The 141504-nt window shown below is 34.7% G+C and overlaps 15 protein-coding genes and 1 non-coding gene across 21 annotated transcripts; 9 read left to right on the forward strand and 7 right to left on the reverse strand.

Annotated features, from left to right (window-relative positions):
- Nucleotides 1–7130: 7130 nt before the first annotated feature.
- Nucleotides 7131–7203, forward strand: TRNAK-CUU. The gene has a single exon. It is a non-coding gene; the product is annotated as a tRNA-Lys (tRNA).
- A 5665-nt stretch (nucleotides 7204–12868) lies between these two features.
- LOC109007504 lies at nucleotides 12869–17515 on the forward strand. Its single transcript, XM_018987188.2, has 5 exons — nucleotides 12869–13337; nucleotides 13445–13518; nucleotides 16031–16160; nucleotides 16251–16535; nucleotides 17003–17515. Exons 1-5 carry the CDS (start codon nucleotides 13206–13208, stop codon nucleotides 17273–17275), a joined length of 894 nt encoding a protein of 297 aa, XP_018842733.1. The 5' UTR covers nucleotides 12869–13205; the 3' UTR covers nucleotides 17276–17515.
- A 2287-nt stretch (nucleotides 17516–19802) lies between these two features.
- On the forward strand, nucleotides 19803–24605 carry LOC109007495 (putative pumilio homolog 10). Its single transcript, XM_018987177.2, has 5 exons — nucleotides 19803–21690; nucleotides 21795–21957; nucleotides 22605–22768; nucleotides 24030–24285; nucleotides 24399–24605. The coding sequence occupies exons 1-5, from the start codon at nucleotides 20186–20188 to the stop codon at nucleotides 24501–24503; spliced, it is 2193 nt and encodes a 730-aa protein (XP_018842722.2). The 5' UTR covers nucleotides 19803–20185; the 3' UTR covers nucleotides 24504–24605.
- Nucleotides 24606–25964: 1359 nt separating this feature from the next.
- On the reverse strand, nucleotides 25965–31067 carry LOC109007486 (MDIS1-interacting receptor like kinase 2-like). Its single transcript, XM_018987167.2, has 3 exons — nucleotides 30979–31067; nucleotides 26539–29171; nucleotides 25965–26452 (listed from the first exon to the last, which is right to left on the reverse strand). Exons 1-3 carry the CDS (start codon nucleotides 31065–31067, stop codon nucleotides 26121–26123), a joined length of 3054 nt encoding a protein of 1017 aa, XP_018842712.2. The 3' UTR covers nucleotides 25965–26120.
- A 402-nt stretch (nucleotides 31068–31469) lies between these two features.
- LOC109007458 (serine/arginine-rich splicing factor SC35-like) lies at nucleotides 31470–36676 on the reverse strand. 3 transcript variants are annotated; one of them, XM_035693371.1, is made up of 8 exons: nucleotides 36437–36676; nucleotides 36252–36330; nucleotides 36065–36144; nucleotides 35914–35980; nucleotides 33951–34022; nucleotides 32345–32569; nucleotides 31916–32096; nucleotides 31470–31807 (listed from the first exon to the last, which is right to left on the reverse strand). In XM_035693371.1, exons 1-8 carry the CDS (start codon nucleotides 36510–36512, stop codon nucleotides 31802–31804), a joined length of 786 nt encoding a protein of 261 aa, XP_035549264.1. In that variant the 5' UTR covers nucleotides 36513–36676; the 3' UTR covers nucleotides 31470–31801. The 3 variants fall into 3 exon arrangements, with proteins under 3 accessions (XP_035549264.1, XP_018842686.2, XP_035549265.1); XM_018987141.2 differs by having other exon boundaries at nucleotides 35914–36144; nucleotides 36437–36674; XM_035693372.1 differs by lacking the exon at nucleotides 33951–34022 and having other exon boundaries at nucleotides 36437–36652.
- A 15391-nt stretch (nucleotides 36677–52067) lies between these two features.
- On the forward strand, nucleotides 52068–53299 carry LOC109003746. Its single transcript, XM_018982024.2, has 2 exons — nucleotides 52068–52352; nucleotides 52540–53299. The coding sequence occupies exons 1-2, from the start codon at nucleotides 52140–52142 to the stop codon at nucleotides 53014–53016; spliced, it is 690 nt and encodes a 229-aa protein (XP_018837569.1). The 5' UTR covers nucleotides 52068–52139; the 3' UTR covers nucleotides 53017–53299.
- A 1340-nt stretch (nucleotides 53300–54639) lies between these two features.
- Nucleotides 54640–65329, reverse strand: LOC109007427 (carbon catabolite repressor protein 4 homolog 1-like). Its single transcript, XM_018987101.2, has 11 exons — nucleotides 64998–65329; nucleotides 59502–60174; nucleotides 59290–59376; nucleotides 57293–57376; nucleotides 57131–57214; nucleotides 56944–57024; nucleotides 56812–56880; nucleotides 56632–56720; nucleotides 55900–56008; nucleotides 55632–55740; nucleotides 54640–54980 (listed from the first exon to the last, which is right to left on the reverse strand). Exons 1-11 carry the CDS (start codon nucleotides 65153–65155, stop codon nucleotides 54802–54804), a joined length of 1722 nt encoding a protein of 573 aa, XP_018842646.2. The 5' UTR covers nucleotides 65156–65329; the 3' UTR covers nucleotides 54640–54801.
- A 5608-nt stretch (nucleotides 65330–70937) lies between these two features.
- Nucleotides 70938–71612, forward strand: LOC109007434. Its single transcript, XM_018987110.2, has 2 exons — nucleotides 70938–71168; nucleotides 71250–71612. Exons 1-2 carry the CDS (start codon nucleotides 70950–70952, stop codon nucleotides 71406–71408), a joined length of 378 nt encoding a protein of 125 aa, XP_018842655.2. The 5' UTR covers nucleotides 70938–70949; the 3' UTR covers nucleotides 71409–71612.
- A 7825-nt stretch (nucleotides 71613–79437) lies between these two features.
- Nucleotides 79438–86675, reverse strand: LOC109007417 (synaptonemal complex protein 1-like). Its single transcript, XM_018987090.2, has 19 exons — nucleotides 86430–86675; nucleotides 86289–86338; nucleotides 85839–86046; nucleotides 85635–85760; nucleotides 85333–85431; nucleotides 83690–84366; nucleotides 83356–83604; nucleotides 83145–83273; nucleotides 82990–83058; nucleotides 82806–82916; nucleotides 82142–82249; nucleotides 81933–82043; nucleotides 81768–81854; nucleotides 81171–81260; nucleotides 80952–81059; nucleotides 80737–80823; nucleotides 80524–80586; nucleotides 80072–80175; nucleotides 79438–79822 (listed from the first exon to the last, which is right to left on the reverse strand). The coding sequence occupies exons 1-18, from the start codon at nucleotides 86584–86586 to the stop codon at nucleotides 80074–80076; spliced, it is 2631 nt and encodes an 876-aa protein (XP_018842635.2). The 5' UTR covers nucleotides 86587–86675; the 3' UTR covers nucleotides 79438–79822; nucleotides 80072–80073.
- Nucleotides 86676–88255: 1580 nt separating this feature from the next.
- Nucleotides 88256–88974, reverse strand: LOC109007411 (multifunctional methyltransferase subunit TRM112 homolog A-like). The gene has a single exon (XM_018987080.2). It carries the CDS (start codon nucleotides 88883–88885, stop codon nucleotides 88517–88519), a length of 369 nt encoding a protein of 122 aa, XP_018842625.1. The 5' UTR covers nucleotides 88886–88974; the 3' UTR covers nucleotides 88256–88516.
- An 8281-nt stretch (nucleotides 88975–97255) lies between these two features.
- LOC109006816 (transcription factor MYB93-like) lies at nucleotides 97256–98878 on the forward strand. Its single transcript, XM_018986221.2, has 3 exons — nucleotides 97256–97453; nucleotides 97562–97691; nucleotides 97802–98878. The coding sequence occupies exons 1-3, from the start codon at nucleotides 97321–97323 to the stop codon at nucleotides 98610–98612; spliced, it is 1074 nt and encodes a 357-aa protein (XP_018841766.2). The 5' UTR covers nucleotides 97256–97320; the 3' UTR covers nucleotides 98613–98878.
- Nucleotides 98879–113558: 14680 nt separating this feature from the next.
- LOC109007373 (cryptochrome-1) lies at nucleotides 113559–118735 on the forward strand. 2 transcript variants are annotated; one of them, XM_018987034.2, is made up of 5 exons: nucleotides 113559–114115; nucleotides 114761–114979; nucleotides 115797–116503; nucleotides 117313–118091; nucleotides 118382–118735. In XM_018987034.2, the coding sequence occupies exons 1-5, from the start codon at nucleotides 113803–113805 to the stop codon at nucleotides 118383–118385; spliced, it is 2022 nt and encodes a 673-aa protein (XP_018842579.1). In that variant the 5' UTR covers nucleotides 113559–113802; the 3' UTR covers nucleotides 118386–118735. The 2 variants fall into 2 exon arrangements, with proteins under 2 accessions (XP_018842579.1, XP_018842586.1); XM_018987041.2 differs by having other exon boundaries at nucleotides 113657–114115; nucleotides 117319–118091.
- Nucleotides 118736–120648: 1913 nt separating this feature from the next.
- LOC109007388 (probable protein phosphatase 2C 9) lies at nucleotides 120649–124878 on the forward strand. Of its 2 annotated transcripts, none has more exons than XM_035692910.1 (6): nucleotides 120649–121082; nucleotides 121232–121402; nucleotides 122643–122882; nucleotides 122965–123217; nucleotides 124129–124283; nucleotides 124435–124878. In XM_035692910.1, the coding sequence occupies exons 2-6, from the start codon at nucleotides 121364–121366 to the stop codon at nucleotides 124573–124575; spliced, it is 828 nt and encodes a 275-aa protein (XP_035548803.1). In that variant the 5' UTR covers nucleotides 120649–121082; nucleotides 121232–121363; the 3' UTR covers nucleotides 124576–124878. The 2 variants fall into 2 exon arrangements, with proteins under 2 accessions (XP_035548803.1, XP_018842597.1); XM_018987052.2 differs by having other exon boundaries at nucleotides 120650–121082; nucleotides 122965–123241.
- A 1587-nt stretch (nucleotides 124879–126465) lies between these two features.
- On the reverse strand, nucleotides 126466–130238 carry LOC109007402 (14-3-3 protein 7). Its single transcript, XM_018987068.2, has 7 exons — nucleotides 129777–130238; nucleotides 128623–128929; nucleotides 128131–128218; nucleotides 127895–128004; nucleotides 127649–127797; nucleotides 126987–127021; nucleotides 126466–126812 (listed from the first exon to the last, which is right to left on the reverse strand). Exons 1-7 carry the CDS (start codon nucleotides 129841–129843, stop codon nucleotides 126807–126809), a joined length of 762 nt encoding a protein of 253 aa, XP_018842613.1. The 5' UTR covers nucleotides 129844–130238; the 3' UTR covers nucleotides 126466–126806.
- A 934-nt stretch (nucleotides 130239–131172) lies between these two features.
- LOC109007354 (melanoma-associated antigen 2) lies at nucleotides 131173–135631 on the forward strand. Of its 2 annotated transcripts, XM_018987005.2 has the most exons (8): nucleotides 131173–131382; nucleotides 132097–132145; nucleotides 132240–132486; nucleotides 133429–133581; nucleotides 133931–134036; nucleotides 134148–134259; nucleotides 135009–135082; nucleotides 135208–135631. In XM_018987005.2, the coding sequence occupies exons 2-7, from the start codon at nucleotides 132098–132100 to the stop codon at nucleotides 135045–135047; spliced, it is 705 nt and encodes a 234-aa protein (XP_018842550.1). In that variant the 5' UTR covers nucleotides 131173–131382; nucleotide 132097; the 3' UTR covers nucleotides 135048–135082; nucleotides 135208–135631. The 2 variants fall into 2 exon arrangements, with proteins under 2 accessions (XP_018842550.1, XP_035549061.1); XM_035693168.1 differs by lacking the exons at nucleotides 135009–135082; nucleotides 135208–135631 and adding an exon at nucleotides 134625–134978.
- A 67-nt stretch (nucleotides 135632–135698) lies between these two features.
- LOC109007343 (5'-adenylylsulfate reductase-like 4) lies at nucleotides 135699–139049 on the reverse strand. Its single transcript, XM_018986995.2, has 5 exons — nucleotides 138800–139049; nucleotides 138292–138549; nucleotides 137267–137454; nucleotides 137055–137179; nucleotides 135699–136475 (listed from the first exon to the last, which is right to left on the reverse strand). The coding sequence occupies exons 2-5, from the start codon at nucleotides 138496–138498 to the stop codon at nucleotides 136021–136023; spliced, it is 975 nt and encodes a 324-aa protein (XP_018842540.1). The 5' UTR covers nucleotides 138499–138549; nucleotides 138800–139049; the 3' UTR covers nucleotides 135699–136020.
- Between the last annotated feature and the right edge of the window lie 2455 nt (nucleotides 139050–141504).

The following is a 141504-nucleotide window of genomic DNA, read 5'->3' on the forward strand; positions in this document are numbered from 1 at the left end:
TTCTCTGGGTCATTCACTTGTCCCTGGATGGTTCTGTCAAGACAAGAGAAAAACAGTACTACTAATGGCCACAAAACTTCTTGCACTGAAAAGTTTGCCCTATAACTCTTCCTTCTTTAATTCGATCGTACGTCTTGTCCAAACGATCAAAGATCTTGAGCCAACCCATATTATATAAAGATAGAGGTCTTGGAGATAAAAGCATTTACATTTATAGCATGATTTACAATGGTTAATTCGTCTTATATATATATATATATATATGCATGCGCGCAGCTTCCTGTACTTATATATATCTAGATTTTAATTTTTTTTTAAATGATTTTAATTTCTATATATATGCAAGTATATAGTTGTTAATTGGCTGATCTCATTAATTAATTAACCAAATTATTAATTGATTAGTCCATAATATATATAAACATGACAAACAGTACTCAATTGATTTCCTTTGATCGAGTAGTACTTGTGGGCGGTTGATTCCCTTATGCCACTTTTTACTTTTTGTTTAATTTCGTCGTTTTAAATGATTTCTGGTGCGTAAGAGGTGATGAAAGCTTGACGCAAGGCCTGCCGTGGGGTCTTGTAAGGCTGATGATGATGATCATCAGAACCAACTAATTAAAATTACCCTGTCCCAGCTTTAGACTACTGCTGTAATATTGTTAGACCATAAGCTGGGCATCGAAAGATCGATCATAGAGATCAAGATCATCGATCATCTGCTAATTAACTTCTTAATTTTCTATATATATATATATATATATAAATATAGGGTTTGGACCTTATTAATTAATTAACATTTATAAGATTAGTGGCCATACCTAACTTATATATATAAATGGAGTAACCGAAATAATTTTAGGGGGTTGGGCTGTCACTACAAGAAAACTGCTTATTTGTGGCCATTTAATTCCAGCGAAATGACTATTTACAGCCAAAATGAGTCTGTTTTGATCACAAATAACCTTTTCACCGCAATTAAATGGCCACAAAAATCCATTTTTCTTGTAGTGTGTTGGACAAGTCTCTATCCTATATATAAAGCCAATTTGCAAGTTAGGTACTACGTACTCACTCCAATATTGGAGAAAGAGTACTTTATCAAATTAAAGTTTTTCCTTGGAAAAGTACTACTTTTATTAAATTTTCACCGGTAATATATAATTTGTTGGTTATTTATTTTCTTAAGAATCCCGGACTGGGAAAAATAGGCCACGTACGTATATTATACGTACGTTCTTAAAATATTTTTACCAATATATATATATTTAGATATTCTTAATTTGTTTTGAAACTATAATTTTAACTACGTACTAATTCTTTGATATGATCTTATTCATATTTGTTAATTCCTTTGTCTTCCATATATATATCGCCACTTATACTTATATACACTAATTTTTTTTCATTAAAGAGAAAATAACGTCAAATATTTAATTATTATATTATGATCATCAGTTAACCCCTAATTAATAAATATGAATTTCTGGTCCCATCACTACATGCATGCACTAGTCTACAGTAGTACTACTCATCTGTTCACCGGATTTTTCTGAAAGTAATTAAAAGAACTTTATATATAGACAGTACATACAAAAATGAGAAAGGACAATGCTAGAGCCACCGCTGAGAACTCTCGACGGCTCTAGCATGAATTTTTTAAAGTTATTTTTTATATAGATTTTTTTAAATATTTTTTAATATTTTTAAAAAATAAGATAAATTTAGAACATCATTAAAAAATACTTTCTTAATCAGAAAGTAAAATAATAATAATTATTATTAAAAAATACTTCCTTAAGCACAAAGTAAAATAAAAAAATTATTTTTTTATGATTTTTTATTTTACTTCGTGATTAAAAAAATATTTTTAATGATATTGTATTTTTTTTTTTCAAAATATATATAAAAAAATAACTAAGAAAAACACATGCTAGATCCTAGCGGGAGCCCCCAGTGGTGGCTCTAGAATTATTTAATGAGAAATATTATTTTAGCTACAAAAGATTGTATAAAAGTAAATTCATAAACTAACGTATTTTGATGTGGTATGTTAAATTATAAAAATATTTTTATTGTAAAATAGATTTAACGTATCATAAAAATCACGTCAATTTATAAATTTATTTTCGTAAGTAACAATTCTTTATATAAATATGTACGGTACTTAAACCTGATCGCTAACTATATATCCTAGCCAGCATGCACTAGTACTTCTCTTGCATGGGCTGTGCCTATGTCGAGGCCGGAATCAGAGTAAAACGTCTGATCTGATATTGCCTCCATTCTCGAAACAAAAATACTAAGTTTATCGTTAATTTTTATCGCAGTGAGTTTTATATTTTTTTATTAATATTTTTTTAATTTAATGATTAAATAAGTATTTTTTAATAATATTATGATTTTTTTAAAATATATTTAAATATATTAAAAATATATATATAAAAAAATTAAAAAAAAAATTATCTTAAAACAACTAGCAGGTATCCCAAAGGGAGCTCCCAGCAGTGAGAGTAACACCGCTCTTCTCGTAATGTTTTAGGTATTTAAATAGAATCGACTTTCTTAAAGAGGGAGAGAGAGTCTGTTTGTTTGTTTCTTTCAGCACAGTTTATTCATGTGTTCAATTTAACCTAAGATTTTCATTAGAACTCCCGGACCACATACAAACACACATATTTATATATCGATGGATGCAAATATCGATGTAATTTTTATATATGGTCAACCTCTCAATCCGTTGCCTTTTCTTTTTATCATTTTTTGTGCAAAACAATTCTCAATGCTTTCAAATCAGAAAAATATGGTTATATAGAGACATGGAGGGCATTATCTTTGTCTGCCTCAGCGGGTGTTCGGTGATTTTCATTAACCCCACCTGTTCCCCACTTCAGTTTTCCTTTTCGATGAGTGAAGTCAGGAGATTAATTAATATGCTACAGTCATTGAGATTGATCGAAATTAATGCTATTTATATAATATAATATATATATTAACTTAATTTACTTCATGTATATATATATTTATAGTTTGAAATTTGTTTATATATATACACTCTCTGTAACATTAGTTTCTACAGAAATATATTAATGCTCTCACTTGATCTGTTTTTTGCCTTCTCTGCTACCCAGAAATTTCATGCGTGAGATTAACATTAACACTTTGAAAAGGCCTTCCCCATAGTCTAATTAAAGATATATACACACATGGATGATCAAGAATATCTCTAGCTTAGAGTTACTGCTTGAATTCTAGGGTACTCACACGAACAACATTAATAAACATTGTGTGCTTTATTAATTGTGTGTTTAACTCTAAGTAGTACTCCTAGAGTTTGAACAAAAGTTGGTCTACAGAATTAAATAAATCTTAATTATACTTTATAGTTTAATTAATTCAAACGTTCAAATCAATTAATGGGTTTAAACCAGTCAATATTAAATAGTTGATGGCCGGGGATAATCAATAAATCACTTACTTTCTCATTATCAGTAGTACTAATGCTAGCTAGATATACTAGTTTTAAGTTGTACAAATCTCGTATGCATACTCATTTTTTTTTTAAAAAAAAAAAGTAAGATTTACCGTTAAAAAAACAATATTATTAATTATTATATAGATATTAGATTTATCTAATTTTTTTCAATAAAAAATGTGTAGAAATTACATACCCTAAAACTACGTGTTGAAAATTTAAACCAATTAAGAAGACGTAAACATATGAATTCATTTTTGGAACAAAAAAATCAAATAATGAAATCATTTTTAGAAGATATTCGTAGAAGTGAAAAGATGGAACTCAGTGAATATATACCTGCAATATTAGACCTTTAAATTAATTAGGATTTGATTAAAAAAGATCTTAATTAAATTCAATGAGAGATCGAAAGACGTAATATTAAGTGAAAACCATTATATAAATATCTACATGCTGCATGCGTTGATTGTCTTCATGACGCAAGCTAGCAAGCTAGCTAACTGCAGGTACTATTAAATATTGATGAGTGTTTGCGTGCTCATACTTCTTCGAATTAATTAGATCATCAAATTAATTTAAACAGAAGACTTAAAAATTGTACTTATTTTCATGGAATATTAATTATAAAATTGAGATAATATAATATTAAGAAATTAAAACAACGCCCAATTATATATACATGACCACCTCACGCTTACAACTTGCGAGCGACAAGACGAGAAATAAGGAGGGACGTTCCACGTGGATGGTAAGATGCAAGGACTTCTACGTACGTACATGCAGCAAAGATAGGGCATCTTGGGTGGTAGCTAGCTGGCCGACGATGCCTGCTAATTGGCCTGTGCGTTGTTTTTTTGTCTTCGCTCAGATCATCGTACGAATGCAATAATATATGAGTAATTCTACATACAATCGTGAAGTGCGTAACCGTCGCGTAATCACTTTGAAAAAGAGTGAGGTCTACTATTAAAAAATTAATTTTTTTCACGTGAATCCCATATTTTATTCATTTTTTACAAAACGATTATACGACGGTTACGCAATTCACAATTATAAGTATCTTTTCTCATAATATATATATAGAAATGCTAAAGCCACACATGTAGATCCGACGGGGATCCCGGCTCCCTACTCCCCACCCATACTAGATCATGTACGTACGTGTTATATCGACCATTCATTCTCCCTTGGACCATTTGTATCATTTTTCACAAACTATTAAAAGTGTTCAACTTGTCCGAATTGCATAATAATAATTTTATTTAAATAATAAGATTTGATTGATAATATTTAAATTTTAAAATTTATCTTTTAAATTATGCATGCATATAATAAGTGTGCATGAAAGGTGATCAAAACCTTAAAATAATAGTATTCTTAAAGAAAAGATATTGCATATATAATATGTGGCATCGGAATTAGGAATCACCAATATCGGCAGCAATTAATAGTACTTGTCCATTAGCTAGTGCTAAATTAACGGCCGTGACAACTAATTTCTTGGCATTGACCATAAAAATAAAAATAAAATAAGAGTAAATGATCATATATATCTATCTCTTAAGAAGAATTAATTAAAGATTGCGTTGCATTCACAACACTCCAAAAAGGTACCGGAACCCCACAATATATAAGGCGGGCATGTCCCCGCCCTACGGATCAAACATTTGGTTGGTTGAGGGAATTAAGGACAACTTAGCTCCACGATGCTCCAATTTTGGTTTCAAGTACTGATCAATTTGTCAAAAAATTGTTGATGATGTGTTTCACACACCGGTCATTAGATTCGATATTTCTACGATACAAGAGATGTGAGGGCTCACCTCATACACCTTCGATGTCTAAGTTAGTCATTTGATCCTTAGAGATAATTTTTGTATGTGAGAATATGTGAAAATGAATTCTAACTTGAGACTTGACTTTTACACCTCCTGTTGAGATGGTTCCCTTGTATCCTACGTTAGGGGCGTCCATCCTCTGTACCTAGTACGTACCATGTCGTCGTCTTTAATGTGGCGTGACTCCCTCGAGTCATGTCTCATGTGGCAAGTTGTTGAGTGCGACCATCATCTGTGTATTTTGTTAGGGACTCAGGGATAGAGGCTCTCATTTGGACCCTAGTTTTCATTTTGTATATGACCCTTTAATGCAGCGTGACTCTACTGCTGCATACGTGTGCAAGGTCATGTCAGAGCAAATACCGTCCCATCTTTCCAAGTTGTATCTCTTCCAGCGTTGGCCCTGGGCCTCCTTCTTATCCTAATTAGTGGATTGATTATGTTTGGGCCGCTGGGCCTCCTGGGGATGAGTTAAGCCTAGCCTAATGGGGGTTGCGAACATCCCTTCCTTAAATGATTAATTCATCTATCAAAAGTTAAAAATCTCATTCCATATTTAGAACTCGCACCAAAAAATATATATTTATAAACCTTATTTTTTACATACTCAATATATCCCTAATGTGAAAATTAGCTATGCTAAAAAATGATTGGTATTTTAGTTTTTTAACAATTATATTAGCTAGGTCTCACTATAAATAGTGTCTTAATACATCGACTATTTATAGCAAAAGTTTTAAGCACAATCTACGTGTATATTCTCTTCATGATTGTTGAGGAAGTTGTTATCCTTTTTAGGGTCAATTTGGCAACAAAACTGTTCCCAAGTATTCTTAGATATTTTTAGTTTTTTCCTTCCCAAACATGCATCACTTAAATATAAAATACTTTCAATTTTAAATTTTAAATTTTCTCATCTAATCATTATAAATTTTTCAAACAAAATATAAAAAATAATGCGACCTTTTCAAATAAAAATTATATTAGAAAACTATATTTAAATAATTTTTTAATTTTATAATATGTTTATTCAATATTTTTTCTCTTATTTTTTAAATTTTAATAAAACATCTTAATTCAAAATATATATTGATATATTGTAAGTATCCAAACGTGAAGTTAAATACCCGTTGAGTTTTGTATACCAGCCTTCGAATGATTTGATTTTGAGCTTTGACCCGTTTCTTCTTGCGGGCCTTGGCCCATACATGGCCAACAAAATTAGATGGTTTAAGTTAAAGTTAACTGGGCCTGGCCCATGAGATTCACCACACAAAATAGACTCTGGACTGGAATCAACGGAAAATCAACTTATTTTATTATTAAAATTTTTTCAAATTCTCATATAAAATATAATAAATAATTTAAAATTTTCAAATCTCAAATCAAAATTTTCAAATATCAAAATAATAATAATATTAAAAAATAATATTATAATAATATTTTATTCAATTTTTAATATTTATCTAAAATTATCTCATCTCATCTCACTATATATCTAAATGAGGCTAAATCCATTGTCTTGAGACGCTTCCTCTAAATTCCATAGATCGCCGCAATCTGTTTGGTACAAAATTCACAATCCCTCTTTCAAAGTTAAATTAATCTGCAGTTGCCTTCAACCTCTTGATCAGCCGCCTCAAGCCCCTTGTAATGGCCGACCAGCCCAACGCCCAGCGAGTCACTTCCCGCGGGCAAGTATATAACACCGTAAGTAATTTCCAAGGAAGTCCATTTCGTGGTACAACCCAAAACAAACATTGCTAGGAAATAAAATTCAATTATAAAAAGTTATAGATCTTCAAATAAATGCCCGTCTAGCTCAGCCGGTAGAGCGCAAGGCTCTTAACCTTGTGGTCGTGGGTTCGAGCCCCACGGTGGGCGAAGTTTTTTGACTCCATTTTCCCAAATGCTTTTTCTCTGTTTTAGTTTAATAAGTTAGGTCAAATGGCGCATTAACAGTCAACAGAAGTGTCGTACAAAGTAGCACTAGGATTGGTTAATTAATTTGGACCATTTAGGTTGCTGGTACCATATATGTTTCATCTGATCTTCATCCTCCTGCCGACATACACACATTTCTATCTCTCTTCCCTTGGCCCATCATGAATACGACCATTCGAGTCGGTCCCCTTCTCTTATTCATTCTTGAAAATAAATGATTAGCTAGTTGGTTAATTAGATTGATTGATGTTTAGTTATTAAACCATTAGAATCAAGTGAAAACATTTCCTCGCCTTCTAGTGTTTAACAATGTCGACGTGGCTTCTTCTCTTGATAATTATAGATGACGCTCATCCTCATTGACAATGATCATTTAATTGAAGGGAAAAGCTACCTTGTCCCCTCTCTATGCTACCGCTCCATGTTACCACTCGACGAGACGCTTTCACCTAGCTGCCACATGACATTAAAATAAAATAAAAAACCAAAGGGGGAGGAAGCATGAGGAGCTCCTTTCAATGGAAGAGGAACTAATGAATCAACAGCCTGTTTGATGAAATCATACGTTCTCTACAGAGATAGAGAGCTTCATTTTTTCTCAATTTTGCAGTTCGCACAGCCTGTTTTGATTTGCGTTTTGTTTTTTTTATTTTTTTAATATTTAGTCATGTGACTCAAGCGGTAAGCAACCGAGTAGCAACGCCCTTAGTTTGAATTAAGGCATTTTAGATTAGACTTTAGAGACATAAAGTGAAACAACATATTATTCATATTTATTTTTTATTTAATATTGTCAAATATATAGTCATGTAAACGGTACGAGGGGTGTGCTTTACATACTGGCTTACAAATAGAATTTATATATATATACACCAAAATAATGAATACTATGGAATAGAATCAACTTTCATGTATTTAGTTATTTTTATTTAAAATCCAGTTTGGGATAAAAATTTAAAATGATATATTTTTCCTTATTAACTACTTAACATAACAACTTCTATGAGATTAACGTGGAAAATGATACTATGTCCTCTAAATTTATTTTTTCGATTTGATTATTTATATATTTTATTTTATTTTTTAATATTTTTTATTTAATGATTAAAGAATTGAATATAAATGTATTGATAATTTAAAAAAAAAATGTTTGAACATGTTTAAAAAATATTAAAAAAAAAAAAAAAAACATATAATTTGTACTAAGAGACACACCCGATTAACATTTCGGTGCTGCTACGTTGACAAGGGGGCGCATCGGTCACCACCTTCAATCACCGAAGCATTTTCCTATTAACATTTATCTTGAGCATGTTGTCTATGGAAACGATCGACGAGGACATGGGGCTGACAGCTAAGATACTTTAATTGGGAACTGTATTTAGATGACTTACCAACTAATGAGCATGATGGCAGTCTTAGTTAAATATAGCGACACTGATGATATTTAATTGGTAAGATTATAGAGAGAAATCATATAAATCTAGTAAAAGACTGACGATTACAGAGTGGCTCGTATTAATAACTTTCTACATTCAAAGATGGTGGGCCCACTTTTATTATCTATTTCTTGGGCATCTTCCATTCCTCGTCCTGTAATAACGACTCTCCTTAGCTCGATTGACATGGGTTCACCCAAAATCTGATTAATATAATAGGGGTGTTATTTTAACTCGCTAAATTTGATATGATTTTATCTATTTATTAACTCCCTAAATTCCATATGATATTTTATAATAAAAATAATTTAATATATCATATCAAGTTATATTATTTTATAAATTTATTTTTATTACTTTTTTTTATAATTAAAATATTTCTCTTAAAAAAATATCGTATTAAATTAAAAGCTAATTGGTTATTTATTTAAAATATAGTAATGAATAAATAAGACTCTTTCATTAGACGCTTGAGATCGATTTGATTAGGCTTCGTTTGGATTCGAAGATAAATTGAGAAGAATTGTGAATAATAATAAGATGAGTTGTGAATAGTAATAAAATTTGTGAGTTAAAGTTGATGAATAGTAATGAATAGTAGTGAGATAGGTTGTGAATCCAAACTTTTCCTAAATCTCTTTGCATAAAACACGTGCTCGCGCAACTTTTATTAATTTAAATAATTTTGTATTTATTAATTTTTAACATTATAATATAAATATCTTAATTTGAATAATGTTGCTTACATCCTTTCAAATATAATAATTTTCATGTGACTATGTAGACCATATAATTATATGATACTTACACAAAAGACCTATTTTCTTTATTAAAACTTCTAGATAAAGTTATAAGATATTGATAATCTATTTCGTCAAAATTAAATATCTCATGAATAAGTTCGTCTGATTAGAAAAATAACCGAATTGTTAATGAAGATAAAATATAACTAAGCAATAAGTTGAAATTATTTTTGTGTTTGAATAAAACTTAAAACAATAATTTTGATTATTCATTGTTTGCTCAAATATTTCGACTCATTTTAGACACTCTATATAATTATATTATATAGTTGCAAGTACGTTTGTTTGATCAATAGCTAGCCTTTTAAAACCTACGATCTAATTTATAGACCCCACAACATAAAACATATTTTTTGTAATTAAGGTGAAATCTATAACAACCAAGGTGGTAGCCCAATTGGTAAAGAAATTGAGAAAGAAGAATAGAGGATCGTTCTTTCCGCCCTTTCTCGATATTACAAGTTCGAATTAATTTGCTTCAGTAAAACTTGTGAATCAAAATTTTGGAAATCTTTGTATACTAACACCTTGGTGGGGTTGAGGTGAAGAAATGTTCTATCTGATGTCAGAAACTATGATCCAAACCGAACATATCACAATGAATGGAGGCTTTTATGATCACGTTCAGAGGGAAAAACTATATTGGTTGCCCTCCCCATTTTTTTGAGGATGAAAAAAAAGGTAAAATATATCATTAAATTAATTAATGTGAAATTCATTTGCTGTATTTTCAGTTCTTCAAATTATAAAAAAGAATGTTTAGATAAGTAGATTTATATACTTTAATGTCCTTTCTATTACTGCGTCAAATTTTTTCCCCCGACAAGAAAATTTCCGGAAGAAAGAAAAGGAGAGAAAACGTCAACAAGACCTATACGCATCAAAGTATGATGATCGATGGATGGGCGGGCGTTCAGAACACGCGAAACTCTTTGCTCTTTTGACGTACCCCACGTATGAATAAGCAAGCATATTACGTGATTAAAATTCATGACAGATTTCACATGGGGTTGTTGCATAGCCCAAAGATGATTTGCTTCGCCAAAAAGAAAAGGATACAGCAGAGGTATGTATGAGGCGGCTACCTCTCCCATTCTTTTTCTTTTTCTTTTTTATTTGGTTTCTTTCTCTCTCCCCTCTCTTCCCCCTTTCCATCTCTCTTTCTCCCGGGTAGTTTCCGACCATCATAGATGTCCAAAGGATGGTGATTGTCTACCACGCAAGCCGTTGGCTAAGATCGCGACCGTTCCGACCACCTAACGGTGGCCACACACACTGTGCAAAATGTGCACCAATGTGCATGACGAGATGCCGTGTGCTCCAAGCTGACGGTGCCGCTTAGGCCGTCGGTGTCTTCTGCCCACTCTGAGGTGGTCCTCAACCACCATGACTAACACGGAAAGAGAGCAAATGGAGAGGGCACGGGTGGCGGGCCGGGGGGAGGGGGAGAAAGAAAGAGAGAAAAAAATAGCAAGGAGATGTATCAGTGTGCCACGTTAGTACGTAGAATTTCCTTATAAAATTCTTTTTGCATCTAGAGTGTTTTCCGGTATATATAGCTACCTATTTTATCTCTTTGTACTACTTAACTCACGATTTGCATGCATTTATGCCAAGTTTTATGGTCACAAACCCACATAATCTCGTATTTGGCGATCATTTGTTTCATGCTATGAGCATCTAAAAGGGTGTTGGCTGCTACTCTGCAAATGACCTAGATCATTTTTTTTTAAATATTAAAAAAACATATTTTTGTACTAACGGTTAGGAGAGAAAATATAACATTTTTCCATCTAAAAATACACATTATTCCTTATTAACATCTCTATATAGCTGGTTGTGTTTGGATGTTGAAGTGAGTTGAATTGAGTTGAGTTGAGATGATAAAATATTGTTAGAATATTATTTTTTAATATTATTATTATTTTAGAATTTAAAAAAGTTGAATTATTTATTATATTTTGTATTGAGATTTGAAAAAGTTGTAATGATGAGTTGAGATGAGTTGATATTATTTTGAGATCCAAACAAAGCACAAGTTAGAAATGATTTAGGCCTCGTTTGTTTTCGGAGATGAGATGAGATGAGATGAGATTAAAGTTAAAAAGTTGAATAAAATATTGTTAGAGTATATTTTTTAATATTATTTTTGTTTTGGGATTTGAAAAAGTTGAATTGTTTATTTTATTTTGTATTGGAAGTTGGGAAAGTTGTAATGATTAGATGAGATGAGATGAGATGAGATGAAAAGTTTTCCCAAAACAAACGAGGCCTAATCTTTCAAACGACCTCAACCCTTGAGGTAATTTTACCTCCGGAAAGTTTATCTTCAAAGAATAATGACTATTTCATAACTCTTTTTGTAATATATATATATATATATATATATATATATATATTTAAATTTAAATCTTATGCGGTTATTCATAATTCTGAAAGAAAAAATTTAATTATAAATGATTCTACACGTTAATACGCGTACCTAATGAATATGATTGGTCAGAAAGTAGATTTTATTGAAAACAATGTTAACTTAAATTTAGAATATGAAGGTAATAATATTAATACGTAAATTGATATGCAAACTTATTTGTATATAATAAAACTCATAAAATATATAAAAAATATGCAAAAATAAATATGCAAAGCAGAACTTTTTTAAAATAAAATTGTGAAATAGAACTTAACACATGGCACGCAGAGGCGACGACTCCTCCATACTTTCCTTCCTTTCTGTCGACAGCCACAGGCATTTGGCGTCTGAATACAATGAAAGGGACATCTTGGTAATTATGGGAGAAATTTAAAATAACCGGTAGATCCTCTTCAATAATCGGCATGTGGCGGTACGATATTCAAATTTAGAGAGGCAAACGACAGTTATATGTACGATGCCCTCCCCATCTGTTTTCGATTTTTTCTTATATATATATATATATATATATATATATTTTGTTTTATTGTTTTTTCCAGAAATTTATCAATTGTTTTGAACAGAAGAAGTTTAGATTGTGTTTGAATGTTGAAGTGAGTTGAGTTGAGATGATAAAATATTGTTAGAATATTATTTTTTAATATTATTATTATTTTAGAATTTGAAAAAGTTGAATTGTTTATTATATTTTGTATTGAGATTTGAAAAAATTATAATGATGAATTGAAATGAGTTGAGATGAATTTAAGATCCAAATGAAACCTAAGTAGGAACTGCTGATCTTATAAATTCCAATCCAATCCGTTGCATAACAAAAATAAGAGTTACATCTTATATTATAATACATAAACATAATATTTTATGGATATTAATATATTATATTTAAATTAATATTTGTATAAATAATCTTAATAAGAGGAGACTTTAATACAACAGTAGGCAGAACGCAGAAACAAGCAAAAAGGTGTAGAAGTAAAGCAAAATAAAAGTAGGAAAAAAAAAAAAAATTGTTCCGGATCAGGAGGGCATCGTCGTCACTTTGCAGCGACCCCATCTCTCTGACTGGAGAGGGAGAGAGAAGCAGTGTCCTTTTTTTTTTAGAGAAAGAGGGGGGACGACGAGGAGAAAGACAACTCCCCCCCCCCCTCCCTCCCTCCCTCCCTCCTTCTCACTGGTACTGTTGGGGCTTGCATTAATTTCCAATTCGGGCAACTGGTTGCTGTTGTTGGTGAAAGCAGGAAAAGGACGAGGAATTAGAAGCCAAGAATGGAGAGGAGCACTCCGGTGAGGAAGCCACACACATCCACCGCAGATCTGCTCACTTGGCCCGAAACCCCCATCGTCAATTCATCGGCCTTTGCGTCTGCGGCTTCTCTCGCCCCCGTTCGTTCCCACCAGGTAACAGTCTCTAATGTCTTATTTCTCTCCTCACTCACACCACGGAAGACTCTATTTTACTCAATTGGGGACTGAATTCATTCGGTTTTTTGGGAAATTAATCACAGCCCTCGGATGGGATCAGTAAGGTGGTGTTCGGAGGTCAGGTGACGGATGAGGAGGTCGAGACCTTAAACAAACGGTGAGATCTGGTTCTGTTTATTGCTTCTCGTAATCATGTTATCGCATTTATTTATCGTGCTCAGTTCTTTTTTTGTTTCTATTTCTTTTTCGGTCATAATCGAGTGCAGTTAGATGACTGGATTTCTTTTTTTTTGATAAGTAGATGACTGGATTTCTTATAAAGAAATGATTATTTTCAGATTTTGGTTCATGCTCTGCTTTTCGTCGACTTTATTATCGGTTCTCACTGTGTTCGCGTGCCTGCTTCTATATTATCTACAACTCTCAGTTTCGGAGTTTTTACTCGAGGTTGACTGTGTGTTTTCCGTAAATTGTGGTTTTTATAAAAAATGAAGTTCTGATTTTCCTAATTTTAGTTTATTCCCGGGGGTTGATCTATTCAATGATCTGTGGTTGTTGATCTCTATACACGCACGGTGAAATGAGAGGATTTAAGTCTAAATCTCTCTCTGTGTCTCTCTCTCTGAATTATGTTGCGTATCATTTGAGATAAAAATCTCTGAATGTATTGAATTAAAACGCCAAATCTTTCGACCTAGAATGTTTCTATCTAGTATTGGCTTCCACATCTTAGTCGTGAAGACTTTATTCCGAGTCCCTTCTCTGAACAGACTGGGAGTTGATAGCTTTTGATGCTCCATTTTTCCATTAGTTGCTTCTTTCACCCAAATTCTCTCTTGGTCTAATGTAACTTCAAACGGCAAAACAAGGAGGAATCCCCGGGCGCGTTCATTGATCTTAATCTTAATTAGGTTTGATCGAATTTGGAAGCATATGGTTTTTAAAAGTGTCGCTACAGCTGAATATCCTTGTTAGTTGGAGACAGGTGCATAGCTTCTGTATTGGTAACCATCCAGTGAAAATCCATGAAGAAAATGGTTTCTGAAGAAAATATTACCAAGCAAATTCCATGCCTAGATTTATAGTAAATTATCTACAAGTCTTTCAATGCTTTACTAAACATGTATATCTTATAGCTTTTTTCTTCTTTTGTTTTTCTTTTTTTTGGGTGTTTTTGGATCAGAGTTCTTAATTAGAAATGTGATCTTCAAGTGGATCGAGATCCTTAAAATTTTTTGCTCAAATTGTTGGATCTAAAGTGGGTGGGAGAGAGACGCATGAAAAGTAAGCTCCAAAAGATTTATAGCTGCCGGATTAAGCTTCTTAGGCAACATTTAATGCTCAATAGGTGTCGTAGGGTCCACTTTATTTGTTTTTTCTCTTACTTTGGGCCTTAATATTTTTGGGTAAGAAGTTTGGACGATTTGAATCTGTCTCTGGGGTCTAGACTCTAGACAGCTTTAGCAGTTAATGTATGCCACATTTTCTTACCACGTGATTTTGCTTAATTGTGGCCATGATCAGAACATAAATGACTTTTAAGGACATTAATTGTGAAAAAAATACTCGTTCTATTTTGGTTATCATTTGAAAGCATTTAATTGTATTGGGACCATCAGAGTACATGGTAGTTATCATCTCTGCTATGAGATCAGTTTCTGGTAATTTTTAAAATGAACCAGTATCCTTTTCTTTTACAAACATTGCTGAAAAACCATGTAAAATGGAATTGGCTCATTCAATTATGTGCATCAGTTATACCATAGCTTTAGAGCATTAGTAGTAGACTCAACAAAGTTTGGCTAGAGAATTCACTTTTATAAATTTAGCTAGTCACTTTTCAATAACACCAAATAACAGACTCTCCAAATCTATCATTATTCTATTAAAATATTGATTTTGACATTTTCATTTATTTTAATTCTAATTGTAATTTGAATATTTATTCGTTATTAAAAAAGTACACATTAATTGTCTAACGTTGATATTAGATTTTAAAAGAAAAAATTGGTATCAACTAATAATAATATTGCAAAATTAGAACTTAAAGCAGTCCAGCAAGATGATGCCATGTCATTGAAATGATGACTAATGGAGACCGGCTGCCTCCTGTGGTTGAGTTTGGGATTTGGGCGTTTTGTGCTTTTGAGACGAAGAGGAATATTTTGGAGTTGTGAGCTTGTGCGAAAATGAATCGCACGCGGGAGAGGGAAATTTTTATGCCAAAATAATATTTGGCCAACTTAGACCCAACATATTTGGCTAGTGAAAATTATCAAAATTAAAAATACTGTAGCTTTGTTGAGTCCACTACAATGAGTTTTTATGCAATCTAGTTAAACTTTGGCCAAAATATCACTTTTTTGAGTTCACTATAGTGCTCTTAGCCATTATATTCTATGAGTTAGAATACTCATACCATTTAATTTAGTATCTTCATTATGCCGTGTTGTGCAGTACCATGTTTCTTTACCGATACCACAATATTTGATTCAAACAAAAGAATGGATCTATAATCATGTCTTCAATCAAATTACGCCTTAAAAGGAAACCTCTGTTTTCCAATTTGATTATTTTGGACCTTCTTGTCCAAAGATGTTGTAGGGCCATATCATTGTGTACACTTTTTTTCCAAGGTTTCCAAAACAAAATTACTTTTTGATTTTCAGGAAACCTTGTTCTGGGTATAAAATGAAGGAGATGACTGGTAGTGGCATATTTAATGGAGAAAATGATAAAGAAGAATCTGGCAGTGCCAACCCTATATTGACTAGCAGAACAGGAATACGCATGTACCAGGTATTTATCAATTTCTTTTTGACAGAATATTCTATGAATGGATCTCTGCACCTTAACATTGACTTGGATATAATGGGTTGGATTTGCCAGCAAGCAATTGCCGGAATGAGCCACATCTCATTTGGTGAGGAAGAGAGCGTTTCTCCCAAAAAGCCTACTACTGTGCCTGAGGTAGCAAAGCAACGTGAGCTAAGCGGGACCCTGGACAGTGAGTCAGAGGCAACGTTGAAGAAGCAGTTTTCTAATGCAAAGTGCAAGGAACTTTCTGGACATGACATCTTTGCGCCCCCTCCCGAAATTTTACCTCAGCCAGTAACTGCTCGCATATTAGACTTGAAAGGAAGCATAGAAATTGGGGAACGTGCTTCGCATAATGTAGGTACATCTGACTGAATTACATGGATGTTCAAGTCTCTCTCTCTCTCTCAATACATATAAAGAGAGAGATCCCAAAACTTGTGTATATATATGTATGCATGTGTGTATATATGTATGCCGATGTATATTTTTACATTGCCTTGTAGGAACTGTGCAATCTGGGGTGGGAGAGGTTGCAAATCGTTCTCCCCCAGGGTTTGCCATGGAGTATGTTTTGAATTTGATCCATTAGGAAGTTACTCAAAAACTAGGTTCTTCCATATTGTACATATAATTTTGTATTTCTCTGATGGTTAGACTACATATAATGGGTTCATAGGATCTTGCTATATGAAATGTTTTCTTCCCTTGTGTTTTCTTGCCTTCGAGCTGCTCCTTTCTTCTCTATTAATATATTTTGTTCTTTTCTTTACTGTGTATATTATCCAAACATCTAACTGTTCCTACTTTGGGTTTATTCATAGCACGCTGGAGGTCAGAGAAATATCATGTCCACTGAGGAACCTGTGATGAAGACAGCCAAGAAAATATATAACCAGAAATTTTCTCAGCTTTCCGGAAATGACATATTCAAGGGTGATGTTTCCCTGTCATCTGCTGAGAAACCACCGAGTACAGCAAAATTGCGAGAGATGAGTGGCAGTGACATCTTTGCTGACGGGAAGGTAGAGTCTCGAGACTATCTAGGTGGTGTACGCAAGCCCCCTGGCGGCGAGAGCAGCATTGCCTTGGTTTAATTCTCGTTAGATCTAACTTCTGCAGTTCTATCACTTGGTGTTTGGGTTTTTGTTTTCAGTCTTAGTGGGATGTGTGATTATATTATTTGGCATTTCATTCTGGTCTCAGGAGTTGTCTTAGGTTGTAACGAGTTGACCAGCATTTGGACTATGTACTAATTAATTGGTGTTTTATGTCCATAATTGTGTTGTTTCACTGCTTGTCTTAGTGAAGTGCTTGAGGTGTTATTACCAGGTTAATTTTTTTTGAGTTATTAGTCCGTGTCGTTTGTTCTCGAATTTGATACTTTAAGCCTTTAAAGCCGGCTCTCAAAGGACCTTTCCGCTTAGAGAAATGCAAGAGGGGGGATGAAAGTGGCTTTGATCTTGGAAGGGAAAACAGGCAGCCCAAGGGGATGATATGCAGTTTGAGAGGTGAGGTGGAGATAAATTCACATACTTTTAAATGGTTTATAGGAGTGTGAGCCTTATGTATAAAAAAATTTTTATTGTAAACAGGTATAGCTTGGGACAAAGGCGGATTCTTCGAGTGAGCTAATTATCGAGAGAGATGTTTTATGAGAAAATAATTTTTTGGAGAGAATCTACGGGTGCGTTTGGCACATAAACTACTCTCAACTCATCTCAATTTATCATTATAATTTTTTCAAATTTCAACACAAAATATAATAAACAATTTAATTTTTTCAAATCTCAAAATAATAATAATATTAAAAAATAATATTATAATAATATTTAATCATTTCAATTCAACTCAACTCACTTCAACATCCAAACACCCGTAAACAAAGTTACAGATCATACTGATACCGATACTTGATTTTCAGGCACGCATTCGACGCCCAAAAATGTATAAATATTAATTTAAAATTGACATGATGAAGGAATGATGTGTTCGCATTCTAAAAATATCTAATAATTATTTCAAATGTGTGTGAGCGGAAGCAAGAAACGGATCAATTCGAACAGACCAGTGAAGATAAAAGTAAAATCTCCCTTCAAGAAAGCTCGCCTATTTTTTTTATTTTTTTACGAGTAACGTTAGATACACTTATAATTGTGCAAGCTGTATTCTTTTTAAAAAAGAATATAATTTATTATTAAAAAATTAATTTTTTATACAAATTTTATATTTATTCACATTTCTCAAAAGATTACTTGATATCTACGTAATTATAAATATTATTTCTTCTTTTTTTAATATTTAACTCTTATCCGGAGAAAACCGTGGGTGGAGTCATGGGGCTTGGGGTAAACGAACTGTAGGAGACCGCCCAGGAAGCTTCCTGTAAAAAAACGCATTGGATGTATTGAATCTTCTTTATCCCCTTCCACTCCTTTCCGAGAGAGAGAGAGAATGTTTGGGACAACATTTATGGGGAGGGGGGCTAACAAGGAGGGGACCTGGAAACGGTGTGTATCATCGAGCCTGTCTTGTGACACCACAAGAGGATGGACAATATACATACCATTAACGCTAGTTTGAGGATTGAGATTCCTTTTTTTTTTTTTTTTCGAGATTAGGATAGTCTAATTTAAATATCTATACGAGGGACTTACGCTTTAAAACTATAAATGGATAACGTTAAGGACCTACGTGTCATGTTTATGTAATCCATTCAAATTGGATGGAGAATCGAAAACGATTCTCAACCAAACTAAAGAGGGTAACAAGAACAACTATTAAGTTTAAAAAATAAATTGTAATTATATAGTAAGATATTGTTCATTTCTTGTTGTCTTTTATTATGAGTAAAAAATCGATATCCAAACTCAGAGATGGTTAGTAATTTACGCATTAAATTGATATATACGATCGATATATCCCTAGTAGTTGACTATATTTGTTCCCTCTCACGAGCAATATTCGGGATCAAATTATCGTATCCTCAACTTTCCTATCAAAAGATCATATATATATATATATATATGTTAATTAATGAGGTAAATTATTCTATAAATATATATAAAATTAGATAAATTTTATGTAAAAGTCTTTGGTGAAGTTTGGATAGTGGGTTCAGATAAGATGAAATTTGAATAAAATATTATTAAAATATTATTTTTTAATACTATTATTATTTTGAGATTTGAAAAAATTGAATTATTTATTATATTTTAAATAATAATTTATAAAAATTATAATTATAAAATGAAATGAGATGAGATGAGATGAGAGTCCCTCTCAATCTAAATCTAGTCACTATATATTTTCGCCTAATCAATATTTATAGAGATTTATTTATAAATTTCTCGTAAAATTATATTCGGAGATATATATGTCGATGTAACAGAATGTTACGAGGAAGTTACGAGGAACATTTATTAGATCTCAAATGTTGGAGATTTGAGTATCCCTAAATTCAAGCCATGGAAGTTACGAGGAAGATTATCGAATGACTGAGCGAATCGATCAAAATAAAGTAAAAAGTAAAAGCATTAAATTTAAAATTAGACATTTTTCAGAGTGTGAAAATTTGTCTTTCTCGCTCTATTGGCTTCTCCTGTGTAGTGAGTGCGACGCCCTCTTCACACTTCAATGTTCATTTTAATGGCGTGAGCGTTAAGGGTGACAGAACCGTACAGCCCGCACCGAAACAAACCATTAGAGACCAAAACCCTTCCTTCGTCTCATTCTCTCTTCCCTTTCACAGAATCGCATTACCAAATCGAATCAAATGTGGTATTCAAGTTAATAATAAAAACACATCCCATCCCAAACGAGTCATCGCATGCTTGAGAGAGACTTTTCGTGTGCCCTTGATTGATCAACTTTAGCGTCTCTGAACCCGTTCTTGATGTGGGTTTTGGAATTTTGAGTCCTTTGGCTCTCTTTGTTTTCCTCGGATTAATTTATACGTAACTTTATCGTTTTTGTTTGTCCTTTGTTCATTTGTATGCATATAAAAAATGTCTGAGAAGGATCGGAGGGTTATGGAGAACATGAAGAGGAGTGGAGAGCTTGGAATGTTGTTGAATGGGATTCCCAATCCAAATTCTCCTTACCTCAATATCTATCATCGTCTGCATCACAATCATCTCGGGAATGGCTCACCGGTTGGTAGAGTTTCTCTGCGATCAGAGTCCTCTCCTTCGAGTTCTTTCTCTAATGGGTTTTGCTCCTCTGAGGATGCTTCACCATATCCTGATTCATTTGAGGAGGTTAAGCATCAAACATCCAGTGCTCAGTACTTGAGCATCAATGGGAAGAAAGGGGATGACATGGGCTTGTGTGAGACTTTGTATAGAATACATATGGATGATCGACAGGGAGATGGTACTGATATGAGGGGATTTGAGGTGGATTTCGATGGGTTTGGGGTTTATGGTCCTTATTTGGGTGTGACTACCCCATGGAATGTGAACCATGGGGGGGAATGTAATGGTTTTAGCAACCGTTCTTCTGGCTTTGAGGGTTTTCAGTCCTCTCATCTCGGAGCTCCGGTGAGTTTCATCGATGATAGGAGGTTGAAATCGCTTGGTTTTCAGGGTGGATATAGAGAGAGTGATTCAACGGGGTCTTATCTCGCTCATCATCGGTTGAATGCTTTGGATTCTGGCCCCAGTTCTAACGCTAACCAAATGAATTATTCAATGGATAAAAGAAATGGCAGTGGATGTTACTACGGCGGTATTCAAAAGCCGAACCAATCTACTGTTAGGCCTTCCCTTAGAGACGCTTCTGTTAGCTCACGGTGGTGTGAAATAAGTTGCAATGGAGTGACGGGAGTTATGGAACCACTGAGTTCCCCTCCGTCGAAACAGCTCCCCAAGCTGGCTTTGAATGTAGATGATTCCTCAAGTAGTCGTCCCATTATAAATGAAAGGACTCGAGAAATCCTAAACAGCGTGGTTCCTCAATCTTCAATGTCTACGAGAGGTGCAGAGGACGTAGAGGCTTTTTCTTGTGATGATAATTTCATCATAAAAGGAGGGAATTGTTTGAATTATTCCATCAACAAGAAACCCAACAACACTTCAAGGAGTCATAAGAAGAATTGTCGCAATGAGATGGCAGAAACAAACCAGCGAGGGAAAAGCTCTGAATCGGATAGTCACTGTAGTTTTGCAAATTTTTTTGAAAATGATCCGATTCCGAGTGGCGGTTGTCCGTTGTTCTTGCCACTGCCTTCTTGTTCTTTGGCTGAAGTCCAGGGTTATATATATTTCTTAGCAAAGGATCAATATGGTTGTCGCTTCTTACAGAGAGTGTTTGATAAGGGAGCATGTCAAGACGTGCAAATCATATTTAATGAAATTATCGGTCACGTTGTTGAACTTATCACCGATCCATTTGGAAATTACCTTGTGCAGAAGTTGTTGGATGTGTGCAATGAAGAACAGAGAATGCAGATAGTGCTCAAGGTGACAAACCAATCAGGACAACTCATGAGAATATCTCTGGACCCACATGGGTAAATTCCTCATATGTCATTTATTTTTGCTTTTATTCTATTAGAGCTTCGATTATCTTGGCAATTTTTGTTGTTTCTGAATGGTATTGATTCTATGGTATCAGCACGCGTGTGGTACAGAAGTTGATCGAGACCGTGGAAACTAAGAAACAGATTTCGCTGCTTAGCTCAGCACTTGAACTGGGTTTTCTTACTCTTGTCAAGGATCCGAATGGCAACCATGTGATACAACGTTGCTTGCAATGTTTTAGCAATGAAGATAATAAGGTTAGGTATTCTTTTTATTTATTTATATTTTAGTTCTCTTTTATTTATTTATATTTTAATCGACTGTAGCTCTTGCGCACCGGGGTAGACCTGTTGGGAGGGGAAGAGAAGCCAATGTCGATAATATGGCCTAAAGTGATACTTCTTCAAGAACATGAAAGTTAAGCAAATTAAAACGAGCAAATTTTCCGGGCTGGCATTAAAAAAAGGGGTAATGTACTTGCAAATAATCAACTCAACAGTTTACTGCATCCATTCACTTTACTGATGAATAAATCCTTACGCTTTGCACCTGCAGTGAGAGAACCTACAGGAAGACTATACTTAGGGCCCTATATAGTTTCCCATTATACATGTTGTCTGGGACAACCAAGCAGGCGCCTAAAATATAAATATGGTTGTGTACTATTTAGCTGAAGACAACTGTTGAATGCCAAATTCACACTAAGGGCTAGGATATTATTCACCACAGCATATGCGTTCACCAAAGAGAGATGCTTCTCTAGCATTTTTTCTTCTTGAATTATGAACTCAACCTATAACTATAATGTGGTTTTATTCTATTTCTTTGACCATTAAAAATATTTTCCTAGAGATTTTTTTTGAAAAATATTCTAGACATGTTGTGTTCTTGTTTATCTTTGCAGTTTATTTTTGTTGCTGCTGCAAAGTTTTGTGTGGACATGGCAACTCATAGGCATGGATGTTGTGTACTGCAACGCTGCATTGCACGTTCAATTGCAGAACATCGAGAAAAGTTGGTCACTGAAGTTTCTAGAGATGGAATTCTACTCGCTCAAGACCCATATGGGTAATCATTTGCAAACACTCAAAACGAATCAGTTGTTTTTCCTTTGTTTTCTGACCATATACCCCTGCTTTAACATGATAAACCACATGAATATATTTGGCATGTGGGTTCTTATTGCCAGTTCGTGATGAATTATAAAGTTTTAGTCACCTAAATTCCAACCCACCCTGAGATTTAAGTGTAAGCTTGGGTTTATGATTATGGATCTGTTCACATTATTGTCTTGTACAACTTATGCTACAAACTTATTGCATTTTAGTCCATCTAAATGGAGAGTTTAAAGTGACAACTGTTGAAATTTCTATGATCTAGAATTTATATCACAATCACAAAACCTTTGATCCGCTTGTGTTCCTTCTATGCTATTTAACCATGGTGCTGCACTTACTGGGTGCAATCCTGACATGGCTACACTATGACTAATAAGCTACACTCCTAAAGGTTGAAATGGTGTTTCTGCCTGGGTTTGACACTGAAGCAAAAATGAAATGTCAAATCAATTATAGTGCAGTCTCATCTTACTTTACTGGCAACATATTGCTGGCATGAACCTTCTGTTACTCGCGTTATATTTCCCTTTTTCACCCAATATAATATGTCTTTACTTCCCACATATTGTCTAGAGTATCCTCAGGTATGTGACGTCGGTACGGGTATGTGCATCTGAGTTGGTTTCATTTGTGAGGCTACATTTGAGTTGAGATATCACAATTTATCTGGTAAAGCACTCTTGTTTTGAAAGTATTTTATGAACTAGACATTGGTTCATTCTGTCCTTGCTCTTTTTCAATTTGTTATCTATCTCCTATAATTGATGGATTCTCTAGTTTCTTTGCGAACTACCCTATCACAAGATCTTTTTGTACACACCAGATCATCTTTCATTTTCATGGTTCCTTATTACCAATTTTGGTGAGAACATTGCACTCGTTTATATGGGCTGGATGTCTGGCTTTTTTCTCTACCAGTTGCATTCACACGGTTTGTACAATTATGGGTATGATATGAAGAACAGCCATTTGATTGCTGTGTTCAATTATACATCTGCCAGTTCCTAGCTATGATAATACCACATTGAATCAGAAAGCTGTAATTGATTTCAGAATTCACATTCCACTTTATACCTTTGTAAACATAGAAAGTGTCAGTTTTCTCAAGGCCAAATCTCTCTCTCTCTCTCTCTCTCTCTCTCAATGTGAAATACTTCCCCAGAAATGTCAACAATTGGTCTCACAAAAAATATTTCTCTTTTGAGATGCAGAAATTACGTTGTTCAGTATCTTATAGAGCTAAAGATCCCATCTGCTAGTTCCAAATTGATTTCTCAGTTTAAAGGGAACTACGCACAGCTCTCAATGCAGAAGTTCAGCAGCCACGTGGTTGAAAAATGCCTTGCACATTTTGAAGAACATAGGTCAAGAATCATCTACGAATTACTCTCAGTGTCTCACTTTGACCAATTGCTGCAGGACCGTTTTGCAAACTATGTCATTCAACGTGCTTTAGCAGTTACCAAGGTATGAAAACTAAAATTCCCTCTCAAAACTGCTTTTATGCTTTGATAAGATATTATTTAATGGTGGATAATCTCTCTCTGTGTCTCTCCTGTTCTTAATTTTGTTCACTTCAGGGCCCTCTTCATGCTTCACTGGTTGAACAAGTAGAGGCTTACAAAATCTTAAGTACCAACCCATATTGCAGGAGGATTTTCTCACGGAAACTCTTGAAGAAGTGATGTGCATCAGCCTTTGGTAAAAATGTTGTTATTCTCTTAGATTACCAAAAACTCCCGTTATCAATAACCACTTATCTATCTTCGGCACTAGTTTATTAAATTTCTTGAGTCTTTTTCCAATCTCCAGAATGGAGGCTTTGTGAGCCAGAGGTGTAAAAATCGAGTTCCACTTCTATTGACTCGTGATGAACATGTTTCTATACTGATCTGTTGTCTTGTTGTTGATCTATACTTAGTTATTTTTCATGTATGATATTTCACACGATTTGAGGAAGTCTGTTATCTAATCAAGTCTGATGCATGCATTTCTTCTTGACATATTTCTTCTTTATTTTAGAAGTTTATTTGATAAAACCTCCTGGCATTGGGACCCCCAGAACTTGTATAGATTAAGGCAACATCCACTAGACCACAAGTCTTTTGGTCTGACTGCTAATTGATATACACATTTGCAAGGAAATGATATGTGGAGACCTTACTGAGGAACTCTAAACAAATTACCTTTTTTTTTTGGTAAAAGAGGACGACACCTCCGAATATATAAATGCCATCACATATAGCGGAAGAAGACCGTGGTATAAACTCACTACCACATTACCTCAAAGCCATATACTTTCTTATAAACAAGGCTTAATTTGTGGAATTTCTTCACGATGCTGGTCTCCTATTAATTAATAGGGGTTTTGGAAAGTACAAGTACACAACTTTTCGATGAATGAACCCACAATAATCGGCAGAAGATTACATGGCAATTGCCTCCCTATAGAAGCACAATTCTTAGACCAACATCATCTCAGTGGAAAGAAAGGACAATAGACATAAAAAAGCTTTCCTTCATTTTGAGTTTACGTCCTCTAGTGCTGTGGGTGCAAGCATTTGAATACAGGACCCACTTCGGCTCAACCGTATCGCAGAAGAGAATGTCTTTTCTTTCTAGTGTAGCAAAGACCATATTGCTTATTCAAAGCAACTACTCATCCTAAATTTTATAATTTTTAATAGAATTTACTGATGTGACACAATTTAAATTATTTTGTATATAAACTATCTAAATAAACAACTAATTAAAATGTGCCACATAAAAAAATTTAACCAGACAAGGACAATAATGTTTCTCTCAATGTGACAACTAACAAAAGTTTCTACGTGTCTGATATGTTTGTGAAACTAACACTAACAGGCAACAGCTCCGTCAAAGACACCAACCACTACTGAGTGCTAGCTCCTTCTTCGATTACTTGCCTGTCGATTACAACACGAACCTTCTCAAAATACCTCTCAGGACAGAGTCGGGTTGGTTTGGATTTAGAAATAGATGAGTTAGATGAAATATGAAATATGAAAATTGAAAAAAATATTATTAGAATATTATTTTTTAATATTATTATTGTTTTGTGATTTTAAAAAATTGAATTAAGATTTGAAAAAGTTGAATTGGTTTATGATATTTTGTATGAGAATTTGAAAAATTTGTAATGATGAGATGAGAAAAGATGAAATACTTTTCGAATCCAAACGGGGGACTGCTTATCAGTCCTTGATTGTCTTGAACAAAGCACTCTACTTTCACAACTATTGTCCTAAAGTGATAGTATCGGTACTGAATACCCATCTTGCTCATGAATTTCCTGGTGCCAGTAGTTGACGATTTGCAGCATGGGTGGATAAGACTTGAGAAATCATGCGCATAGTAGGCCTTGATTGTGCATGGACATTTAAGCATTCTGTTGCAAGCTTTACAACTGTTAGTAGTTCATCCTCAACTTCAAGTGTTGGAGATGGAAGGCGTTTGTCCAACACATCCTTCAGCTGAATGTTTTCCTTAGCCGAAGGAGATGATAGTGAGGAGATGAAATCACCCGGGTGATTTCCCTTAATGACTTCTAATGCCAACACTCCAAAACTATATACATCACATTTCTCAGTTACCTTCATTGTATAAGCAAGCTCTGTCAAGAAAATGGAAGAAAAAAATCAACACATATGCATGCCTTATATGTTAATCTTAAACTAAAAGAACAACAAAATAAGCAACCTGGTGCTATATATCCATATGTGCCCCCAAGGGAAGTCCAACTAGACGATGAGTCTAGCTTTAGAAGCTTAGCAGAGCCGAAGTCTGAAACAAGGGCCTCATACTGACAATCTAACAAGATGTTGCCACTTGATATGTCTCGATGTATAATTGGCGGTGAGCAATCATGGTGCATGTAAGACAAGGCATCAGCCACACCTCTAACAATGTTCAACCTCTTATTCCAATCCACTACTTCAGCAACACCTTTGTTCCCCAAGATTTTGGCCAAGCTACCCCTTTCGATGTACTGATAAACCAAAAATGAATATTGTGCGTTCGAACAGAAACCATGGAGTTTAACAATGTTTCGATGTCGAATTTCTGTTAACGCCACAATCTCATTTAAGAATTCTTTTTGGAATCCTTGCTCACCATCATGTCGTGGGTGGAGTTTCTTCACTGCTACAGTAACACCTGACGACAGCTTTGCTTTATAGACGCTTCCATACCCTCCCTTCCCAATGCAATATATGGCATCAAAACTGTTGGTCGCTTTTATGATATCTCGATACATTGTTCTTCCATCTAGCGTTGATGTTGGAAAAATTTCATGCATTTCACTTTCTTCGGATTTTGGGTCTTTCTTTCTTCTTCGCATAATTAGAAAAATCGTTAAACAATTAAGCAGAACCAGAAGCGCTCCCAAAACAGGGACAACGACAGCAAAGTTGAATTTTTTTCCCCTTTTCGAGCAAGGTTGCAATCCTGTAACGTTACCACACAATCCCTTGTTCCCTTGTAATGCTTCAAGCGGAGCATTTAGGAATGCTTCACTATTGGGAATTGGACCATGCAACTCGTTGTAGGATATGTCAACATACAACAAGCCACGCATTTCTTCGAAGGCTGTTGGAATGAAACCAGAAAGATGATTGTGGGAGAGATTCAGCTTCACCAAACTATTCATTGTTCCAAATTCTGATGGTATACCTCCAGCTAAAGAGTTATAGCTCATATCTAATTCAGAGACTTGAGATAAGCTCAGAAGGTTGGGTGGAATCCCTTCACTAAAATTGTTCTGGCTTAAATTCAAGTGGTATAATTTCATAAGGCCTCCAAAATTACTTGGAATCGACTTGTTAAGTCTATTCGAGGACAAGTCAAGAAATTCAAGATTAGTCAATGATCCAAATTCTATAGGTATAGCACCAGAGAGCTGATTGCCATTTAACTTCAATTGAACTAGAGAAGTCAACCTTCCAAGTTCTTTTGGAATCACCCCAACTATACGATTGAGAGAAAGATCAAGGACATGTAGTTGACTTAAGTTTCGAAGAATGCCGGGAGATATGCTTCCAACGATATTATTCCCTCTGATTATCAAGGTTTGTAGCTGTGGGCACTGTCCCCAACTACCTGAGATTCTACCATAAAATCTATTATGGCTTAGATCCATGAAGGTCAAGTTTGGATAGTTACCAAAGTCTTCAGATATATCTCCAAGGAGTTGGTTACCTTCCAAGCGAACTCTGATCAAGCTCGTGCAATTTTTCAAGCTTTTAGGGACTCGGCCAATGAAATTGTTGTTGCTTGCAGTGAAGTGTTTTAGAGATCCACCGTAACAAACGTTTGCAGGCAAATAACCATTAAATTGGTTTGTGTCTAGTTCCAGATAAAACAAGTTCATGTGATCTCCAATCCCATGAGGAATAGGACCAGAAAGTTGGTTATCACGGAGAAATAAATACTCCAAGTCACTCAAATTAGCAAATGAAGTTGGAATAGAACCAATAAGTTGGTTTCGGCTCAACTCTAGATCATAGACGTACTTCAATTTTCCTAACTCAGGAATGGTACCGGAAAGATTGTTAAAGCTGAGATGAAGAATCATAAGATTGGCCAAATCACCTAATGATGTTGGAATTGAACCATTGAGATGGTTTCTAGAAAGGCTTAACTCCTCAAGGGATGTCATATTTCCTATTTCTGGAGGGATACGACCAGAAAGTGAATTATTGAAAATTAACAAGGAGGTCAGCATTTTTAAGTTCCCAAAAGTTGAAGGGATTGGACCTGTCAGACAGTTTGTGTCAATGAATAGTTCAACCAAATTGGAAAGATTTCCCATTTCTGGAGGAATGAAACCGGAAAGTTCATTGCCATAGAGATGCAAAGAAGCTAGGTGGCTCAAAATGCTTAAAGAAGTAGGAATGGAACCGTCGAAACTGTTGTTGCATAGATGAAGCTCACTTAGAGACTTAAGGTGACTTATTTCTTCAGGAATTGAACCATTTAATTGATTTTCACAAAGGTAAAGGAATTGAAGACTAGTCAGGAAACCAACTTCCGGTGGGATTTTCCCTGACAACTTATTATTGGACAAATCAAGATAGATGAGTTTGGATAGAGATCTAATTTGAGACGGAATGGTACCAAAGAGAGTGTTTGCACTGAGATCAACATATGCAAGATTTGGGAATAAGGAAAAAGAAAACTCTTGAAGCGTACCTTGTAATCCAGAGTTGGTAAGGTTCATTCTGATGACACTTCCAGCATGATTGCAATAAATACCAAACCAAGTACAAGGGTTAAGATTGGCAGGAATATTGGGAAGGGAAGCCCATGAAGGTAGGAGGTATTGGGCTTCCGTTCTTTAGGCTGTTTTTCCATTTAAGAAGAGCAGTAGCTTCTTCTGCAATAGCAGAAGCAAAAGCAGTATTTGGTGATGAAACCAACTGAACAAATAACACAAAGGAGACTAGGATGTGTAGTTTCTTAAGGTGTGGAGATCCCATTGCCATTGCTTTTAGAGCATCTCTAATCGTTAAGGGCTTTATTTATAACCCATCTACGTACCTAACACTCTTAAATAACTGTTCTACTAGTGCCCCCCCCGGAGGCGACAATTTTGCTGCAATTCAAGCCTTAGAAATGAAAGACTATCTTCATGCTGAAATAAGAGTTCATTTTCTACACCTTTTCCAAAGTTAACGCGTCTTGTGGAAATAGACTTTTGGGGTTGTGGAGAATCAGAGTGTGAGAATTTCAAACGTGAAAGAGCCTCTTCGACTATGAGCTGCATGGTTATGCCAGCTCATTTTCAATCTTTGGTGGGGTTGGTTCAACGTGGTCGTTTTCACCTTTTTTATTTTCCTTTGATTTTGATGACCACCATAAATTGCTACTTTCTTTTCAAGTCAGTCTTTTGAGTTGCCTTTCATTAAATATTTCCCATTGACGTTGACGGAGTCTTTGGATATGGATTCATATCATTAAAATGAGCTGGTATTCAAACCATAAGGTTTGGAATGAAGAAAAATAAAATGTTCCCAAAATATTAACTTATAGCTGTTCAATTAAATTTCGCCCGATATAAAAAGAAGCCGTAACAGGGTAAACCTAAAAGTGAGACAGCAGCACTCATTGCAAAAACTCCCACAATAGCGGCGAAGAGTTTATCGGCAAAGGAATGTAACATTTTTGTGGGAAAATAGATCGTACGAGAGAAATGATTTTTTAAAATTCCAAATAGATAAACCTCGCAAGCTTTTGTACAAAGATATATCACATTAAAAAAGTGAAAAAAAAAACTGTTATTGATTAGTAAGACCTACTTTTTTATAAAAAAAATTTACATAAAATTTATCTATTTAAAATTTATACTTAACATTACTGATCGTGAAATTATCGTGGTAGAAATATCTTGTTAACGACAAAATAAGTCGTTGCAAAAATTGGAACATCAAGTTCAAAAAAAACAGAGAACACCAGCAAATGACAAGCACTTGTCTCTTGGGTAACAAAGCTTGTTACCCTAAACACTTGGATGCTAATAACAGGCTAGAAATAGAAAGACCATGAAAGCAAACAAGCAAGGAAGACAGAAGCATCTTTAGGATTGTTGATTATTCCTATATATAAATATATAGGTATAATCAATCCAAGCAATGTTATACAACTTTCCTAACCTCCACACACCATATTTTTTAAAATTTTTAATATTTTTTTTAAATTTTTTTTGAGTTTATTTCTTTTTTAAAACTAATTCAATTCTTCTATTCATTATTCATATATTAAATATTTAATAAAAAAATAATAAAAATTAAAAAAATATATATAATGTATGGAGATTGGGTAGATTTTTTTAATCCATCCCATATCGATCAATAAAAAACATTACCAGGAAATATAACATGATTGACACCAAGACCGAAAAGAAATTAGTAATAATTCGAGGTGGGGTTTATAATAAATACTACTACATTCAAAGAGCACCTATGAGCTACTGTAGGATTATAACAATCATTTAAAAAAGAAAAAAACGAAGGGGAACGAGAAAATCATCACGCGTTCTAATGACTATATTTAATTATAATAATCTCCTGCATCGGAGGTTGCCATTCACCAACATTGGCCAATCCCTATCAATGCCAGACATTGCCACAAACTGCTAGCTACCTGAACCTTAGACCACAATGAATCAAGCAGGCAGCATTCAAATGAACCTGATCAACAGCTACACGTAAAGGCATGCGAGTTGCATCCATCTTTGGACAACCACAGCTACTAAAACTCCATGGGCCAAAACTTTGGATATCAGCAAAGTTGAGAGAAGCATGGTAAGGTTAAAAATCACAATCCCCATGGTTGTAGGACTTTAAATAGAACGAGTGTCTCTTACCAATCAGAACATTATCAAAGAAAAAATGGTAAGACACAGTAGATTGCAACCAGCATGAACAAGATATCCACCATCTGTGAGGCAAATCAGCACCACAGCTAGCACATCTCAGCAAACAGCAAAAATTCACCCTTCCCGCACACAACTATAGAAGGACAATATATTCGATAATGAGAAATTCCATCAACAGAAGAAAATAATAATCAATATGCAGATTCATATAACATTTATGATGATCATAGAAAATAAAGGAAAGCAAGCAACAGATGAAGGGAAAAAAGAGAGCAAAATGACGTTAAAGTAGGAAATGACCCACTGGAAGGAACTCTTAAGCAATGTAACAAAAACTATTCCGGAATACTTCAAATGGTACAAACCTATAGAAATCAGAATACATGAACTACCATCAAACATGAGTCAAGGACGGCATTGAATCCAACAAGGTAATGTTTAACCTCCCAAAAGGTCCATGCTGATAAAACCTAGTGATCAAGGTGTTGATCGCAGCATGCACAACTTAACATGTCCTCTCCATATCTAAAGCAGATAGACCAAATGCATTGAGCCAACGATATCTCCATCACATCATATGCTACTCTTTCAATCCTACAAACATAATTACCACAAACAGTTTAGCTGAAAATACCTTAGTCCACTCAAAATAGAGCCAGCTTAAAGGGAAAAAAACAGCAAAAATGCAGCGCAGCAACTCACATCAGCATCAGGACTACGTGAAGCCGGGCTTTGAGAATCACCCCGTTGACCAACCGGTGAAACAGTTTTTGACACAGGAGCTCCATTATGTGTGCGAGCATCAGGACTTTCAACGCCAGGAGGTGTCCTACGTGGAGATAGGCTCCTTTGAGGAAGGGGACTACGGCGAGCCGGGGAAGCACTTTGACAAAATTTCCATTTACCATCAGATAAAAAATCATGAATACATAAATTTCTGATTCAAAATTATTAATGTTTTTTATTGGCACCAGGTGTCTGACAACAAAGTCCTGAGTAATCCTGGGAGTACACAGGCCCTCGAGAAGGAATTATCCTTCTTGAAGGGAGCATACCACCAAGACCAAGGCCCTTACCACTTGAGCCAACCTCTAGAGGTTCAAAATTATTAATGTACAAGTGATTGCATACCTATCATATGACCGGCTTCGACTACGCCGCTCATCTTCATGTCTGCCTCTCCCACGATCTTTCTGATGACCAGGACTTGCACTACGACTCCTGCTCCTGCGACGATGCTCTCTTTCCCTCCCACGAATCCTATCACGATCAGATCGCTCCCTACTCCTACTACGACTTCTCCTTTTGTTGTCCCTGTCCCTGTCCCTGTCCCTGTCCCTGTCCTCATCCCGATGCCTGAAAAAGTATTCAATCAGCCATGAGATAGTGAATGTGAAGCACTGAATTGCAAAAATGGAGTACGTAGAAATAGTTTGCAACACTTATCTATGAGAAGTCTAATCTGCAACAATTTTCACACGATTAGTTACTAAGATCATGGTTAGCTCTATAAGTGTCCTATGTCTACTTCTTGTCAATAAAATTCGTCTTTACTGACAAAAAAAAAAAAAGTGTCGAACAAGCCCAAACTTCTGTCATTTCTGGTTGATGAAGACTCAAATTTACAAAATGTAGGTTCTAAGGACAAAAAAAAAAAAAAGAACAAGATGAACAAACACTAGAAACAGACTCCGCCTAATAAATCATCAGGCAAATAAAATAAAATAAAATAACTGATTTGGGCACCCAACTTGCACTACCATCACTTTTATTCCATCTACTACTTGTACAATACGCCTTCCAGAAAATTGATATCACCCCCATTCTATTCTTAGTTCCGTAAGCAAAGGTATGCAAGCATTTTTAGTCGAGGCTACTTCCCATGGAATAAAACAATCAATTGCAAACTCCATCCATAATGGAAGCCCACAAAAATAGGACAATAATTTGGTTCTTGATCCACCAGTTAGTATCTTACTAACTGTGATGACTGTGTACACAGACTTAGGGTCCGTTTGGATAATTAGAATATCTCAATATATCTGTGAATAACAGTGAAATGATTTGAGTTAAAGATGTTTGATTAGATTTTGGAAAATGAGAGAGAAAGTTGAATAAAAATTGTTTGAATATTATTTTTGTTTTGAAATTTGAAAAAATAGTATTATTTTTTGTGTTTTGTTTGGGAGTTTAGAAAAGTTGTAATGATTAGGTGATGATTAGATGAAAAAGTTGAAGATTTGAAATTAAAAAATGTTTTATGTTTGAGTGATGTTTGAGAATGAAATATTTAAGAATACTTGAGAACAATTGTGTGGCCAAACAAACCCTTAGAGTGCATTTTATGCCCATCAGGCGCAAAGTTTGTAACAGAAACAATCAATGAGTCCATACAAGCTGAACAAAGCTGAATATCAAAACGACCAAGTTAACATAGCAGTGCTACCCACAAGTTAAAGAGATGTGATCATATGCTTTTAAGGGTAACAAAGGAGGAGGAGGAGGAGAGGCTAGTAGCGGTGCATTGGAGCATTCTCTCACCCCCTCCCAAAAGACGCAGCTCACACACACACAAAAACACAGGCCTTGCACTAAAAGCCACTGGGGATTTTCAGAAAGTGCCAATTTTCATTTGGAATCAAATTATATTATACCTTCCATATAAATTACAATGCTGGAAAAGAGGTCCAGTTTAACACCCAAATGAGTAGCACTTCCACAGAAAAAGGATCCTCACCTGGGACGAGGGCTCCGACTTCTTGACCTGCCTTTTGTCTTTGAAGTTGTCTCTGATATCTTTCCCTTGTGACTGAAAATTAAATCCGATATAAATTGATTAGACAACGACAAATCCGTTAAGCATGCCACTATGCAACTAAAAGTGAACACTATTAACATGTGAGTAATTCCACTTTTAAGCAGGTTTAGTCTCCAACACTACATACCAACTGAGTTGGCAAACCCGGTTTCTTAAAAACGGTCTAATCCTTCTCTACTCTCCGCCCTCCCTGCCAAATCCTTCGTCCCCCCACCCCCCCTCCCTCTACAAATCCCTCTCCCCCCTCCCAAAACCACTCCCCCGTCAACGCTGCTCTCCCCCTTCCCTCTGCTGAATCCTTCTTCTCCCCCCTTCCTTTGTCGAATCCCTCTCCCCCTTCCAAAACCAAATCACTTTTCCCCATTGACACCACTTGAGAAACGAGAAACTAGATAGGGAACTCAAAAATCTCCAACGAAATCCCTCCCTCCATCCCTCTGCCGACTGTGACAAACCTGTAAACACCCCTCAAGACATACACTAAGAGATCTGAGAAACATTCCCTCCCTAATACGATGATTGGGAGAAATGTAAACAGAGGATTGCTCATATTGTGGAGGTTAATGGATCTTCAGCAGTAGATGCCAATCAAGGAAGATTGAGAATAGTTGCAGACACTGTGCGCAAAGAGCACTGCATTCATACCTTCAAGGGCTAAGGGATGGTGGTGGGGTTACAGCGAACCCTGGTTGTGTAGATTCTCCGAGATTGGTCTCTGGCAGTGAATCATTTCAGGTTGTGTAGATTTTTTAATGGCTTGTATTTTTATTTTTTTTTTCTAAGGGAATGCAAAGCAGAGGAACTTGAGGTGATGGTGGAAGAGAACCCTGGCAATGGATGATTTGAATGAACAAAGTTGCAGAGTTCGGTGACAGATGGACAGTTAACCTGGGGCTAATTTGATTAGCTAACTTAGATCTCTAATTAGTAGGGTGGATGATATTTTTGGACCTTAGATCATCTAATAATTAGGGTGTAAAATGTTTTTGAAGATGATTTTAATTGTTTTTCTTGTACAAATCACACTTGACAACTGTATGATACGAACTCTGTAAAAAAAAGTTGGTTTTGCTGGAATTTTATATCCCCTAATGGACACTTGCAAGATGTTCATCTTCTCTTTTAGCTACACTATGTTCAACCACGTCATCCCTGTTGTTCTGCTCATCTTTTCTTTTAGTATTTTGTTTATGAGCTCGCTCTCTTCTTTTTCTTTTTAACCTTCGTTAATGGTTGATATTCATGCATCTAAAAGTAGACCTTTTCATTACAACTTTACGAAAACCAATGGCGGCTTTTATATAAAATCTCCATTAGAATGCAAACAAACTGAAATGGATTGAAAATGATTGATTCCACTACAATGTTCAGTTGGGGTTGGTAAGGAAATGGCAGAGGAGCGAATTTGAATGAAAGATTTCGGAGAGAAGGTGGAAAACGTTTGACTAGTCTTCAAAACGAATTGTTTTGAGAAAAAAAAAAAACAAAAACCCAACTCTGCTGGTGTGTGATGTTGGAGACTTAAGTGGCCTAAGATTAGAATTACTCTTAACATGTTGGTTCCAATCAAAATGTCACTTGTCTCATAGCTGTCACTGTAAAGGCCATTCATTGAATTAAAATTGCTTCCCATGTCCAAGAATGCAAGACTTATCAGGCATAAATTCCAAAAAAACCAATGTTGCCACCGCACAACACACTCTCGCTACCAAAGGTCTTGGAGGCGCCAGAGGAACACGAATGCCAAAAATTAAGCTTGAAAATGAGTAATTAACATTAAAACAATGGTGATAACAACAAAATTACAAAAAAATAATAATGGTTCAAGTAGTAGGGAGGCATTTGCTGCAAATTATATGCATCTCACAGTTAGCGAACTTACATTCGCTCGGCATTTGGGCCGTACTTGGCAAACTGAACCATAATCTCTCTGCCATCGACAATTTTTCCTGTAAAGCAAATAAGATATATACATAAATAAGACCAACCTATAATATGCTTGTATATGTCGGATTTTTGAAAGTAAAAGTAACCATCAAGCTTCTCCACGGCCTTCTGTGCCTCGTCCGCATACTTGTACCGAACAAACGCGAAACCTCGCGATTCTCCGGTCCTATAACCAATCAGAAAACAGCAAATTGAAAGCAGGAACTACCAAATTGAAACCAGACCAAGCGGGAGAGAGAGAGTGAGAGAGAGAGAGAGAGAGAGAGAGAGGACCTTCGGTCTCTAGGGATAAAAACGTCGACGACCTTGCCGTACTTGTCGAAGAGAGGAAAAAGATCATCAGCGCTGGTTCCTAGCAAAAGAAGAAAAAAAAGGGAGGGAGGAATTAGGGATTGAGAGAGAGAGAGGCAGGGAAGGGGGAAAATCGAAAATTCGCGAGGACGAAAGGGGGAAAATACGGAAAGTGATGTTGAGAACGAGGAGGGAGTAGGTGTCTCTGATATCCGGAGGTCCGGCTCTCCCAAAGTGCGACATCTCTGCTTCTGCTGCCGCTGCAAAGTGTAAATGCGAGCGCGAGCGAGCGAGTGAGAGTGAGAGAGAGAGAGGAGAAAGGAAAGTAGCGGGGGCTGAACTACGCTAGGGTTTCGAACATGAACACACCGAAAATTAAGGTTGGTTTGTACGGCAAGATGAGATATATTTTAGAGAAATGTTGCGTACAGTTTTTAAATAGAAATTGTATTATAAGTTTAATTAATTTTATTTTTAAAAGTTTTTAAAATTATAATAATATTTTTATTAAAATGATATTTCTTTCTACTTAATGAATGATTTGTACATATAATTTTTATTTAGAGATTGTAAATAAAAATTTTCTATATTTTAAGAGAAATAATATTTGTAATTGTGCGAGTGTCATGCAATCGTTTTGAAAAAAATAAATAAATATAGAACTCATATGAAAAGAAATTAATTTTTTAATAATAGATCTTATTCTTTTTTAAAACGATTGCACAGTATTTATACATTCTACGATTATATGTAGCATTATTCATATTTTAAATAAAATTAAAAATTAAATAAAATATTATTTTTTAATATTATTATTATGTAAAAATTTAAAAAAATTATAATAAAAAAATTTGATAAAATGAAACTGTTTATATATCTAAATAATGTTTAAAGAAGAGAAAACAATTAAGAGAAATGTTTAAGATTCCGATAAAGTGCTATTATGCCTCTCAATTTGTCTATTTGGTGAGTTTTTAGTATAAATTGTATTATTTTTTTAAATCTATTTATATATATATAAAGGGGTAGTGATAGGCTTACTACCTATCTACTACCTATCTACTGCTTGTAGTGTTTTTATTTTTTTATCATTTTATTTTAAGTATTTTTTTAACATCTTTAATCATTAAGAAAAAATTAAAAAAATATATAAATTTACTAATTATCATTTCCTTAACTATTAAATAAAATAAAAAATTATAAAAAAAATCAAATATAAAAAAAGTAATAAATGAGTAGTGAGAGGGTAGTAACCCTATCATTTTCCTATATAAAGTGGTTATCTAATAGTAAATTTTATTTTAACAGCTTTTATTATTTTTTTGTTAAAATTAATGTTGTTAGTCTAAATGCTCTCTTTTTAGAAGGCTAGCATCGTCGATGCGTACGTACGTTGGTTTTAACTTTTAATTTATCATGATCGGGTTAATATTACTGTAGTACAGGCCGACGATCGATCTCTCGTGTTTCTATCTATTTAATTATGTATAATTAAGGACGAACAACGTACGGCTCAATCAATATTTCTTTGATGACCTTATTTATGAAAATATTTTATAATAATTTACCCGATCTACTATAATTTCCATATATATATATATATATAATTAAAGGGCAAGCGGGGCCAGTTCATGTACGTAGGTACCCTATCATTTAATAATTATTTAAGTATTAAGCTATCAAACGATAAATATTGTTTTAACAGTTTTTGTTATTTTTTTGTTAAAATTAATTTAGAATTTAATATTATTCAAATTGAAAATAATATATTCAATGCATTTAAAGTTTTAGGACATATGTTAAATTGGATGATAATTTTGAAAAGCTAGCTACTATATTTGGTGAAATAGCATAAGAGGTATTTGATTGTTCAGCAGTTGAGTTAATGGAACATGTCAGAGAGGTATCTTTTAAAATTTTTATTCAAAAATTAAGTTTGGTTATAATGAGTTAATTAAAAAAGAAATTAGGTTTTTATTAATTATGTAAAGCTATTCAAATTTTATTTTGTAGGAACTTCGACTATATATTAAAAGCGTTGTTGAGAAATTATTAAAAAAAAAAATTAGAATAATCAAGTTTATGTAGATCCAGAGAAATTGAAGGAGAAAAAATATAGACATTTTAATGTCCTCTCTATTGAGGCAATGCAAAATAAGGAAAATGCTGGATCGTCATCCTATAATCAAAATTATCTCAAATAATTTTCATAAAACTATGGGCGATGTTTATTTATAAAACCATGTTATAACTTCTATTAATGCTCTTATTTTATAATATATCACAGCGTGTAATTATTTATAAATTATATAAACATTACATCGTTATTTTATTAACCAAAAACATTACGTCCTTGTTAATAAAAAATTAAATATAAACTAAGTAAACGTGCATTGCACGTTGCTTTCACCTAGTATTTTTTAAATATGTTTAAATTTTTTTATTTAATAATTAAGAAAATGATTATTAATGTATTGATTTATTTTTACTTAATGAATAAGTAATTATTTTTTATTGATATTATAATTTGTTTTAAAACAAGTTTTTAAGAATGTAAAAAAAATGTTTTGAAATAAAAAAGGCAATTTGTTTTGTCGGAAAAATTATCCGTCGTAGTGCCACAAACCAATTAAGGTTACAGCAGAGTATAAACCTAATCAGAACCAAATTAGCAGCTTATGGATGGATATGCCCTTAGCTCCACAAAGCCAAGATTATATTAAGAGCACTAATATTAGTTTCATCAAATCTATTTTCAAAATTTAATAAAAAATACATATTTTTCATAAATCTAAAATCTCTCTAGCCATAATTCTATATTAGATTAGTCAAAACAATAATATAATATTATTTTTTTAGTAATAACTTTTTTAATTTTTTTTATATTTTATAATTACACTAACTGTATATTAATTAATAATATATTTTTAATTAATTAAAGTGAAAGGGCATTCGAGAGAGGTAAAAAGGGCAAAGTAATTAAGATAATTTTTACAATAAAATATTACTTTTAAATATGAACAATACATCTTCAAATTTAAAGATATACTTAAAATTAATTTAGCTCATAGTTCAAGCTTTTACTTTTTGAAGAAATCAATATAAATCATTTTATCTTAATCTTTTTAAAATTTTAAAGATGTATTCATTTTTTAAAAAGTCATTGACGGTCCTCTAAGGGAAATGCTAGTTAAATCGAAAAAAGTGACTGATTAAATTTTTTATTTTTATTTTTATTTTTTTAACTTAATTATTAAAAAAATGAATATTAGTAAATTAATATTTATTTTTTATTTTTTAAAAAATATTTAAAATTGTGTAAAAAATGATTAAAAGAAAAGAGGAAAATGAAAATAAAAAATGTGAATTTATACTTATCGGTCCACTTCTTTAATTAATTCATCAATCACAGTAGTACGGTCCTTATATTAATAATAGAAATTCTGCGTGGAAAAGCCTTATACCACATTTGTTCACTTAATTAATATGTAATTTATAATTTTTATTCTTCACATTTCTCTAGTAATAGTATCAAATGTTTGCTTAGCTCTAATAGTGTGCAAAAATCACCGTGATACAATAAGAAGAAGGAAAGGGAGAAAAGAATGATGGATTTAATTATTTGTATTATATTCTTAACAAAATTTACTCTACACTAGCCAATAATTTCACACAATGGTATTTTATTCATAACTCAATTTGTGGCGCCCTTCACCCCCACGTGTTATTTTTGTGGAGTTCGTGACATCGGGATAATGACAACACGGATCATGCACCCCAACGACCAGTGCTCAAAGTGTGTACATCATGTAATAAGTGTACAAAATAATATTCGCATTAGAGAAATAAAATATCTTTATTTATTAAGTAACAAAATGGTTCAAAAACAGTAAAGTAACTTTATAAGAATTATACAGTCATTTGACAGATAAAGTAAAGACAGGAAATAACATAAGGGAAACAAATCTCATAACGCTGAACAGAATCTCAGCAACTCAAAACTCCGGCGGAGTCGATCCCTTATGTCCATATTCGGGTTTTGCGTCAGACTCTACGGCACCATAAAACTGAACCGCATGGTAAAACACCACAATGAAATTATAACATCTCAGCAAGTAATTAACCAAAACAACATTTAAGATATACATAAATAATCACGCGTTCCCATACGGACATATAATGCATAAAACAACACCACATTCTATTTTTTCCAAAAATACTATTTTTAACCACTCACGCCAAAAATTTCATTTTTGCCCAATCATAACTATTATTTATTAAGCATGCATTACGGTCTCCTCTATGGACCGTCCACACGACCTGGCTCTCATTGTCACACCACGGATAACGTTCGTGCATGAGATTTCGTAACGAGCGATGCACAGTTCCGTACCCAGCGCGTATATGACCAAGTATCCTCTAACCTCGCCAGCCAAAAGGTCACGAAATCGATACGAGAGCGTTACCGTCTCGTCCATTCTTATCGTCGCTCTGCGATAACTCAGGAGACGTCAAGTCAGACATCAAAATAAATTACAATACCAATAAATAAAATAAAATAACACATTTAACAAAAATATACATTGAATTAAAAATTCAAGAATTTATAGATCTCACACAATTGGCATTAATGTACTGAAAATGATATTTATCCTATTTTGCCAATAAGTAATAATATATACATAATATTTTTTACAATTTATATATATATATATATTTATGTAAAATAATATTTTTGATAAATTATTTTATAAAAATATTCTTTATTTAAAACAGGATTGGTTAATAATAGGTAGAAGAGTTGTCTATGTATCATTTAGTATGCGAATATCACTTTTCACAAAAAGAAACCATCAACAAGTATTGTCACCTTTCCCTAGTGTGCAAATAGAGATGCCAGTTTCAATAACAGATTTATTTATTGGAAAATGATACTATATCATCTAAGTTTATCTCCTTGATCGCTCACATATATTTTTTTAATTTTTTTTGCTTAATAGTTAAAGAAATGACTATTAATATATTAGTATTTTTTTTTATTTTTTAAAAATATTTAAAGATATTTAAAAGAAAAAATTAAAAAAAAGTATAAGAGCACACCAAGTAGGCAAACTTGGGTGGCATGGTAGCACTATCCTTATTTATTTATAAGGAAAATGCTAGTATGTCACGTGAGTTTATCTCTTTATTTTGACCGCTCATGTATTTAATTTTTTTTAATTTATTTTACTTAATGATTAAAGAATTGACTTTTAGTGTATATGAGTATTTTTTTTATGTTTTAAAAATATTTAAAAATGTATAAAAGGAAAAAATAAAATGTAAAATTTGGCTGTCAAAGCTGGGCACACTAGCAGGCTAGTAGCACCTTTAGCAGTCAGCACCCTTATTTCTAAGGAAAATGCTACATGCCCCGCTGGGGGCTCCCGCTGGGGCCTGTAGCATTTTTTTATATATTTTTAAAAATTATAATATTTTAAAAAAAAATTATAATATTATTAAAAAATATTTTCTTAATCATGAAGTAAAATAAAAAATTATAAAAAAATATTTTTTTATAATTTTTTATTTTACTTCGTGATTAAGAAAGTATTTTTTAATATATATTTTTTACTTTTGGATTAAAAAATATTTTCTTAATAATATTTTATTTTTATTTTATTTTTTTTAAATATTTTTAAATATTAAAAAATCTATATAAAAATTATTTAAATAAAATATATATTAAATAATACTACAGCCCCAGCGGGAGCCCCCAGCGGGGGCTGTAGCACCACCCTAACTAGAAATATAAGGCATTAGAAATAGAGGGAAATGCTATATCTCCCGCTTGGAGCTCCCGCTGGAGATTAGTGTATTTTTTATGTGTTTTTTTTTAAAATTATTTTTTATATAGATTTTTTTAATAATTTTAAATATTTTTAAAAAATAAAAAAATTCAAAATATTATTAAAAAATACTTTCTTAATCACGAAGTAAAATAAAAAATCATAAAAAAATATTTTTTTATTTTACTTCGTGATTAAGAAAGTATATTTTAATGAATTTTTTTTTACTTTCTAATTAAGGAAGTATTTTTAATGATGTTCTAAATTTATTTTATTTTTTTAAAAATATTTTTTATAATTTTTTATTTTACTTCATGATTAAGAAAGTATTTTTTAATATATATTTTTTTACTTTCTAATTAAGAAAATATTTTCTGAATGATGTTTTAAATTTATTTTATTTTTTTAAAATATTTTAAAATAATAAAAGATCTATATAAAAAATTACTTAAATAAAATACATGTAAAATAACACTACACCCCCAGCGAGCGGGAGCCCCCAGCGGGGGCTGTAGCATCACCCTTCTAGTTATCATCAACTATCATCTATTGGCTCAGTTCATTTAAAAGTTCCATTTCCGGTCAGTTGTCAAGTTTCAAGTACTGAGAAATGCAGCATGGGCCAAATTTTGCTGAGCGACAGCTAGTTTTTAACAGCATTCATGGTGCTAGGCCGCAGCACCTTATTTGCTGGTGTGGCTCGGCTGATATTGCTGTGCCCGTCTTGGGCCGTATCTTGCTTGGTTTCGAGGTTGGGCTTCACTATCCATGTAAGGTAAGTTCTGTGGGCTAAAACTTATTGCCACGATAACTGTACGATTTAGTAATACAATGCATTTCACAAATGCCCCGAAAATTAAATTAGCTGCCTCTAAACATTTTTATAAATCATTGTATTATGTTTTTAATTTTTTTCGGTTTTTTGTAGGATAGAGTTTTCTTTACATTCTGAATGTATGTTAAAAATCTGAGGCCCAGAAAGACCTCGTGCTGGGCGACAATAGCCACACCAGTGGAATCAACTTGCTGCCCAAACGTTTTAGGCTTTTTGTGGGTTTCAGAATGGGGACATTTCTTCTGATGTCATTTTCTTTATTTATTTATTTTTTAAAAAAGAGAAATTTATTCTAATTTCTAGGTTCCCTTAAAGGCAACTGCAGACTTCCAGTGTACCTCTGAGAGGTGGCACCACCCAAATGGCAAGGTGCATTCAATACAGGCTTTGAATTCTGCAGGGGGGTTGGGGTAGTTGCAGCCAAACCAATTGCGTGAAACTGTTCATGTATATGGCGCACTGCATGCTAAAAGCACAGCGATGATCAGCTGGTGATGGCGCCTAGATCTCCCTCGGCCTTGCCATTGTACCCGCTGCTATAATGACAGCAGGACAGTAGGTGCATGCAGCAAGCTCGTACACAAGCTAAGCAATCCCTACTCAAAGTCCGAGCTAGGCACAAACGCGATCGACCTCAGCTTGTGTTTTTCAATAGCAATACAATTCTTTCAAAAGATTAACCGTTTCGAAAAAAAAAAAAAAAATCTCACGATTAACGCTTAAAATATTTAGGTATCTATTGTATGTAAAAATACTTTCAATTCATCTTACTTTATCTCATAATTATTATTTTTTTAAATTTTCATACAAAATATAATAAATAATTTAATTTTTTAAATTTTTAAATAATAATAATATTAAAATGTAATATTCTATCAATACTTTATTTACCTTATCTCATCTCACTATCCATATGAGCTATTAATTTAATGACAAGCGAAGAATAAAATCGAAATTTGAATTCAGCTACCACTTATTTTAAGAATTTAAATTGATAAAAAAAAATTAGTTATTTAATTTATATTGTGAGTATATGCTTGTTCAGGGTCCTCTCAACTGTCTCATTATTCCAAGTGAAATATGAAGATCCGATCGAACAACATGCCAAAGTTAATGCATGTGCCTTGCCGTGAACTTCGCGACTTATTTTCTCGCTTTCACAAAAGTTTTTCATCTGCGTACAGTACGCCACTTCAAATAGGGATTTTGCTCTTGTATATATGCCGGCTGGATCGCAGCCTTATTGCACTTTCTTCGCCGGAGACGACGCTAATTCCTTTGGATTCAAGGTAATATGAAATTATCCTCCAGGCTTAGGCTTGGGCTCGGTCAAACCTTAAGCCCAAGCAAGGAAAAAGGCTAGACCCAAGACCCAAACGGAAAGCACCACAAGAGAGCCTTTTAACTCTTGGGGATAGTTAATTTTAAGGAAAGAAACGCCACCAATTCCCCCCAAAAAAAACTTACATTTGGAATTGGGACTGCCCCTGTTTTCAACAGATCAAAGAAAGTGGCTACAGAACAGACCTTCTGTATTCTTTTGGACTTTCAGTCAGAATATGCGTCCCATGGGTCATGGGTGCCAATACCAGTGCTCTAAGCGGTGGATGGAACTTCGATGTTCCTTAATGACTTTTTACCCTAGAATGCCCTAGAAACTAAAGAGGTTTACTTTTATTTTTATTTCTATTTTTTTGACACTCTAGTAGCTAGCCTCCTCCCAATTGAGTAGCCTACATGAATTGTTACAATTTGGGTATATCTAAGAGCATTAGCATTGAATTATACAAATGCAAATGTAAAATTTGCATAATATGACATCATTTTACATTTAGCTATTCCACTCAAAACTAATTCTCACATTGGATTATCTATCTATTAGTTAAAATAATAATAAAATATTATTAATTTAATATTTTTTTTTATTTTTTTACCTAATTTATTTTTATCATATTTTACAATTCTATAGCTCATATCTTAATTAATAACGTAGGATAATTACCATAAACATCAGAAACAAGTAGGATTGCAAGCTTGGAATGACGATGGCCACTAACGTAAGCCTTGTGGCCTCCAATTTTGTGTACTGACCCAGCTCCATAGCTGGAGTTAATTATTGGAGGGTTCTCCAAGCAATGATGGCTTAACGTGTTGTCCTCAGAATAGAAACCGAGAGGAAGAGAAAGAAGGATGGATGTGCGTCGATTTCTTCTTTGAGAGATGGATGTGCAGAAATTGGAGAGAAGTGGGGGACTTTGTGCGGAAATTGGAGAGAAACGAAGAGAAGAGGGAGGGAAAGAGGGAGGCTTGGGACTTGGGAATACGAGGGAAAGGGGGAGAGAGGGGGAGTTAGTCTGGACGGTACTTTTTTTTAATAAAATACTCATTTGGTCTATCTACAGTGTTAATCCAAATATGACCGGTGAAAGAAAATCACTGTAGCTCAAAGTCATAATATTATGCATTTAGCTAATTCAATGCAGACATTTTTAAGATAAGTTATGCAAATATTTACAAATACTGGCATTTGGATAATCCAATGCCAGTGCTCTAAATAGGACAACGTTGGATGCACGTCAAATGTGCACGCCAAATATGCGCACTAATACAAATGAATGATGAGATCGAGCACATATATATAAAACCCATATCTATCGACTATGAATATTTTTTGGACAAATATATAATGATTTTTTGTTTGTGTTTTATGATGAGGAAGAAATCCCTTTGGTTGACATGAGTCGTAAGTTTAAATTCTTCCTCATTTTCAGGAGAAATATATTAAATACGTACTATGCTGATCATGTGCATTAAACCCATATAATATAATAGATAGGATTTGATTTCTTTTTTATTTGATTTATTTATTTATTTGTCATCTGTTGAGGATTCGATAGTCTCTCGTTTTTTTTTTTTTTTAGTCTTTTTCATTAATTATGGATGTGAGTAAATGCTCTATGATTTATTATATATGTTCTTTAAGAACAAACAAAAGTTCTACTTGATTTCATCCCAGATTCTGGCTTGCTTCTAATGCAATAAATTGCATGCGAAAATACAAAATGCATTAATTTTCACATTAACGTATATCAAAGTGCTCAAATTCCATGAAATTTAAGATTGCTTCATATCTAATTATTCATGCTGCATGCATTCAATGACACCTGCAGCTAGCAATTCATGCATGAATGCAGTTTTTCTTTTCCTTTAAAAAAATATTCATTAGACGTATAAAGATGAAGGGGGGTACATGACTTCTGAAGACATCCTCTTCAGTCTTCACAACCTTACCTAATAAACTGGCACCACCGACCGTCCACAAACCTCTATGGTCTCCATGTACTTCAGTTTGCTCAGTAAGGTAGGACCTCCTCAAAGATCGATCTTACGAACCCATGCAAATTGGACCCCATCCGGCCAAAGTACATGAACTAGTTCCATCTAACACTACAAGAAATTTGGTCTTTTCCGGCATCACCTTTCGCCACAAATACTATTTAGTAGCGATTTATGCTGTACCGGAAGTTCGTCGCAATTGTTGACTCATTTAAAATATTACCCAACGAAACCAAAATATTGACGCGAAAAAGATTTATTTATGGCAAAAAATTTCGCAGCAGATATTGTTAAGTACGCCGCAAATATCATTGGGATCCCAATGTCATATCGCTGCGAATATGTTGTTGCAGTGTTTCACGTCATCGCTAATACGCTGAAAGTCGCTGCAATATATTCCCACTCATTTGCAGCGTGTTAAGGAATCGCCGCAATAATATTTTTCACGTCCCATTAATCGCCGTAATTATTACTAGCGGCGGTTAAATTCGCAGTAATAGACCCACACACCGTCCCCCAAGTCTGCCACGAATGGTTCAATGGGGTGAATAGTTTTTTACGATGACAAGTTTTCATCGCCATACACGTTTTTGCAACGAAATCTTTTCGCCGCCAAAATCCTGAACGAATTTGCTACTCTTTCACGACCAGATTTCATCGCCGCAAAAAAAATTCTTGTTTGGAAATTTTATTCACAGCGAACTGGAAATCGCCGCGAATGGATTTTTGACCTTGCTACCAAACCAGTATATAAAATGCATCATTTTTTTTAGGGTACCTAATTTCCTGTCGAAGAACTCATTTACAATATTACCAAATAGTACATTAATCCAATACAAAGACCATAATAGCATATATATAAATTAAATTCAAGTTTCCATCCAATACATCAATACATTAGTACATCAACCAACCTTAAGGTTACTACTATACACTGGCATATGGTGCATTAATTCTAGAGGCAATTAAGTACTACAAATGGGAGCAGCTAATCATGTCTCTTACAAGCTTTAAAGTACAGAAAACCTCCCCAATACAAATGTCTATCCAGTTAAAACAAATATGAAAACAAATGGTGGGTGGACGTTGATCCACAACTTTGCACATCGATCATTGATGAGGCAGGCCTGGTGATTGAGCAGCAAACACTCTAGCTCTCTGGAACTGTGTTATCACCCAAATATAGATTGCCTAGTACATGAGCTGCGCAAAAGAAATATCCAACATTTGCAAATCTTCAAAGTGACATTTTTTCTTGAGAATTTAGTTGCACACGAACAACCCAGCGAATAGCCCCATATTTTTTGCTATTAATGTTTAGTATTTAAAACCTTTTTTTACATTCTAAACCAAAAGATCTAGGACAAAAAATCATGTACATGAACCATGATGAATTCTAGCTAGCTATCTAATAGTAATGTCCAACATTTGAGATGTAACTAATAACCCCATATTTATCTTAACTGATATCAGTAGGATATATATTTTTAATCTAATGTAAAAAAGTATTGAAAATTATCTATATATCAGTAAGGTATATATTTTTAATCTATATATAGGCATTCCTAATTTCCTACTGATCATGATATGTATGAAACTAGCTATGAAAACCCATAATTTCCAAATAGTGTTACATTATATTTGCATACCATAATATCGAAAAACATCATCATCAACAACAATTAGCATCTAATTAAAGAGGAGTTGGAAGTTCGGAAACATGGGAACCAAGTGTTGTGATAAAGAAAACACCTGATGAATGTATGCCAATTAATTGTTGGGTACACTTGTTGTCACATCCCTCACCACCAGCTGTTGGTGCCAAACACCTATGAAGCACTCTTTCACAAACCAGTGAAAGCTTGTTTTCCTGCATCTTCACAATGTTTATTGTCAAACATGTTGCAGTATTTAGACCTTCAAGATCACTTGGAATGCGTATATATGCAAGTAAAAACCAAACACATTTCATTACTTCTTCACAACCAACGTACAAACACAATAAATCTTAACTAGATGTTCATGTTATGGTTTAGGTATCGAGAGACCTACGCACTCACCGATATTAATTTACACATGATCATGTGTAAATTAATTAATAAAAACATATAAAATTTGATTATTAAAAAAAACTAATGGATTTTGAAAAAATAGAATTTAAGATAATTTTTTATATTTAGGGGAAAATGTAAGTATTGAGTTAGATAAAAAAAATGTTTTTTTGAAAAATGGAAAGTTCTTTCAAATCTAGAGGCCGGTGATGGGGTCCGTTTGAGAAATGAACAAGCCCCACGGGCTTGGTTTTCACGTCTTAGTAACAAACTGGTGGATCTTGGATTTATTAATTCTCAGTCAAACACTTCTTTATTTGTTTATGCCTCTGACTCTCTTACAATGTATGTATGCCGATGAAATCTTAATCACAGGTTCAAACGCAGGTGCCATCATTCATCTTCTTGCTCAGCTGAATTGTTACTTTGCAGTAAATGACTTGGGGCCATTAAATTATTTTTTTAGGCATGGAGGTCATCTCAGTTTCATGGGGTATTCTTCTTTCTGAGAGGTAGTACATCCTTAATCTATTGAACATGATTGAGGCTAAGCCAGTTTCCTCTCCCATGTCCTCCTCTCAGCAGTTACCGCTTTTTGATGGCAACCCTTGTCCTAATGAGACTTTATTTCGCAGCATGGTGGGAGCCATTCATTATCTATCTCTCACTCGCCCAGATATCTCCTTTGCAGTGAATAAAGTATGCCAATTCATGCACAAGCCAACGAACATCCACTGGACTCCCGTTAAATGGATACTGAGGTACCTTAGATTTTCTATTGATTTCAGTTTACTCATCAAGCCTAGCCCACCCACACAGCTCTCAGTCTATTCTGATGCGGACTAGGCTAGCTCACTTGACGATTGTAAGTCCACTTCTGGCTACTGCATATACTATGGCCACAACCTTATTTCATAGAGCTCCAAAAAGTAGCCTACCGTGGCTCGATCAAGCACCGAGGTAGAATATCGTGTTGTTGGTCACGCTACTGCCGAGACCTTATGGCTATTATCTTTGCTTCGTGAAGTTTAGATTTTTATTCCTTCTCGTCCAATCTTATGGTGTGACAACATATGAGCGACTTTTTTGGCAGCTAATCTAGTATTTCATGCTCATACAAAGCACGTGGAAATTGATTACCATTTTGTTCGCGAGAAAGTTAAAAAAAAATTTTGGATGTTCGGTTCCTATCAAGTAAGGATCAAATTACTGATGTGCTCACTAAACCACTGGTTTCTATTTGTTTCTCCTATCTGCGTGACAAGCTCAACGTGAGGTCTCCCCCGTTGAACTTGCAGCGACATGATAAGGATAAGGCCAATTCAGATTCAAAGACACTAGCTCCGAGTCCAACTCCATCCCAAGCATTCGGATACCGTCGTCTCAAGCTCACGTTCATAGGAGATAATCTTTATCATCTTTTGAATAATAAATACTGTAACAGATTCTATCTTGTAAATAGATTATTCTATAAATACAATCTCTCGTAAGCCATTCAAGGCAGAGAGTACAATCCCGTAAATCACCTTTTGTTATACATAGCTTTGTTAGGAAAATATAAACACACCAACCAAATTGTCGGCTCAAACCACCGCTTTCCATATTTCTTTCATGCACTTCTCACTACGATACTTATATATTCTCAGATATTTTAATTTGGCGAGGCATGCAGTTCTGACATGATTTTTCTTTTGGTGGGACAACTTGCAATTAAGGATTTTAATTTGCGAAATTGACTAGTCGTATGATAATTACATTATTAGACTCTTTAACATTTATTCTTATATATATGTGTATGGGAGGAGTGGTTGAAACTTTGAGGCCATGAATGAAAGATATATAGGTAGTTTTAAAGAGGGAGATCGAGAAAGGAAGAGAGGCTTACAGAAAAAGCATAAATGAAGGGAAGGAGAGGTGGGTTGGGAGCATTAAACAGGTGATGAGAGTGACGAAGAAAGATGTTGAAGAAAGCAAAGATATTGTTTCAATGGTCATCCTTGAATTCTGCATTTAAGTGAATTCAAGATGGAATTAATGAAGGCAGGTGGACTTACTTGAAGTGAACCCTCTGTCTCTCCTTCTCAATGCTTTAAATGGTTTGGGTCCCTTGATCCAGCAATATTGCTTTCTTTTAATTATTTTCATCATCTCATTTTTTGAATTTTGGTGGCTATATATGCCTTCTTTTTTTTTGGGTGGCTATACCTTATAATTAGAGTACTACCCTCTGTCCTATATCTACTGGATTAACTAATAAAATGGGCAGCTTTGTATTTATGCTATTATATAAAGATTCGAGGACCATATAAGTTTTAGGATCCCTCACCAACTCATTTATAGTTGGTGAAATTTGGCTGACACCCTTTTCGCCTAATCCATGATGTGTTTGTTAGATCTTTTGCCAAACAGTGTAATTTACTCGAAAAAGCCCACAATACAGCATCTCTTTTGTTGTCTTGTACACCGTATTGCGAGTGACAATTGCAAACCCTTTATCACGGCATAAGGTCATTGAGTAGTACTCATGTGCTGATCAGTTTGCATGTTGGCCAAGAAGATGATAAATAAAGGAGATAAAAACAAATATTATATATATATATATATATATATCTGTATATGGTATCCTTATCCAAAGGAGCTGAGATAAATCCCTTAGTACTATACTGCATGTATAAAAGTAGACGAAATACAGTTGGAGCTGGAGATTAATTGAGAAATGAACTGATCATGGGAATCGGTTGATTTAATAGCCGATAGAGGGTTGGGAGCTTTTAAAGCTCAGTTCTTGGGGGCCGAGTGAATAATAATAAATATTAAAGGACGTCGTCGATTGGTGTAGTTTTGTTTTAAATGGCTGAAGAGGGGTGTTGAGAGCTTTAAAAGTCTTAGTTTTTTGAGTGACCCAATTGTGGAAGTTGGAGTTATTGTCTACATTAAAGATCCATAGCATTCAAGGCTTTCCTTCAACTGTATACAGACTCCCCACATTTAATGAACCTTCCACACCTCTACCGTCTCTTTTTTCCCCACCTTCACCGCCTCTCATTAAACGAAATCTTTGGCCTTTGGCTTTTCGGTTTGGCTTAATCTCTCATGACTCCAAATTCATTTCACATTAATATCACCAAGCTGGTTGGGGATATTGGCCTATTGGGTACGTACTTTGGGTGGCATCAAAATCAGGGCATGCGCGCGGCTGTTTAGTAAAAGCAGAGCAAGAGGTTACCAAAGAGCTAATAATAATCAATTAATATTTTCGAGTTTTTGTCCGAAATTTAAGACCTGTAACGAAATTTAAGACCTGTAACGAAATTTAAGACACATATGCAAAGTAATTAAGTATTTAATGATATTTGAAAATTTTCACATAGACAATTATAAATATATATTGTAAAACTCGATCATTTTATGTATGTATCTCTTCCTCTCTCTTTTTTTTTTTATAACATACATACAACATATGTATGTATCTCTTCCTCACATTTATTCTAAGAGATCTTCATGATTAAGGTGGGGAGAGGGAGCATATACATACTTCCAATTAAGTTGGTTAGGATTTCACATCCTAAAATTTAAGAGCAGGCTAGGAGCTGCCAAGTCATTGAAGAAGAGCCAACAAGCAAGCACGTCATGCATAGGTAGGACAAGCCCTTCTAGTCCAACATTCAATTAAAGTTTGCTCCAATATTAGATTCTGTCCCGCAGTTATAGTTGAACTCGGCCTATATAACCAGCAAAACATTTTCACCGTTTCATCACTATTAGTCTGTGAGAGAGAGAGAGAGAGAGAGAGAGAGATAGAAGTCTTTGGAGTGAAGCGATGGTTTCCTTGCAACCAGCCCTTTCTCCAAATCCAAGAAAGGCAATCCCGGAGTTGGAGAATTTATCAAAGAAGAGAAAGTTGGAAGGTTCAAAAGCCGAACAGATTTTCGAGAAGCAATCAAAAATGGAAAGCACAACATCCATACTCGATATCGAGCTACACCTCGAGACTCCATTACCTCTAGAATGGCAACGATGCCTTGATATCCAGGTATATATACCCCAATGCAAGCTTGTTAATTGATCATTCAATTACAACAATAATATTGCAAGACTGTCGATACTCCTCTACTATAAGTGTAAACCAGCTTTCTGGGTATTGTTCTCAAGCCAGAATAGCACATAGATAATTCGAAATAACTTAACCAAATTAGTACTGCCGTTCTTGGTGTATGCAGTCAGGTCAGATACACTTCTACAACACAAGGACCCAGAAGAGGACATCTAGGGATCCAAGAAGGAGCCCTAGTGAGCCAGCTACTCCGGATGATGATCATGATCATGAGCATATGAGCTTAGACCTCCAACTGACCCTACCATGCGAATCACACAGAAAAAGCCAAGCGGACGACAATTTCACCAAGCCTACTTCAGGTAGGCCCGCACGTGGTTCAAATGATCATCACATGTCTATGGAATTCAGCAGACAAGAGAAAAACTCGGGAGGCAGCGGCAGCACCACCGTGCAGAGTCCATGGTGGTTGACGCTCGAAGAGGATCGCCAAGAGATGGTAGCAACTGTGTGCACACACTGTCACATGTTGGTCATGCTGTGCAAGTCATCACCTGCTTGCCCTAACTGCAAATTCATGCACCCACCAGATCAGAGCCCTCCAACTCTATTCAAGAGAAGGTGTACTACTCTCTTGTGCTAGTAAATTAAGCAAAAAGTTTTAGTTGTTAGGGTTTGGGATCTGCTCAAGGCCCTCAACTCACGTATGCTTACGTACAATTGAATCTGTCTTTAAAAGTGAAGTATCTTGCTGGCTAGAGAGGCCTTAATTTGCTGGCTTTAGTTTTTCCACCTAGCTCTACGATTGAAAAGAAAAGACTTCTCAGAGTCACAGACAGAGAGAGAGAGAGAGAGAGAGAGAGAGTTGTATAAATGGTACGAGTATACGAATGTTTTTAACGTTTTATTGCCCGAAATTTGTCTAATGCATGATCTTGTCTGGTACGTAGAAGGTGACGACCCGCTAAATTGCAGTGTCCCCGTTCCTGTACTTAGGATAGGATGGTAAAGAGCTGAAGAAGTTCTCCTCCAGGATAAGAATATAGACAACCACTCGGTCCAAAGACCATCATCAAAATGATCCGACGCATACAGTGTGTGTATATATATATATATATATATATATATATATATATATTATTCCACGTTTCCCATACACATTTATTTTAGAGAAAATTAGCCAAACCCGTATAGGAAGATGAATGTGTTATTGACTCGAATTCAGCTTCATTCATTAAACGAACCAAACTAGAACAAAGGGTATCTATCCTCTTTACTCTTAATTTAGGCGTAACTTAAATTCTTGTAAATATCAAAGTTGATATATATATATATATATATATATATAAATATAGTAAGAAAAGGGAATCCACTCTCTCTCTCTCTCTCTCTCTCTCTGTGATTTCATATAATTGGAAGCTATTGCAACACAGACCACAGTCCTTATAGCATTCCCATCCCATTTTCCATACCACTATTATTCCTAAATTATAGGAAAAAATTTAGGAAAAAGCTCAAAAATTCCCTCCCATCCCATTCCCTATTTTAGGATTTTGATTTAGGAAATGAACAGTAATTACCACTATTCATCCCCTAAATCATTTTTTATTAATATTTTATTCAAATAAATAAAATAAATTCTTTTTTCAATCAACTACATTTTCTCTTATACTCATATTTATTATACTTTTAAATAATATTTTTAAAAATAATTTAAAAAATTACTAAAATATAAAAATAATAATTTTAAAAATATTATTAAACCCTTAAAAAAATAATTTAAATTTTTGTTTAAAATATTCACTATAATAATAGTTTAAAACATAAGAAAAAATATTAAGTAGTTAAGTTTGAAAATGGAAGTGAGAGAAAAAAGTAATAAAGAAATAATAGAAGAATATTATTTTAATAGAATAGAGAAATGATAGGGAATGAGATGTAGAAGGTTTTTTAAAAATGAGTAAAATTTAGGATAAAATTATAGGAAGTGTCCTTTTTAGCTAAAATTTAAGAAAAAATTTAAAAAATCGGATGTGAATGCTCTTAGATATGTCCTGAGACTCAGAAATTATACGTATGGGGGTTTCGTGGCGTGGACATGATTAGCTTTTTGAGCGTAGACATATGTCGATGTGCTCGACGTGACCAAATACATCACGTGAGCACTAAGGAATTATGACACTGCTTTGCAAAATGCCAAAAACCAACACGTACAAAAGTCACATGCGACACAGGAACAGAGTTGTATGGACATGGGCATCAATTATCACCATTTTTCAGTAATTATATACCAAAGTTTTATCATATGATGAAACTTCAAAAAATGGACCAACCATAAAGATCGTTGAGACAGAACCGCATTTACATACTGCCTGCTATAACTCTCTGGCCAACGGAACTACTCTGCCAATGTAGTACTACTGCTTAATTACTGCCACGGGTTTAGAGGAAGAGGTAGTGGGTCTGGTCTCCAGCGGGAAGGTCGTTTGAGTCTGAATCTTGCCATGAGAGCAATATGATCTGAAGACCAAATAGGTGATGGAAGGCTAGGTTCAGTGCTTTCAAGGTACGGAAGTTCCAACAAACCTTCAAGAATCATATCCGTCGCTGATAGGAAGCAAAAATATTCAGAATTACTCGATCGAAGAGAATAAATCATGAAATCATAGATCGATAGAAAGCAAATAAAATCTGGAATGAAGTGTTGCAAGCTTAAGGCTCCCTTTGGTTGCAAAGTTATCTGTCTCAAAGTTCGAAGTCAACAGAATCAAACTGAAAAGACTTCAGATATGGAGGGATGGCAAAAAAGCCATCCAACATGGACAAAGAAATGCTAGCAGCATTAAGGCATTATGATAACAAGGGAGGATAGTATTATTCAGTTAAGATTTGTACGCACAGATTCATCTTTACAATAATTGTTTCAGAATCATTCAGGATCTTTTTTCATCATCATCACTATTATTATTCAATTTTTGGATTATCTGAAAGGGGCCCAATGCAAAATGAAAAGACTTATTGCAAGCATTACATAATATATAAATGGAATGACATTTTTTTTTATTCATTTTCTTCAGCATCTAATGCATTCCAAGCTAAAGGTTTGACATGTGACCTCGACTCTTTAAAAAAAAAAAAAAAGCTAAAGGTTTAAATGCAATGTTTTTAACAAGATACTAAAATCATCCTACTGCAAAAGCCCTTTCACCAGTATTAAAAACAAAATTAGGGTAACAACTCAGATAAAATTTAGAATACCTGTGTAGAATATGTAATCTAAGGTTCCACAGAAATCTCGCGTAACGTGAGTGAATACCGGCTCCTTGGTTCCGAGATCTGACTGACAGGAGGATGCATATGCACTTAACTGGAGTAGAAACTTTTCATGCATTAGTGACATAATAATTAAAGTCATGATAACAATCACCCCAACAATGATAGTACTACTGTATTATGCATGAAAGTAACCAATAACAACTATAATACAGTACGTACTAAATTATCATAGGAAAAACAATTGCCTTACCAGACACAATGAATGATAAAGCTTGAGATGCTGATATATACCATTTGAATCATCCTCCCTTGCACGAGTACGGTTAATTCTGCCACTGACTATGAAGGTATGAGGATCACTGCAATGTCATTGATAGTGCATTTGTGAGCATGATACACATCATTAGTCTTAAACCTTCGGGAGTGCTAGAAGAACATGTTATTAGAGTGAGGTTGTTTATAATTGCCAATTTCTTTGTTTTTACACATGCAAAGCCTGCATCTAGTTTAATATTATTGGCTGGCTTACAAATGAAGGGAGATGTTAGTATTAGTTGCTATAAAACAAAAAACAAGCACAAACTAGTCATACATACTTGGTCCGCCACTAGCCAAATAATCAAGATAAACAAGTAAATAAAATTAGAGGAAAAGGTAAAATGTTAAACAAATAGGGTTCACTTTTTAGGCTAAAAAAGGTTCAAAGAAAATTATATTAAATACGCTTCCTTCCAATATTTCCCTTCATTGATTATATTTCCTCTGCTTATTAAGTTCATCAATCAAAGGAAAATCAATGACCATGAAAAAAATCACGATTGGCAAATCAAAGCAGAGTAGATCAGTGGCATAAGATAACAAGATGCAAAACTACTATGGGTGACCAAAAACTTATTTCCTCCTTCCACTTTTATGTTGCTTACCTATACAAGCTTGTGTGTCTTCTCAATGTGAGCTACTTTGCCAGAAACAAAAGACTAACCTTTGAGGAAGAGAGTTGATATCCCCACACAATAGTAGAGGAATTTGTGACTGGGCAATTTTCTCAAGTCCATTTACAAGGTTTGCAACCTTGGGTCAGAAAAGAAGAAACAGTCAAACCCGTATAATTTGCTTAAAATGAAAATTTATAGAGAAGATCCATGTACAAGTTAAACGGCACCTGAAATAATTTTACATCTGGATGTTTTGGATTTGCAGATATGTGGGTGTTTGCCTGATGATAAAAGGCCTGAGTACGCATAAATTCCCAGAATTAGCAATACAAAACTGTTAAAAAGTTGAAATACAGTACCACACAAATGCGAGTTTGAATGGCATCAGTGGTGCTGCCTTTTTGCATTTTTTCTAATACAACGACAAGTGCAATATTGTCCTGCAAAACCAAATAGAATAAAAAAGGTGAAATGATAAACAGATGATGGAGAAGCAAGAATGACATATATATACAGCACATGGAGGACTATGTAATAAATAAACACCTTTGCCAGGTGGATGCGGGCGGAATTTCTGTCTTCAGGCTTCAAAGCTTCAACCACTGACAATGCTGTTTTTCTAAACTCAATCTACACAAAGACACCTCCAAGTCATTTACCCTTTCAAATGGACAAATTTTGTTATTCAACTGACCATATTTTGCTCACCTCATATTTCTTAATTTCTTTGAATAGATCCCTACGGTAGAATGTTGCGCACCAATCACTTACATACCGTTTGCCTGTATAAACCTGTAAGATATAAAAAAATTGGTTTTCTACGTACAAAATGATAGGGTAACAAGTCATTGAGTCTCATGGATAAGAAATCACTTCAACTACATGGAGGGATATGTGGCAAAACATGAAGAAATATACGACAGAAGTAGGATTTTATCATCATTCAAGTTGAGTGGCCACAAATTTGCCAAAATTTAAAAATCATAGTCAAAGGAGGTAAGTAGCATGTTCGAAAATTTGTACACAAAAGAAACTATATATATTTCTTATTATTCTTTGATTTGATTCATGAAACATAAAAATCCTTGATTAAGAAGAGATAATGCTGATGTGTATGGTTGTCAAAAATACCAAAGCATAAGTTCAATCTCAAAACAAAGCGAACATACAAATAAATTTAAACAGAAAATTTAAGGTGGCTATTTTTTAATCTGGTAAGTAGTGTGGTAGTTCACTATTCATAATGAAAAAATGACATCAACATGGACAAGAAATCTACAGTATAATGCAACTATGCTCCAATCCAGCGCAAGAAAGTATGTCATTTCACTTACTCTCCAGAAGATTACGCCTTTTGGAGTGTTGAATGTCAATAAATGAGAAGAAACATTCATCAATTTATCACCAAGGCAATCCAAGCAAAATGTTTAGCATCTTTTCAGAGGTAACTCTTGGAATTGACTCAGGACGGAATTCCTTGCCATTTCTCAGCAAGGAGTGAAATCTATAAAATTTATTTTGCTACTACTAGAAATTACAGAAGAGTCAAGAGAGGTACTGTGTTAAAAAGTGAGAATAAACTGAGAGAGATTCTAGGGTTTCAAGCTCCTAAGACAGTCTTAAAAAAAATCCTAAGGCTGCTCAGGCCAACTTATAGTAAAAAAAGCACAGAAATAGTAAGATGCATCTCGCTCACACAGAAGTGATCAACTATGACAATGACAGAGACAGCAGAGCTTAATCTAGTCTCAGCAGTCTGACCATGTGGCTTTTATGGCAAGAGAGAAATAGCCATGCTTTTGAGGGTTGAGAAATGTCAATTGTTGAATTCAAAGCCAGTGGTTTTGGGGGACTGGATGGCTGCAATGGATTGCAATGCTTTTACTTTCCTAGATCATGACTGGAAGTAGCTAAACATATGATTGGATTAGGTCAAGATAGAATAGGTAGTAGCAAATTCCATAAATTAAATATGCCTAAGATCAGACAAAGTGACAGTTCCTCATAATCTAATGTATACAAACCATAGGCATCAGTCACAATCAATCTAACAAACTCATGCAGCTACAAGACTGGACATTCAACCGCAAAATACAATGTCAAATAAAGAAATTAACTAGGACCAAAGAACATGTCTCCAGGTAGCTAACCATTAATCTTACTCTCACAATTTAAATTTTGCCAAAAGTTCCCAAATTTCAGAGCTTTATATGTAGTTCTCCAACGTATATTAATATACATATAAGTGTTGATTGTAGGAATGCAATTAATAAAAAATATTTATTTAAATTTTCAATGTTCTGCTATAATTTTTCAATTTGTTTCAGCGACCTATAAGTAATCTCACTAATCATATAAAAAGAAAGAGCGCTTTTATTCTGTTCTTTGTCTTTGATTTACATCTAATATAAATGTTAAGAACAAGGAAAAACTATAGAAACAATAATCCTTTGGTTTTTTTTAAATGACAAATCACTGCATTAGTTTCAAATACACTCAGGGAGTAGAAGATGGTGGGTGCAAACTGGTGGACCTGCAGCTCCACCCCATATGCAGGTCTCCATCTGTCACACCCATCCCTCCTGATGGGTGTATGTTAAATACAAAGGTACCACATGTGTGGCAAAAGGATTTTAGGAACTCCATGGAAGAGAGGTGGATCTTAAAAAAATAAATGACTATATTCGGTAAGGTTTCAACCATACCCTTTGGGTCTTTTCCTTGTACACAGCTGAGTACCCACATTTTGCCAGCTGAGGCTCAAAGAAATTTTCAAAATGATCACTCTGCACCTGCCCACAAAGAAGGAACAACATATGAGCAAAAAACAATAATAAGCTACCAGGCACCACTAGGGCCAACATTCATACTAAATATTCCAGAAAAAATACGCAGATAAATGTGAAAAAAAAAACACCTCTTGAAGACAAAGGATATCTGCACCATATTTAATAATCTCACGGAGCAAATTCTGTCGACGGTAGCCCCATAAAAGAGCCCATGCTGGGCAGTAATCATAGATCTTTCCGGTAGCATACAGATCAGAAAGGACATTATAGGATAGCACAGTAAACACTACATCATCAGAAGATTTCTGCAGATGTCTAATTTGGACCATATGACGATGAGGAGCAGATGGAGGAGTAATCACAGGATCAGTCACTATCATATTAACTGGAGACAAATGAATACCCTGCGAACAGTCTACAGCTGCAGATTCCAGCCTCAATCTTAAACCAACATCATCCATTGTGGGTACATAAGCTTTTGAGGATCCCACCTTAATCCATTCTTTGCCTTCTCGTTCTACCACCATTGCACTCTGATGAAGTAATGAGGCATCACCGAAGGCAGGCCAAGAACCAGAACTCCTGAGCTCTCTAACTGATTGTTTATTGCCAGTTAAATTTCTACAGACAGCTTCAGCTGCATTGTGATGACGCACCCTATGTATTTTCCACGAATCTAAGAAACACCTTGAAGAGCAATGATAACTCTCCTTGGGTGGTAAATCCAATTCTACACAGGACACGCACTGAAAGGTACTCAACTTACCATGGTGGACAGAACAAGTAAACTGTTCGCGGTACCTACATAAGACGATTTATTATAGAAGTTTCAGAATCTTAACATTAGCTAAAAGCCACCATGTCTTTCTAGTAGTGAAAGAAAAACCGATTGCACTGCATGATCAGAGAATACCACCTCTTTCTGAAACAATGTTCAGGATCAACACAGGTTTGTGAACACACACACACACACACTGCCTTCAAAGATAAGATTTCAGTATAATTAATTAAATTTGGTACATAAATGTTAATCGAACACTGGACAGTAAAGCAAAGATAGCCAATTACAATGCATTAAATTATCTCTCAGTTTTTTTCCCTTAACAGGCAATATACAAATCAGATTTTATTTTCAACATGTGGCTGAAATTCATATGCATGTGTGATTTATTTATTTATTTTGACAAGTAATAAGAGATTTTATTCCCAAGAATAGGTATAAGCCCAAGTACACAAGACGTATGCAAAGGAGATACCTACTATCTAAAAACAAAAGGAAATCTAAAACAAATTCTGGAAAATATCATCCATTATAAAAGTTTTAGCCCACGAACTCAAAGTACTACAGAAAAAATCCCTAAGGTCTCCCAATGAACGTTCTTTGTCTTCGAAGCATCTCTCATTCCTTTCAAGCCATGGACACCACATGAGACAAGAAGGAATCATCTTCCAAATATCAATAGCATTCTTGCTACCCTTCAATCCCTTCCACCTACCAATAAATCCACTAGTTCCTTGGGCATTACCTAAAGTAGACCAATCCGATTCAAAACTTCATTCCACAAGAACTGGCCACTTCACAATGAAGAAAGACGATTAACAGATTCCCCATCCTTTTTGCACATGACACACCAATCAGCAATGTACATACCTCTCCTTCTAAGATTTTCAGTTGTGAACACTTTGCCCCGGGATACCACCCAACAGAAAAAAGCAACCTTGGAAGGAACTTTCACTTTCCATATGTTTTTCCAGGGGAATTCACCGCTCCTGTGACTAGTTAATATGCTGTAAAAAGAGGAAGCTGAGAACTTAGAATTTCCTACCTAACATCAACTTTGAACTGTAGAGTCTTTCCAGAAAAGCCTTAACATCATCCACTTCCCAGTCATTAACATCCCGACAAAAGTTAACATTCTACTGAATATTATCGTCAATGCAAAAGAAAGAATATCCCACAGCTGCATTTTGATCCCTTGCAATTCTAAAAGGAGAGAAAAAATCCAACTTAAGTGTAGAATCCCCATAAAAAATTCCAAAATATACTCTCAATTCTTCTTTCTACCCTTGCAGGCAAAGGAAAAAGAGATAAGAGATAAGAAATAAGTGGGAAGATTAGACAAAGTACTTTTTATTAGAGTTGATCTTCCCCCTTTAGACAAGTAGATCATTTTCCAAGGTACCTCATAGGGAGAGAAGAAATTCTGCACCCCAGAATATTTGCCAAGTCTGAAATATTCTGAACAGAACCCACAGGAACGACTTCAGATTTCGATAAATTAACTCTTAATCCCGACACGGCTTCAAAACACAACAAAAGTGCTCTTAAAGCACGAAGATTGTCAGAATTGGGCTCACTAAAAATCAATGTATCATCAGCAAACAATAAGTGTGAAACACTGAAACTACTCCGGACCTCATCACCCACCACAAAGCTGGACAGAAAGTTACCATACACCGCCTTCTCAATCATTCTACTCAAGGCATCCATGATCATAACAAAAAGGAAGGGAGAGATGGGATCACCTTGCCTCAAACCACGCAAGCTGCTAAAGAATCCAACCGGTTCTCCATTCACCAAAATTGAAAATCTTGAAGTCGACACACAATGCTTTATCCACGAACACCATTTATCTCCAAAACCATATCTCCTCAACATATAAACAAGGAATTCCCAGCACACATGGTCATAAGCCTTTTCCATATCCAATTTGATTATAATACCAGCTTTCTCCATTTTAATTCTACTCTCCAAGCATTCGTTAGCAATTAAAACAGAGTCTAAAATATGTCTTCCCCTCATAAATGCATTTTGCGATTTTAAAATAATCCTCTCCATCAGCCTGCTCCAATGGTTGGCCAGCACCTTAGAAATGATTTTATACACTTCATTCACCAAACTAATAGGCCGAAAATCTCTCATCTCCACAGCCCCTACCTTTTTCGGAATAAGTGCAATGAAAGTCGCATTAAAACTCTTCTCAAACCTCATGTATGAATGAAATACAGCAAACACCTTCAAAATATCTTCTCTAACAAAGTCCTAGCATGCTTGGTAAAACACCAAAGAGAACCCATATGGACTCGGAGCCTTATCCCTATCCATACCCTTAACCACATTAAGTACTTCTTCTTCAAACTCTCTCTCTAGCCAATCAGCTTCGACTTGATCTATAGAATCGAAACAAAGTCTGTCCATTTTTGGTCTCCAAGAAAAATCTTATGAAAACAACTGCTCATAATAATTCACTATGCGAGCCTTAATATCTTCTTGATCCGTAATAAGTCTGTCCCCATCTTGAAGAACCTCAATTACATTATTTCTTCTATGAGAGCTTGCCATTTGATGAAAAAATTTAGTGCACCTATCTCCTTCCTTCAACCACAGCACCTTAGATTTTTGCCTCCACGAAATTTCCTCCATTGACGCTATATTTTCCAGTTCAGAAGCCACCCCTATTTTTCTTTTCCCATCCTCCCCCGAAATAACCCCTTGCACCTCCTTCTCATCCAAACCTCTCAACTCTTCCAAAAGAAGATTCCTCTTGCTGTCCAAAGTCACAAACTCCTCTTTATTCCATCTCTTTATATCTTTCTTAAGATATTTCAATTTTCCAGCCAGAATAAAACTAGGAGTACCTGAAAAATTATAAGAATTCCACCAACTTCTCACCCTGTCCACAAATCCCTCATCCTTCAGCCACATGTTTTCAAATTTAAAATACCTTCTCCCACCCTCAATTCCACCACAATCCAACATGATAGGATAATGATCAGAAAACAATCTCGGCAATAATTTCTGATTTAAACCAGAAAAATGAACCTCCCAAGAAGGCAAAACCAGAAACCTATCCAGCCTTGAATATGTCCTACCATTTGTCCAAGTATAATCTCCTCCCACCAAAGGTAAATCAATCAGATTTAATTCAAAAATTAAATCTGAAAAAGTAGACATTGCATGTGAAAAATTTGTGATTTATTGTTGCCACATTTAATTAAAATTGAAAATCCGGGGGGGATTTTGTGAATGTTAAATTTACTGTTCCAGCAACCATCGGGAAGGAACCCCACTATTAAGGCATTTGGGAAAGCGGATACACATTTTCATGGAAAAATAAAGATATTAACCCTTACATGTAAACACCACAGCTCCTCGGCCAAATAATGTGAACTTAAAAACATAAGAACAGAAAAATAATGTTCGCACTGCAAAAGTAGATAGTAGAATTAACTAACTAAAACTCACTGCAGAACTTAAGCAGGGCTGAGAGAGAGATGGTATGTCCACTATTGTCATCCTACTGGTATGAGTGCAGTGAGAGGAATGCGATTCTTCATCTTAATCCTTGTCATTCCCGGTCACACATGGTGATTTGTCATATTTCTAATGGCCTCTTCTGTCAACCACTTAAATGACACCTACTTGAAATCTGCCACATCACCATGTGTGACTGGGGATGACAATGATTAGGATGAAGAAGAGTATTACCCCTGTAATAATTATCCTACAAGGTGTCTCACACGCCCTTGCAACCTTATAAATTAGTATGCGTTTAAACTAACCGAAAGCTAAAGATACGTGAGTTATAATGGGACAAAAATATTCGGGCTTTTCATGATGGCTAGGAAACCTCTCTAAGTTAAGGGTAGAATTCTCGCCTGCAACATAATTTGAAAAAAGACACTTTGAGATAAAGTTGTACGGGGATCCTATCATTATCCTAGTCAAATCAAATTATCAAATTTGTTCTTGTAGTAAAACAATGGAGGGAGGTATGTTTATATTTTTGAAATTAATACTATCATATTCAATATTGTGGAGCATAGAAAATTTAAGGTTCTAAAATTGATAGTTTCATTGAATTAAGAAATTTAACCATGAGGATCCTTATAATATTACCTTCGTATATTAGGAATAGACTATGAGTCAGCCCTATATATGGCGCTATATTACCACGTTATAATGACTTGGGAAAACTTCAACCTCCGTATAGAACATTTAAGGTTCTTGTTCTTCAAAACAGTCTTCCGTATTTCTCGTGCACGGTGTCTTGTAATGCTACACCTTAATGAGAGACAATGGAAGAAAAATAATTAAAATTTTGTCGACAAACTCTTTTTGAATGTCTTCGGCTCGTGCCTAGACTCGTGCTCCCTCGTAGCTTTAACTGGAAAAGAAAAGAAAATTGAAAGAAATAAAAATTCAACCCACCTCAGCCAAAACCAAAAATTGGGGCAGCTTGATTTTTTTAAAAATTCTTTCTCACAGTTGTCTCGGATGCCAAACAGAGCTCAGTGTCCCAGAGATTTACTCATCTTACTGACAATGAAATCAACCAAAAAACCTAGAGATCGAAAGTTGAAACTTAAATGCTCCATTTGATTTCAAGATTCCGTCGGGTTCAAGAAGCTAAAACCGTCTCTCTTTATACGGGCGACAATTCTCGCTTCCTTTCCCAGTTCTTTCTAAACTACCTTACAGACAGTTTTGCATACACGAACATGCTAATTAGCGTAAGCACGTAATTCAGATTCACATACGAGATAAAGAAACAAAGCACGAGAAAATACGCATAACAGAAAGAAAGATATACCGACAAAAAGAAAGAAAAGACGAGACCAACCAGTTGCAAGCCAGTGAATGCGGTACTGGGACTATTTGAGACCCTGGGCTCTTGACATCTATGAACGGATTGATCTCGCAGTCGATGACTGGAGTTTTCGAAGGCAGACTCACCGACACTTCGAGCTCCGTGGTCTCGGATGATTCTTGGGGACCCATCTGAGAGGGGACACGAGAATGTGGCTCACGAGCATAGTACACACTGTCACTCAGCAACAAGAAAAGATCAATTGGGCCTCCGATTGGAGCTCTTCTTTGCAATGAAGAAGATGATTCGAGGGTATAAAGTTTGCGATTTTGGGTCTGAAGGCAGAGGGGTTTTGGGTTTGTGCTGTGTCAGTTTCAGCATGTGCTGGAATGGAAAGGCGGAAGGCGTTTGCTATATACGGAGAGAGTAAATATGAAAGACCCTCGGGCATGGGTTTTGGCTCGGAAATCGTTTGCCGCCAGTTTTGCATGAGCGTTATAATGCAACGTGGATGGCAAAATATAAAACAAATATATAAAATAGTGAAAACGTAGAGAAAATAATATATTTAGGAAAAATTACTTTGCCCATCTTATGCTCTATTTAACCGTTCGGAATTTTTTTTATTTAATGATTAAAAAAATTATTTTAAGTGTATTGATATATTATTTTATTTTTAAAAATATTAAAATATATTAAATAAAATATAAATAAAAAAAATTATAAAAATAACTAGAAATCAAAGTTAACTGACTACTCTAAACCACATAATAGCCCGACTTCATTAATCTTATCCTATATATGGCAAATTAAATCATCAATTTATCTAAAATTCACAATAACAGATACTACTACCCATGCAGGACTGACACTAGTTGACCGATCTAACAAAGGATGGAAGAGGTGTTGAGGAAACATCCATCAACTATATATATATATATATATATATATATATATATATATCCTATATCTTAAAAGTGTGTATCTTGATATGAATAATATTTATAAATAATAATAAATAGTATTTATAAACAATATATATGCCTATTACTTAAAACGCCTATACTGTAAAGCCGCTATCTCTAACTTTGCAGTTCTCACTAAAACCTAGTCATTATTGATAACAAAATGTGACCTTATAGCGTGAGAAAATATGGCTAACAGGTACATGCAATAGTCTCAGTGAAAATATTCATTTACTTTACAACATGAACACATATAACACCATTTGCAAATCGTTAGGCAACTAGTTAGGTAAGTCAAAAGTAATATTAATATATCCTAATCCTGGACATGTAAACTAGTTTTTAGGCTTCTTACCCAGAGGAAAAAAAAATCTGGAGTACACTAGTGGTTCAGATTTCCAAAACCTACAGCTGCATATTCTAACAAAAGTTACAAGCATATTGTACTCCTGATAGCAGTGGAATGGAGCTATATCTCCAACAGTTACAAATGTCCATAAGGTGTCTATTAATAGTTTATGTCAAACCAGATTAACATCATGGTTAATTGTCTTTAGATTAACATCATGCAAATATTTCTTCTCATGAGCTAAACATCTAACCTCATGATCAAATTATATAAAACAGTCCACTTGCACTAGTTTTTTCAGTAACCAATATATATATATATATATATATATAAAGTCACCTAGTTTTAGGTTAATATACATCTTATTCATAGTTGATGTAATGTAAACAATATCTTGAATACATTGTATTCAACAATATATATGGAATGTATTTCATCACAATAACCAACACAAATATTTATATGCACAAGCTATACATCAAACTATGGACAAGCAGTAGCAAAGACATCACGGTAATTTGTTCAGTAGCTCCAACAGCCAATTTGAAAACACAGTAATCTGTAAGAGAAGTCAATATTTATTTAATGTGGTAGGTCCTACCACATAATGAACCAACCAAATATTTCAAATTCAACAGTTCTGATATTAAAATATTTAACATCAAAACTGCTTTGGATTTCCTTCCATCCATTCATTCAAGTGAATATAAAGGGGTTGATATTCCTTCCAACAGAAATATGGCAAGTTTGAGAAGAAGCATAACCTAGGGGGCAGCAACCTCTACCTTTAGAATTCGAGTAGATGCCTTTGAGAAAATTTGATCACTTCCACAAAAACCTACAGCTGACCATTGGGCAGAGCACCAAATCAGACATCAATTCAAGAGACAGGAAAAATGTGATATAAACAAACTCTAATAACTTTAGAAAAATACATTCACAATTTTGTTGCTCTACCCAACACATAACACAATACTATTAATATAAAGTGACATAATGCCGCAACATCACAACTGGATTTGAATTAACAAAGTGCATTTATCTTCTTAAGATATTCATGAAACCAACAAATGTTAACAACAATCCATGGCCAACTCAAATTACATTACGCCGATGAAAAATTACAACGAAGCAAAGCAACTAATCAACCACCCAAGACAACCTAGTCACTAATCAACTATGCATAGTTCGATCACTCAACTATGCGATGCCCACGCGTGCCTAAGGGCATAATCCATTACCAAAAATCCTCATTGTGCCATGGGATTCATTAACCGATCAAACGCACGGGAGAAAACATTGTTAGACAGTGGGGGCTGAAGTGCTTGTAACAAGGCCACACAGTGTGAAAAAGAATCGAAACCGGCATCACTATCCATGCAATGTGTGGATCCTCTACTCCGCTTTTCCCCTGACGCTTCTCCTCTGCCCTTGTAACACTTTCGACGTGCCTTGTAGGAATGCGTGATCACTGCAACTATGTTCGATATCTTTTCGTTATGCTAGTTGCTTTGCCTTCCCTTCTGACGTCGTCGGGATGAGTGAGTCAATGGTGTCCCCACGTCCATTGAAAACTAGGACGGGCCATTAAAGACAAAATCAGAGTTCCCTTGGATGCCAAGTGCCGGGCCCCGACGGCGCATCTCAGCATCAAGATGCTCCTCTTCGTCCGAAGATGGTGGTGGTTGGGTGGACGCATGGTGGAGTGTACCGGTGGCAACAGCAGCGCCAAAAATGGTACAAAGGTCTACATATCGTGGGCAACCCAAGGTACGAAACTTCTTTACTTGTGGTTGGCCTGGATAAGGAATTTTAAATTCAAAATATTATGGAGGGATTAACGCGGGAAAAAGTGACATATAATAAAGGGATTATTTCGTAATATGAAAATATGGCATGGTTAAAGATGTATTACCCTAACGGCATTTGCCCAGTGTTCGTCGCTCCCTATAACCGTTTTGGTATCAAAGTCTCATCCCATACCAGTTTGGTGCATGAGGTCCATGAAAAGTCGTTGCATCATCTTAAACCGATGTATTTTCTCCTTGATTTGGCTCGCTTCGTACGTCCTTAACTCCACTGCCGTAAGACGTGCAACATAGGAAGCATGGTCCCTAGAAGTGATCTTCCCAGCCTTCAATGCACCATTAAGGGCGTCCACTAACATCATGTCAATGAAGACATCCTCCATTCCATCCGCCCAAATCATCGGATTAACGTGTGAAATGTTGGTATCAGGGTCCATTTGAAAATGCTAATAATATGATATTTCAATCCAAAGACATTTATATCATATGGCCAAATAAATTATAAATGAAATCCAAATTGTTTAATTTAGAAGTGGGTCATACCTACCGAGGGTGAGGTAATCGAGAGGAGCGTAGGTAGTAACGCTAACAAATTAAAAATGTTGTTAAAAACAGTTTGTTGCCAATATGGAATCCAAATAAACACGTGTGCGTCCAAATTATTCACGTGATCATATGCGAGCTTGACATATATTACCCACATAATCAATGAAGATGTTCTATAATATTATTTTCCTAGGCAGAGGCTTTGTAATCATTAGCAAGAATCAATGGCACAATGTGCATATATGCAGGACATGCAATTGTTTTGTAGAACTGTGATGTGGGGGGGCTGAAATTGCAAGGAAGTGAAGTCGAGAATTAGTATGAAAATTAACTAAGTAATCGTTGTCCACTGTTTCATAATTCATACCTTGCGTGATAAATGTTTGAAAAAATAAAACAACCAACCAGGCTTCGTATCCTATATTCTGTTGTAATTTCGTACTCTTATAATAGCAATTCCATAGGTTTATCACATAATGAAATGATCATGTGAATAATATAATACACACTTAGAAAGACCAATTCCTTTCAACTAATGCACCCATTTAAGTCCTAATCAATCCTTCACTTATTGTTAATGGCAGCCAACCATTTAGATTAAAAGCTGGAAACTTCATATATAGTTTATTTCAAGTTTCCAGCTCTTGATACTAAATTCTCCACTAGGAATTTTTCCTCTTTATTGAATGGTGTCTAGAAAGTAGACCATCAAGTTACCTTCATTTTTTTGCATCTAATATGAGTAGTTTAAAAAAACACATTTCCACCCAAAAACACAACCTCAGATTAACCAGATTTATCAAAACTAAACTACAAAAACTTATGTATTTCAGCAATTCAACCCTTAACACTATACAAATATGATCAATGCCTGTGACATGTTGCCCCATAATTTTGATGACCTATGAATGATTAAAAATATTAAAAAAGCAAAACCAAATAACCTTATAAAACAAAACTTCCATTCTTCCTTCTCCTTTTCCTAGTCCTTCTCCATCTTCATGACTGCCTTCTTGTTGGCAGTCAATGCAGGGGGTTTTTAATCATAGCTTAAAAACTCCCTGCATACTACAGCCACTTTCCAGCTCTTCACATGGAATTTAAGCTAATATGGTGTAAGTTGCAATTATGTTAGTAGGAGATGATAATGGAATTTAAGCTAATAATTATAATTGAAATATTTAGTTGCTCTAAACATGCATGTGTCTAACTTTTGACCATATATAAATACAGTATTGTGTTTGTCACTTGATATTGACAAAGCAGACCATTTCAGTGTTCAGATATAGTTGCATTGTTCAGTATTATAGCCTACGAACTGTAATAATACTTTTTTCCCATTTCCTGCTCAAAGTTCTTTGGCAATAACTTTAATTTTGCTAAATTATTTTGGTATTTGGTGCTCATCCAAGTTTTTTAATACAAATATTAAAGACAACCCGATTGGTAATAGGGTTTTTATCTGCCCATCAGTTGCTGATCTTTCATGTTCTACCATTTTAAATTCAAACACAGAAGCGAGTTCATTCAAACCAAAACAGAACACAACCACTAATCGATCGACAACCACAAACAAATCTGGTCCAATGCATTAATCACCAATAATAAACAAGATATTTGCAGAAATTATTCATATAAAAAAACAAATATTAGAGGGTTCCTAAAATACTACCTGGTATGACCTCGTTGTCGAACCCGTGATGCCTTTGGAGAGGATGGTGAGGGAGCGTTTATGGCAGTTGTTTTTTAGAGATAAATCCAGGTTGCAGCACCTAACCGTGGTGGAGGAACGGGGGGTTTTGGCACTTTTCGGAATTTATCTATATGTAGGGTGCTTGGAGAAATGAAAGAAATTGAAGATGACTTCGCAGCAATCACTTCGGTGATGGGTAGGGGAACATGGGAGATTCGCACGGCAAGAACAATAGAGGTTCCAGACAGATTTCGATTTTTCTTGGAGATGAGCTTTTCTCGAGATGTCGTTTGGAAGGGTATGTGAATGGCAAGGATTTGCAGCCAGGGGATGCAGTAGAATCAGTTTTCTCGAGAGAGATGGAATCGAAATCTTGTGAGATGGGATGGGTGAAAGAAGATTGGTACGGTTGGTGAGTTTGAAATGGGACTTACGGGAGAGAGGAGACAGGCGCGAGATTCGCACAGTAGAAGGCAGTCAGCAGTGTTGAGTGAATAGATGAAAATCTTGAGATCAAATTGTGTTTGTTTTTGAAAAACTTTCTAACCGTACGAAAATTGGTTTTAAGGTTTTTATAGTTTTGAGTTTATCTCCGAAAACAAACGGCCCTAAATCTTTAAGCCCATGCCCCCTGATGCCCAAGCCTCTCATTTAATTATCCGGCTCCTCCCGATAACCGTTGAGAGAGAGAGAGAGAGAGGGATGAGAATGGAAGGAGTGGATATGGAAGCCAAAGAGAGATCGAAAGTAGTGATTCGCTGTGCTAAAGCTGCGCTCCTGCTATCTGCGATCAAATCCTTTCCGAACCGCTCCCTGAATTGCGAGGAATACAACCGATTCGAGGTCACCAAGTCTCTCTCTCTCTCTCTCTCTCACAGATCGAGGAATTTTCTAAAATTTTCTATTATTTGGAAATTGTGGCAGGAAGATGAAATGCTGAGGAGAAAAATTGGAGAGCTGAAGATTGCATTGGTGAGGGAGAGGTTGAAGACCAAAAGAATTAAGCTATGTGGCTTGATGGAGGTGGTGCTTCAAATCGCGCTGGTTCTATCTCTTTCCACGTTCTTCTTGACGCTCGCATAGCGCTCACACTCATTGATTGAGCTGCGATGTGACGGCCATCTCTACGTTTTCGTTGGTGTTTGATTCTACTGCATATTTTAGTTTGATTCTGCTAGCTAGTCCCATTTAGATCATTTGCAAATGTAGAAATATGATTTTCAGAAAATAGATAAACTGTCTCTGTTTCCATGAAGGAATGAAATGTGATAGGTTTTTTTTTGTCAATTTCTCGGTCTCGTTTCCCAACACCAAAAAATTTACTCCACGTTATCTTTCAAATCTGCAAGCCTCAACTCCTCTCTCTCTCCTTGCCTTGAAGACTCCAAAATGACTATAAAGTCACCCCCGTTCCAATTTATTCATTTTTTCTGAGGATAACTTACTTATTCATGTCTGTCTCTCTGTCTCCGATCGATCCATCATCTTCATCTCCAAAATCTTTCGTTACCGGCAATTGCCCCTCTCGTACTCCTCAACTGTCCTGCCATCAGGGCTTCCTATATCCCTCTTTGATCCTTCTCTCTCTCTCTCTCTGAAATCTGTAAAAGCTTGCTTCAAGATTTATACTCAACTTGACGTCTAGACAATTTGTATATTCTATCAACTTAGAGCATTCACGTCTCATTCTTTATAAAAAAAATTTAAATTTTAATTAAAATACATCATTTTTTAAATTTTATCCCAAATTTTACCTATCTTCGAAAAAATCTCTTAATCTCATTCTCAATATTTTCCCCATCCTATTAAAATAACATTTTCTTATTCATTTTTTTTTCTCTCACTTCTATTTCCATTTTTAACTACTATAATTTTGATATTTTTTCTCTTCTTTTAAAAAATCACGTTCTACTATCTTTTATAAACTTTTTAAATTATTACAATATTATGAATAATTTTTTAAAAAAAATATGTGCGATTTCCAACATGATGATATTTTTGAATATATTTTTGTCTACATATACAATGGTAATATTTTATTTTTGAAATGTACCAGTAACAACTTTAGCACTTCATCCAATGCTTAATTTTTTTTAGCCTTCCACTAATGGTAACATTTTTTATACTTTATGCAACGGTAACATTCCTCACAATTTCTCTAACGGTAACATTTTGATGATCCTTTTGCCAACGGTGACATTTTTTGTCTTTTCTCAAACGGTAATTTTTTTATCTTCTCTACAATGGTAACATTTTTTATCTTCTCTCTAATGGTAATATTTTTTCGTCCTATTATAATGGTTTTTGTTTTAATTTTATTATAAATAGACATTTTAGTTACAATCACATTCTCACATTCTCCTCAACCCAACCCATATTTCATCTTACAAATTTCCAATTTTTAACTTTATCTCCTACTCACTTCATGAAATGACTCGTTCATTCTTCCCAAGTTGTTACTTAACTTATTCTCTGAAAATGAGTTGGGGGTTGTTCTTAATGACGATAACGGATCAACATCTCGGCGTGTTGCAATTGCCAGCATCGCAAGTATATTTGGCATGATCATGTTCAAGGGCATTAACAGCTATTTCACGACTATTTTGCAGAACCACAAGTATATCCCTTGAATCTCTTTCGAAAGAGATTCCGTATGAGATTTCATGAGTCATCCACTATTTTTTCGTATTCTTAATGAGGTTGAGACTTACAAATCCTACTTCATCTAAAAAAGAGATAATGTTGGAAGATTTGGTTTATCTTCTACGCAAAAGATAATTGTTGCCATTAGAATGCTTGTAGATCTTGACTTAGAAGGTTGGTAGAGTACATATGTCTAGAATCTTGTGAATCAATCTCTAAAAAAATATACACACATAACATTTGGTACAAATGTTAGACACATAACAACAAAGTTTGAAATGATTTTGTGGGTAGCTCAGGAACCTAGTGGTAAAATGCTAGAAATTTGGCACTCTCTAATGGTTGCAAAACCAGTTGCCACAACTTATTGACAGTCCGAATTACCATGCCATGGAGGAGTGTACCAAATTTCATGTGTCACCCCTCGGCTTTGTCATCATCACAGGCAAGGGAAGTAATCCAACAAAAATTAGGTGAGGCACATTACTTCTCAATCACAAGTCCTATACCCCTATTGCATGCATTAGGTAAGACATTATTTTTCTATCACATCAAAATTAACAACATATCACAAAATGGCTACAAAACCTTAAACCTTTATTGCCTTTTGTGGAAAAAATCACATAATGTTTGATGGTCATCTGGGTTAGAATTACGTTGCCATATGGATGGGGTCCCACTTACACTTGTGAATGAACCCCCCCCCCCCCTCCCCCCCAAAAAAAAAAGTATACAAATTGCTATGTGTTGTTTCAATACTATGTTTTGTTTCAATGCTTTGAGTTGGTCTGTGAAGACCCACTTCTTGATAAAAAGTTATAAACAATTAACTATTAGATGTCAAAAATTTAAATGTAACATGCTCAAAACTTGACATAGCACAAGCAATGATACATCACATAGCATTGAAATCGCAAATAAGCATTGACACAACACATAACATTGAAACATAACACATCATTGAAACAGACCATAGCAATGGGTCTGCATAGACCAACCCAAATCATTGACACAACAAATAGCATTGAAACACAGTACGTAGCATTGAAACAGGACATTACATTGAAACATCACATAAGAGCATTCGCAGCCCATTCTACAATGAAACACATAGCATTGAAACATCAAATAAACACTAACACAACACAAGGGCATTGAAACATAACAACATTGAAATAGAACATAGCAATCGGTTTGCATAGACCAATCCAAAGAATTGACACAACACATGGTATTAAAACATAACACATCATTGAAATAGACCATGGCAATGGGTCTGCATAGACCAACCCAGTATTGACACAAGACATAGTATTGAAACAATAAATAAGCATTGACCGAGCACAAGGACATTGAAACATAACACAACATTGAAACAAAACATAACAATGGGTCTTCACAGACTAACCCAAAGCATTGACACAGCACATGACATTGAAACATAACATATCATCAATACAAACCATAGCAATTGATTTGCACAGACCAACTCAAAGTATTGACACAACAAATAACATCGAAACACAATACATAGCATGGAAACAACACATAAGCAATGGCATAACACATAACATTGAAACAACAAATAAGCATTGACACAGCACAAGGGCATTGAAACATAACACAACATTGAAACAGAACATAGTAATAGGTCCGCACAGACCAACCCAAAGCATTGACACAAAACATGACATTGAAACATAACACATCATTGAAACAAACCATAACAATGTGTCTGCACATGCCAACCCAAAGCATTGACACAACACATAGCATTGAAACACACATGAAGCATGCAAACAGAACATAGCAATGGGTCTGCACAGACCAACTTGTGGGTGTACAGACCAGTCTTGGCATCAATCGAAACATCACATAGCAATCAATCCAAACAAAACGTGAATAATCTTTGTAGACATAGCAATAATACTCATTTCCAACAAGAAAAATGTAGAAATTGAAATCACAAGTGAAACCCGAGAGAAATCTAGGATTTTTTTTCAAAACCCTAGATCTCAAAATCCAGCCATGGAGGAACCGTATAGGGAGTCAAATGGGGTAGAGAACCTTGGTGCAAACATCCATGGAGGATCCCAGATGGAAGAGAGTTATCCATAGAAGAAGCAGAACAATCGTGACTACACAACCGGCATGGAAGAACCCATGAAATGGAGGAAACTGAATGCGAGGGAAATGATTGGACTTATAGTGATGAGATGATGGAGATGAGGTCATCGATGGTGGCAGCGGTGTGAGGGAGGGGCCAAAACGACTGACGCAACCAATAGTCCAAGGAGGGGGACACGAGAGGGAACTCAGAAACCAACCAATGAGAATGGTTTGGAGATGAACAGTCAATCCCAAAGAGTAGCATCCCCATCCATTCACCACAAAATGCGAATGCTCTTAACGGTGCATGGTTATCCACAGTATTATTTATATCTTGAGCCAAATTTCGAAGCATGCAAAGAGATTATTCTTGCGATGGTATCACGGGATTCCCCGTGAACTCTAATCACTTTTAATTCCAAAATGCTAGTACGTAGTTACTTGGCATTTTGTCCCTTCTGAACGTACGTAGTTACTTCAATGTCCTAACTCAAAAGCAACTTTTCAAACCCTTGTCCCAGTTTCTCGTCCAACAGTCCAATACTACTCTAAAGAAATATCCGGACTTGGACTTTGGAGCTCGAGTAGCTCTTTTAGGCAGTTCAGAATAATGGATTTTAGTTGAATTCCTAGGCTGCAAGAATATGAGATTCTACTTGTTAATATGAACAGTTCAAAAGCCCAAAAAAGGGTCCAGCTGCTGTAATCCAACCGAGCTGTGGCAGAGTGATTTACCTTTGTGTTATCCAATTCCGAGAATGAATCGTTTGCTCACTTCCTAAGCAGGCTATGGTAGAACTTGTATCGTAATCTTGTATCGTCTTCCCAAAATTTGGCTAGAATCTTAACTTTTATCTATAGTATCAATTTTTAACTAAGTGAGTCAACATTTGACTAGCTATCTTAAAATCAAAATAATAATATAATATTATATATTTTTATAATATTTTACAAAAAAAAAAATCTTTGAATATTTTACAAATACACTTCATATATTAATTAATAATTTAATTTTTACTTAAAATTATTGTTTCTCAAGGCTTAAAACTATAATTTAATTTAATAAGTCATATACAAGGCTTATTATTGTTATTATTATCATTCGTTAGTCTCATTGATGAAAATTATTTGAGGATTTACATGCAGCTTAGCTCAACCCACATCAACTAACAATGATGGCTACAAATTAAAAAATGAAATATATGATTTCTTTCTATCCCACCCTTCCATATTTTTCATGAAGGTAATGTTGTGGCTGACTTTCTAGCTAAGTGTGGGGCGGAAGGGTTGAACTCTGATTGGGCTGACATTCACATGCTGCCTAGCCGGGTGAGGGGTCTTCTCCGCATGGACAAGTTGGATATGCCCTACCTGAGGATATCATAAGCGTCGTGCCAGGTTTGTTTTTCGTTATTTACTTGTCTCTCGTTGCTCTCACGTTATTTGCGTCTCTTTTTGTCTTGTGTACTTGGCTTTTTGCAGGTGCCCCTCTTTGGCTTGTTCGGATGTAGGTTCTGTATCTTATTTAAGGCTGTGTACTCTATATGGTTATACTGATTTTGATGTCTGGGTTCTTTTTTCTTAGATTTAGCGCTTATGTAAATCCCAGATGTCGTACTTGTAACCACGGTTTCCCTCCGCCACAAGTGAGGACAATCAATAAAATTAGGGTCCCGTCCTCTTTATAAAAAAAAAAAAAAACCAACATGGTTACCCTGTCACTTATAAACCCCAACGAATAAAAGAGAAAATGCAAACCTCTATGATATAATAGATTACAAAAATTTATTTCCTCAACTCCTTTTGATCTTTCTAATTTCATACTTGCAGATAAATTCGTATTTTTATAGGTCTATACAAGCCGTATCCCATGAGGAAGTGCTCCAATGGTATCAACATGGCATGAGGCTGCTCCTCTTTTACCATTGACCCGCATGCCTGAACCTAAACTATGTCTGACTCTAATATTTGAGCATTGCCATGAACTTACTGCCACCATTATTTAAAATCCAGTTATCTATGGACCAAAGTCTCAAAACATGAAGATCAATGGAGGAAATTAAGCACAGGCATACCTTGCTAAAGTACCTCTTAATCTATAACTCAGTCACCAAATATTAAATCTCGTATAAGAATAAGCAAATAATTAGCAGTTAGGAGCAACCAATAATAGATGCATTTGATTTTTTCAATTGGATTAGCAGTTTGATTTTTTCAGTGTACTATATTTCTAAGCAACCAAACATAGCATTACACACATTAAATAATAGATGCTAAGATAAGAGAAGAATGCAACAATAAGAGAAGTTTTTCTGCAAGATTCATATGTTGGAAGGAGTTAGGAGCAAAATATTTAGTAATGAAGATATTATCTTACATCAATTAGTTTTAATTGGTGCATTTCTAATTCATAAATGATGTAGCAACAACTCGGCTTCATCATACAAGATAGTTGTTTGATCTTGATCTTTGTCATGAAAATAAAGAAAAAATTTTGTCTGAGCAAACTATAATGCAGTGGGAGCGTCAGCCAGTAACCAAATGATGCAAAAAATCATGTAGGCAATCCTGTTTTCTGACTTGTTAAACTGACGATAATTGATGAGAGTTGGAACACTATTTTTGAACATCTTCATTGAAAGGGGATGGTAAAATCAGACTCACTATTTTTGAACATCTTCATTGAAAGGGGAACACTATTTTTGTTTTGTTTTGCTGATATGGTATGCAAAGAAATAAAAATCATCACAAAGAAGATAAACTTGATGTTCTGTTTTGCTGATCTGGTATGCATGTGTTCTGTTTTGCAAAGAGAAACAACAAAAACATTTTTTTCCTGATCTGGTATGCATGTGCTCTAGATTTGGGTGTGCTCACATGAGAGATTAAAAGACATCAAAACCAAAACTATCACGACTAGAGCCTCAAGATTAAAAGACTAGCCATAACTCAATGAATTAATTTTCTTATAGAAAGAAAAAAAAAATCTTCGTACAGATTAGGGGCTTCTAAAATTAATCAAATCCAAAAAAACCATATGCAAATGCCAGCTACACGTACAGATCAAATAACCTAAACCGCAATATATATCATAGATAACAGATCGAATAAGCAGAAACATATTTTACCAAAAAAATCCAGGAAAGACATGGTTGTCACATAATTTTGAGATTCAGATAAAAAAATAGTCTAATAAAGAACAAAAGCAGGAGAGAGAGAGAGAGAGAGAGAGAGAGAGAGAGAGAGAGATGTTGATTTGTGAAAAGCGAAAGTCGAAGAGAGATTTGTTTTGTGAAGGATTTAGGGTTTCCCAAACTCCTCGGATCTATGCCGCAGAGTCGAGGAACAACATCGATAAAAATGATTTCTTTATGGAAACAACACAGCTGTATAAAAGTGAAACTACAATTGTACTTCTCCTCCAAGCTTCGCTTTGGCCTCTGGGTTTCCTTCAAACATCAAAGTCGAAGTCGAAGGAACTCACTTCCTCTGTCTTAAAGGGGGTGGGGACTCAAGAAATATTAGGAACCTTGGGACGACAGAAACTAGGAAAATCAAGGATTCAAGAAATTTCTAAGAAAACAAAGACAAGAGTGAGCGAAGAGGGAGAGAAGAGCGAGCTTCCAATGCAAAGAGAGAAGGGAATACGAGGGAAAGAGAGAAGGGCAGTTGGACAGAAAGAATAAAATAAAGGTTTGATCCTTCTATAGTCGCTCGCCAAGTATGGCCAGGGAGATGAATTTACTGTAGCTCAAAGCCAAGAGATTATCCCTTTGGCTAGTCCAATGTAGGGATTTTAACACAAAAAAATGTAAAATTTAGACTTGAACTTGGCAATGGCTAGTCCATTACCAATGCTCGTACATCCAAATGTGGCAAACTGAGTAGTTCTTTCTACTTTCCAGCCCCAAGCTATTCATATGGTATTACCTTTGCAGTCGTTTAGTCATCTCTAATACGATAATATCCAACTCTTCCTAACAAATATCGTTCCTCTCACTCGCAGGTACATTCACTTTTGACGGGCGGAACCAGAAATTTTAATTTGGGAACTCAATGGAGTGCATATATAGTTCCTCTCACTCGTATTTGGACTGAAGATGGCTGGATGAACCAGTTTTGAAATATCTTACTCAGGTAAAAGCGCGGACAAAAATCTAAGCCAACTCGATGGTCACATTGAGCTTCAGTTCAGGTAAGCGGACCAACAAACAAGTACCAACAACCTTAATGGCCAGTATTTACTACTCTTGTCTAGCAAACTTAATGAGCCCCACAAATAATCAGTTGCACCACTGTTCTATGTGGTCAGAACCTAGACAAAAAATACGGGAAAATGTAAACTTATTTATGTATAACATCGAAAACATTTGTAATATAAACTGGAAATGGGAAAAGAGGGGGTGGGGAAGGGAAAGAATACTGGTTTGTATACTCAGTCATTGTACATTTCACTTTGGACGAAGAATTTGTCATTTCGTTCTTCAAAACATCCTAATTATTTATTTACAAAAAGGGCCAAGTATTAAGAGGAGAAGAAGAATGTACACGTCCCTTACACAGGCCAAAAAAATGCCATGCTGCTAGCAGTGAAGCAGCTCAAGACTACCGTAGCTTTCTTTCTGACCTGGAAGAAAGCGAGAAGGCTATTCTCATGCTTTATGCATGGTCTACCATTTTATAATGATTTGCAGCAAGATGAAGAATCCATCCATCGTAGCCAGAGGAAACGATGTGAGAAATCTCTGGACACGGGAAAACCAAGATCATATCAAACAATACTGGTTATAAGCAAACCACACAATCAAAGTAACAGAGGCAATTCGTTCTCTAAGGTATTTCAATTTTCATCAATCCCACCCAGAATGACAATTGAGAAATAAGAGTCGATGGAAAAGATCGCAGACAGGTGCGCAAGAATAATGGGGCCTGCGGTATTTTAATTCTGAGGGACTAAAGGAAACATAATAATTAGAATGATTAGTTGCAATTACCTCTAATCAAATGCATAGGGATCATCTGCATAGGGATTAAGAGACCCTTCCGAAAATAAATCACCTATGTTTGAAGGATGTGGATGACCTCCTCCTTTGACTCCCTGCACAATCAATTAATGAGAAGGAACTTCGCATATGTAGAATCAAAAGAAGAATCATGGCACTGTACTTAAACATGAAAGTCTATAGTAGAAACCGTATTCATTTACTATCTACAAAAGGGCTTCTAATTCTCTCAAAAATCACTCGGAACGAATAAACAACTCAAGACAAAGAACTTACGAAACTAACATGGCTCCATGGCAAAAAATCACTCGGAATGAATAAACAACTAACATGACCATGTCAAGAAAAAATAATTGCTGCTGAGGTAATTTTTTTGTTGTTTGGCTACACAGCAAAACGAGCTCATCAAGCAAAGATAGTTAATTAGTTTAGGTTTTAGTTACCTTGACTATACTTTTGGGGGTATTGGCCTTTGGCGTACTCATCTTTCTTTGTTTTCTTGGGTCCTGGTGTAAAAGAAAAAGGAAATTCAGCATCAGGAAATGTATGTAGGAAAAGAAATCTGCAAGGCCAGAAGCCAATCTGTTGACATACAAATGTATTTAGTAAATAGGATGCATAGGCTTAATGGTTCTGCCAGATGGCCAGGTACATACCTCAAACATGACGGTACTTCTCGTTTTCCTTCGCTTGGTAATTGTTCTTCCATTAGAAGTTTCAACTTCATATTCATGGTGAGTTACCTGCCATCCATGAAGTATGGGACGTTAGAGTATGCTCGAGTCCAACCGGAATATGTTAGCAAGTTAAATAAATTCTTCAACCATCAAATAACACACAAGTATATGTATACTCTACAGAAGTAACTAACCTTCTTATGGTGCTGAGGAATGCTCATTACACTTCCTGTGTTTACGTTCTCTACTTTCTTCAGCAACTTTGACACTGGTGTTTGCATTCCTCCCAAGGAAGGAGAATTCTGTACACAAAATAAAAGATAAGACTAAAAGTGACTGTCATATCTTAACTTGGCAAAAGCTAAATTTATTGGGAAAGGAAGGTAAAATGATCTCCATTTTTTTTTTGTCACCTTCTCTTTGTTCTCCAGTCTAACCAGAGAGTGCTGATTTCTTTTGCCACCTCCATGATTTCTCATCTTGCTTGATGAAATGGAGTAGTCCTGCAGTTGTAAAGTTAAGCTGATCAGGTTCATAATAAAATATATAGTATTAAAATTTCAGACCCCAAACTTACTTAAAGCAAACTTGTTACAATCGGTTTTGCCATCTTTTACATAGAATTCGAGTGTTATATTAACTTCTTCTGTCATTTAGAGAGTCATCTGTCATTCTCCCTACACCAGTTCCACCCCCCTTGATAAAATAATATATATATTTACTGAAATGAAACTCATTTGAAATATCTGTGAAGGATATTACCAATTTCATACAAATTTATTTACTCTAAGATATAGCAGGACTCGTCAGCTGTTCTTGGTGCAACATCAGAAAATCCTTGGGAGTTGGGAATAAGAAAATTTCCACGAATTTTGCTTGAAGACAAGTCCTGTGGGAGTTGCTACTTTTTGCATCCAAGAACGTTCATATTAACTTATCTCACAAAGACTATCTTTGCTTGAAGACAAGTCCACAAACATGAGAGAAGTCTATTGATTATAGTAGATTACCTTTTTTGAGTTCACTTCTTGGTCGTCCTGTGGCTTGTCACCCATCACTTTCCACTGCAACTGCAACAAAGCTCTCTGCCTCTCTTCCTGCAGTACAATATTAAGAAAAAAAGTTATTAAGGTGAGGTTAAAGCGATAGGATTTGAATTGCAGGAAAATATATACTTTGGACTTCTGAAGATCCAACTCCTCTTGCAGCTTCTTACACTCATCTTCATGCTCACACCTCAAAGCTCTCGTCTGAGCTTCATGTTCACTCCTGAGTAATGTTGTTTTCTAAAAAAAATATATATATATATATATATATATATTGAGCTATAGAAACAAACTCTGGTTAGGTCAATAACTTGAACCTAATTATGAAGCTAATGCACCTCTCTCAATTCTTTTTCAGATTGAAGTTGGGCACGTTTTAGCTCTTCAGTGTGATCAGCTTTAAGGGCCAATTCCTTTCTGTCATGCTCCTGCTGAAAACGGCTGACCTACAATGGACAGTACCGGGGTTTAAACTATTTGTCAAGGCTTCTTCTATAAAACTCGGAATAAACATCCCAAGATTTTCCCTCATAATTTAGTACCTTCCCACACAAAAGAATGACATTTGTGTAATAAGGATGAAGTTTAAACTAGGAAAGTTATGTTAATATAATTCTATGTTCACTTTTAAATTGCTCATAAACTTATCTAACTTACCTGATAGGTTGTTCAACAACCCATCAAGACTAAAAGTTACAAGCTGAATTAAAATGTGATCTAAAATTATGGATTAAACAGCTCAATTTAAAAGTTAGATGCTACCGAGTGGAAATCCAATGTCTTAAAAGCATGCAGGTATTGAAGAAAAATATAGTCCCCCGCACATAAGAAACTGTTGATAATATCAGCGGGTTGCATGGGGCAAATATAAGACGTCTGAAATGAAATAACTCAAGCCCAATAAATTACACTGATAAACACAGAAAGTAGCAAATCCAATCTTATTGAATGCATCGTATACAGGAAGAAAATGATACAAGACTCAAACTTTGAGATGCATACCAGAGCCGCGTGTTCCTCCTGCACATGCATCAAGTATAGCCTTGATTCTTCCTTACATTCTGTGAGTTTTTGGTCACATTTTCTTTCCATTTCTTCAACAGCTTTGTCCGCCTGAAGGTTTAAACGGGTGAGAACCACAATTCACAGATAATCATATTGCAACTGATGATAATAATGAGTGAACCTTCTCTTTTTCCATATTAACAATTTCCAGCTTCTCCATCTCATACTTCGTCCTTATGTCATTAATTGCCTAATCAATTTCAGCTTAGTATCAGTCTGAAGGTACTCGCACAAACTCAAAGAATGTTGCATGAGCTAAAGGGTTTAACATAAAACCTGATCATTCCTCAGAGATATTTCTTTCAAGTGCCTTGACAACTCCGATTGTTTACTCTCTAACATCTGATCATATTGCTTCTTAGCTTCCACAAGTTTACTTTCAGCAGCAGTTAGCAATTCCTGATTCTGCTACAAACAAAAGGATACAAAAATAAATGTATGTGTGGGAGAACTTCACATATTAAAAGGATATAACTGCTTTTAAAACCTCCTCCATTTGATCTTCCAGCTTCTTCTCTCTCTCCTTACAATGCATAATAAGCTGTTCCTTTTCCTCCGCAAGATCATGAATATGGCTGATTTGTTTCTCCAGCAAGTCTACATGCTGCCTATGTGCCTCACACTCCTTTTGCAAAATATCTACTTCTTCTGCTTTTTTCTGTATCTCTGACTGTAATTTCTCATAATTACCTTTATTCTCTATTTCTAAAGACGAAAGTTTCAGCAATAAATCTTGCTGCCATATATTACATTAAAAGAATTAGTATAGCAACCAAGCATTGTAAAATGTAGTATGAAGAAGAGGAAGAAAATTTGCAGACCATTTTATTTTCAGATGATCTCAAATTTTCTGACAGAGTACCAATTTTCTCCTCTAATTTGGACACCAACATTTCTGTTTGAAGCTTCTCAGAGACCAGCTTTTCTGCTTCAAACTCCAATTTTTGAATTCTCTCCCCAGCCAAACGGCACTCCTCTGAAAGTTGTGCCTGAACAGATTCTTGGACTTTCTGAAGTTCAATACACTTGTTGTTTAAGTCCTGATTTATTAGTTGTAATGCATCCATTTCTGATTTTCTGCATAAGAACTTATCATGAAGTTGATCATATTGTTTTTTAGCATGTGTTGCAGCAAGGTCTCTCTCCTGCTGGACCAACTTAAAGCAAGATTCATAAAGAGAGTTCAGATCATCAAACTTGTATGAAAAGGTCAAGTTTTGTTTGTCCAATTCAACCAACTGTGCAGCCAACACTTGAACCAAACCTTCGAGGTTTCTTCTCTCCTTTGAGGATGTATCCAATTTTCTAGCAAGGTCACTGTTGTGCAGTTGCAAATCACTCTTCTCTTTCTCCAAATTTTCCTGAGTGAATATCAATTGTTTAATATCATCTTCTTTCAGTTTCAACTGAACGTACACCTCTCCCAATTTAGACTCCAAACTCTCTGTCACCGATCTATTAGCTGCTACAGTTTCCTCAAACTTCTTGATCATAGCATCTGTACTCAAAACATCATGATATTTATAAATCAATGATTAACAAGTAGAAGCCAAAAGTCCTTCGAAATCCAATCAAACTATCAAAGGTGCAATTGGTGGCCGCAACATGGGACATAAGCCTTATAGTGTATGCCTTTAAGAACATGGTCTTTCGTTTTGAACTGGAAGCAAAGAACCTCTGGTCTCTACTAGGCCTCAAGCAGTGCCAACGGAGTAGGAATATCCTTGAGTTATATATTTGCCAACCGAATCACTTGGAAGGGATTCAAAAGCAGTTCCCACTCCGTTAACACAAGAATCTTTAGGAAACTCATCATAAAATAAATGGAGAGGAGGGGGGGGGGGAGCAGAGTGCTGCATAAAGCCATCCTTCTTACACTGTACATACTGGAATGGCTTATCTACCAACCAGCTTGTCAATTTTTTTTGTTGTGCTCCTTGCATAGAAGAGCTACCTAAATTAACTTCATGTTCATTAACTTAAACTTGCTACAAAATATAAATAAAAATTATATTAAAGTTCAAATCAACCCAATGTAACTGGTGTGGGACCAGGTAAAATGCGGATAGTAATAACAACCACAATGATGATGAATACAATGAATAACGATATAACAATTCACCAACTAAATCAACAACTTAAGTTTAATAGGTGAATAGTTGGATAATTCCACAAACCTAAAGAAAGATTGAAAAGAATAGCCATAAGTTAATTTTCTGACTCTTTAAGCAGTGAATTGAACAATTACATGCAAGTTCTATGCTGTTTTGATTCTTAAGCTTATCTTCCAAAACACTGAGCATACCACAAGTTGAAGCCTAATTATGCTCTTCCGCAAGTGCATCAACCTAAATTCGTTAGGTCTCAATATTTGCCCTAAGTGTCATATTAACAAGCAATCCAAACAAGGAGGAAGCTGCCAACCTTCAGCAATAAAAACGAAAAAGCGAAACAAAATGTTTACCCTTTTCATCTATGAGATTGGCAGTCTTGCTCTGTTCATCTCTGTGAATTTTATCCTTCTCCTCCTCCTCAATTTTGAGTTTCTCCAGCTCCTTCCCACCTATAAGCAGGATTCAAACACAATACACAATGCCTTTTAAATATGGTGCAAACACGCTATTCTTTAATAACTTATTTTTATAATTATAATACAGTTCAAATACTCCTTACTTTACAAATTGAATATTTTTCAGAGGAAATAAAATATATATTTTCATATATATATATATATTAGTGGAAACATATCTCGAAGAATAAACTTACAAATTCTAGCAGTTTCTTCTGCAGACTCTAATTTCAGGGACAGAGCATGCATTTGTTGATTCAAACCATCGAGAACTATTGAACTTGAAGATAGTTTTTCTTCAAAAAACTCCTTATCTTTCTCAGCTGTTGGAACAAGGTAGACACTATTTAACTGTGATGCTAATAAAGTATTAAGGTTCACGAGCATGAAAGAAAACCTACCATCCTGAACCTGAACAGCCATGTGCTGTAAAGTCTCGGTAAGTTGATCACACAGGGTTTTAGTTGAAGAGAACTTAGATTCCAACCCTTGCCAGAGCCTCTCATCTTCTTTCTGCTTCACCTTAAGCTTAGCATTTTCATTGAAGGCATTCTGCAATTTTTCCTCTAATGCCCGGATGTGCTCCATGGATTTCTTCAGCTTGTTATTCTGAAATTGTTAAAAATGTTCACGACATCACCTTTCAAGTCATGGTGAATACAAGTTCCTTTCTCCCTAACAATCGAGTGGCATACACTTATCGGGCAAACCGTAATTAGTGAACAATGGTTCAGAAATCGAAGCACAAACGCTAGCATAAGCGCACACACGCATAGAGAGAGTGGGAGAGATGAGACGAACACAAACAAGAAAAATCCCAGGGATATAGGGAGAAATAGAGAATAGCATACCGAAATTTCCAGATCAGTCTTCACAGAAGCTTGTTCTTTCACCAATTTCTCTGAAAACAAATAAATCAACCACACACATAACAAAATATTCTGTATTTTTTTAGAAAATGAAACATACAACGAAAATCCTCCTATCAAAACCTGCGGTCAGCTTCAAATTCGCGAAACTTCCCGAAGAAATCGAATCCGAAGCAGGACGCGAAGAGAACGAGAAACTCTTCGCGGTTGCAGGGACCGATCCTGCTAATGATTTGAAGTGATCCAAACTCTTCATGCTTGGAAATCCTAGCCTCTGCATTTTCGAAAACGAACTGCAGCTACAAAATGTAGAAATTTGTGTGCATATTTCTCCCTCGCCCTCTCTCGCTATGTAGCTCGAGTCCTGGCTTTTCAGGGTGCACTTGGTACTGAATTGGGCGCGAAGGTTATGCGTATTTATAGTGACCGGCTTTTGAAATTTGTAAACGTACTAGTTCTGAACGGGAAGGGGTTGGACTAGGAAGTTCGCTACACATTTTTTTATTTTTATTAAATTAATTAAATTCATCTATTCATTATCTACAAGCATCAGCCAAAATTGAACACAGGGCCCAACCAGTTTTAAAGATGCCTTTAGTCCTTTAAGATTTTATAGCAATACATAAACGTTGTGAAAACCCTGCAGCGAGGACAAATAAAGTAAAGCAAATCAATGACACGATATAAAATTAACATGATTTAATGCGTGCCTATTTCTACAGAGTTGTAGATGATTTTATTATGTTTAAGAATAACAAAATTTACTTTGAGATGAAATTCTACTGTTCAGAATACTTAGGACTTGATGATCTGTTCATTAAATACATATTTATAATATCACAAAACGAAAACCTTTATTTTTACTTTTTACGTTATTCGCTTGAACAGAGTGTCGAGCACATTTCGAGCTAACTCTCTATTCAAGCTTCACTCGACTTGTCAAGCTAGTGTCAAACGAACTTTTTGCTTAGCTCTTTTTTGATTGTAAACAATGAAAAGTCTGCGCTCCATAGCCCAAGTCTCCTTGAAAATATCGGGTCGGGTCGGGTCGGGTCGGGTCGGGTCGGGCCATCAAATCAGACCGATAGACCAACAAAACCAGGTTATGCAAACCCAACAATAAATGAATGTTTCTATGTGAATTAATGTTCTGGTTGTCATTGAAGTCATGGATGGTTATATCTCTTTGATTGTGTTGAGACCTTACACGAATTTAGGAAAGGGACTACTTCGAACTTCAAGATCAAGCTTGTTTCTATCTGCATATTGCTCATCTGCCTGGTTATAATCCTTTTTTTATTTTTCCTTTGATCATCTCATGCACTGTCAGAATTGCAAACTGAGTCGCGTTTGCAAGGCCCTTGCCATACATCAAGTGGTCCGGATTTTTACTTGCTTATTTAAAGTAGCTTAAAGAGTACTTTCAATTTAGCTCAGAAAAAGTTTGTGTTGTTCATCGTTGAGGATGATGACTTGTGATATTTAAGAGATCCCAATTCTATGGTTTTATTAGGATGCCTGCTGCTCTTCAGGATTTTCAAGAGATGTAACATTCCAATTTCTAATGGTGGCAATGGGAACGGCAGAGGACTAAACTCCAACCATTTAATTATAACTGAAATGCGTGCTTACAAGATGTATGCTTTGGCTTACAAGATGTATGCTTTGGCTTTTGCGTGCATTGCATCTTATGCTTATGTTCCTGCGCAGTTCCCAACTGGCCTGGCATTGGCAATTGACAAGAAAAGCACAAAGCTGGCGAGTTGGGATATCCCTTTACTGCCTAGCCCTGCAATTGAGAGCTTCTTCACATGTATGACTGAAGCTGGATATCTGCGTCTATCGAAGAATTTCAAGAGGGCAGATGTGGTGATGTTCATTTTATCATCAGCCTAAAAATTTCAAGAGATGTCAAAGATTCAAGATTGCTCCAAGTCCTCGCAGATAAGTTTGAAGCAAATTAGGTTGAGCCTCTAACTAAAATATGATTTGAGCTGAAACCGTCTCCACAAAATAAAATTAAAATTGAAAAAAGAGACCCTTATCATTTTCATATTGATAACTGATAAAGCCGAAGAAACAAAAACCCTAATTCATATTCATCACCACTTCAGACGACAAAGACTCCCTTTCCGAAACCAACACACTTTCTTCTAGGCACCCCCACACTATTGGCCAATAAGCACTGTATCTGTAGTAGATTTCAGATTTCAGACCTCGTCCTCGTGAAGGAGCATGTTGGGAATACCCTTGTTGACAGGGAAGCGGCGACCGGTCTCGGGACAAATGAGAGCGCCTTCCTCGAGGTGGAGCTCCAGGAGGGCGTGGTGGAACTTGTCTAAGAAGTCGTCGGAGTCGAGAAATGAAGAGTCCGCATCCTCGGGGAGCTCGGCGTAGCCCAAGGTCCTGGCGGCTTCGGCGAAGGCCTTCCACTCGATCTTGGGGAAAATGTTCCGAAGGAAGTCAGCGTTTAAGTCCACTTTCTTCTCCACCACCTTCTCCACCTCGATGCGGAGAGGGAAGCCGTTGGCGACGCCCTTGATGTTCGACGACAGCATGTTGTGAGTTAGCAACCTCATCTCTCTCTCTCTCTCTCTCTCTCTCTGCCGCTTTCTTTTTTCTGACTCTGCAATTGACTGGGAGGGTCGTTTCGCCTCTCTGCGGGGGGTCTAGGCTTTTCTGAAGGACGAAAATGCCCTATTTCTTACACTTGGGAGGGGTAAATTGGGTAAATAGACAATCTCAATGTGTAGGACTAAGGTTGCGTTTAGGTAATATGATGATCTCGTATATTTTGTAAATAGTTGTGAAAATATAATAATAAAATATTAAATAATAATAAATAGTAATACAAAATAAATAATAAATAATAATAAAATAATAAATAGTAGTATAGTATTCTCAATGCAAAATGTATAATCTTATTTAAAGACATTTATCGTTATATTTTACGTATAATTTAATTTAAAAGATAAATTTTAAATTTTAAATTTTATAAATCAACTTATACTATGTAAATGGTGTAATGTGTAAAGGCCTATTCAATTTCTTGAAAATTTTGAATCATATATGATAGTTAAAAAAAATTCATATTTGAAGTTTTAAGTGATGTGCATTATTTTTTAAAAGGAATGTTGCTACTCATTTCGTGATTTTGTCTCTTAAAAGTTACTATTAGTGTAATTGTATTTTTTTCTTTTTTTCTCAAACATTTTCTAAACATCTTTAAATATTTTTAAAAAATACATAATTTTACTAATAATCACTTCCTTAACCGTTAAGAAAAAAAAATACATGATAAATAACTTTGAGGGGACAAAAGGATGGGGCCAACTAGCAGTATTCTTTGAAAAAACAAAGAGTAAATATGAGACTTACATAAAAAATAATAATAATAATAAATCACACTTTAAAAAAAAAAAATACGCAACATTTACCCAACCTATATCTAGCATTAATCTAAAAATAATAATGCTTGGTTTATATTTTAATCGTACAGATAAGTTTGCCCATATAAGCTGGTGAGTTCTGTAGCATGGCAGGGCCGGGCTGAAAAGTGCAGACACAGTATTGGAAGTTAGCTTAGATCAAGTTGTTTAGCCCAATATTGAACCTCCTTTATTCCGGTCTTCTAGTACTACTTCTGTTCACATTTATGGACCACTCAATGAGGCCCATTATATCGTATCATCCTACAAAATAAGGTTGCTATAACTGATCAGGGACTGGATTGATGAACACTATCTTGATTTTTCAAAAAGCTGTATTAAAAATAATAAATTATCAAATGAAATAAAAAATTAAAATTAAAAATGAAAATTAATTAGATGAAAGTTGGTGTGGAATTTTATGATTTTGAAGTCTTAAAGTGAATTGAGGAGTACCGAATAATCTATATGTCAAAGAGATTAGGCAGGCTCTGACTTGTCCTAATTCCCATCTAGGTTCGGTAAAGTGATTGTAGAAAACAAGAAAAGCCAGAATACCAAAAATAAAATAAAATAAAATAAAATTTGAACAAATACACCAATGGATAATATTGTATTGTTCATTATCTTAGCCGGCCAGAAGAATTCCTTCCTTTATTGATCAGCTAGGGATCTTGGCTTCAACTTGTTTGAATTTGTTGATTGACTTGGAGAGAATAGGATTGAAAAAGAAATTAATTAATTATAAGTTAACTTTAACTGTGAGTTAATTACTATTAATTTGGTGCATTTTGGACGACAATGTTGTTTCGACCAACACGGCAACACGCATGCCTTTTTGTCTTAATTAATTAGCTCAATTGTATGTTTTTCCTAAAAAAACTCAACGAGGCCATGCCTGCAGCCATGTAATTTATATTTATGTAATCATGATTTTCATGTAAACTGGATTGTACGTATATACGTGTTGTCAATGGACCAGTACTACCACGTACTAGCGTCATGTGCAAACGCATGTGAAATGTTTATGATGTTGGCGCGCTTCTCAATGTTCATGTACTACTAGTTAAGGAAAGGAGCTGCTGCTGCTGCTGCTGCTGCTGCTGCAGTATTAATGTTGTTTTAGTAGCATGCATACTGCAGCTAGCATGCTTATAGCATGGCGCCCCAAGATCAGGCGTGTGGGATTATAATGTAAGTATTATAAATCATGTGGGATTTGCAGGAGTGGGAATATTGGATAGTACTGCTATTTTTTTTTTCTTCATCAAGCATGCGTTATATGTATTAATAGAAAATAGTTACTATCAAGTTCAGGGAGGATTTTCCCACTATCTATATATAGAATACAATTAAGAATACTAGTAAGGGATATTCAATCAAAAATATTTTCAGTCGCTGCCTATTGTGCTATAGAAAATCTTGGTTTAACTGAACCAGAAGTTTACCCTTTCCAACTCTTTGCAGTAATAGCTATAGATTTTATTTAGAGAAAAATGAATAATATTATTCACAATGATACATCCTCAACGTTAGAAAAGGATTCCTTTCAGCTAAATGCTACATATCAAGATTACAAGAAAGCATGGGAATAGAAGACAAAGAATATCCTCAAAGAAAGCTGGATCAATCCTCTGCCTAATCATCGGAGCTTCTCTTTTGATGCAGCGATCCGAAACTCCTTTTCATCCATCTTAGCCATATGTAGAGATTCAGAAAGAAGATTTATAAAGGTACGGACTTCTAAAATCCAAAACACCAATCCCACCTTTGCAGAGGCCTCAGCAGCTCTCCTTGCGACACAAATGACAAATCATATGCAAACAGGTCAGTCAATTCTAGAAGGAGACGCCCAAACAATAATAGATGCTATATTTTAGGGCCGGCTCAATAAGTTCCGGGGCCTAAGGCTAACCTAATTTTTTTTTTAAAAGTAAAATTAAATAAATTTATTTTTATTTTTATATTATATTTTTATTTAAAAATAATTCCTATCATTTTGTAAAGTAAAATTATTAATTAAGATTTTATACCACATTTTCAATTAATACCTGACTTAATCTTTATTAGGAAATTTTTGATTTAGAGAGAATTTTATTAAATCTAGTTTTACAAGTACTTTAGACTCTTAGACACAATTATATTTTTTATTGTCAATAAAGTTCTATAAACAACTTACACATTTGAAAAAAAGTGGGCCCTTACCTCTTCAAAGGATTATACCAAAACCTTTTATGAACACTGAAAAATTAAAATTTACTATTTATAATTTTCAAATTAATTATATATTAAATTGATAATAAAAAAAGAGAAGTGTATTCTTAGAAGGAGAATAGGTAAAATAATTATTATATGTGATACTTTTAAAAAATAATAATGATATAATATCTATTTGATCTTATTTATATTCTCCTTCTCATTGAGTTAATTAAAATTTTTTATTAAATATATATATAAAAAAATTATAATGTATATATTTTTTTAGGGGCCTTCTTTCATTAGGGGCCTTAGGCAATTGCCTAAGTGGCCTAATGGAAGAGCCGGCACTGTGCTATAACCAAAGAATCTTGATCATGGAAGTTTAGTTTTACTTGCATGATGTACTGAATATATGGGTAATGCTAGATATAAATTTTAAATATACAAGTTTTGTACAAGTATTTTGTAAAAAAGTCAATTTTACTAAAATATTAATTTTTTTTATATACTTTTTAAAGGTAGAGTCTACTTTTTTATAAAAATTTACACGAAATTATTGTCTAGTATAAATCATTTCTGATGATGTAATATATGTACACGTACCCCTTATAGGCTTCTACAATTAACAAAAGTCATAACGATTTGTTGAAAGGAAACGCCAGCCAGGGAATGAGGGAAAGATAATAATGCTTCAAATTGACTATGAACACGTGATTATTAATCAGACTCAAAACTCATGATATTTCTCTCCATAAAGTGGCACGCATTAATGGATCATGGTATTCAACACCTGAATGTTGACTGCTGTAGCTGAGCAACAATATGATCTCTACAGAACATATATATATATATATATATATATTGCGAGAAAACAATTATATAGTATAATATAATTGCTAATTAATTATCTCTGCAGCCCGTGACATGATATTGTCACTGCTTAGTGCTGACTAAGGGCAGCTAAAAATTACCTGCGGCCAGCTACCTGGGATTACATTTACAATAATATATATATATAAATATATATATAATAGGAAACAGTATATACGTTTGGTATTCCATTATTTTTCTCTCAAGTGATGCAACGTGCAATAATAATGGCATTCATGTCTTCTTGGGTTCTAAACTCTCACTTTCGAATTAGGGAGAGAGCTTCGATCATAAAATGCATGCAATTTCTATTCGTAACTCAAGATCAGCATGCATTAATTAATGAATTCTGTAAACATTAAAAAAATTAAAAGTAAAAAATTTGGTGTATTATCACAATGATCAAGAGTAGCTAGGTAAATTCTCTAAACCTAAAAAAAAAATACATGCATGTAATTTAGAACCTTTTCAGCAGACGAGTTAGGTCCATGCATGCAGTTCGCTCCTAGTACTGCTCATGAATATCTCATGGGGGTAAAAAAAAAAAAAGGAAAAATATCCAGGCACTGGAAATGTTTGAATGGAGTAAGACCCTATACCGATCGATCGAGCTATCGTGGTATAACTAAAAGTCAATTATGTTATCTTGTGGTTTCAGCTTTAAACTTGCAAAGTCCTGGTTAGGTTACCCATGATGATGAGGCACTTACACAAGTTACTCTGATCGCAAAGGACCCTATTCCCTATCAAATATGAATATTAATCCACACACTCATCATACACACACACACGTACACAGAGTACCATATACACATACATGCAGCATGCATGCATATATATATATATATATATATATATATATATATATACTTACCATCTCAGACCCATGCATATATGTGCAATATCATTCATTAACAAGTCATGCAAGCTCTTCAATCTACAATATATAAATCTCTGACGTCCTATCTAATTAGGCCTTTCTGAGTTACTTGGTGAGACATGATCATGCAGAAGAACTATGTACTACGAGTTTCTAAATTACGTGCCTGATCACCTAAAAGTCAACAGTCAAAATAATAATATAATAATGATAATAATTAAAAACTCAAGTTTGAATTCTACTCATGTCAAAAACTTTTAATTCGAACTATATATATTATACATGTATGCATGCATGGTGTTTTGTGTGAAAAATATCTGTACTATATGTATGCATGGAGATCACAAAACAGACATGATCATAAACGTGGCGCGGTTAGGCGAACGATCGAGTAGATGGCCATAAAGTCTGGGTTTTAGATGAATTGGGTGGAAACCTATTGAAGCAAGCAAATCAGTTGTTTAGCTGACGCCACAAACAATGATTATATATTTTAGAATAATTACAAACACTACATGAATTTGTCTGACATCAGAGATCAGACTCCTTTATTGAAATGCATGATATAAGTCCATCAGACAAGGAACCTTGGCTGAAGGACAAAACTCTGATCTCCTTGAGTGTATTTGTGAATTGTGCGTGATTGAGTATGGCTCTGTGATCGACAGAGAAAGAAAAGCTTCTAAAAATGGCCAGCTTCCTGGCTCGATCGGTTCTCAGCTTTCTGTTGACAATTGACACTCGTGAAACTAGACTAGCTAGGTTGATTAATATTAAATCAGAAATTAGGTTTGAAACTTGCCTGTTGTGAAGAAAGTTAATTAGGACCATTTGAAACAACTCACTTACCCACAATCCATATGGCTAGCTAGCTGCCATTCATGTAATGGTCATAGAAATGAACAAAATCTTTATTAATTAGGTGTTCCAGAATCTGGGTTCTCAATTCTGAGAACCTTGACCGGTTGCAGTACTACTTGGTAATTACGCAATCTGACCTGCTTTAAATACACTGCCTTTTGCTATTTATATATATATATATGGGATATTAATTAACCTTTATATTACGTATTACGTATAACTTAATTAATTAGTCTTAAAATAATTACGTACCATGACTGCATGGAGAAATTTTGTATAAGAACAAGGAGAATGAGGACAAGACACCAAAGAATTCCATTGAAGCATTCTCAAGCGTGTACGTACTTACAGATCAATGCAGTACTCTTATATTTATTAAGGACGTTACAAATTATGGTGTCGCTTAGGCGGGGCGTCGATCTGCTACACCAACTTCCGCTAGCTAACTGCTCTACCCTCTGGCCTCTGGGTCAAATAAATCACATCCTCCTATGTCGTCTCTTTCTAAAGAAAAATAAGAAATATTCTTAAATATATATCTGCTAGCAGCATTCCTTTTCTTTTCTTTTTATGTTCATTTCTTCACGTTTTTTTGTTTGCATGTTTTTTTTTATATCAAGCTCATGCTTTGATCTAATTTACAAATTAGTAGCGAGCATGCATCCATGCGCGCATCATCATCATGTACTGCTTAAGCATGATTTTCAGCACCATGTTAGCAATACTAGGAGGTGCCAGCAGGCAGATTCTGGCTGGCGGCCTAGCTCGACGAACATGACCAATCATATATAAGTGCTAGTTTGGGCCGTACGCTTCAAATTATACATAATTAGGGTCCAAATTAACGTGGTCGACGTTTCAACCTTGGTTAGAAGTATATATGGCCGTACGTCGTCCCTGCTGATCATATGGCTGGGGAAATGATTTTGTTATTACCAATTAGAAACCCCGTAAAACTTTTATATATCGTAAATGATGTGAAACTTTTACATGAGTCAAGACAAAGCTGTACTTGAAGCCAGATAGCAAATGCCTATAAAATTTGTCACATCATTTTGTAGAATACTTCGTTCAACTTTGTAATTAAAGAATTATACCAAGTATCCAATATTGTCAAACGCTTAGACTGTTGGTTTTACTTTCTTGAAAAAATGGATCTAAATTTCAACTTTCTTTTTGTTTCTTTTTTTTTTTTTTTCCTTTTTCTTAGGCGCGACTCGGACTCATTAAGGATTTATCATTTTTTATACATTATTATAGTTTTCATCGTGACTTTCTTCCATGCAGTTGGATACTTATTCTTAATGAAAATGAAAATTAATCACATAAAGATTACTGTGTGGAACGCGGTTCACATCCATTGTCAGATCATATATGAAGAAGATTGACGAAGATCAGTTGGGCCCAGTAGTATACCATACTGGGTAGTGGTATTACTAGTAATACCACTACCCAGCTCATGATAGAGTAGAAAATGATAAGACGCAATCTTTTATATAATTATTTTATAGTATTGTTTTAATTAAATGATATTATTTTTGTAATAATTAGAGTATAACTACTATTATTTTACAAAATAATCATCCATTTAAAATGGAGTTATAAGAAAAATTATGCCTCACTAGCCCAACGTATACGTGTACATGACACACACACACACATGTATATAAGCTTAATTATATACATGCAAGTGCCTGTGTCATGAATAGAAAGCTGTGCTGGATTTCCAAACATAATAAACCAGAACACAGAGATTCCCTAGGGCCATATGATCCAAAATGAATGACGCAAGTCCTTTGAACTTTGAAGCAATGCAAACAATGAGTCAATGACGAAAGATCAGCTCCTTCTTGCGTGCATGGAATGGGTTCCTCCTCAGTCCTCTGTCAAGCAGGGACGACGTCGCACGCGCCTATGTACATACGTGCTGCGCAATCTGATAATTCGAAATTAATAATTAGGTTCAAGCGCCCTTGCCTGCTGAAGGATGTTACTAATTTAGTACTACTACTGCAGGAAGTAAATTCGAAACAATATTAAGTTTTAGGCTAATTTAGCCGATAATTAAGGACTGCAAGTTGTCTTCTTCTTGGGTTTATTTTATAATTTGTACGACGTATATATATTAATTCCAGGTTCTCCAGGACCAGTACGTACGTACTGATCATGATGATATCAAAATTAATGTTTTCATGGCACAAAGCGTACTACTTTATATGTTCATGTGATTTGCCATATGATCATCTTCTTGGGAGCAGTGCCAAAGTTATGTTGGACACTTCCTATGTATAATTTAATTTATGCTTATAAACATAATAATTAAGTTGAAATATGTTGGGATTACAAGATTGATATATATATATATATATATATATATAAGCCCACAAACTGATTTAAGAAAGATTAGCGTTCTCAATTTGATTAAATCAAACTTACTGGGTTGTGTCTTCGATCAATCACTGAGCACGTACATGATACATCCGACGGCTAGGGCCCTGCGTGCATGCTCAATGTGCTCATATATATCGACAAGATGAATCACGAAAGTGAAAGGATATATTTGTCATTTCAGGGAAGATCGATGCAGGCCGATCAGACTCCCAATCTTGATCCACCAAATGAAAACGAGAGATATTATTTATTTAACTAAGATAATCAACGACCAGAATTCCTTTTAAATAGCAAGCTATAGTTTCTGTGGCCGCAAGTGAGGGGAAGCAGCTACCAAAATAAACGCAATAAAGGTCAAGATATATCGGCCGGGAACAGTACCACAATGGGAAGGTCTCCTTGTTGTGATGAGAATGGCCTCAAGAAAGGACCCTGGACTCCTGAAGAAGACGAAAAGCTTGTCCAGTACATCCATAAGCATGGCCATGGAAGTTGGAGAGCCCTTCCCAAGCTTGCAGGTTAGTTGTTTTTTTTTTTAAATTGTATTAACGTACAAATTAAACCAACGTCGATATATATCTCTCTCAAGGCCGGATTTTCTTATTTTCCTAATATTCTCATGGCAGGTCTTAACAGATGCGGCAAGAGCTGCAGGTTAAGATGGACAAATTACTTGAGGCCAGATATCAAGAGAGGGAAGTTTTCTCAAGATGAGGAGCAGACAATTCTCCATCTCCATTCCGTCCTCGGAAACAAGTAATTCTTTCCAACCATAATTTGCGTCTTCTATTCTCAACTCATGTTCCTGTTCTTTTGTACGTGCATCATAACTAACTTTTATATATCTACATTAAATTGTCTGCAAGATGGTCGGCTATTGCGACGCACCTACCAGGCCGGACCGACAACGAAATCAAGAATTTCTGGAACACACATTTAAAGAAGAAGTTGATTCAGATGGGTTTTGATCCAATGACCCACCAACCAATTAGAACTGACCTGTTTTCTAGCCTGCCTCATCTTTTAGCTCTTGCTAACTTCAGAGACCTGATCATGGACCATCACCCTATAGATGAACATGCTATGAGATTACAAGCAGAAACTGTCCAGTTGGCTAAGCTTCAATACTTACAGCATCTTCTCCAATCCGCGGCTTCGATGACAGTACCCAACTCATCTTATGGCCAAAATGGCATCACAGACATGGAGGCTGCAGTCAATCTGTTGAATTCAATTCCTTCTATCAAAGAAAACCCACTTCTAAATTCACCACAAGTAGTACTGGAGATTAACCCAGCTGCCTCATTTTCTCGGCCTGGAAATTCTACCTCTCAACCACTCCACCACCCAAGCTTATTAGCTCACCTGTCAGACCCACAAATCCCTTTCAGTCTTCAAACATCTTTCAATGGTACTGAGATGGGCCAAGGTTCTGAATTTACGTTGGTCAGCCAAGGATCAGATAACCCACCTCATGATGATCATGATCCCTCCTCATGGCCGGTTAATCTTCCCTTTACCACTTCTTCTGTGGAACTTCCAGCTTTGGCCGATCATGAGTCTTCAATAAGCAATATTCCTGGAGATGGCACCAGTAGTACCCCGAGCTATGGAGGAGTTTCTTCATATTGGTCTGAATTATTTTTTGACGATCCTATCATGCATGAAATTGCCTAGCTAGTTTATTTATCACTTCAGTTTTTGGGAGGTTTGGATTTGCATCACCTTAATATTTTGCATGTTTGCTAGCTGCTACGTATTATTGTTTATTCACGCTATAGACTTAATTTAATGTGTATATAGGCACACCAACCTGCTCATACGTACATGAGTATGTGATCCATGCATGCATGTATACTTACAGCACATATTTACACGTACCAACTATACAGATTTTGTATAGTTATATATGATTGTATTAGCTTGATCATGACTTTGAATTTCATCGATCCTTATATCTAACAGTACTGATCTGTCAACCTCATCCTCCAAATTAGAGTATGTTAATTTCGGCCTGCTTTTTAACCTTTTTCTTTCCATTATTTCTTATCCTTTTTCTTTATGTTGCTATTCATGCCATTTGTTTATTTGCGAATTGTTATAATTTCTGTCTATTTCATTAGACTATATATGGGAATTTATAAGGATTTAATTTGGATAATATTTTCCAGATAATAATTTAAAGATCAAAAGGTACTACTGGTCAAATTATGTTAGTTAGTGGGTGCTTTAGGAACTCAAATATAATGCTAATTACAAGAATTGCTTTCTTGACGTGAGGGTATATATATTCAGGATGGCTATTTAACAGCAAATTAATCAGATCTATATAATTTTACTATTTCCTTAATTCTTTTCCAATATTGTAATAATTATGCATGGTAATTAATTCTAATCGTCATCATCATGATTAGGGATGTAAAAAAAAAAAAAAACAAGTGAACCAGTAAATCAGACTGACCGAACCGAACTGGTGGGTTTGATCCAGTACTGAGTTTGGTTTGGTCTGGTACCGGTACCGGTTTTATTTTTCTTAAAACGGGTCAAAATCTGTTTGGTTCCCCTTTTTCTTTTTCTAAAACTGAACTAGATCGAGCCGAACCAGTTCATATATATATTATAATTTTTTATGTTGTATATAATTTTTATATATAATATATAATTATATATAAAATATTTTATATTATATGATAAATTACTAATTAATATAATATTAAATTTTAAAATCTTATATCACTATAGTCTATTGTATTAATAGTTATATTAATACTATATAGTGCGTATTAATAGTTATATTAATAATATATCACCGTATATTATAATATACTACAATATATTATAACTATAGTATTATATACTATAATATATTATTATATATATTATATAATATAGTATATAGTATATTAAAACTGAAAAATCGGATCAAATCGGACCGGTTACACCCATAATCATGATAAACCTGCTCCATGTTTCCGTCTTCATTCAGTGAGTCAAGAAAGGGATGAAAGGCGTCCATCCTCTCTAGTGGCATGGCTTTTCGACCATGATGGAGCCAAATAATTGATAAATGATGCACAAATTCGGATTGGTTACACAAAATCAAACTAAATCATCTCATCTTATCTCAGCTTATATAATTATTATAATTTTTTTAAACTCTCACACAAAATATAATAAACAATTTAATTTTTTCAAATCTCAAAATAAAAAATAATATTAAAAAATAATATTATAATAATATTTTATTCAATTTTTAATAAAATATTTCATCTCATCTTATCTGAATTGCGTAATCAAACGAAATTATAAGGCCTATATATATATCAAGTATTTAATTAAAAAAATATGAAAATTCGAGCTGAGAATATATATGCTTCTAATATCATGTTAATTACCTAGTCGTGACCGATCGAATATCCTACAAATTTAAGCTAATAATTTACGGTACCGTAAGATGTAAATTAATTTAATATATCCCTGAGTACGTACATGAATTTCAACCACGAATTCCTCCGACCTTCAAATTTATTCAAATGATCTATAATTAATTCCTTAGAAAAGAGAAAGTTGTTAACGAAAATATCGCCTGTTGACTTGAAGACGCAAGTTAAATTCTTGAGCAATTAATACCCCATGCGCAAACACCAGCGCTGGCATGCAATATCACCATCATCATCTCACAATAATAGATCAAGGAACTCAAATTTGGCATGAAGTACTGCACTTTGACTTGCAATGATCAGTCCCACTCCCACATGCTAGTCTAACCCGTAGGCTGTAATGTACCTTTTGACCTTTTAAACTTCTGTCGGGGTTTGTACGCATGTGCTAGGGATCGATGCAGGATGTTTATTAATTCTCGATACACTTGCTATCTATATAGAAAAACTCAAAACCGGTCGGGTGAGGATGTTTTTTTTACACCCACCAATACAAATTGGCCACGTAGTAATTGTAGAACCAAACATCTGTACCCGCACGCAGCAGAGTTCCTCTTCTCCCTCCCTCTCTCCCACGCATTCTCTTCCCCTCCCTTCAAAGAATTTCACTCGATCGCAGGGAGGATTTTGATCATTACATGCGTGGAAATGCCAAACACATTAGAGTACTGCAAATGCCAAGCTATATATATCAGGATGATTTAAATATGAAAATAGTCCCAATCGTTGGATTGAAAAAGATGTAAAATGAGTGAACAAGGTAGGCTCTAATTTCTTTTGTGAGTAGTTAAGAGTACTTCATTTTCTCTTACAACACATTAGACTGCTACGTCGTGTTTGTCAAATCAGCATAGAAAAACCGGATCATATGGTTAGGTTTCTTTATTATGATCTTTCTTAATTATTTATTTCCGCCACCTAATCCATCCCCCACCCCATTTGTGGATGCATTAACGTACTCAAATTAGTTTCTTATAATAATAATGTCATGGCAATCATGTCAGGAAATTTGAATCTCGTGTATAGTTTACACGCCTTATAAATTATTATGTGTACAGCACACATCATGCGATGGATTAATTGGGTGGGATTTTGATAATGAGTTGAGATGAAAGGAAAACTGAAAGTTGAATAAAATATTATTTTAATATTATTTTTATTTTGAGATTTGAGATTTGAGATTTGAAAAAGTTGAATTGTTAATTATATTTTATGTATGAATTTAATAAAGTTGTAATGATTAGATAAGATGGATTGAACAAATTTTTGTATCCAAATGAAACATCAAGAATATTTCATATTTAATATATATTGAGTATATATATATTTTTTGAAATATTACACACTCATCATAAATTTAACCTCATGCTTAAGTAACTAACTCTCCTAGTTTTTCTTAGTTAACTAATTTAGATAGCTACAATTAAGGCTATACAAGAAATCAAAAAACTAATCGGAATCGACTCAAACCGGCCGCTAGAGCTCGAAACCTGTCGGTCGGCGGTATAATTTTTTCAAAATAGAAGTGGGTCAGTTCGGCTGCAGTTTGACCTTGTATTAAACCAATGAACCGGCCGACCCCCTACATATATATATATATATATATATATATTTTTTAAATTATACCTATATAAAACGACGTCGTTTCACTTACAATGTGTGAAACGACATCGTTTAGGGTCTGTAGTTTTTTTTTTAAAAAAAACTAAATGAAATAGCACCGCTTTTTCATCCTAGGGTTTAAGCACCCCATGCTTCCCTCTTCTTCTTCTCGACTTCATTCACTCCACACTTCATAGTTCGCACTTTGCAGCCACCACTCTCCAGCCTTCCACCTCCAGTTCCAACCTCTAGTAAACGATGCAACCTTGGTGTTTATAATCCCACTCCAATTCTGTCCCCCTCACGGAGTCCACCGCGTTTTAAAATAAACCCCACGGAGTCCGTTGCACGACAGTGTTTTTTTTTCATGGATGATTTTCAGTTTTTGTAACTTTGTTCTCACTTGAAAGTTGAGTATTTTCATAATTAGATGTTTATCTTCTCACGCTAACAAAGTCCGCTGCAAATCGATAAACCGACCGTGAACCGGCCGGTTTTACTTTCTTACACGGTCGGTTTCAACTGATTTTCTCTCTCAAAAAAGAAGTACTCGATCGGTTTTGATTTGAGTAATGATATACACACAATATATTGTACAACATATTACACAATAATGTTATAAAATGAAGGTATTTTTGTAAAATTATATTATTTTTATAATATATTTTATAAAAATACTCTTCATTTTAAATATAATTATGTAAAGTGCGTGTAAATCATTTTTCTTTCTCTACTTGAGCTACATTCTTCAAGGGAATTAAACAATGGAAAAAGCTGCTGGCCAGTATACAGGCTCATGAAGCCTACATATGTCAAAATGAGCCCAGTCAAAAGTAAGGGCCAGTATACGGTCCATATATATCTGCCAAAGATGACTACCTAAGAGCATTAGTATTGGATTAGTATTGGATTGGCTATCCTATTTTTTAAATTTTAACTAATATGTAACTTTTTTACCTTTAGCTAATCATTCAAAACTTGAAGTCTACATTAGATTAGTCATCACACTCTCTATAATAATAAAATATTATTATTTTTTATTATTTATATTTTTTTATTAATTTTTATTTTATTTTCATAATCTTTAATAACCTCCAACAAATCATATTCATTTTTATTTTCACAATCTAACAATCTATAATATAATAATCTCATATGTATATAGATAGTAAAATCTCATATGAATAAAAATCTCATATCTATAATATAATAATCTTAAAAAATACTTTTAGACTTGCTATAGTTCTTTTCATATTTGAAAAAAAAAATAGATTTACTGTAACTTATAGTTTGAACGAAAACAATTTAACTAATTCAATGTGGAGCAAATATGAATGATGTTTATTAAATTTAAAGATGAAAAAATATTTGACTAATTGAATACTAATGCTCTAAGTTTTGGTCAAATTTAAATATTGTTGCAGCCAGCTATTAATTGAATATCTGACATTTTCTGACCCACTTGTTTGAAAATTTGACACATTAGAAAATATTCATCCTGTAATCAATTAACCATAATGTCGTATTACCAAACCTGATTGGTCAAAATTCAAAACCCATTTTTTCACGTTCCTTTTTTTTCATAAAAAATGTTTAAGTGCAATCATTTTATATAATCTTTACACATTATATTAATATAATTAGTTACGTCATTTTATTAATAAAAAATAATTATTTTAATTAATTATATTATTAAAATATATAAAAATATATATAAAAATAACTACATATAGCATAACTCTTTTTCTCACACACATGCTTTTCTTTTTGTCTGCAAGCCATTTTTTCAACCTTTACTTGAGCTTTCAACAGCATCTAATGAAATGTCTAAAGCTAATATATAATGAACATCCTATTTTATGTTTTTTTTTTTATTTTTTTTTACAATTATAGAATTCAAGACACTCCCAATTCCCACCACCTTTCAAACCAACGAGTCTAAGCGGAAATGATGAAAGAGATTGGGACATTTTCCGACCCACATGTGATAACTTTAATATTGTCTGCGTTGGTTCTTTGAGATTGGAAGATAATAACTCCCTCTAAAATCTTTAACTTCAGATTCTCTTATTATTAAAGGTACTTGAAATGTAGCCTAGTGGACTATTGTTATGGTTGGTTGTTATGATCACAGAGAGCGTCGGGAGGGGACCTTGAGGCCCCCCCTCCCCCTCCACGACTAATTATAGCACTATATACTTGGGAAATGGATCGCACCCATTGAACCAGTTATAACTTATATTTGTCAAGAGTGGACAATTATCGAGGGAGGGGGCCGGATTTTAAACCAAAATTGAACCAGTTAGACTTGTGAAACACGTGTAAAAGCATCTTTGTTGGCTTGACCAAATGAGAAAGTTAACTAAAATTTACATAATTGATGTAAAAAACATTCTATATTAAATTGGATAAATCTAAAATAATTTAGACTTTTACTATAGTAGTTGGCCAAATATGAATAACCACAATTGATTCATTAAATATTAAAATATTAATTTCTCACTCCAAATAAACATTAAAATATTAGTTTCTCACTCTTAGCAAAAATATTATTTGGTTTGTAATTAAAAAATTTAGATAGAATTTTAAATGAGTTTAATCAAATTTTTTTGTTATTAGTATTAAATGTCTTTTGAAAATATTATTTTTTTAATATTAATTTAATTAGAATATAATTATTATTAACATTTAATTGGTAGAGATACAAAATGTGATAAAAAAATTATTAAATTAATAATATTTTATTATTATATAGAGAGTGAATGGATAATCAAATGTGGGGGTTGAATTTAAATGAAATAGACAAATATAAAAAAGTGTGATATTGACTAAATTTTGAAGATGAATTTAGCCAAGTTAATGAGAATGCTCTAACACGTCTTCTGTAATGAAAAAGAAAAATGATATTTATAGTGCAAAAACGTTGCATTTTTTTTAAATGAATAAATATAAAATCTAAATAAAAAAATTAATTTGTTTTTACTGTTGGACCTTATTTTTTTAAAAATGTATGACGCTTACACAACACATAACTATATCTAGTATTGCGTATAAAATAATAGGTAGAATTTACTTTCTAAAGATAAGTTTTGGGAGTGAGATGAGATGATAATTTTATGAATAGTAATAAGATAATTTGTGAAAGTAATGAGATAGTTTGAGTTAATAGAATTTTGGGAAATGAGAGAAAAAAAATTAAATAAAAATATTATAGAGTTAAAATATTGTTATAATATTATTTTTAATATTATTTTTGTTTGTAGATTTGAAAAAAATAATTTATTTTTTATTTTTTATTTGAAAGTTTTAAAAGGTTGTAATGATTAGTTTGAAAAAATTACAATGATTAGTTTGAAAGTATTTATATTTGAGTAATGTTTGGAAAGAAGATGAGATGAGATGAAATGATATGAAATAAAAATTTTGGAATGGAAACTTTTTTCCTAACAAGCCCTTAATCCTATATTTATGGAAATTATAGTTTATATCGTATTATTTTTAAGCCCTTAATCCTATAATTATGGAAATTATAGTTTATATCGTATTATTTTTATTTTTGGACTGTTATATATGTTGCCATTTGCATATAATTATCACCTGGGTGTTTTTCATAATGAATTTCAGTCATTTATACACGTTATATCGATTATAGGAGAATACAACGATGGACACACAGATTCAAACTCTCGGAACATTATCATTGGAATAGGCAAAGCAAAATATAAAATTTAGCTAAAATAATATGTTTTGTCTTTTGCATATTTCAGTTATTTAATAATAATATATTTTTTACTAATTTATTTTTTCATATTTTACAAAACATGGCATAAAACTGTCAAACCATAATCCACAAAATTGCCAATACAATACATGCTACAAAATTGTCAAAACATAATCTACAATCAGTTATGCTAGGTACAAGCGGGGTGTGCAAGCGGGGGTAACCATATGTATATTCTATCTTATGTGGAATAATAATAAAAAAAAAACACAGAGAGGAAAACAACAAAAAATAAAAAATAAAGAAAGAAAAATAAGCCAAACTTCTTTGGTGAGTGGGTGAGTAGCAGAGTTTTCTTCTTTGACGAGAACGACAATGTAAAGTAGAGTTGTCTCAAATTCTTCGCCTTTACCTCTATTTTTCTCTTTCTCTTTCTTTTTTTCTTCCCATGGCGGCTGGACTTTGTGCCCCTGCGAGCCCTAAACCCTTTCGTCTCTTTCAGCACTCCCACCTCATACAAAAACCCACTCCCCTCTTCACTCCCTCAATTCTCCGCCACAAAACAATTCATAAATCTCGAAGGAAAACATTCTTCATTGTCTGCATCATCATGGAGGATCAGAAACAAAGTAGTCAGCTGGGGACTCTTAAAGATGAAACCCAAGGCTTGTCCCTCTGGAACGTCAGCCTAGAAGCAAACCTATCAAAGTAATTCACCGTGAGAAAAATGGTCAAAGCAGAGAACCCATAATGCAGTTTAACCATTAAAATCCAATTCACAGCCTCTTTCCAAGCCACCATTAGAGGCTCGTCTGAGATTAGACTCCTCAGACACACATGGGTTTCTCATTCTTTAGATAATAGGGACACAAGCTCATTATCATCCCATGCCAAACGAAACAGAAAGTGACTGCTTTTTCATTTTCTTATCAGGGTTCTCACTCATGTCTTCCTCAATACCATTCTCTTCCTCAAAACTCTCCTCCTAACAGAGCAGAGCATCAAGGAGCATTGGAGGGCTTTGTAGCCTTTGGGTTTCAAGTTCTTGTAGAGTCATCTTCTTATGAGAAAAAGAGGTTGAGACCTCTGCTTATTATACAATTAAAAGTTACTTGGACTCAGACCCATAAAAATGTTCATCCTCTACATATGTCTGTGAGAGAGTGAGAGAGAGCCAAATGAAGTAACCAAAGAAATGATTTTATTTGAGAAGCCTTTCACACCTGTCCTTTCTTGTGCATATATATATATATATATATATATTTTCTGATTTTGACATGACCTGCTGATCAAGCATTGGAGAGGAGGAAAGCACAAAGTGGAGAAGGTTCGATTTGGAGAAGGAAGGAGGAGAAGATAAGCCTCGTGAAGAAGATGGGAGAAAACGAAAACAAAAGTTAAAAAAATGCACCGTTTGTTATTTTGAAAGAAACGAACTGTTTAATTTGCTCCACGTAGACGACGATTGCGCCGCAGTTACCCCATCTGACTGCAAGAAGAGTTTTCCATAATCAAAACACATATATGCTGCCCACGTGTATTTCCAGTCACAAAACCAGCTAATAAACATAACTAAAACACTGCCTAAGTATTTTCAATCATCAAATATGGTTGACACAGATCATTGAAGGCAATATATATGTATTTCTTTCTTTTCAAGTCATTAAGATACCACGTGATTGTGTTGGCTCTCAAGTTGAGTGTACATATTCATGTGCCATTTTGTATATTCAAGTAAACTACTAACATGATTATCTTAAGTTTCTCATCAGCAAAAATAATTCTCACAACAACATATACCACATATTTGGAACAACAAATCACTAAACTTATCCCAATACAGAAGCACAAACACTGAACCCTACTACAAAATCACTTGAACAAACCCTAAATTAATCTAAAATTCATACAAAATATCACCACCGAGGACTAAAAACAACACACAAAGAAGTAAAAACGAACTACAATTGTAACAAGAAGCAAGAATTTTTACCTAGCTGCCACACAAGATCAATTGTTGAAAGATTGTCCTGGCTGCCTCATAAAGATTCAATCGCTGGGGGGAAGCCTTCTCAATCGATGAAGGAAACAAACCAACAAATTTTGCACCAAAGGAAATAGACAGACAATGCTTGAGGATTTTAATCCAAAAATTGAAAGAAAGGGAGAGAAAGTGAGAGAATCTCTCCACAAAACGAAATAATTTTTTTTTTTAGACTTAAAAAATTCTCAATAATGATTCAGGAAGAGAGAAAATGGAGAGAAAGAGAGAGAGTGATAGAAAACGACAAATTCTCACACCAAAAAATGAAACATATTTTTTTTCTTCTCCTCAACAAAATGACAATCGTGATTCAGGAAGAGAGAAAGTCAGAGAAAGTCAGAGAAATACGAGGGGGCAATAAACTGTTCTTTTCATTTTAATAGAGTAAAATAAAGATTTGATATGCAAACAATATTCTACCAAATATGACTGGCTCATTTTATTTATTGTAGCTCAAATGCTCACTTTTCATGTTTTGGCTAATCCAATGCACGACTTTTGTAGTGAAATGAGTCATATTTTGTGTTTCATTGGAATTTGCTTTAAAGGTTGGCTTAAGTTATAAGAGTCTTGATCTTTAGATGCAAATAATTTATATGTTCATCGGACTAGAAAATCTTTCTTTTTAAGTTATTTGAGATGCATTTGCGAGAAACTTTTTATTGAAATTTGTAAAATAAAATTGTAGGAATATCATTAATTTTTTAAAAATGTATTTTATTTAAAATAGATTTATAAAAAAAAAAAATTGTGTTTCTATCCTAGTATCCTTACTAAAGTAAATAAACAAATAACTTATCTGACTAAAAACTCTTGGATTAATCTCCCAATAGAAGGAGCGCACTTGTTTGTGTTGTGAAATGTTGTGCAAAATATACATACCAACGATGACAAATAAAGTAAAATCAGTCACAATCAAGCACACGCATAATATACGTAGTTCGGCAAATTGTCTACGTCCACAGAACTGCATAAATCTTATTAATATAGGAGATTACAATTGTTCAATCTTAACTCACACTCTCTATGGCTTTTTACTCTCTCACATAATATGCACTCACTTGACAATTGTTCTCTCTCAAAATATGCTGAAAGTTGTTCAACACAAGTCAAATATAACAAATATATAACAAACGGTACTGAAAACCCTAATTGAAGAAATATGTGTTATTCGCTCGAGCGGCGTCTCAAGCACGTCTCAAGGGAACAACCAAATCAACATTGGCTCTAGCGAGGTGTTGAGCAAGACTCGAGCGAACATTAGGATTTGTGTCTTGGTCGAGCTCACTGTAGAGTGGGACTCGGGCGAACTCACGGGTTGAGTTTCGCTCGAGCGCACGTCAAGCGCACATCCAACAAACACATTTTTCAGCTCTAAAACTAGTCTTTACATACACCCCAACAGTTTGGATTGAGAGAGCGTATCAACTTATTACATCTAATCATTACAATATTTTCAAACTTCTATGTAAATTATAATAAACAATTAAACTTTTTCAAATCTCAAAATAAAATTAATATTAAAAATAATATTTTAATAGTATTTTATTCAATTTTTATCTTATTTCATATCAATTTATTATCTAAATCTCTAATGACTTTTATAGTTTCAATAATTGTTACATAATATGATAATATGATGGCATTCATTAGAAACATCCCTGTGCATATTAGTCAGACCACCAAGGATATGACGTTATTGTGCTTAATGATTACTATGTCGATGTCAAGATCTAGATATACATAAGATCCTCACTTCCACCCTTGAGCTCGGCAGCTGCTGTTTTAGTAGAAAAAAAAAATTATAATTAACGTATATATAAAATTATGTTAATTTATGAACTTAATTTTGTATAATATTTTATGGCTATAACAATTCTTTATGAGAAATGATATTTGCAGTCGTAAGTGTATAAACGTCGTGCAGTCGTTTTGAAAAAAATAAATAAATATAGAATCCACATAAAAATAAATTAATTTTTTATGAATAGATCTCACTCTTTTTCAAAACGACTGCACGATATTTATGCATTATACGACTGTATATAGCATTATTCGTTCTTTATATATATATATATATAGCCAATAGCCGTCCAAAAAAAAAAAAACATATTCATGGTGTCTCGAGTACATCTTAGTACGGATAATATCTACAATACCACATCTCCAATTAATGCAAGACTCACAAAAAATGTAGTTGACATGAATGTTTAATGTAGTTGACATGATTTCTTTTCCTTATGTTTAGACATGCATGTTCTTTTCCTTCCTTTTGGGAGGGAGGAGATGAAAATCACACGAAAAAAAAAAGTATTGCTATTATGTTTCTTCAATTATGTTATTTACTGTGTCTTGTTCACCTTATACTATTGTATGGTATCATGTGATTTATTAATATATATATATATTCAAAATAAAATAGCACACGCAAGTATAAAAATATGAAAACTGGAATCTTATATTCGTTTTATCCATTTTATGTTTACAGGATAACTAAGGCGGCATAGTATTTCTAAAAGAACCCTTTTAGATTATCATTCTTTATGTAATATAATTATTAAATTATCATCCAATATTTTAAAATCTTATTTTTCAGATTGTGACACGCTACCAATTTATGGTGTTATAAATGTTAATTGTGGTATATGTTTGATATTTTATAATTTATTTTTGATATAATAAAACATGAATTTTCATAGTTCTTAAATTTCTCTAAGAAGTTGAGAGCCACGTCATAAATTACCTTTTACAGCAAGACATGAATGGAATATCAGTAAAGTCTAAAAAAATAAATCTGAATCTCGCCTTGACGAAGGTTACGTTTGGATATTGAATTGAGTTGAAATGAATTTTTTATAAATATTAATAAGTTGAGACGATAAAGTAAGTTTTGTTAGGCCCATTTAAGATGAGTTTAGATGCGTTTGATTGTTAAAATGAATTTAAATATATTTATGAGAATTTGAAAAAGGTTGTGGATCTCGCGTGTAAGAGGTGTTGAATTGAAAAAAATTGCGGGTTTCACGTGTAAAGAGATTTTGAGTTGAGATGAGTTTAATAATTTGAGAGTTTGATATTTAAATGTTAAATTCAACTTAAAATTAGATTAAATTGAAATAACTTAGTCTAATAATCAAACGAGCTTGAAGATTCCCAAAAAACAAAAACTCTGTTTCGTTGGACAGTAACAGATAAATGTCTTTTGGCCACTTGGTGACCCAGTCTGATAAAATATAGTAGTGCTACAGACAGGCACAAATCTGTGCCTGCCCGCGAACCCTACTGACGTGTTAAAATTCCACATCAGCAATTATATTTAAAAAAAAAAAAAACAAAACAAAACTCGAAGAGAATGAAGAACCGAGCGGGAAAAGTGAAAATGCAGCCCAGTTCATTCAAGCGGACGGAGAAAACAGTAGCCCACTATTTCGTTCTCTTCCTCGGCGTTAGATCTTACCATTTCATTGTCTTCCTCTGCTTCAGATCTCGTCTTCTCTCTTAGATCTCAGTTCTCGTCTCATCTCCACAACATTACATTTAAGAGATTGAAATTCATGAACTCTTCATCCATGCATGGAAGATACATTCTAGTTATAGTTGAGTGAAACCCAGAGACGTGAGCCTACAAAGGACCATTGGGTCCTACTTCAATTGATGGCAAATGAGTCTCACTTCCATCAGATGCAGACTCAGACTTATACACGACCACGAAGGACTCTTCCATTGTCTTCCCCGGCTGACTCATATCAGGTGGCCCAACTCCACAACCAGAGTTCAAATACTACTTAAAAAAAAAAACCAGAGTTCAAATAATAAAGTAAGCTCAGAAATAAGAATGAATGCAGGACCAAACCATTGCAGTTAAATACACTGATTTCGTCAGGAATTTTGAAATGAAGCCTCGAAAAGATAGAATAATGCTGAGTATCCAAACCCAAGTACTATAATTAATCGAAAAGCAACCAAAACAAAGACATAGACTATCTAAATAAATTAAAATTATCAAAGCGAATATGAGTTTATTCAAACGGTCCTCACAATCTATTCCAAGGTTTTGAATTTCATTCCGTACCGGCTGGCACGATCGAAATTTTTCGTACCGGCCGTCCGGCCAGTACAAGGACTATATACATTTCGTACCAGCCATACCGGCCGATATTTCGGCCAGTTTTTTTTTTTTTTCGTTTTTTCAAACTATAAGTTTATTTTTTAACTCTCAATTCAGACTAGACTATTTATAATTTATATATATATGTATTTATATATAATTTATTTATATATAGACTATTATTTTGAAATATAATTTATTTATATATCGACCATTCCGAAATGTTATCCCGAAATGTTATCCCGAAGCGGTATCGGTACCGAAATATTTCGTTCCAGTGCTTTGACCGGTACAGCGTCCGGTACGGTATTCAAAACATTGATCTATTCGCTAAGAGAGATGCATAAGAGCATAAACATAAGCAATTACAAGAAAAGATACGAAAAAGAAATCCCACATATGAACAATTCTGTGTTCCAGGCTAAAAAGATGAACCAGTTAAATAAAAAGATGAATTCGCTCTGAAAAGCTAAAATATGAATTCAAATAAACTAACCGGAGCTAGAAGATGAATTGTTCAAGAACTTGTCGGCGTAAGAATCAACGCCAACAATGGAGAGGGGGTGGCGGCAATTTTGGCAAACCCATCTCCTTCTTCCTTGACTCCTAGAATGCTGCTCAGCTACAGAGAACAAATCAAAACAGTTTGGGACTTGAAAGGTTAGGTGAGTGAAGATTTCATGAATAAGACATGTTAGGTGGTGAATGCCGTAACACATAGAGCATATAGAGTTTCTAGGAGACAGATTGAGCAGGGAAAAATGTAAAACGTACGCTTTGCTTGAAGTCAAACCCTATTTCTTTGGACTTTAAATGCATTGTTTTATTTACTTCAAAATGATGCGTTTGTTTTCACACAAGATGTCGTCCACGGCCAAGCCCGACTCCTGCTTGGGTTTAGAGTTTTTCAATAAAATAATGGCTTAAAAAATACAGACAATAAATAAAGACGAAAAATATAAGTATCTTCCAATTTAGAAATTTCCACCCTGTCAAAGAGAGGATTAGAGAAGGAACTACAGAGGTGGGTGGGGATTTGTTGTTGTTGGTTAGGATAAGAAAAAACAAAAATAAATAGATCTATGAGAAAAAAAGTTGTGGCTGCAATTGGCCGATCAATTCGTATCCCCCACCTCCACTACCGAATGGTCTCCACTCGCTCACCAATCTCTCTCTCCTCTCTCTCTCTCGCAAAGAGCATTTTGGCTGCAACTGGTCTAATTGACTGTGATAAGAGGGGATATAATTTTAATTAAAAGTTAAAAAATTAAATAAAATATTATTAAAATATTAATTTATAATATTATTATTATTTTAAGATTTAAAAAAATTGAATTATTTATTATCTTTTATGTAAAAATTTAAAAAAAATTATAATGATGAGATGAAACTGTTTCTATATTTAAACGGGACAAAAGATTAAGAGTTCATTTGAATAGTGAGATGATATGAAATGATTTTAGATGAATTGAATAAAATATTAATAAATATTATTTTTTAATATTATTATTATTTTAAAATTTTTATTATATTTTATATAAAAATTTAAAAAAATTATAATGATGAAATCAGATAAGATGAAATGAAATGAAATGATATGATTTATGTATATAAATGAGCACTAAATCCATATGCATGAAAAGGAAACTCACCCATGACCCAACAAAGTGGGAAAATGAATAAATAAATATTATACTAATTTGATCATATCAGAAAGAGAAGAAAGGATAAATGCAAAATATATCCACCCCAAAATGAATCGCACTTTCTTGCTTATGGTCTAAAATCCTTACCAAAATGGTACAGGGAAAAACCAAAAGATAAGGATTAATTACAATACCCCCCCTTCTGTGCTCAACAACGAGAGAGAGAGAGAGAGGATATGGTCTAGTTTAGAGAGAGAGAGGGGGGTGTGTGTGGATTGAGGTTAGTTCTTTTTCTTTTTTTTGGAGATGTCAGGTGGAGGCTGTAGTATAGTATGGTTCAGGAGAGATCTGAGACTCGAGGATAACCCAGCACTGGCCGCTGGAGTGAGAGCAGGTGCTGTGGTTGCAGTCTTCATCTGGGCACCCGAGGAGGAAGGGCACTACTACCCAGGAAGGGTTTCGAGGTGGTGGCTTAAGAACAGTTTGGCTCACCTTGATTCCTCTTTGAGGAGCCTTGGCACTTTTCTTGTCACCAAGAGATCCACTGACAGTGTTTCTTCTCTTCTTGAGGTTGTCAAGTCGACCGGTGCTACTCAACTCTTCTTCAACCATTTATATGGTCTGTTTCTATGATTTCCTCCTGTTTTATGGAACATGTTGATTGACGTTGATTATACTTATTGTTGTCCTACGTTTTTACCATTTTTCTTCTTTTGAGTTTTGTTTAATTTATTAGTTTCTTATTTTGATTTGGGAATATGAACTTTTGGATGGCCAATTAACTCTGTTTACATTGTTAATTACCCAAGAAACTGTTTATATTCTTTAAAACCTCCAAGATTGTTTGTTATGGTGAATGTATGGGATGGAGTGGGGTCGCTTTTTTCTATCATATTTTGTTTTGGGTAATTTATTGCTCATTAGATGTTTACAATATAATGGGTTTGATACTTGCTTTATGGGTGCCATCTATATAATATAAAGATATATATTGGGATTTTTCTTTTTCTTCATCCGTTTGTGTTCATCTTGTCCCCTACCATCGGATAAGATCAATCACTTTCTTTTATATCTATTCATCTTTCTTAACCAAAGTTTTGAGCATCAAAAATTTATTTGATATACTGAAAAGGGAAAAAGGGTTTCTCTACTCTGCATAAAGGTATTCATATTCATCATCTGCTTACAGAATATCCAATTGTGGTTCAAGCCAACAGATTTCACTTTTCCATTTTAAATTTACTGGCTAATTTCTGTGTTTTAGACCCTTTGTCGCTTGTTAGGGATCACCGGGCAAAGGAGGTTTTAAGTGCCCAAGGGATAGCTGTACGTTCCTTTAATGCGGATTTGCTCTATGAACCGTGGGATGTTAATGATGCTCATGGCTGCCCGTTCACAACTTTCGCCTCCTTCTGGGAAAGATGCCTTAGCATGCCTTATGACCCGGAGGCACCACTTCTCCCACCTAAGAGGATAATTTCAGGTCAATGTTCGTCCAAATCTCTATGTACTTTTATGAGGATGAAATCTTTGATTTTTTAACAAGAGATTGCATATTGAATTTATTCAAAATGGCAAGCCCCCTAATATGGGAAATCTTTTATGCTTGCTCCCAATTCTAATTAGGAAATTACTTGGAAAATATCACAAACATTGGTAAAAAGCAAGAGAACAAAATGGTTTATGTGGATTTCCAGTGGTGAGATCATCAAATTGTGTTAGGTTAGCTAATTAACGTGGCACATTGTGTGCTGACATTATTGAAGCTAATAAAAAGGACTTTACTGCAAAGATTGCAAGTTTTAAATGTCTAGACAGATTACAGTTCAGGTGGCATGATTAACAGATAACCCAGAGCATAAAAATGCGGTGAAACTTTTAACTGGCCTTCATAATTTACCTATTGACCTCTGGTTGGGGCCACGGAGCACGTGTCGGAAAAAATTAAAAAAGTGATAAAAAAAAGTTACCTATTGAAACCTTTTTGAGCCTGTCTACCAAGTGATGCGTATTCTATGTCGTGTTCCTCCCTCTCATTTACTGAGGCAGCTTAGCCTACTAAATATCTGATGGATCTCAGAATGTTGCAACTTACCCCTTGTGGCTAATATGACCATGTTAACATCTAAATGAAATACCTACTTGGAAATAAAAAAACAGTAATAAGTTTTTCTACATTTAAAGTGGATAATATTTCTAAACAAAGTGGTTGCAGTTAACTCACGCTGTTATAATTTAGAAGTATGAACAGCGACCTTATGTGTCTCCAAACCTCATGTCTTTTCTTGCACCCTTCTCAGGTGACGTATCAAGGTGCCCATCAGATGCATTAATTTTTGAAGATGAATCAGAGAAGGGAAGCAATGCACTTCTTGCTCGAGCATGGTCACCCGGTTGGAGCAATGCTGATAAGGCTCTGACTACATTCATAAATGGGCCATTGTTAGAGTATTCTAAAAACCGAAGGAAAGCGGATAGTGCCACGACCTCATTCCTCTCTCCCCACCTCCATTTTGGGGAGGTGAGTGTGCGGAAAGTATTTCATCTTGTCCGCATCAAGCAGGTTCTCTGGGCCAATGAAGGAAACAAGGCTGGTGAAGAGAGTGTAAACTTATTTCTGAAGTCTATCGGTCTTAGAGAATATTCAAGATACTTGAGTTTTAACCATCCTTACAGCCATGAAAGGCCTCTTCTTGGACACCTCAAGTACTTCCCTTGGGTCTTGAATGAAGGTTATTTTAAGGTATGGAGACAAGGTAGAACTGGTTATCCATTGGTGGATGCTGGCATGAGGGAGCTATGGGCCACTGGATGGTTGCATGATCGGATACGAGTAGTGGTTTCTAGTTTCTTTGTGAAGGTTCTTCAACTTCCTTGGAGATGGGGGATGAAATACTTTTGGGATACACTCCTAGATGCGGATCTTGAGAGTGATGCTCTTGGTTGGCAGTATATATCTGGTACTCTCCCTGATGGCCGTGAATTTGACCGAATAGATAATCCACAGGTGCGGATGGATGTAATTAGTTCTGGCCAACTTGGTTCTGTTTCTGACCTTCCAGATACAACCACATCTTTAAATCTATGCTAATTCTGATTTACTCTTCTACATATTCTCTGGACTTTCCAATATAGATGTATATTACCTCAGATCAAGATTCTAGTTTTCCTAATCGAAGTCTTTTAAAGAATAACTTGTGTCCTAGCATAACTTCTTGTCAGCCTCTGCCCCTGTCTGTCTGAATGAGTGCATATAGCAGAAATGTAGGAGACATGCTTGTGAGGTTATGCCTAGTAACCTGGTGAAGCCCTGAAGGACTGATCTAGTGGTATTCAAATTCATATCTGGGCTTATGTTCTTATGTTTAAAGTTAACAGTGTTTTTCCCTTTAGGAACCTGCATTCTCTATAATATAGATAAGTTTCAGGGGCTTTCAGCAGGCTCCAGGTTCATGCTCTAGTTGGTTTACATTCGGATTTTGCAGGTCTTTTAAGTCTTAATGCATTTTTTTTTTCTTTGTACTCAAATTTAGTTCAAAAGATTTTGCCCATGGGCATGACCACATACATGACAGTAAGAACCTTGTATTTCAAAATTTATTTTTCTGAAACATTTCATATTAATCAAGGTTCCCCCGACTCTGCATTCAACTTTGAGAATGCAAAGTTGTGCAAGGAATATGGAGATAGAACTCTGAGAATGCAATCATAAAACATTGACATTTGACTCGTGCATTAATATTAGCTGCAGAGCTGCTTGTGGATGATAGACTTTTAGTAAGGAAAATTTTCAACTAGGTTATTATTTTCTGACAGTTTCAGGGTTACAAGTTTGACCCTAATGGAGAGTATGTACGACGTTGGCTTCCTGAACTTGCCAGGCTACCAACTGAATGGATACACCACCCGTGGAATGCACCAGAATCTGTACTCCAAGCTGCTGGAATTGAGCTGGGATCAAACTATCCTCTTCCCATTGTAGAGATAGACTCAGCAAAAGCCAGGTTGCAAGAAGCACTATTAGAGATGTGGCAGCAAGAAGCAGCATCAAGAGCTGCTATTGAAAATGGAACGGAGGAAGGGCTTGGAGAGTCTGATTCAACCCCGATTGCCTTTCCTCAAGATATACAAATGGAGGAAAATCATGAACCAGTGAGGAACAACCCCTCTACTACAATTCGTCGCTATGAGGATCAGATGGTCCCGAGCATGACTTCTTCTTTGGTGAGAGTGGAAGAGGAAGAACCTTCTTTGGATCTTCGAAATTTGGCAGTAGATAACAGAGGTGAAGTGCCAACCAATTTAAACGGAAATCAAGAATCAATGAGGAACACATTAAACCAACCAGTTCTTCAGACTGTTCGGAGAGACAACCTGGCACAATTTGGTACTCCAATAGTGCTCCGGAGTGCCCCTGAAGATTCCACGGCAGAATCTTCTAGTAGTAGTAGGCGAGAGAGGGATGGAGGTGTAGTTCCAGTTTGGTCTCCTTCAACTCCTAGCTACTCAGAGCAGTTTGTGGGTGATGAATCATACTTGCCAAGGCATCCTCAGTCTCACCAAATACTTAACTGGAGGCGGCTATCTCAAACTGGGTAAGTGCTCTTGAAGCATTGGTATAATGAATGTAATCTTCATTTCCATTCTGAACACAACAGCAATGAACAGTTTGTGCCTTGGGTTGTCTTGTTTTAGCAATCCCTTTTTGCTAATCAGCTTGAGAAAGTTATTACCAACATGAAGTTGGTTTAGCTGCTCTCATATACTAAAGGTTTCTACTTTCTGATGATATTGAGATCAAGATCAGGTTTATTTTCCTCATTTGTTTTCAGTATTTCCTAAAAGAAAATCCTCATAGTTGTCTGAATGTTTCTTTCCTCAACAGGTAGAACATCTATAGACAAGAGGACCAGTAGTTGGGAGGTGGAGATGAGTGTCATGCACAACTCTTGGCAAATGGGATGTTGAACCGGTATCCCACATATATCAGGCACCACCTTTTGGTTTCACCGGACTGACCCGATCTGCAGCTAGCCGACCTACTTTGGATACGAGCAGCTCATCTGGCTAGCTGCTTTGCTTAGTTTGTTGTACCATATATGTAGCTATGCTGTATAGTAAATGTTGTAAGGGGAGAATAGAGTCATAATAGGGTTGTGTAGTCCTCCAATAAACCAGGTTTGTGCTTTCTCAATTTACTGATTAGGCTGATATTCTATTCCAATTTTTGTTTTTGTCATCCCATTGCAACATCCACGGCTGCATTAGCTATATAGATGTAAATTCAAATTAAGTAATGATATACATAAGACCTTTCTTTCAACTTTCTTTTAAATGGACGACAGTTGAATTAAAAAAACAAGAGAGTATTTTTAATGAGATTTCCTATCACATTAATTAATTGTAAAATGAGTTATATGGATACAGTAGAGCTTGAAAACTTATAAAGGAGCTTCTTATGTCCTCTCCCTTTGGTACATTGCTACCTTGACCTGGACAGACACTTGCAGATTGTTTTCTTCCTAGTTCCTAGTCTGCTTGATTCTTTTTATTTTCTGAAAAGCTAAATACAATGGGACAAAAAAAAAAAAAAACAACGGATAGATATTCGACAATGATTTGAATTTAATATAATCCCTTTTTAAGTAAAGTAAAAGAAAGGAAGGGCATTGAATTGCGCCTCGTCTTCATTGCTCGATTCCGAAAGGAATTCCGATTTGCAGCCAAGTCAGAGCATTAGCATTGAATTATGTAAATATAAATATAAAATTTGTATAATATGACATGATTTTATATTTGGTTATTTCACTCAAAATTTATTCTCACATTGGATCATTCATCTATTAGTTAAAATAATAATAATATATTATAAATTTAATAATTTTTTTCAATTTTTTTTCTATTATTATTTTTTTTCTAAGTTAAGAGCTATATGAAAATACATTAATACAAGTGCATAGCAATATTTTTAAAGTGCAGCAAATACATTCTAAATATTCAACACAATACCATTAAAAAAACACATCTGTCTATTACATTTTTACCTAAGAAAAAACACCCATTAAATTCTTTTTGTTTCCGGCTCAAGTCTCAGCCCTGACAGCACTAAAACAAAGCACAAACACCCCCCCAAAAAAAAAAATCCTAAATTTGAAAGATTGAATCCAGCAATAACAGACAACAACAAAAAATCAAAAAATTTTGAAATGAAATAAATGGTGTAGAAGAAAAGCAAAGGAACGAAATAAGAAATAGAAAAATATTGGTGCAGAAGAAAAGCAAAGGAAATACTAAGTAACTGAAAATATTTTTTAATCAGTTTGAAAAATAATAGAGAATGGAAAATAAATAATATTAGAGCTCGTTTGGATAATAAAAATATTTCAGTATATTTGTTAATGGTAACGAAATTGTTTGAGTTAAGATATTTTATTAAATTTTAAGAAAGGTGGGATAAAAAGTTAAATACAAATATTATAAGGTTAACAAATTATTTGAATATAATTTCTTCATATTATTTTTGTTTTGAAATTTGAAAAAATAAGATTATTTTTTTGTATTTTGTTTGAGAGTTTGAAAAAATTGTAATTATTAGGTAATGATTAGATGAAAAAATTGAATATTTAAAATTAAAAAATGTTGTGTTTGAGTGATATTTGAGAAGAAAATATATGACAATATTTGAGAATATTTTATAAAGTTGCAAATTTTGTGAATATAATTTTTGTTTTAAAATTTGAAAAGATTGTATTATTTTTTTTTGTTTTATAATTTTATTTGAGAGTTTGAGAAAATTGTAATAACTAGATAAATATTAAACGAAAAATTTTAAAATTGAAAAAGAAAATGTTAAATGTACTTAAAGAAAAACGTATAAAAAATTTATTTCTTCACATGTCAATTATTGATATGTTGAAAATCATAAAATTTGAAATTAAAAAGAAAATTAATAAAATGAGTTTTGTAAATAAAAATATAAATAAAATTATAAATACATGTAATATTATTTAGATGAAAAATATTTTATATTTAAATTATATTTGTAAATGAAAAATATGACTTAAAAAAGGCTGTAGTCAAATGGTAGCATTTATTTCAACGCTCACAGATGGTCGTTGGGAATGGAATAAAAAGTCGAGCAAACCAACGAGTTACAGGAATAGAAGCCTCGAAACGGAGACGGCAGAAGCAAGACGCAAGAAGTCAACACGACTCAACAGCAAAGTGCTGGCCTTTCTTTTTCATTGTTATAAAAAACTTTCCATTGCCAAGACTTCCGAAACGGTTGTAATTCATCACGGAAAACCATAGGCCTCGTTCGACTCTTCCTCCCTTTCACAAACTTTGTATACATGATATTTTGTTTTTTCTTTTCTCTTTTCAGAAAAGAGTTTCAAATGATCTCTCTCCCTCTCCGTTCCTTTTTATTTCTTGTTGGACCTTTTCCTTCGTTTTATATTTTTAATTATCATTAATTTCTTCGATTACTTGTGGGAACTAATAAGAAGAAGAAGCGGCCGCAGCACTGCAGCAGCATAAACAACCAAAACAACTAGCTCGGCAATTTTTGGCTTCCAATTGGACTGGTGAGAGGAAATTTTTGATTGCCCAATTCCTATCTCAAATTTTTTTTTTTTTGTTTGGTGCCTTTCTGGAGACGGGGGGGTTCTAAGCCTCTATTTTAAGGGGTTTTGTTTCATATGCATACCGACCGAGTATGTTTTTGATTGTGCAGCTTGTGAATTAGAGGAAGCTTTGTGATTTTGGGTTGTGGGTGGGTGGTTTGTTTTGAAACTTGGATTGGAGGTGACAATAGGAGTGGGATGTTCAAACAAAGAACTTGAAGGGGCTGTTGAGTATTTTTTTTATGGATATGTTATGTTGTTTCACTGCTTCCTACTCTCAGGTAAGGATGCTTCTCTTACTTCATGTCTTTCAGTGGTACTTTTATCATAATTAATATGCCATGTTGTGCGAAAGCTTAACCAAGAGGCTGGAAAGGCATGGTATTCAATTTTTGTGAGGGCTATTTGTGTGATTGATTGAGGAAGTTGTTTTAGGTGTTCCAATTTTCTTTTAGAGTTACAGACTATGGATGAATATGATAATTGTAATTTTATTGAGTTGAATTAATCAGTTTTCACAGGTTATGGAGGCATTATTGATCATTCTTTGTTGTTTAATTACTTTTATAACTATGGTCTATGAGCATATCTGGTATATTTAAGTGCCTTAAAAATGTCCTCGAATACAAGTGATATATCCACTTGCTTCTTGGTCCAGAGTTAGACTCCTTTTTGCTGGGTTGCTGAAATTCTGTGCAAGAGATTTTGAACGTGTTACACTATTAAGCCACTTAGTAGGATGGACTGATGCTCTGAATTGAACCAACTGTGTTATGATGTTGAGGGTTAAAGGTTTAATCATATTAGTATCCAAGAGTCCTAGGGCTTTTGGATCAATGGTTAGGTCTTTAACAATTGGTATCAGAGCAGGGACCACGTCACAGGTTTAAGTCATGGAGGGGGCAACCTATAGGCTGGATTAAAATGCCTTGGTACTATATGGGCATAGTGTTAAGTCATTGAATATTGATATATGAGGGGATGTCGGATTCAAAAGCGTGGTAGAATGTTATGATGTTGAGGGTTAAATGTTTCACCAAATTAGTATCCAACAGTCCTAGGGCTTTTGGATCAATGGTTGGGTCTTTTACAAACTCTATATTCTAGGACTTACAGGGCCTTCTTTGTAGCAAGGTGGAGAGAAGGATCTTAAACATTGCCGTTGGCATAATTTAGAACTTTAGTGGTCCTTTTTCACCCTCCCCCTCTCTTGACCAACACACATTCACATTCGTGAAAAGGTGTAGAAAAAGTAATATATACAGAATAAGAGGAAAGGGAAGAAGCAATTTCCCATGATTGCTCAGAAAAAAGGCCCCATCTCGATAACTTTCAGTGCTTATCTGTATGAGATGATAATATGCTAATTATGTTAGTTATTTCTTTCTTTAGTTTTCTTCCTTTTGTGTATAAATGGTTTAAAATTTGCAACTGCTAATTATTTTCTTTTGTGCCTCATGACTGTCTCTAAACCATGCTGGATTTATATTGGGGTTTATAATTTGTAGTTTTGTTATGTAGCTTGTAGGAGTGCGTTCCTCATCTAGCTCTGGTAAAGGAACAAGCCATGAAGGGTTAATAAAGTATGGTTTCAGCCTGGTAAAAGGGAAAGCTGATCATCCAATGGAAGATTTTTGTGTTGCTAAATTTATGCAGTTTCAGGGACATGAATTAGGGCTGTTTGCCATATATGATGGCCATTCGGGAGATACAGTTCCTGCCTACCTACAGGAACATCTATTTTCCAATATCCTAAAGGAGGTGCATAGTTGCTTCAAAGATTAACAGATCATTGCAAATTTTTTGTGGTTGTGTTCTTAAACTTTCTTATTTCTCATTCTAGGAAGAGTTTTGGGTTGACCCCCACAGATCTATTTTAAAAGCCTATGAGAAGACAGACCATGCAATTCTCTCGCACAGTTCTGACTTGGGGCGGGGTGGGTCCACAGCTGTAACTGCAATTTTGATAAATGGCCAAAGATTATGGATAGCCAATGTTGGAGATTCTCGGGCAGTTCTCTCGAGAGGGGGCCAGGCAATACAGATGACTACGGACCATGACCCCAATGCTGAACGAGGCAACATCGAGAACAAAGGTGGTTTTGTCTCAAACATGCCAGGTTTCTCACAAGCACTTCTCTTTATAAATTTCGTCCCAATGTCTACTTATCTAAAATTAAACCAGTCAATATCTATGAATCATCTTGTAAGTGGGACTGCGACTTGAAATTTCTAGTACAGCTTTTGTGGTTTTTAGATATTGCTGCATCTTTATCTATAGATAGCGTTCCCCTGGAAAGATAAATTATATCAAAGTTGTCAATCATCACCTAGAAGAAACTCTTTCTTAAGCACTTAAAAATGTTGGCGAATCTCTGTGCTTATTGTATAAATAAATCAATCCACTTAGTTATTGGCTTATCCAGATTCACTGTTGCATTAGTGGGATTACACAGTGAGGTAGCTGGCTATTCACTTTGATATGCGCCAAAATAATCTTGAAAGTAAAATAGTGAATCGCGTGCTTTGTTTCCGCTTGATTAAGCCTGGGAACTTCTAGGCTCTTTCTTGAGATATTTTGTTGTGGACTGATCACTTCCCTTTGTCATAAAGAAAACTCCGTCGATCCTCCTTGCATAGATTATATGTTTTAAGGGGCATCCTTGCACATAATCTTGAATGACAACTTTACAAACATGGTGGTCTCCATAATTTATGTTTGAAGTCCTGAGTAACTTCAATGCTACTTGCCAATAATGGAAAAGCAGATTTAAACCAAAGATAGCGTGGTATGCATCTGGGACTTGCATATACCAAAGATGGAATTTAGCAGCCATTTTTTTCTTTCCCTTGTTCTTTTTTATTTAAAAAAGAACTCCTTTGGTGCTCTTTCATATTAAACTTTTTGATGTAGTATGCTATTTCAAAAGTTGTTTCGTGAGTTTGGAAGTTGGATAACATTTACAGTGTTAACAACTTAACACTGATCTCTGCTGTACCCTCTCAGGGGATGTACCGAGAGTCAACGGACAGCTGGCAGTTTCTCGTGCTTTTGGAGACAAGAGCCTTAAATCACATTTGCGATCTGACCCAGATATACAGAATACTATTAAAGATATGAATACTGATATTCTGATCCTTGCTAGTGATGGTCTTTGGAAGGTAATTATCTAGAGATGTGTTTCCTTATTGCATTGGCAGTAGCCACTGTTACACATTCACACAAAAATGGCATATGATTGTCCTCATGGCTCTTGCATTAGAGAAAGCCTGTAAAAAGATCAATTTTCCCTTTTTCCATGTTTATAATCAGGTGATGGCCAATCAAGAAGCAGTTGATATTGCAAGAAAGATCAAAGACCCACAGAAGGCAGCTAAGCGATTAACAGCAGAAGCATTGAAAAGAGACAGCAAAGACGATATATCTTGCGTTGTTGTTAGATTTAGGGGGTAAGCCCCGTTAAATCAAGGTTGCTCTTCAGGTGCAGTATATATCTATAATAAGAGTTATTTCACAAAAGAATCTATTTGCTATCCTACTTATTGACATATTAAATACACCAATGGTGTGGAAGCATGTCATATCAGCTGGCATAAAAATATTTGGGTATTTTAATTTTAATTTTTTTTTATTGTAACAAGTTTCGTAGTAAGTAGTGTGTTGGTGACCAAATTCTTATTCACTTTGACTATGGTAGCGCTAGTAGACCATAATGTATATATAACGTCATGTTAGTTTGTGAATTTATTTTTATAATCTCTTTGTGAGTAGAGTACTTAACACACATACCTATATACGCTCGTGCATGATTACCTCTTCTTTCGGCTGAAAGGGCTGAGATCTAAAAGAGTTGATTTCTTGATAGCTTTGTTCTGAGGCATATATGAATTTCAGTTCCAAAGGTCTTGGGGTTCTTCTTAGTCCAGATCAAACTTCTCTGGGCTCCCCCATACCTCCTTCCCCACATTTCAGTTCAAGTTTTCAGTTTAATTTTAGAAAAATGCTAGGAGCTTGTTTTGGACTCTCGTTTATTTTGCCCGACTGCCTTTTCTTGTTTTAATTTTTTTTTTATTTAGTGATTAAGAAAATATTTTTAATAATATTTTTTATTTTTTATTTTTTTAAAAATATTTAAAAGTGTTAAAAAAATAATGTGAAAAAAATTGAAAGATTCACAATTTTATTAAACAATATTTTCTTCATCACTAAGTTGAAAAAAAAAAAAAATGGGGAAAATCACCCCGGAGCCCGCTAACATTTCCCTTAATTTTATTATCGTTTTCGGCTTTATTCAAATCTCTGTGATTTAGTTGTGTTTTGCCTCTCCTCTCAGTTTCAGCGTACCATATGCTTTGTTCATGGGCATATACTATACGCTGAACTGCAATCAAAGGTCTCGGGCGGTTGATTCTCTTTACCCAAATAGGTTTTGCTTTCTTATCTAGGTAGAACTAGAAGTGTCTCCATTGGAACTTGCATATTAAAAAGGAAATTTGGATTTATTAGAGTTCGGAAAATAGAGGTAGACACATAAAATGAACTCCACAACATTTATTAATCATTTAGGATTTGTTTAGATAGAAAAACAATCTCATCTCATTATTACAATTTTTTTAAATTTTCACACAAAATATAATAAATTATTATAACTTTTTCAAATTCTAAAACAATTTAAAAAATAATATTCTAATAATATTTTATTTAATTCATCTAAAATCATCTTATCTTATCTCACTATCCAAACGAGCACTGCTGAAAAATTCACTCACACAATTATAAATACGTGAAGCCTACTTAATATGACTATCTTTTCTCCTATTTTAAGCTCTAGAGTTCGGGTATGAGCCCCAAGATTCCAGGTTCTGAATCCTTCAAAAGGTACAATGCACAAAAAGTTATGTAGCATGTAACAACAATTAACCATTCAATAAAACAAAATTTAATTTCGTACAACTATGTTTGGATTCAAAGTTTATTTCAATTCATTTCATCTAATCATTATAATTTTTTCTAATTACCACACAAAATATAATAAACAATTAAATTTTTTAAAATCTTAAAATAATAATAATATTCTAACAATATTTTATTGAATTTTTAACTTTCATCTCATTTCAACTCAATTCACTATCCAAACTTCACCTAAAAGTAACAGATCGGGTGAGTTTGGTTGCCAAACTTATCTCAACTCATCATTACAACTTTTTCAAATCCCAATACAAAATATAATAAACAATTCAACTTTTTCAAATTCCAAAATAATAATAATATTAAAAAATAATATTTTAATAATATTTTATCATCTCAACTCAACTCAACTCAACTCAACTCAACTCAACTCACTTCAACATCCAAACACACACATAATCATCCATTTCAAAGAACATATGGTAATACCATTTGTGTCAACATACCAAGCATCCAATTAGGAAAGAAGAGCAATTGCAGCTTGCGAATGAGGTTCATAACGGACAACGTTGATAAGGTACATGATGCAGTGAGGAAACCCCCATCACAACAATAAATGTAGCTGATAACAGTAATCGTTAAGATAAAAGATCACAATACAAATCCAGTCACAAATCCCGGCCCTACGGCTACTACTAGTAAGAAAAATAAGTCCTGCACACAACCTACCATTCATTCCTCCACGTACCCCGGCTCAAAGAATCACTCTTGCCTGATTAACTCTGCAAAGTCGATGTTTGCGAGTTATTGAACCAAAAACAAAATTTAATCTAAAAACTTAACTACAAAGAGCTAATAGACATGTTAGACTTGCCAAAATTCAAATCTAACCAAAAGGTCATTTTTTTTTTTATTTGCTTTTTCAAACTGCATATAGATAGAATGAAATATCTCACCTCAGTTTGAATTTCATCTGCTTTAGATTGCTCACCTACAAGTTTGCCAAATCAAAATAGAAGGAATCAGAAACTATTGAATGTGAAAGCCACACGAAGGCCATGACTTAAGGAAATATATTGCCTTTTATAAGTAAAAACCTGCTTTTTATAAGTAAAAACCTGCTCACACCACACAACTCAAAATGACTCTCTTTATTTATTTATTTCTTGCACCCAAACTAAACTTGTCCCAGATTCCATCAGGCAGCAACTTAGTGGGCACTTACAAAAGAAAAAATTCTTGCGAATTAATCTATATATAGACATGCACAGCCAATTACACGGGATGAATACAAAACAAACACCCATCTAGGATTTATGACTGCTAATGACATATACTATGCTAAGTGTAGAAAAAGTTCATTTTCAATGGAACTTATTTGTCCTAGAACCAAACCTTTTTTACAAGTAAAACTTTTCTTAATATCAATAGGAGTACACTGGATGATACAAGACATCTTTTATCCTCGAACCAAACCTTCATATCCTCAACAAAAAATATGAGTAGAAGAATAAAAAAAATTGAAATTATACATAGGTTAACACTAGGCTCGAAATTCCCAGGCATGCACGTGCATGCAGAGAGAGAGAGAGAGAGAGAGCGAGAGAGAGAGAGTTACCTCCCTCCTCTGGCAGATCTGAGGTCCATAACGTGAGATTGTCCCTAAGGAGCTGCATGATAAGGGTACTGTCCTTGTAGGATTCTTCATTCAGACTGTCAAGTTCAGCAATAGCTTCATCAAAAGCTTGCTTGGCAAGGTGGCAGGCCCTGCACAATCCAGACACCGTTAAACAAGCTCAAAAGAGGCACTACTACTATAGAGAGAGAGAGAGAGAGAGAGAGAGAGAGAGAGATGCATGTCAACCTCTCAGGAGAGTTCAAAATCTCGTAGTAAAAGACAGAAAAGTTCAGGGCCAGGCCAAGTCTGATTGGATGAGTTGGAGGCAAATCAGAAGCAGCAGTACTAGTTGCAGCCTACAGAGTAAGAGGGAACCCAGATATATCAGAGTATAACTATAAAAGGAAACATGAAAGGCGGGGGAAATCTGAAAAAATGAGAGGCAGAAAGGAGCTTCGGCAGAGAAGCCAAATTAAACACACCTCATACGCCTTCAGTGACTTATCTGCTGCTTCCTTACGATCATCACCTGCTTTAAACTCAGCTAGATAGCGGTAGTAATCACCTTTCCTGCAACAGGGCGACAAGGATCACAATGCAAATGTATTCTCCCAGTCTTGTATACAAATACACAAGTTCTATATTCAAACCAAACTGCATAACCCCATAATCTATGGACTGAAAATGCAAAATCAAGGCACAAGCATTTTCAAAACCTATATGTTGCATTACTTCAGATGGTAAGATCAGATATCGATAGTCTTGCTCATATAGACACATATGCAGGTAAACGTTCACCTTGATAATTGCCATGGGCCAAGAATCAAACTGCATTAATTCAAGTAAATGGTTCGACCCTATTAAATGGTTAAACCTCCAGATAAAACTGCTATTAGTGTCATATTCAAGAGTTCATTAGTTCAAAGTACCTCGCAACCTAAAATCTAGTAAAAGATCAGTAAAAGAATCCTCACATCTTGTGGTAAAAAACAGCCGATTCCCCTGTTGAGGAAGATGGAAGGAGGTGGTCATCAATGACTGATAATATATCATTGCAGATCTTTACGAGCTCATCTTCAACCCTCTGCCTGTACTCCTTTATCCTCTTTGCATTCTGTTCATTCCCTTTGCCCTCCTCCTTCTGTTCAATGGAAGACAATATCCGCCACGAAGCCCTTCTTGCCCCAATAATATTCTTATAACCAACAGACACCAGGTTTCTCTCTTCCACTGTCAATTCCACGTCCAATTTAGCAACTTTCTTCATTGCTTCAACCATCTCTGCAACAAGAAAATACAACAATATACGTCAACTCTAAATAAAATTAAATTAACAGAAAAACTAGTACAAGTATGATACAGCTCGCTATAGTGAATCAGTGATCATGGGAGGCAAATATACACCTATGAAGGTCACATATAACATAAGAACCAAATTCTTTTCATATATGTGATCAGTGAAAAAATCAAATATAACAGTAGCACGAACAAACCCTACGCTTGGGCACAAATGACACCAGACATCAAATTACCTAGCGGAAAGATTTATAAAACCACTCAAACAAGTTTCTAAGGAGGTGACATAGGATGAAGACTCACTTTACAATATGCGTCTTTAAAACATCTGCATCAATTCATGTCATATGCTAAGGAAACCACAGGTCCACACCTCATCATCAGGGCTTCTTTTAGTTCTGGGTAAATATAAGGGATGGAACAACACTGATAATAGATGAGTTTCCTTGAGCTTTTTTTCCAAAAACATTTGTTTCTCCCAACCTATAATTCGTCCTATTATAAGCGGAAATGAAATTACCACGCGCACTACGATGATCCTCTACCTTGAAATAAACTACGATGAAGTATGGTACGAATTGTTTTCATCTTAGCACCCAACTGCCTCCTTACTCTCAAATTTGCTAATAGAATTCATCGGATTTCGACAAATAAGTTAGTTTTAGTTTAAGCTTTGGTACGATGGTAAAAAATCCAGCAGGGAAACACTTGGCAAAAGACTATCAGTACTAATTACATGATCAAACAACACCAATCGAGCAAAACCATAATCAAAATACCAAAATCCTTAAATCAATAGGGAAAAAAAAGGCAGAGAGAACAAAAAAGATACCATCGTATCTCTCAGCCTGCTCCGCAAGTCTTGCCAAGTAAACCTGTTGCTCTCTCTCCTTCTCCATCGCCTCTCTGTCTCTCTCTCTCGCAAGGCTATTTCTCTTTTGGTTTTGCCAACCGCTTGCTGAGATGCAGTACTAGGGGATCAGACCGTTGGATGCGGATGATTGGAGGAGCCGGGGGGGTAAGATCGATGGTCGAAACTGGGGCTTGGATTATGCGAACTCCCTTGGATCCTGGGAAGGCGAGATCCGGGCCGTTGGATGAGAATTATAGGTGTGATTGAAATGAAAAGAAGGGAGGGGAGTTGATGTTGACTGGGACGAGCACTGACGGCTGGAGATTGATAAGAGGAGCAGCAAGGGTGATGGCGATACGTGGGCTCCACTCGCGCCTCAGCAGAGACCATTTTGTAAGCTTTCTTCTAGGAACGAACATGCCGGTTTTTCTTTGTGTGCACCGTTGTACAATCCCTCCCAACCACACCATGTGTAATAAGGCAGGAAATAGGAAATTGTCGTGGGCCACACCACTTCTCTTAAGTTCTGTATAGCCTTCCAATTTACATATTTTTTTACTTTTGTTCTTCATCAATCAATACAATCATTATCCATGGAATGCTCCACCAAAATCCATCTATGGGCATGCTCCACCAAAATCCAGGTTAGCAACCGCCTTTGACTTATTATTCTTTATTAGAATTACAGTTTTAGGATATTTTATAAAAAGTACAGTTTATTATTAAAAAAATAATTTTTTATACAAATTCTAGATTTTTTTTTAAATATGCAAAATCTGCACATTTAAAATTATAAATATTATTTTTTTAATTATAATAAATTATTTAATCCTTTTAACTAATATTTTTTTAAACTAATATCCATATCCGTATGAAAAGTGCCAAAGGCGGATGCAGCACTACAAAAGTCACCGATTGATATTTTATTTATTTTTATTATATTTTTTTACTTAATTGTTAAATAAGTGTTTTTAAATGAGTTTGTTAATTTAAGAAAAAATGTTTAAAAGTATAAAAAAAAAAATGTTAGTGGAATCCTTCAAACTTACTGTCTGATTATTTTAATTTATTTATTTTTTACTTGACTAAAGAAGTAATTATTAATGAAATTATATATTTTTTTTTCCTTAATAATTAAAATGTTAAAAAATGTTGACAAAAAAAATTAAAATACACTAGCAGGCACTCGGCCGTAACTGCTGGACGGCCCGTTAACATTATCCTAAAATATATATATATATATGAGAAAAAATAATGAAAAAATAAAAAGGCTATCTAGCTTATCGGATCACTCTCGGGTATAGCACGACTCAAGGCCCAAAATGCGAACCATTTATTAGCTGGGCCTACTTCAGCTCTCAGAGGGAAAAAAATATTGGATTTTCCCGCCATTTTGTGACTAGGGCTTCGAAGTCTCCAGTTGCTTGATCTCCAGTCCTTCATCCTCAATCAATTCTATAATCAACCCAAACGGATAATTAGGGTTTTCCTCAGGCATCAAAGTTCGGGGGAGACGCACTCTGTAGCCAGCCCGTGCTGCCAACTGCGTCGACTGTTGCTGACGCCTACGTTTATCCACGACCAGGTAAACCGGTTTCTAATAATTGATTTATGCTTTGTTTGTTAATAACTGAGGAGTGTGTAGAGGTCCCCCAAACCCAATTGCGTAACAAACATTGGTGCTGTCTGAACAGGACTGAGGTTTGAGACCTATTGTTATGAACCCACTAGGTATAACTCACTTTTGAAAACTAGCTTACAAGAGAAGGGTGCTAGAGGCTTATAAACCATTAACCAATCTCATACTTAGTCGATGTGGGATCGTAACAACCACCTCAAATTGCTCCGTGGCATAATTATATTTGATGGTGGACATGCTTTATCGCTCATTTAGCTTGATCAGATAGGTATGTTTCACATTGTGCATGTACAAAAAACAAGACAAAGTTGAAACCAAGCATGGATGTCATGGTATTTGATGTAGAAATCCACAATAGGAAAACCTTTTCAAATGGTGTATTTTTCTCAACATGCATGCACCGGAGATGACCTATCTTCTTGCTTAGTTCTGATGTAATTATTTCCCTCTTGTCTTGGCCTCTCTTCATGATCATTTCTATTTACTGTTGTTTGATGGGTGCCCTGACTTTTTGATTTTCAAGACCCTCTCTCTGGAGAGGGAGGGAGGGAGACTGAGAAAGAGAGACAGGGAGAACAAAAAGAATCATCCCCTGAGGTTTTACCATTCTGATGTATATTCACCGCTATTTTATTTTGTATGATAATGCTTTTGCTGCAGGATGGCGAGTGCTACAGAAGATCTTTCTCAGTTTGATCTTTCAAAAGAGGTGTAGTTTTGTGTTTCACTTCAACTTGATGAGTCTCATGCCGTTGGTTTAGAAAATATATTTGCTCTGATGCGCAAACAATATTCTTCCCCAGGAAAAAGACAAGCTTGTTGCAGAAGTAATCCGTTATGTCCTTTTCAAAACCCACCAAAATTCAGGGTGCCCAATTAAGAGGGATGAGCTTACTCAACTGGTTACTAAAAACTATCGTCAGCGTGCTCTTCCGTCTCTTGTGATTAATGAGGCTAAAGAAAAGATTTCAAGAATTTTTGGATATGAGATGAGGGAACTACAAAGATCCCGTCCTTCATCAACAAATCAAGGGCGTGCTTCCCAGCAAAGTGAGGAACTATTACCTTAGATTTTTATCACATAGCGTGTTAATATGTCTCTCATGAACACGTAACTCGTAAGTGGATTGGACTTGTGACCAAATGTAGGATTATCTAATCACATTTGGTGGAGAAATTTGAATTTGATTTCCATCACGGTTTTTACAAAATTAAAGAAATTGAACTGGTTTGATTCCTCTTACTGTGGAGTATCGAATACTATGATTGAAGCATATTTTCTGGAGAGAGGGTTTGGGTTTTGGGTCCACAATTATGGTCGTGGGTTAGAAATGGAAAATTTGGGATAAATTCTGTTTGGGATAAAGAACTCGTGCGTGACAGTCGCTTGAGCATGACATGGCGCATAAGAATATAATCAAATAAACAAACAACTATACATATGTGGATGTGCATGTATATATAGAGGCAGATTATCTTATCATGATTTGTTTGGTTGCTTATTTCATCAATTTGTGCCTGGTTGATGATTCATCGGACTCTTGACTTCTATTTCTTATTCATCAATGAGTTTCAAGAACTGCTACCTTTGTCTACCCTGTTGCAGGCGTTTTCCATCAGTGGCTTTAATTTTCTTTTCATTTCCATGCTTCTTTCGAACAGTCCTGAGTTACCATTATGATAACCACCAAGATAACCTTTGCCTGTAATTTCATTACATCTATCAGTTGAGGTTATAAATTTATAGTGGAAAAAAATATGCTTATGGTACATTAAAAGCCTGTTTGCGTTCAAACTTCTCTTGTTTGTCCTTTTGATTAATTCTAAATAACTTGTTGACATGTTTCATACTGAAGAATAAAAAGCTTGCAGTATCTTGAGCTGTTCCCCACCATCTGAGATGCTGATACATCTATTCCCTTGCTTGTTTTTTTTTTTTTTTCAGTTCTGCTTTTTTGGCTCTAATACAGTAACTTAATTCTGATGCTCCAGGTGTTGCAGACTCAAAATCCTATGTCCTCATAAGTCAGCTACCTGCCGATGTTTATAGAAAATACGTTGAGGATGTAAATTTGACACATCTGACTGGTTTCAATTTCGTCATACTTAGTATTGTACATCTAGCTGGTGGAAAAATCCCGGAAGGTATATTTAATGCTAAAATTATTCTGAAAAGGTAAACTCTAGAAATACAGGCCGAGATGGTGAGAGAATATTTCTGTTCGAAACAGCCTATATTTGAGGCAAATTCATGGTTAAAATTTGTATCGAGACCCGGGCTATCTGCTTTGTGGGCTCTATGGCTTTATTGTGATTCTAGTGGGTTTTCTACCAAAATGGGACTTATCAGATTGTTACCATCACCTCGTGAGGTTGTTGGCAGCTTTTGATTCTCACTTAAAAATAAAGAGGGTAAAAGTTCCATTTTATGTTGCTTTTCTTCTTGGGCTTTCGTAACATAATGGAGCTTACATTTGTGGTGCAAGTGTTGCAGATAGTCTTTGGCATCATTTAAAGCGGATGGGATTGTCTGATAGTGATGAAATGCATCCCATTCTTGGAAACGTTAAGCAGGCATTGGAGGCACTTGTCCAGCAAAGGTTAGAATATTTGGATAGGGGGGATTTTTTTAGTCTGTATTTAACTTGTCATTGATAATGCTCTTAAATGACATAGACAGTTGCATTTATCCCCCTTGCTTTTGTTGGCAGATATTTGCAGAAGGAAAAAGTTAGTGGTCCTGAAGCTAATACTTTTTATGAGCTCGCTGAGAGAGCTTTAGATGAACCAGTTAATGAGAGGCTTAAAGAATACATATCACAGGTACTGATTAGCAGTTAAGTGTGTTTCATTAAGTAAGTGTATGTTATAGAATCAGTTTTAATTTGAAATGATTGAAATCTGTCTCTAACAAGTTACAGGAGAATTTAACAATTGTTGATGAATGAATGAATTTACTTGCTAGATTTCATCAAAAAAATCTTTATTTACTGATAAAAAAAAAATGAATGTACTTGCTACTGGATCTTTTCTACCTTATTGATATATTCCATTGTCTTCTATTTTGCGTGACAAGCTTTTTAGTGCCCATGTTTATCTGGCCAGAAGTATTGATATGTAGAATATCTCCTTTTGGACTCGTTTGATAGTGGCCTATTGCTGCATATTTGCAATATGCGTTGTTCTAGGTTGTAGCAGATATGGAACAAGGGGACTTTGAATAGCTTCGTGGAGAGGGTATAAAAAGAAGTGTGATTTTTATGATATTTTAGAAACTTTTGGCGGGATTGTAACATTGTTAATGAAAAAAAAAAAAACCTTGGAATATGTATGCAATGGCGTTTTACAGTGGTATAATACTACTTGTTTGAGTCCAGGTACATGTGTTGATCCTGTGATAGTTATCCTATAGTTTACGGTGATAAATTATTTGTACTTGGTTCGAGTCAAGGAACACGTTTGTGAAGTTGGTACATGACAAATAGTTTATTCCTTTGTGATACTCCTTTCGGGAGAGAGATTGTTTTATACTCGTGTACGTAAGGCTTTCTGAAGGTGTTCTATGTCAACAGATTGTGAAGAAAGATGTTGCCTCTGTGGATGTTGACTAGTGTTCTACAATTCTCTCTCAGCTTACAGAGTTGAGGTATAATTTGATCGTGTCTTTTTTTTTTCTCTAAAAAGAAAAGGGAAAAAAAAATCCAAATAGCTTTTTGCCTCCATCTTATTCAAGAAAGCATGATGCTCATGAAATGTCATTTTGCATTGCAGACCGCAGGATTTTGGGGATTTAGGATTTTGTGAATTGATTGATGAATGGTGATACGATGGAGAACCTGCTTATGTGCACACTACTGAGGGAGGTTAACTAACAGTTGGAAGGAGCCATCCGGCGTGGCCAATTCTCAGCCGACCAGGATCTATTGTTCTGTTTTAAATTGCCATCTATCTAATTTAAGGGGTCTATGTTTATCATATGCAAATCTAGGCTTCAAATGGAATCTTCTCCATTTTCAACTTTAAATGGATAGTATACATGTAGACGTATTAGTTGACAACTAAAATTTTCAACATATTACTGTAATTGTACATAAAACATCACCATCATGACGAATCTAGCCCCAACATCCTTTCTTGAGCTTATTCTTAGATCAATCTTAAGACTACGATATGATGCAATCAAATCTTAATTGTACGAGACTTGTCTATTTAAAGTAGTTTGCACGAATCATTTCTTTCCTTAATAAACCTAATTAGTCAAATAAAGGTAAAGAGACGGGCTTTTAAACAATTATAGGATACACAATTGGAAGTTTAGTCAATTTAAAATGAACTATTCAGAAATAGAGGTCTAAAATTTCTGCCCTTTTCACTAATCTTAAAGTTGTAATCTAAATCGTATAGCTAACGAGATGAATGACTACCTCAAGATAAGGTCGACATGGCTACATGAAAATACTGTAATCACAGGTGTCATGAAGATTATCCCAAACAAAACAAAAGGAGCTCCTGGAAAGAGTTTCTGAAGCCAGCCAAAGGCTTTATGTGATTTTTTTTTCCCTCCGATCTGGTAATAGTGAAACATCAGTGACATTCACCTCCAGGCAAACCCCGGCAGGTGCCTGCATCCCCAATTGAGACTGTCGCTAGGGACTTGGAGGCCCATGCCCTGGCATTCATTGCTCCTTCCTGTAAATTGCTTCTCTTGCAAGGCTCCTTTAGAGAATTGAATAACTGAATTGCGCACTTCAGATATGCCAAAGGATGCTCCCACAAACTCCCTAATCTCAAATTTCGAATGTGTCTTCTCCAAGCACATTGAGCACATAGAAGTACAGTTGGAAGATAGCAATATAGCAATCTCAGAAGCACAAATGCGGTGGCCAAAACTAAATATGTCTCCTGCTGAAGCAATTTCTCTGGAGATCTTGCCCATGAGAATGGACAGCTTTCCTGCTTGGTGTTATCATGCTTCTCATGATTTGATGGACATACAACTTTTTCCAGGGATATTAGATCCAATGGTGCCATCTTAATGCCTAAACCCATACGTTAAGTTCAATAAATATCACACAGAATAAGCTTCAATTAGATCATGCAGTAAATGAATGTAAGAAAGTCAGATGCTCAATTGAAAAAAGAAAAAAAGGAACAGCTGAGGAAATGTAGTTAAATCCACATGCAGACGCAGACTACTAACAAGCAAAAAGGCATCCAATCATTTTTGGTTGATACCAAACGTACTCTTGATAGCCCCTCTTCCATGCATGTGTGAACTTGTATTTTCCAACAAAGCAGGTGGAGAATAGATAAAGAGAAACATTAAAAATAGTTGGCCTATTCAGAGGCATAACCACCAACTTCATTAACCAAAACATAAAAAATCACAAATAACAATTACAAAAGGCAAGCATGTCCAATGACCTATTAAATGCTAATTATTCTAATTAAGGATACATCAGTAAAAAATTGCTTGCAGTGTGGAATAAAAAACCCTTCTCTTCAATATGTACAAAATCAAGCTTCTAATTCTTTTTAACTGATTCTTCTCTATGACTCACTATATTAATTCATCGTAGACAGAGGTTAATCGAGAATTCCAAAATGAAATGGCTTACCAGTCACATCAACATAGAAAGCAATGAGAGAAGTAAGGGTCCGGGAGCCAAGATAGTGAACACGCATTGTGGAGTTCAAAAGGAAAACAGTGGGAAACCCACGAACTCCATACTTCGAAAGTACGCTGCATTAACTCAACCAATGTTATTCTCAGCCGCAACAGGATATAATTGCAAAGCACAAACCGAAGGAAAGTTAGTGATATACAAACCTAGGCCTGACGTTTGATTCTTCAATTGCATAATGGGGGATGGAGGGATACAAAAGAGACAGGACGGAGAAGATTGGCCTAAAAGTCCTCGAGAAAGGGCACCAAGATGCATAGAAGAGCACAGCTACATATTGATGACTGTTCGTGTGAACCATATTTAATGCCAATAGCAGTGAAAGCTCATCTCCCTTTGCAGTAACAAAGTGTAAATTCCCTTTAGATACTTAAAGATTTGTAAATATAAAGCTAAAATATTTATAAAAGCGACCAACTTCTCAGCTTGATCCTGAGTTGTTGTTAAGTTTCATTTCTTCACAATGTCAGCAGAGAAATATCATAAAAACACTAATAAAGTCCCTTCTCAATTTTCCCCCTTGAAACACAAATTGATATCTACTCAACTACCTACTAAATTTTATTGAAGTTGCGATGATTTTAAGCCTAAAGAAACTCAAAAACAATTTGGATGGCATACAAAGAAGGTAGGAAAGGGATTCAACACTAAAGATATTGGCCACATTACTGCCTCAGATATAGCTCAATTAGCACCGAGAACAATTTTCTTCTTAGTATCTTCACTCTTGAGTAATACCCAAAGCTCTTTATTTATTTTTCCTAAGAAGCAAGAGCAATGCTTCCAAAATGCATATAAAAATAACTGCAATTTTTTCAGAATTTTGCAATCCTTCATCTCCCAGTGGCATGGTTGTCAATATTATTTTATTAGTTCTTGACTCTAAAATCACTAATTAATAGCATCATTAAAATTAAGGACCTAGGTTATAGAATATCCAAATTTCAATTCCTAACTAGAACAAACAATGCATAAGGCACATTTTGCATATTGAACACAACCTCATCAGATGCTTAAATTCACAAAAAGAAAAAGAAAAATCTTTTACCCCAAACAATTAAACAAGAAACAAAATATTCAAAAATCAAGAGAGTGAGAGGGGGCAATTTAAGAAATATGCTGAATACTGAATCAAAACCCAGAATAGTAAAAGGAAAAGGTGGACACGTACCTCGGTAGCCGCAACGAGACCAAGGGATCTAGAATCACCGTTTAAGGGGCAATTCCGATTGCGAAACCTTAGGATCGAATCGGAAGCGGATTCCACAGGACAAACGGCTGTAAACGGCGAAACCCTAAACGGCTTGGAAGCGGACGCTAGCCTAACCCACACCACCAACGCCACGACGATCCCCGCTCCCCAACCCCTCATCCCCATGAACGAATAACCCTAGATACGAACTGAATCGTACGCCCACAAAAATCTATACTGGAAAAAAAGGGAAAAGAAAAGGTCAAGGTCAGAAACGGAGAGAAGAGAAAGGGAGAGGACAGCGAAGCCGGCACATTTTTGCGATGGGTTGGGACTGAGGGAAGAAAAAGGAAAGAGTCACGAAGACACCGGACTACTTTTATTGAAAACAAAAAATGTTGGAAATAAACAAAGAGAGATAAGGGATTGATTGAAACGTTGAGAAGTTTTTGAAAAACGGATATATATCAAAAAATGAATTTCATACGTTTTGCCGTGTTGGGGAGTTTCCGTTGAATAATTTGAGTCAGGAGTATTGATTAGTTTGGGGGAATCGTCGTCATCGTCGGAGGAAGATTGCTCTGGCTCTGGCCCTGGGAGAACGAAGTCACCGAACCGTACGTGGCTTCGCTCAGACCCGTATGTGTGCGAGGGTGGGCAAAAGCTTGGACTTCCCATTAACTGCCCTTTTTATTTTTTCACTGTACTGTTTGAATTTTAGTAAAGCCCAAAAAAAATATGAGAAAGAACCTGCAACAGCTATATGTATACAACCTTTCTTCTTATCTAAAAATTAAAAATAAAAAAAATCAAGAATTTTCTTAGACCTTCTCCATTTATTTATATATAAAAATAAATAAATTATATTCTCAATTTAGTGTATAAAATATAATTTATAAAATATTCATATGATATAATTTAATTTAAAAAATTTTAATTTTTATGAATTTTATAAATCAAATTTTAAATGATTTAAATGAATTGATGATATTTTCTATCTATCGATTAAAAATAACTTAAGAAAATACGAGTAATAACTTTTTTTACTAAATTTTTTCTTTATTACCGGCGTTGAATGGAACGAGATTTATTTATTTATTTATTTTTTATTTTTTGTATCGTGGACTATCAGATGAAATATGCAATTAGGAGAGAGACAGAAAAAAATGAGTGGACGTAACAGGACCCAGCTGCAAAGGACCCACGCGTGATGGAGGTCTCTCTCATCTCTAGGCATGGTTAGTTAAGCGGGTAATAATATCCTTACTACCGGTTACCACCGCTCTACTACTCAAAATGACAAAATCTATGTGACTTTTTATTTTATTTTATTTCTCTTTCTTGCCTCGATTCAAAAATTCTGTCAAAGTTTCTCAAACACGCCTCCTCCCTCTCCTTGAAAAATAGTAAAATAATTTATAAATAAGTTGAGTTATGTTGTTTTATAAAATTTTAAAAAATGAGAGAAAAATTATAAAAAATTATTATTATAATATAATTATTGAATATAATTTTTATAAAAAAACGTTAATTTTTTTAATATTTTATTTAGAAATTTAAAAAAGTTATAATGATTAGTTGAAAATTTTAAAAATTTAAAATTAAAAAAATATTTGTGTTTGAATGGTGATTAAATGTTGAGATAATATGATATGAATTGAAATAAATTAAGACTATCTATGAAACCAAAAGGACCATATTGTCCTTAATTATATCTCTTGTGTTGCCTGAAAAGAGATCCTAAGGGCCCATTTACGTAAAATATCTATCTCATTATATTTGTAATTAATATTAAAATAGTTTGAGTTAAAACATTTTGTTAAGATTTTAAAAAAAATATATTATAAAGTTAATTTTTTTTAATATTATGTTTATTTTGAAATTTGAAAAGTAGTATTGTTTTTTATATTTTGTTTGAGAGTTTAAAAAAATTGTAATGATTAGATAACAATTAGATAAAAATTTGATAATTTTAAATTAAAAAATATTCTGTGTTAGAATGATATTTAAAAAATATATACCTAAAAATACTTGAAAACATTTGTGACGCTAGACAAACCCTAATTCATTGGCACAATGGGATTTGTACCTTTTTTTTCCGAAAAGATATTTTACACTCGAATTAACACCTTTTTTTTTCAGTTTAATCATATCAATTCGAATGGCTTTGGATGATTGTGCAGGTTCATGGTCTGAGATGGATCTGGTTCCTCCTCTTTTGAGGGGCTTGATTCGGACAGATAAACTTGGCTTCCCTTATTTTAGAAATGCTTTGTAATTGGTTGAATTTTATACTTTGGTATAGTTTTGCTTTTCATGGTTGTTTGTTTTTGCTGTTAAAGCTGGGTTGTAGCTAATTGCTCACATTGTTAACACCGTTTCTCAGCCATAAAATCAGGAGATGCTGTCCTCCAAATTATATATATATATATATATAAACAGATTATTGATATCCTCAAATTTTAAAACTTGATTATTTTTACTCTGACTAAAATCAAAATCAATTCAATGAAAGATAAGATAAAGATACGCGACACTAACGATAATATTTTAAATTGTCAACAACAATCGTGCAAGCGCATTTTTTTTTTCACCCTTTCTAGACCAAAAGATAAAAGCAATCGCACTAGAGATAGAGGGCCAGTTTTACGTTGCGTTACAGGTTATAAAAAGTGCTTAAACAGTATCAAAACTCTTTATTGATAAAATATTTTTTAAAATTAAAAAATCGAAGTGCATGTTGGGAGTTTTAAGGCTTATAACTTATTATTTAAATAATAACTTCTATTATTAAAAAATTATTTATTATTTGATAATCATATATTTAAAATATTTTTAAACATTTTATATTTATTTAGAAATAAATTAAAAAAATACTTTATGAAGTAGAATTGACGATTATTTAAATTTTTAAATATTATGATCATATCCTTAAAAGTTTGAAAGTTGTAATTATCTTAAAATTGTATGAATATTTTCATCCATTAACAATTTTTTTAAAATTCGAATTACGTTCTACATTATCTGAAAAATCACATTTGAGGAAAATCATTAAAATGATACTTTTACTCAAAAGTACTTTTTAGCTTATTTGAGATTAAAAATATTTTAATATGTAACATCTAAACAACTTAATTTTCCATTAATGAGCTTTTAAGACTATTTAAATAATTTTTAAGATTCTTACAGCAA

The sequence above is a fragment of the Juglans regia genome, chromosome 8 (genome assembly GCF_001411555.2).
Source record: "Juglans regia cultivar Chandler chromosome 8, Walnut 2.0, whole genome shotgun sequence".
Taxonomy (NCBI): domain Eukaryota; kingdom Viridiplantae; phylum Streptophyta; class Magnoliopsida; order Fagales; family Juglandaceae; genus Juglans; species Juglans regia.

What these genes read in the sequence shown, in the direction of transcription:
- LOC109007402 (XM_018987068.2), bottom strand. Translation starts at nt 129,843, where the DNA reads ATGGAGAAGGAGAGAGAGCAACAGGTTTACTTGGCAAGACTTGCGGAG. An exon ending in AGTCACTGAAGGCGTATGAG is followed by an intron (nt 128,005 to 128,130) that starts GTGTGTTTAATT and finishes CTTACTCTGTAG; the next exon opens with GCTGCAACTAGTACTGCTGC. An exon ending in ATTTTGAACTCTCCTGAGAG is followed by an intron (nt 127,798 to 127,894) that starts GTTGACATGCAT and finishes TGGATTGTGCAG; the next exon opens with GGCCTGCCACCTTGCCAAGC.
- LOC109003746 (XM_018982024.2), top strand. Translation starts at nt 52,140, where the DNA reads ATGGTTTCCTTGCAACCAGCCCTTTCTCCAAATCCAAGAAAGGCAATC. An exon ending in AACGATGCCTTGATATCCAG is followed by an intron (nt 52,353 to 52,539) that starts GTATATATACCC and finishes TGGTGTATGCAG; the next exon opens with TCAGGTCAGATACACTTCTA.
- LOC109007373 (XM_018987034.2), top strand. Translation starts at nt 113,803, where the DNA reads ATGTCAGGTGGAGGCTGTAGTATAGTATGGTTCAGGAGAGATCTGAGA. An exon ending in CTTCTTCAACCATTTATATG is followed by an intron (nt 114,116 to 114,760) that starts GTCTGTTTCTAT and finishes TCTGTGTTTTAG; the next exon opens with ACCCTTTGTCGCTTGTTAGG. An exon ending in ACCGAATAGATAATCCACAG is followed by an intron (nt 116,504 to 117,312) that starts GTGCGGATGGAT and finishes ATTTTCTGACAG; the next exon opens with TTTCAGGGTTACAAGTTTGA.
- LOC109006816 (XM_018986221.2), top strand. Translation starts at nt 97,321, where the DNA reads ATGGGAAGGTCTCCTTGTTGTGATGAGAATGGCCTCAAGAAAGGACCC. An exon ending in AGCCCTTCCCAAGCTTGCAG is followed by an intron (nt 97,454 to 97,561) that starts GTTAGTTGTTTT and finishes TTCTCATGGCAG; the next exon opens with GTCTTAACAGATGCGGCAAG. An exon ending in CATTCCGTCCTCGGAAACAA is followed by an intron (nt 97,692 to 97,801) that starts GTAATTCTTTCC and finishes ATTGTCTGCAAG; the next exon opens with ATGGTCGGCTATTGCGACGC.
- LOC109007343 (XM_018986995.2), bottom strand. Translation starts at nt 138,498, where the DNA reads ATGGGGATGAGGGGTTGGGGAGCGGGGATCGTCGTGGCGTTGGTGGTG. An exon ending in GAATCAAACGTCAGGCCTAG is followed by an intron (nt 137,180 to 137,266) that starts GTTTGTATATCA and finishes GAGTTAATGCAG; the next exon opens with CGTACTTTCGAAGTATGGAG. An exon ending in TTTCTATGTTGATGTGACTG is followed by an intron (nt 136,476 to 137,054) that starts GTAAGCCATTTC and finishes GTATGGGTTTAG; the next exon opens with GCATTAAGATGGCACCATTG.
- LOC109007388 (XM_018987052.2), top strand. Translation starts at nt 121,364, where the DNA reads ATGGATATGTTATGTTGTTTCACTGCTTCCTACTCTCAG. An exon ending in TCACTGCTTCCTACTCTCAG is followed by an intron (nt 121,403 to 122,642) that starts GTAAGGATGCTT and finishes TTTGTTATGTAG; the next exon opens with CTTGTAGGAGTGCGTTCCTC. An exon ending in CTAGTGATGGTCTTTGGAAG is followed by an intron (nt 124,284 to 124,434) that starts GTAATTATCTAG and finishes GTTTATAATCAG; the next exon opens with GTGATGGCCAATCAAGAAGC.
- LOC109007458 (XM_018987141.2), bottom strand. Translation starts at nt 36,512, where the DNA reads ATGTCGCACTTTGGGAGAGCCGGACCTCCGGATATCAGAGACACCTAC. An exon ending in GGCCCAAATGCCGAGCGAAT is followed by an intron (nt 34,023 to 35,913) that starts GTAAGTTCGCTA and finishes TTTAATTTTCAG; the next exon opens with TCACAAGGGAAAGATATCAG. An exon ending in AGTCGGAGCCCTCGTCCCAG is followed by an intron (nt 32,570 to 33,950) that starts GTGAGGATCCTT and finishes ATACTTTTTCAG; the next exon opens with GCATCGGGATGAGGACAGGG.
- LOC109007411 (XM_018987080.2), bottom strand. Translation starts at nt 88,885, where the DNA reads ATGAGGTTGCTAACTCACAACATGCTGTCGTCGAACATCAAGGGCGTC.
- LOC109007504 (XM_018987188.2), top strand. Translation starts at nt 13,206, where the DNA reads ATGGAGAGGAGCACTCCGGTGAGGAAGCCACACACATCCACCGCAGAT. An exon ending in CCCCCGTTCGTTCCCACCAG is followed by an intron (nt 13,338 to 13,444) that starts GTAACAGTCTCT and finishes AATTAATCACAG; the next exon opens with CCCTCGGATGGGATCAGTAA. An exon ending in CAGGAATACGCATGTACCAG is followed by an intron (nt 16,161 to 16,250) that starts GTATTTATCAAT and finishes TGGATTTGCCAG; the next exon opens with CAAGCAATTGCCGGAATGAG.
- LOC109007427 (XM_018987101.2), bottom strand. Translation starts at nt 65,155, where the DNA reads ATGGGTCCCCAAGAATCATCCGAGACCACGGAGCTCGAAGTGTCGGTG. An exon ending in AAGAAATTAAGAAATATGAG is followed by an intron (nt 57,215 to 57,292) that starts GTGAGCAAAATA and finishes GTCTTTGTGTAG; the next exon opens with ATTGAGTTTAGAAAAACAGC. An exon ending in CCCGCATCCACCTGGCAAAG is followed by an intron (nt 57,025 to 57,130) that starts GTGTTTATTTAT and finishes TTGGTTTTGCAG; the next exon opens with GACAATATTGCACTTGTCGT.
- LOC109007354 (XM_018987005.2), top strand. Translation starts at nt 132,098, where the DNA reads ATGGCGAGTGCTACAGAAGATCTTTCTCAGTTTGATCTTTCAAAAGAG. An exon ending in AGTTTGATCTTTCAAAAGAG is followed by an intron (nt 132,146 to 132,239) that starts GTGTAGTTTTGT and finishes ATTCTTCCCCAG; the next exon opens with GAAAAAGACAAGCTTGTTGC. An exon ending in AGGGCGTGCTTCCCAGCAAA is followed by an intron (nt 132,487 to 133,428) that starts GTGAGGAACTAT and finishes CTGATGCTCCAG; the next exon opens with GTGTTGCAGACTCAAAATCC.
- LOC109007486 (XM_018987167.2), bottom strand. Translation starts at nt 31,067, where the DNA reads ATGGATGCAACTCGCATGCCTTTACGTGTAGCTGTTGATCAGGTTCAT. An exon ending in CATTGTGGTCTAAGGTTCAG is followed by an intron (nt 29,172 to 30,978) that starts GTAGCTAGCAGT and finishes AACAGCCTAAAG; the next exon opens with AACGGAAGCCCAATACCTCC. An exon ending in ATATGGATATATAGCACCAG is followed by an intron (nt 26,453 to 26,538) that starts GTTGCTTATTTT and finishes TTTTCTTGACAG; the next exon opens with AGCTTGCTTATACAATGAAG.
- LOC109007434 (XM_018987110.2), top strand. Translation starts at nt 70,950, where the DNA reads ATGCCCCCTGATGCCCAAGCCTCTCATTTAATTATCCGGCTCCTCCCG. An exon ending in AGGAATACAACCGATTCGAG is followed by an intron (nt 71,169 to 71,249) that starts GTCACCAAGTCT and finishes AAATTGTGGCAG; the next exon opens with GAAGATGAAATGCTGAGGAG.
- LOC109007417 (XM_018987090.2), bottom strand. Translation starts at nt 86,586, where the DNA reads ATGCAGAGGCTAGGATTTCCAAGCATGAAGAGTTTGGATCACTTCAAA. An exon ending in CAATCTCATAGATGAAAAGG is followed by an intron (nt 84,367 to 85,332) that starts GTAAACATTTTG and finishes TTTTGAGTACAG; the next exon opens with ATGCTATGATCAAGAAGTTT. An exon ending in TTAATATGGAAAAAGAGAAG is followed by an intron (nt 82,917 to 82,989) that starts GTTCACTCATTA and finishes TTAAACCTTCAG; the next exon opens with GCGGACAAAGCTGTTGAAGA.
- LOC109007495 (XM_018987177.2), top strand. Translation starts at nt 20,186, where the DNA reads ATGTCTGAGAAGGATCGGAGGGTTATGGAGAACATGAAGAGGAGTGGA. An exon ending in ATATCTCTGGACCCACATGG is followed by an intron (nt 21,691 to 21,794) that starts GTAAATTCCTCA and finishes CTATGGTATCAG; the next exon opens with CACGCGTGTGGTACAGAAGT. An exon ending in CTCGCTCAAGACCCATATGG is followed by an intron (nt 22,769 to 24,029) that starts GTAATCATTTGC and finishes TTTGAGATGCAG; the next exon opens with AAATTACGTTGTTCAGTATC.